This window comes from Arctopsyche grandis, chromosome 10 (assembly GCF_051622035.1).
Source record: "Arctopsyche grandis isolate Sample6627 chromosome 10, ASM5162203v2, whole genome shotgun sequence".
NCBI lineage: Eukaryota > Metazoa > Arthropoda > Insecta > Trichoptera > Hydropsychidae > Arctopsyche > Arctopsyche grandis.
Window position 1 is genome coordinate 22155366 of NC_135364.1, and position 144179 is coordinate 22299544.

Genomic DNA, 144179 nt, shown 5'->3' on the forward strand with positions numbered 1-144179 from the left:
CCGCTATATTACATATACATCTAATATATAATTTCGAAAGAGACTTGGTATGTAATGTTGGTTGGTAACATTGAAAACAAATCAAAGTTTCTATGACGACGATTCAATTAATATTTTTTTTGATCCAAATAAATTTAATAAAAAAAAACAAATAAATTACTATTAGATTCGCCATGTTTAAGCTGTTTATATTACAAATACTGAGCGAAGCCGGGCAAAACCGTGAAGCGATTCTTGAGGTACATCAGTAGCCGTTTTGGATTATCCTATACTTCCTATGAAGATGCTTGTAGGTGTCAGCATCTACTTCCACTTGTCAAAAGAAGGGAGATAGCTGACATCTCAACAATTTTGAACATCCTTAACGGCTCGATTGACTGTCCTCAATTATTGAGCAGACTATTATTGCGTGTGCCAAATAGAATGACTAGATGTAATGATCTCCTTTACATACCTAATACTTTTTCTAATTATGGAAGAAGCTCATTCATCTGGCGTGCAAGCTCTACCGTCAACACACTAATTTTAACAATTTCTACGTTTGACTTATTTAATATTAATGCTATACAAGCTAGAGTGATTATTGCAAATTTGTTTTTCGATGATTAATTTTATTGAAAATTTACGATTGTGATTATGAATTTTTATTTTGAGGTATTTATTTTGTCTTTTTGTTATATATTATATTATTTTTATTATTTCATAATTTTTATCATATTATTATTCTTATTATTTTGATATTTTTATTATACTGTTATTTCTATTTTTTTCTTTTTGTTTTCTCTAACTATCTTACTCTATTATCATTTTTGTTTCTTATTTTAAATGTTTGAGCTTTTTTTTACCTATATGTGAAAATTATTAATGGTTTACTTAACATAATTATGTTTTTTTACTATCAATCTATGTAACTTAATAAACTGTAAATTTTCCAAATAAATAAAACAACTAGTCTAATATATAATTTCGAAAGAGTCTTCGTATGTAAGTCTTCGTATGTAAGTATGTAAGGTTTAGGTGGTAGAATCTGTGACGTTTAATTTAATAAAAAAAAAAAACAAATGAATATTCAAATAAATTTATATAAAATAAAACTATTCAAATAAATTTAATAAAATGTTTACTATTAGATTCGCCACGTTTATTGTGTTTATATTACAAATATAGAGCGAAGTCGGGTAAAACCACTATCATATCAGAAAGTACTAGGCAATAAGTTTGAAATTGTCGAGATAATTTGAACGGGGGATGTAGTTCTTGTGCCAACGGTTGGCGAGGTATGCCACGCGCCGGAACGGGCCCACATTTGACTTTGGTTGAACTTGTGTCGCCTGCAGACGGCTATCTGTGTTGGGGAAGGTTATACTGGCCAGTGCACTGGAGGAGCCGCACCGCGGTCCGCTCAGACACGTGCCTCAACACCATGGGTCAACGGCCACTCTCTTTTTCATCTTTCAAGGCATTTCACCGGATACAACATTACACGTGCGTTCGCGCTCGCATTCACGTTACCATTACCCTTCAATTATGCCATTATTTTTAATACACACACACACACACACATACACACGCATACCAACCCACGCTCATCAGTCATCATCCGCTACTATCGACCAACAATGGATCGGTACGTTATGAAAATTCATTTATATCACATGTACTAGTCGTTTTACCCGGCTTCGCTCAGTATTTGTAATATAATAACAGTTTTGATTTTTAAATGCTTTTTATTATTACTAAATTATGTTCACAATACATCTTATATCTATTTTAATAGCTACTGATCTACTGATCATTTTCTATTTTACAATTTTAAATTAATTTTGTATTATATCTAATCTATAATTTGGAAAGAGACTTTGTATGTAAATATCCTTGGTCGTCGTCGTCGTCGTCTTCGTCGTCTTCGTCGTCGTCGTCCGTAGATCGGTGACGTCATCGAACACGTGATTCGATTTTTTTTTTTTTCGATCCATGGGCGCCGATTTGTTTTTTTCGATTCAATGGATTCACCCCCGCGGGGGCGCAAAGCGAGTAGTTTCATGGGGCCCCGCCAGGGGCGCCACAAGGGGCGCAGCCCCGTGGGGCCCCAGCCTCATGGGGCGCAGCCCCATGGGGCTCAAAAGGGGGCGCCACGAGGGGCGCAGCCTCATGGGGCGCAGCCCCATGGGGCTCAAAAGGGGGCGCCACGAGGGGCGCAGCCCCGTGGGGCCCCGGGGGGGCCCAGCCTCATGGGGCGCAGCCCCATGGGGCTCAAAAGGGGGCGCCACAAGGGGCGCAGCCCCGTGGGGCCCCGGGGGGGCCCAGCCTCATGGGGCGCAGCCCCATGGGGCTCAAAAGGGGGCGCCACAAGGGGCGCAGCCCCGTGGGGCCCCGAAGGGGGCCCGGGGGGCCCAGCCTCATGGGGCGCAGCCCCATGGGGCTCAAAAGGGGGCGCCACAAGGGGCGCAGCCCCGTGGGGCCCCGGGGGGGCCCAGCCTCATGGGGCGCAGCCCCATGGGGCTCAAAAGGGGGCGCCACATGGGGCGCAGCCCCGTGGGGCCCCGAAGGGGGCCCGGGGGGCCCAGCCTCATGGGGCGCAGCCCCATGGGGCTCAAAAGGGGGCGCCACAAGGGGCGCAGCCCCGTGGGGCCCCGAAGGGGGCCCGGGGGGCCCAGCCTCATGGGGCGCAGCCCCATGGGGCTCAAAAGGGGGCGCCACAAGGGGCGCAGCCCCGTGGGGCCCCGAAGGGGGCCCGGGGGGCCCAGCCTCATGGGGCGCAAGCCCTAATAGGCATTAACTAAGGGGGGCGAAGCCCTAGACGGCAATTAATCTTGGGGGCGCGGGGGGCGAAGCCCTAAAAGGCAACTGATCATGGGGGCGAAGCCTTAGACGGCATTTAATCATGGGGGCGCGGAGGGGCGAAGCCCTAAAAGGCATTAACTAAGGGGGGCGAAGCCCTAAACGGCAATTAATCTTGGGGGCGCGGGGGGCGAAGCCCTAAAAGGCAACTGATCATGGGGGCGAAGCCTTAGACGGCATTTAATCATGGGGGCGCGGAGGGGCGAAGCCCTAAAAGGCATTAACTAAGGGGGGCGAAGCCCTAAACGGCAATTAATCTTGGGGGCGCGGGGGGCGAAGCCCTAAAAGGCAACTGATCATGGGGGCGAAGCCTTAGACGGCATTTAATCATAGGGGCGCGGAGGGGCGAAGCCCTAAAAGGCATTAACTAAGGGGGGCGAAGCCCTAAACGGCAATTAATCTTGGGGGCGCGGGGGGCGAAGCCCTAAAAGGCAACTGATCATGGGAGCGAAGCCTTAGACGGCATTTAATCATGGGGGCGCGGAGGGGCGAAGCCCTAAAAGGCATTAACTAAGGGGGGCGAAGCCCTAAACGGCAATTAATCTTGGGGGCGCGGGGGGCGAAGCCCTAAAAGGCATTAACTAAGGGGGGCGAAGCCCTAGACGGCATTTAATCATGGGGGTGCGGAGGGGCGAAGCCCTAAAAGGCATTAACTAAGGGGGGCGAAGCCCTAAACGGCAATTGCTCATGGGGCGTGGAGGGGCGAAGCCCTAGAAGGCAAAGGCTCAGGGGGGCGCCGAGGGCGAAGCCCTAGAAGGCAAAAAAAAAATTTGATTTTTTTTTTTGATTTTTTAAAAAATTTTTTTTTAATTTTTTTTTTATTTTTTTTTTAATTTTTTTTTTTGATTTTTTTTTTATTTTTTTTTTTATTTTTTTTTTTAATTTTTAAATTTTTTTTAAATTTTTTTTTTTTTTTAATTAAATTAGCTTAGTCATGTTTAAGCGGTTTATATTATAAACACTGAGCGAAGCCGGGTAATACAGCTAGTCTAATCTATAATTTGGAAAGAGACTTTGTATGTATCCTTGGTCGTCGTTTTCGTCGTTTTCGTCGTCGTCGTCGTCGTCCGTAGATCGGTGACGTCATCGAACACGTGATTCGATTTTTTTTTTTTTCGATCCATGGGCGCCGATTTGTTTTTTTCGTTTCAATGGATTCACCCCCGCGGGGGCGCAAGGCGAGTAGCTTCATGGGGCCCCGCCAGGGGCGCCACAAGGGGCGCAGCCCCGTGGGGCCCCGAAGGGGGCCCGGGGGGCCCAGCCTCATGGGGCGCAGCCCCATGGGGCTCAAAAGGGGGCGCCACGAGGGGCGCAGCCCCGTGGGGCCCCGGGGGGGCCCAGCCTCATGGGGCGCAGCCCCATGGGGCTCAAAAGGGGGCGCCACAAGGGGCGCAGCCCCGTGGGGCCCCAGCCTCATGGGGCGCAGCCCCATGGGGCTCAAAAGGGGGCGCCACAAGGGACGCAGTCCCGTGGGGCCCCGAAGGGGGCCCGGGGGGCCCAGCCTCATGGGGCGCAGCCCCATGGGGCTCAAAAGGGGGCGCCACAAGGGGCGCAGCCCCGTGGGGCCCCGGGGGGGCCCAGCCTCATGGGGCGCAGCCCCATGGGGCTCAAAAGGGGGCGCCACATGGGGCGCAGCCCCGTGGGGCCCCGAAGGGGGCCCGGGGGGCCCAGCCTCATGGGGCGCAGCCCCATGGGGCTCAAAAGGGGGCGCCACAAGGGGCGCAGCCCCGTGGGGCCCCGAATGGGGGCCCGGGGGGCCCAGCCTCATGGGGCGCAGCCCCATGGGGCTCAAAAGGGGGCGCCACGAGGGGCGCAGCCCCGTGGGGCCCCGGGGGGGCCCAGCCTCATGGGGCGCAGCCCCATGGGGCTCAAAAGGGGGCGCCACAAGGGGCGCAGCCCCGTGGGGCCCCGAAGGGGGCCCGGGGGGCCCAGCCTCATGGGGCGCAAGCCCTAATAGGCATTAACTAAGGGGGGCGAAGCCCTAGACGGCAATTAATCATGAGGGCGCGGAGGGGCGAAGCCCTAAAGGGCAACTGATCATGGGGGCGAAGCCTTAGACGGCATTTAATCATGGGGGCGCGGAGGGGCGAAGCCCTAAAAGGCATTAACTAAGGGGGGCGAAGCCCTAAACGGCAATTAATCTTGGGGGCGCGGGGGGCGAAGCCCTAAAAGGCATTAACTAGGGGGGGCGAAGCCCTAGACGGCTTTGAATCATGGGGGCGCGGAGGGGCGAAGCCCTAAAAGGCAACTGATCATGGGGGCGAAGCCCTAAACGGCAATTATTTTATTTTATTTATTTATTTATATATATATTTTAGCTATCAAGCTAATTTAAAAAAAAAAAAATACATCTTAATTATTATACTTAACTCTAAAATTTATAATTAACTTATATGTACTGTCCCTCACAGAGGTGTCTCTTCGCACCTCGCAGGAATGCATCCATGTTTTTAGCAGACCTGACGCACTCAGGGAGGGCATTATACATGAGCACACCCCTGTGAAAAACACCCCCAGCCGTCTTATTCTTTCTTACTCTACTTACAACTAGTTTGTCCTTATTTCTAGTATAAAAACTATGTTTATCTCTATTCCTTATTATATAATCATCAAAATACTTAGGTAATAACTTATGATCTAACTTATAAACAAAAGACAATGTACTAATATTTAGACTAATTCTAATACTCATCCATCCTAATTCATCTAACATACTTCCAATACTCTTAAATCTACTCACATTCAAAATAGCTCTCATAGCTTTATTCTGTATTTTTTGCATTTTTTCTAAATCTTGGCCACTAAACAAATTAAGCACAGTGGCACAATAAACCACATGTGGCAAGACAATTGAATTAAACACTAAAATTTTACTTTTTTTACTTAAAATATTTCTTAATCTACATAATACACCAACTTTTCTAGCCATTTTTTTTATTATATAGTCAGCGTGCATTTTAAAATTTAGTCCTGAATCTATGTATACACCTAAGTATTTTATATTTTCAACTTTTTCAATTAACTTATCATCAATTCTAATTTCATTCAATATATTTTTATTTTTACCATTCAACCACATCATTTTTGTTTTATTCACATTCAACTTTAATTTATTTTCACACAACCAGTCATTCACATAATTTAATTCTATATTTAAAATCTCAGACATTACATCAACATTCTTTCCAATTATATATATCAATGTATCATCTGCAAACAAATGTATTTTACACATCTTAATTACCTTAACAATATCGTTTATATATAATATAAATAATAAGGGTCCCAATTTGGACCCTTGCGGCACTCCATGAGGTGTTACAAATTCAGAGGATAACACCTTATCAATTTTTACTCTTTGCCTTCTATTATTTAAGTATGATTGAAGCCACTTTAATACTATACCATTTATTCCTAACTTATATAATTTTTGTAATAAAATATTCCTATCTACTGTCTCGAACGCTCGCTTAAAATCTAGAAAAACTGCTCCAACAACCATGCTAGATTCATCCATCGTCTCCATCCAATCAGAAACCACCAATTGGATAGCAGTTTCTGTTGAATGTTTCACTCTAAATCCAGACTGTTCCACAACCAAACAATCATTTATACTAATGAACTCTTTCAATTGAATCATAACGATTTCCTCCAGCATCTTCTCAACAATTGGTAACATATTGATGGGCCTCATTTCACTGGCTTTATGTGTGCCCGTAACCTTTGGTACCGGTACAATAGTAGACACCTTCCATGCATCCGGGACGGATCCCACTTCTAACGATTCATTTATTAATTTCAGTAACTGAGGTCCAACCATGTCCCAAGTGTTGATTAAAATATCTAGAGTCAATCCATCCATACTAGAAACTGATTTCATGCCCTTCAATACACCATTTAATCCCTCCATTTCCACTAATTTAAACCTTTCAAACTTATTTAAACCCAAATTAATATCATCATTCACACTATTATGCCTTGTTTGTATTGAATTAACTATATCATTCACACTATTGATGTAAAACTCATTCAATCTTTCAACCATATCCTCTTTATCATTATATACTACTCCCTCGACTTCTAATTCATTCAAAGAAACATTTTTTCCCCCGGAAATCAAAGTTTTAATTATTCGCCACATTTTTGTGGGATCTTTTTTTGCACCATCAATATTTCTTTCATGCCAATCCCTCTTCGCATTACGTAAAACATTCACACATTTATTCCTCTTTCTTTTATACTCTAACCAAGCCTTTTCTAATTGGATTCCATCCATAGCCTTAATAATTTTATATCTTTTATAACTAACATTCTTATCAACTAAGCTTTCCTTTACTTCCTTGGTAAACCAAGGTTTCAGCTTATGCTTATGCATGATTCTTGTGGTTTTTACGCATTTACTTTTAGAATATGTTATATTACGATACATTATCTCCCACATTTCATTCACACTATCACCATCCTTTCCCCATACACACTCCTTTAACAATTCATTCATCAATTGATAATCAATGTTTTCTCTTTCAGTCACCTGCATATTTTTAAGTCCTCCGTTACTAAACCGCTGTCCCAAAAACATGTTGACAATAGAATGGTCTCCTATTCTCGGTACATCTTTCACCTCACACCGCAGATCCATTATATTTGTTATAACCAAATCAATGAGAGAGCTTGATAAATTATTCACTCTCGTTGCTTCCGTCACTTTTTGTTTAAAACCCAATTCATTTACCCAATTTCTCAACTTTTTTACATAAAATTCTTCTGTCTGTAACCAATTAAAATTCCAGTCCCCAAACATAATTATATTTTTACTCACATCTATACTTCTTTCACTCAATTCTTCTAAAAATTTAAGAAATCTTCCACTTCTACCATTCGGAGAGCGGTAAATTACTAGCAAAAACACAGTAACTCCATTCACAAGCAGATCCACACCAATTGTCCAAAACTCACCATCAACCTTATTAACTATTACATTACCGTAACTTAAATCATCCCTTAAATACAATAGTACCCCACCCGTATGTCTAGAATTAGAGTCACATCTCAAAACACAATATCCATCTATATTCAGCTCAAAATCTTCAAAATCACTAGTTACATGCGTTTCACTTAAACCTATAAATAATGGTTTTTGACTTACAGTTAAACTCCAAACCTCATCCTTGTGAGCAAAAAAAACTTTGTACATTTATACCGATACCTTTTGGTGGTTGCTATATATTATTATACTTAATTCTATTTCTCATTAATTCTATATTTCTTTTATATACACTGCACTTAGTGTCCAACGGTCCGTGATTTGTGAATTGCTCATGGGGCGTGGAGGGGCGAAGCCCTAGAAGGCAAAGGCTCAGGGGGGTGCCGAGGGCGCAGCCCCGTGAAGCCCCGAAGGGGGCGCGGGGGGCCCAGCCTCATGGGGCGCAGCCCCATGGGGCTCAAAAGGGGGCGCCACAAGGGGCGCAGCCCCGTGGGGCCCCGAAGGGGGCCCGGGGGGCCCAGCCTCATGGGGCGCAGCCCCATGAGGCTCAAAAGGGGGCGCCACAAGGGGCGCAGCCCCGTGGGGCCCCGAAGGGGGCTCGGGGGGCCCAGTCTCATGGGGCGCAGCCCCATGGGGCTCAAAAGGGGGCGCCACAAGGGGCGCAGCCCCGTGGGGCCCCGAAGGGGGCCCGGGGGGCCCAGCCTCATGGGGCGCAGCCCCATGGGGCTCAAAAGGGGGCGCCACAAGGGGCGCAGCCCCGTGGGGCCCCGAAGGGGGCCCGGGGGGCCCAGCCTCATGGGGCGCAAGCCCTAATAGGCATTAACTAAGGGGGGCGAAGCCCTAGACGGCAATTAATCATGGGGGCGCGGAGGGGCGAAGCCCTAAAAGGCAACTGATCATGGGGGCGAAGCCTTAGACGGCATTTAATCATGGGGGCGCGGAGGGGCGAAGCCCTAAAAGGCATTAACTAAGGGGGGCGAAGCCCTAAACGGCAATTAATCTTGGGGGCGCGGGGGGCGAAGCCCTAAAAGGCATTAACTAAGGGGGGCGAAGCCCTAGACGGCATTTAATCATGGGGGTGCGGAGGGGCGAAGCCCTAAAAGGCATTAACTAAGGGGGGCGAAGCCCTAAACGGCAATTAATCTTTGGGGCGCGGGGGGCGAAGCCCTAAAAGGCATTAACTTAGGGGGGCGAAGCCCTAGACGGCTTTTAATCATGGGGGCGCGGAGGGGCGAAGCCCTAAAAGGCAACTGATCATGGGGGCGAAGCCCTAAACGGCAATTGCTCATGGGGCGTGGAGGGGCGAAGCCCTAGAAGGCAAAGGCTCAGGGGGGCGCCGAGGGCGAAGCCCTAGAAGGCAAAAAAAAAATTTTGATTTTTTTTTTTGATTTTTTAAAAATTTTTTTTTGATTTTTTTTTGATTTTTTTTTTATTTTTTTTTTTGATTTTTTTTTATTTTATTTTTATTTTTTTTTTTGATTTTTTTTTTATTTTTTTTTTATTTTTTTTTTTAAATTTTTAAATTTTTTTTAAATTTTTTTTTTTTTTTAATTAAATTAGCTTAGTCATGTTTAAGCGGTTTATATTATAAACACTGAGCGAAGCCGGGTAATACAGCTAGTGTTAATATATAATCATTAGACACCGGATAGACACCGTGATTTTTCCAGAAATCAGGGCGGTTTAGCTATATTTACAAATACACAGCACTCTCTGGGTCCGTTTTTTTCAAGACGGCACCTTTGGTTATCCGGCCTTTAGTAATCATTAGACACCGGATAGTCACAGTGCTATCCATTGTTCCATTGTTGTAAATCCTTTGTAAAAAAGGTTCGGCAAACCTTTAACAATGCATTTACAACCTTTGAACAATACGCGGCACCTTCTGGGTCCGATGACTAGTAATCATAGTATTGTTACGTACGCCGTGGATTGAGCGAATTGTACTTAGACCAACGGATATCTGTTATCGGTTAACTAAATGCATGCACTTACTTCCAAAGATTATATCTGGACTCTAAGTGCATTTAGGCTAAACAATGACCGTTATTAGTTAGTTCTCAGAATCGATACGGGAAGACCCAATGTCTTGGAAATACATATCCGAATACGTGACTATACAACAGGTAAACAGATTAGGCGTCCTGAGAGATCTACCCTTTATAAGGCGGTACGTAGGCGATATAATTCATTCTGGATTGAACACTAGCAATCCGTGTAACTCCTTAATCATCAATAAATGCTGTGAAACGACTGTTGGCTTTTACTTGGATCCTCCACCCACCCTTACGCAACACTGGTGTCAGAAGTGGGATCCAAGATGGGCCGTGGAACAAAGTCACCAGCGAAGGAAGAGAAGCTACAGCGAAGCCATCCTCGGGAGCTGTAGAAGAGAGTTCGAGCCATGGAGACACGAAATAAAAAAATGCAGTTTTCACTGCAACACACAGAATCGGTCATCACATATTCGGTTGTCGAATTGCAGTTATCACTGCAACTCGACTTTGACATTATTGGCGGTGGCTGCCAAGAATCCATTGGGATGACGGAAGGGGGATACGAAGCATTCGTACAGGCGCTGCCGGGAGAGGACAACTAGAGACACTGTCGACGATGGGCAGGATCCGGCAGAGGCAGAGTGATCCAAAGGTCGACCGGGACGAGTGCAGTTCACCGGTCCACTTACGCCGCAAGTACCAAGAATTAGCGGCTGTTGGAGACGACGATCCACGGGAAAGCATCGTCGTCAGAAGAGGAGCGGAGATCAGGAATGCGGAGGAGCAAGAATTCATCGGGATGACGGAAGGAGGTTACGAAACGGGAGGTTTCGTACAAGTGCTGCCGGGAGAGGACAACTTGAGGCGTTGTCAAGGGCAACATCGGAGAGCAGCATCCGGAAATTGCAGAGTCATCCAAAGGGCGACCGGGACGAGTGCAGTTCACCGGTCCACTTACGCCGCAAGTACCAAAAATTAGCGGCTGTTGGGGACGACGATCCACGGGAAAGCATCGTCGTCAGAAGAGGAGCGGAGAGCAGGAATGCGGAGGAGCAAGAATTCATCGGGATGACGGAGGGAGGTTACGAAACGGGAGGTTTCGTACAAGTGCTGCCGGGAGAGGACAACTTGAGGCGTTGTCAAGGGCAACATCGGAGAGCAGCATCCGGCAATTGCAGAGTCATCCAAAGGGCGACCGGGACGAGGGCAGTTCGCCAATTCGCCGCAAGTAGCAAGAGTTAGCGGCTGTAGGTGACGTCGATCCACGGGAAAGCATCGTCGTCAGAAGAGGAGCGGAGATCGACTACAACTGAGAGATGTCGATTACAAGCCACTATTCCCTTCAACTGTTTGTTGACGGCAGATGTCAACAAACTGGAAAAAAAATCTAATTGGAAACTAGTCGAGTCTAATTGGAAGAGTCGGAAAGTAAACGGATTGAAATGGAATTCAATCGGAACCATGCAACGGCAGAGAGGCACATTTATCAGATTGGATAAATGTTGGTTGGTCAGTCGGCGGAGTCAATCAAGTCACTTCTGGGAGGATAGAGGCATCGCTTCAGAGGCAATGGCAACGGAAGCACGTTCTGGGTGGAACGTTGGTCTGCAGCAAGATGCTGGGCCACATGATAGGAAGACGGGGGGGCTACCGCAACAAATTTGGACGTTGGGGAAACGAGCGACTTGGATCAACCACGTGAGGACATTTGAAACCGAAGAAACGCCAGATCGCGACTTCAACGAGAGAGAGCGGAACAATTGATATACGTCAACATCGAAAAAAATCTAGTTGGAAACTAGTGGAAACACGAGTACCTGAAAAAATACATGGACAGTTGCAGCAGTGTTTAGATCATCTCGCAGATGTAACGGGAAAATACATCAGAAAGAAATGGATTTCAGTTGGGTCAATGGAACGGAAAAGAAGCACATTCAACAGAGTGGCAGACTGTTGGGTGCACATTTACCAAGGTCAATGGAACGGAAAAGAAACACAACCAGCAGAGTGGCAGACTGAGGTGTGCACATTTTCCAGGGTCAAGGGAACGGAAAAGAAGCACCACCAACAGAGTGGCAGACTGAGGGGTGCACATTTTCCAGGGTCAACCGTCACTTTTGTGAGGATGGTGGCGATTCTTGTGGGACATGGCTTTGGAGCACGTTCTGGGTTGAACGTTGGTCTGCAGCAGGATGCTGGGCCACATGACAGGAATACGGGGCTGCCATAGAAAATTTGGACTTTGGTGATACGAGCAACATGGACCAAACACGTGAGAAATTTTGGACCGAAGAGCTAACAAATAATGATTTCCAAATGTAAAACATCGGATGACTAATTTTAGGGGATTAGAAAGTTTACTGTAATTGTTTCCATTGTAAAGGTGACGTAAATTGAAATGTAACGAAAGTTTAATGCAATTGTTTCCATTGTAAAGGTGGCGTAAAGTGAAGTGTAATGAAAGTTTTATGTAATTGTTTCCATTGTAAAGGTGACGTAAATTGAAATGTAACGAAAGTTTAATGTAATTGTTTTCAATGTCAAGGTGACGTAAATTGAAGTGTAACGAAAGTTTAATGTAATTGTTTACATTGTAAAGGTGTCGTAAATTGAAGTTTAACGAAAGTTTAATGTAATTGTTTACATTGTAAAGGTGTCGTAAATTGAAGTTTAACGAAGGTTTAATGTAATTGTTTCAATTGTAAAGGTGACGTTAATCTAACTGTAACAGAATTAGAATTGTAAAGGTAACGGTAGTAGAATTTAAATGTCATTGTTTCCATTGTAGCTGTAAAGATAACGGCTGTAATTGTAAATGTAACTGTGACGGATATCGGAGATAAATGTAACCACTGTAGATTTATCAGTTATGATTTGTTGGTCAATCGGGACGATTTGACCTAAGAGGGAGGCAATGTTACGTACGCCGTGGATTGAGCGAATTGTACTTAGACCAACGGATATCTGTTATCGGTTAACTAAATGCATGCACTTACTTCCAAAGATTATATCTGGACTCTAAGTGCATTTAGGCTAAACAATGACCGTTATTAGTTAGTTCTCAGAATCGATACGGGAAGACCCAATGTCTTGGAAATACATATCCGAATACGTGACTATACAACAGGTAAACAGATTAGGCGTCCTGAGAGATCTACCCTTTATAAGGCGGTACGTAGGCGATATAATTCATTCTGGATTGAACACTAGCAATCCGTGTAACTCCTTAATCATCAATAAATGCTGTGAAACGACTGTTGGCTTTTACTTGGATCCTCCACCAACCCTTACGCAACAGTATTATAATGTTAATATGTACAGCGTAATAGGAAAGTATAAACAGTTTAAACATGGTGAAGCTAATAGTAAATTTATTTAAATCGAAAAAAAAAAATAATATTCAACCAATCGAATCGTCATAGAAACTGGCTTATTTTCGATTCCCAGCCAACAATCATTTATATGATATATATCATCATCATCATCATGATCTGGATGAATACCTCTCCAATATACTTCTATTTGTCTCTATTTCGAGCAACTCTCATCCTACTTTTTTTCTGATTTCATCCACCTATCTCTGTTATGGCCTTCTTTGCACTTTTTACCCTATCTATGGTACTATTCAAGCACTTCTTTCGTCCGTTCTTTTAGCTACGAGATCCATCCATTGTCATTTCAACTAACCCTTTCATATTTCCACCCCCGTATTCCTCTTCCTACTTTTTCATAATTCGCCAAACATATACAGCGTTCTATACTTTTTTTAATGTAAAAATATGTTTGCATAAATAAATATGCAAAACATTGTTTATTGAACTTTTTCTCTTATTATGTCTTAAGCTGCAATATTAAAATTACAGAAAGAATATAAATACTAATAACAATAAATATGCGTATGACAAGTAATGATCAATGGATTAGTAAATATTGTAATAAATTAACACTTACTGTGAATATATAGTATATATATCTTCCTATTATGCGCCAAATCTGTTCCGCATGAAAATGGGAAAAGAAAAGTAGTGGAAATGCGAGAAAATATGATACAGAATTTAGCGCCCACATGCGTTATCAATTTTATTTTCTCATATTTCTTATACCTTTTTACTGAACTGATCCAGCGCGTTGTAGGAAGGTTGATTGTACTCAGTGAACAGTAAAACAATAAAATTCAACAAATTTATTCCGGGTATAGGGTAGAAAATATGTATTCGATTTGCCATACATAAATGCGAACGGAACAATGTATCAATTGTTATTTTTTGCTAAAATGTACGCTACATTATTTATTCAGTATGAGGTTCAACTGCACATTGTACCTGTGAAGTCGAATATAGTGTTGCAATATGTATACATATATTAAATTAAAACATTAAACAGTGTAAACTTTGACTTTTGTTCCATGGCATGCTGTTTTATTGCAATCATGAATGTAATACAAAACCAAATAAATTACCTAATGTAAGTAACATATGATTTAACACGTCTTGTTTACAGTTGTACCATATTCATTGACACGACCATCACAATGTCGCGACGAGGACTATTCCTCTCATATTTTTATGTTCTTTGCAACAAATACGTTTCAACTGTATTTAAATTTACAATTATACAAATGCTAATACTATTTTGATACTGACTTTTAGCTTTTTAAGCTATAATAAAACTACTTTCATACCAACACTTCTAATGAACTAAATAATTGTTTGATGCGATTGGAATGAATTCCTTCTAATCTAGTTTCCATTTAAAGACAAATGTAAATTAAAAAATTTAATTTAATATCACAAAATGTGTATATTATATCACTAATAAAACCTTCAATGGAGACACAACTATCCCCAAACAAATATACTCATTAAAACACGACTTTAGTGGCTAACCGACCGCGTCTGCAGTCTCTGCAATGCGGACAGGGGGAGGGATACTTAGAGGGTACCTTTTTCACTATTTTTTTTTAACTTATTCTGTAATTTCTTTGTGTTAATTTTTTTAAAACCTCTCTTATTTTTCAACCTATTTGTATTTCGTTGAATTTTATGTACACACTAGTGTTGGGCCCGTTGATTTCAACGGGTGGTTTCGAAAAGGAATTGAAACTCGAATAAAAATCAAGTTAAATATATTGAATCGACTGGTTTCGGAAAGAAATTGATGCACGAATGACAAATTACGAAGTGATTACGAATTACGTTTTGTGCATCGCCGACCCCCCGACGCCTTTGCCCCCAGCGCCCCCGATGCCTCCGTCGCTCCGGGGCCTTCGGCCCCAGCGCCGCCGACGCCTCCGGCGCCCCCAGCAACCCCGATGCCTACTGTTACTGCTAACCATATTAACCTCAACATATTTCTGCTCTTGCCTAAATTGGACTGATTAATTTACACATTTTTATATAACATCAAACGCATTTACTTTTAAATCACCGCTACAACATCCAAACGTGTCTTTAAATTAAGCTGACATAATATTTGTTTTAGTTTCATAACTTACTAAATTTTTGTTTTTTTTTATTATTGCACCTAACCTTCAGGTATGCATACATGCATAGACAGCTAAAGCTTTGTCTGGCTCAAATATTATATATATAAGCTATACATTTTTTTGCCATTGCAATATTTCGAATACACAAGGCCGCTTGAAAAGTCCCCGCTCAATATTTCAACAATCGTATCGTTTTTCGACACGAGATGCCAAACCAAGTGTAAGGTGCAGGATCGAGGCGTCGCATTACCAGTGCGATCGAGGGCACAATCGGCGATCCGTTACAATATATTGAGAAGGTGTAAAATTTAGAATGCGATTGTGCGCCCATAGTGGGTCATGTCGTTCGTTATCTTCGACACAGACATACACAGAGTCTGAGCAGCGTTTTTGCAATATCGATGCACCAAGGTGACCGGAATAGAGTCGTCAATTGGTTGGTGGATGACGCGTCATGCACACACACACGCACGAGTAGAGTGACGTACGTGTGATGTTGCTTCGTCGTGTTGGAAGGACCGCGGTGCGGCTCCTCCACGTGCCGTGGCTCGCGCGCCCTCTCCAGAAGTAAACAGTGTGCCGCAGCCGCCCGCGCCGGCATGTTTTGCTGAGCGCGCGTCCATCGCAACCTACGCCAATAGACAGTCAGGACCGCGGAGCGTCTCGTCAGATCCTCAAAACACTTCAGGTGAGCCCCAGACCTTCAATGCTACTTTCGGTTCGGTTCCGCGTTGCGCCCGACCTCAGGGCGCGCTACGTACTTCCGCTATAAATAATCGGGACGACTACCCCTATGTGCGGCCGATTGCGAACTTTCACGGTCGCTCGTTTCGGCGCGTATTTTGCGCCCAGTCTTGCGAGCGACGAGCTGGTGTGCTGGGTGAGGGTTGGTCGTGCGGAAGGGTTGGTGGAGTGTGTAGATTGAGTGTGAGGCGAGTGTGAGTGGTGCGTGTGCGATAGTGTGCGGTGGCTCACCGCGGCGCGTGTTGACCAGGTCGCTGATCGCGGCGTCGACACGTGGAGGCGCCGCACTGCGGTCCGGCCGCGGTGCTGCTCCTCCGGTGACGTCACGCTCTCGCTCTCCGCGTGTGCTTTCCCGCTTCGCGCCGATACGTACTCTCGTTCACAACATGCGCAATGCTTCTCAATCTGTTTCCGTGTCTCTCAGGACTTTCGATCGGGTCGATTCGTTCCGGTGGAGAAGGCGTGACGCGCCCCATTTACCCCATCGATTGTGAAATAGTTGAATAAACAAAAAAAAAATAAAAAAAAAAAAAAAAACAAAAGAATTACTCTTTTATTTTCTTCGCTAGTACATACAATAGTGACATCACAGGTTGCGCCGATTCGACACTTACGGCCAAACGTCGTGTGCATGTGTTTAAATTTGAAATTACATACATGCATATATATTCAATCGTACATTTCACAATGGATGTATAGAATTTTACTACTACCGCATTGACGCACTGATGAAATGTACTTCAGCGTTGATGCTAGGAATATTACTTAATGTATATAGTATATATATATTCTATACCATAATTTATATATTTATTATTTACACATTTGCCAAAGTGACCCTTTAGAATACTCACTGTGACCATACATATGTATCAGCATAATATAAATATTATTTATTTATTTATTCTAAACAGACCATTGTGGCATAATAGGAATTCCTAAAGCGCCACAATGGTCAAAAAATATAACACAAAAAAAAAAAAAAATAACAATTAAACATAAACATAAATACATCCATACATAAACATAAAAAATAGCAAAAATATCAAATAAAATATAGCATAAGGAATGCCTTGCACCTACAGCCAGTTTCAATAAATATGTAAGTAAATATATAATAATAATAATACAATGATTGTTAAGTTTAGCGTTTTTTTTTTGTGAAGTGTTCTTAAGAGGGCTGGACAGCAGCGCCTTGTCCATACAAACGTACTATACTTCTCCCTTCCTCAATTATGGCACCAGAGAAATTATTTTTTAATATGCTATGGATATCCACCATTGGGGTGCATCTATCGTTTTAATTTTTTGATTAATTATTTTTTATATGAGCTAGGAGCCGCCAAACATCTATAAAATCGCCTCTTTTTTACACCCACGAAACGAGTCCAGCGTGCTTATTTAACGATCGATTTAAAAAAAAATACGCCGATAGATGCACAGAAAGTATCTTTCTCATACCGATGATGAAATTTTTTTAAAAATTGGTCCAGTTTTGGAGGAGAAAATAGTAGAATACGAAACCTCGATTTTGTCAATTTAAAATACGTTTTATCTGGTCGAAGCGAAACTGTCGCATTCACTCAATATATATATCGAAGAAAGGAACGGTAGCAAAATTAAGGTTTCGGGTGTACAGCCCTCTTAAGCACATTTTAAATACAAACGACCACGGTTAACTCGGCAGTGTAAATAAAGCGCGATTAAAATATGTATTAAAAATTCGCAGTATTATATTAAAGGTAGACCGCATACTAAAGTAGCACCCATATATGATATAAGCGGTGCTACCCGGCTCCGCTCAGTAAATGGAAATTAAAATATAGAAAATTACAAAAATATTTGGTAATTAAAATATAAAATGAAAAATACAAAGACAAAAAACATGAATATAAAAATACAATATCAAATTAAAATATATTAAAACTAAGCATGGAGCATGTTTCCACAGATGCTTCTTTAAGATGATCAGTTACAATTAAATTATATTTACTGAAATATCTATAAGATAAATTGGCAAACTCTGATAGAAAAAGTTCAACTTTAAGTCACAAATATCTAAATCTGACCAGCAGCACCGTAGAAATACTCATAATCAAGTATGGTTATGTTCAATCGAGGTCTAACCAGCGCTCGAACTCAGAACCTTCTGGTCTAACCAGAATGTCTATCATAGCGATTTTTCCGAACTCATTGAAACAACATATTGATTGTTACACAAAACAATATTGTTTTCGTCGATTTCTTTCAAGGACTCCAAATATAATTTAATGGAACCGGCATCATAACCAAAATATTCATTAAAAAAAATGTTATACATACATAGCATATCATCCAGCGTTACTCGGGTGATTGAAAGTTGAAAATGTGGAATATTGAAAAATTTAAATATCTGTAGACCTTTAACCCCGAGCTTTGACCCGTTTCGAAAACCATGATATACCAAATTTGGTCATCCAAACTAAAGATTTGCACATTATACAAACAAACAATAATATTTATATAGTAAATAAAAGATATGCAACGACAATATTTGGTTTCAATTGTCGATATGAATCCGAAATTGTATTTGACATGATAATTTTTTGTTATAAATAAGAGCATCAGAAACGAAGCTGGGGAGTTTGTCTCTGACACTGTGTGTCGTAGGGTCTCTAGCTATGGCAAAGTGAGACCTGGCGATTTATCTGCCGTCAAATGTATCCGTGTACCCTTGTACTGCAATCTGTTTGCCGATAGATTTTCCACTCAAGCAAGGATTGCGACGATTTGTGGATTAAACACAATGAACATGGTAGGCTATGTGATTCTATGATCAGTGTGTGTGTGTGTGTGCGTGCACAGATTTCGATTCCTGTACATATTTCGAGACACTTCCTAAATAGAAAAACTGTTGAGCTTTCGTTGTGTACTGTAGGACTTTGGGCCATGTCATATATAATATAAAGACTCGCTTTTAAAAGACATATGTACACGTAGAATGAGAGTACATACACATAACATCCCCAATGGCGTCACTTATATTATTAATATTTAAATGGGTATATTTTGTTACGAGATAAGAATAGAAAAAAATGAGCAAGCTTAGCTCAATTTACTTTTCCGGTCAATACGTTCTTCCAGGATATGCTGGGGTGCCTATCGGCACAATATCAAATTGAACGTTTTTGCGCGACTTACTTCACGTACTCAAAGTGAACTTATGAATGGTCAATAGTGGTTGTACAACCTAGGTTGTTTTAACGGTGCTTTTGTTTCAACCATCAAATACCTAGAATCAAAGCGAATTGTGACTTTCAGCGTCAAACTTTGAAACACAATATATATTTTGTAAATCCTTGAACGTTCGCAAACACTAAACAAGTACAGAGAATTTCGGAATCGGCTAAATGCCGCAACGTTGAAAGGAAAGGGATGAATTAGAATGGGAATAATTTAAACGTCCATTTCATAAAATATATGTGCATTTAAAAAAAATTTTGTACATTGAAAAAGGTTTCTGTACATTACAAAAAAAATGTGTGCATTTCTAAAGGATACAGATTGCATTAGAAAGTTTGCTTTGATCAGTGAAAAAAATATTTGCTACTTAAAAAGTGGATGAAATGTGCATTCAATGGCAGATGAACTTCATCGGCAACGTGGCGAATACCAAAATACGAACCAACGTTTGGTTAGATTTTATTTATTTATGGTTTGGTTAGGTTAGGTTAAGTTAGGGTTGGTTATATTTATTTAAGATTACATTTCACTAGTGTGAAACAAAAGTAAGCACTTTTGACAGTTGATAATATTGTCAATAGTGGAAGACGTTGCCACTTTTTGTATGCTAAAATCTATTTTTCGAATGATCGTTTCATATTTTTTAATGGTCACTTTATAATGCCAAAATATTTTATTCGACGCACAATACGAGATTGTTTAATAATGCACTAATGCATTTTAATGCACAAACATTTTTTTTAAGATACAAAGTATTTTTTTCAATGTACATGCAGTTGAGTCGTACCCAATTAGAATTTCCTTCATTCATGTGAATACTCAAACTAAATAATCAAAATTCATCCTTGAAAAATATAGCAGGATAAAGCGGGACAAACAAAGCAAATGCTTGCAGAAGGAGCGAGACAAAACCAACCGCCTTGAAATCCGCAAAATGGGTCGCGCAAATTTTCATATCGTCATCTTGTATCAAAAATAAATAAAAAAAACGGCATTATGATTTAAATTTAGTCTCTCCGTGCGGTTTTTTTTATTGCATAATTTTTTCCACACAACAAGTTGCACGCAATTGTACATAAATAGTTACATTTGAAATTTAAATTTATATTTTTTCGATGTACAAAGTTGAACGTAAAATGATTCAATTATGTATTTAAAATGGCCGAAACGCAATCGCGATACAACCATTGAAAGATTCATCGAAAGTGTTTTGTTTTTTTTTTTTGGGAATATTGTTGTGGAAGCTTTCGTTGTGGGCATTTACTATTTACATGGATACCCGTGGTGCGGGGTGAGCGGCCACTCTCACTAGCTACTACCCAACACCACCACCCCAACCTCCTCCCCCGCAATGGATCGATAACCCAAACACACCCACCTACCCACCCCTACAGTTGAGCACTTTTGCGTGTGTACCGCCAGTTCTATTCATGAAAATACCTAACGGATAAATTTCTCAACTCTAACGGATGATGATATATACGATGCTACTATGGCGTGCGCTTCACACTTTGCACGCACATCAGTTTTTCCACCCTTAACATGTCGAAATATGTGTGAATAATTGACTAATTCAATCGAAATCAGATGCTGTTTACGTTTCTTAGCTTAATATTACTAGGTAGGTGAGATAATTTTTTTGGACACTACTGTGTCTAAACATACGTGTCATCACTGATGCTATCCTACCTCTACTGATGACTAGTCACCGGAGCCTGAGGGGGCCGTGTATTGTTCAAAGGTTGTAAATTCATTGTTAAAGGTTTGTCGAACAATGGATAGCACTGTGACTATCCTACCTCTACTGATGACTCATCAGTAGAGGTAGGATAGCCAAGGTGCCGCTCATTGTTCCATTGTTGTAAATCCTTTGTAAAAAAGGTTCGGCAAACCTTTAACAATGCATTTACAATATTTGAACAATACGCGGCACCTTCTGGGTCCGGGCTTTAGTCATCGGATAAAAAATCGTTTAGTACTTAATTGATTTATTTATTTTTAAGTCAACAATATTTTGTGTGAGGTAAATATGTACTTTTAGTTTCGCACTGTCACTTTTTAAATTTTTGAAGTGTGAGTAGTTCGTTGAATCTATTATTTATACGTTAAACACATTTAACAGTAATTTTACAACAATTTGGATGGGTCTTTGTTTGCGAAATAGATAGTATTCAACTGCCATGTATAATAAGTTAGTATACGTAGCAGTTAAATATAATCTATTATTAATAACGAAAAAAAGAAAAAGGGTATCAATGATTTTTTATGGATTTAAAAATGATTTTTCAATTGAAATGTTAAATTTTTATCGAAAAATGTAGGCAGTTTATGCTGTTAACGGTTTTCCTACGGTTTTTTGGTTGTTTATGAGAAAAAAAATACTGTGTAATACTTTTAACTGAGTGGTCACGGGTTCAATCCCTAGCTCGGTGCTCTGGCCAGATCTTATATATATGACTTCAGGTCGATCGTTTCCTATCAGAGTTTGCTGATTTATTTGATTTCATTGAAACCCTATCTAACCTTGTCACATTTCTCGCGAGATTCGAGTTTCCAGCATCTCAAATTTGCCAATTTATAAAATGGGGCACTAATGTCAAATTTATACATAAATGTCTTTATGATCCTGTGTATAATTGCTCTATAAATCGTTTATCGTTGTTTATAATTGGCCAGGAAGGCGCATTGAGGGTCACCTGTTAGGCCTTCCTTGTATATATATTTGCAAACCGGAAATAAAAGAGGCCCAAGTGCCAAAAAAATCCAAAATCGGTAATATGCCAGAAATACGTTTTATATATTAAGGTTTTTCATTTCAAATTGACCCCTTTTTAATGTCAATTTGTAACGAAAAAGGTTTAATTTGAAATGAAAAAGGATCAATTTTGAATGAAAAACCTATATATGACAGCGACAATGTTTTTTAAATATGATTTAAGTCCCCAACATCGTTTTTAGTGTACATATATCAAAAGCAAGTTTGTATTGTTCATAAAATTGTACTATGCATTGACAAAAATCTATATCAAAATCTTAAAAATTGCATTTAGATTTTTATTTCCGGTATTCATATGTATAAAAAAAACTAAAAATTCAGAAGGTCATGCTATCCGAATGAGAGCAGCTTTTTTCAAAGGACAATCTTTTTCTAAGGTGTGTAGTAAAAAGTTTGTACGAATATATCAATGAAGGTGACCCAACTTAGATAACTATGCGGTATAGCGTTTTTTTATCATTGTATAATTGTAAAATTAAAAATAGATTACAATTTTTATCGTCGGGTCATTGAAAATGTTGCCGCAGGTCATTTGCATAGGCTGGCGATGATTTAACATTAGTCTGTAATGTGTATTAAACCACTCAATCGTCAAGCGTTTTTAGAAACCGATTCGATTTATTATATGTTTGTGTTTTGTGCCAACCCTTGACACTACCTCTTGAATATATAAGTTATATAATATTACAAACTGAGGAAAAATATAGATTGTTTTCAATTTCGTTAGTATCACAAGATATTTTTAGATGTCACCGGGGCCGTCGACCCCAACAATATTTTCCATATCCAGTTCCCATATTGCAACCTGTGGTTGCTATTTAGGAACTAGATATGGAAAATATTGTACGTAATATTGTTGGTGTCGACGACCCCACTGTGAAGTAACCAAAATTAATTTCGAATAAAACACGAAAGAGCGCGCACCGGTGCGCTTATGGCGATTAAGAGGGCTGTACACCCGAAACCTTAATTTTGTTACAGTTCCTTTCTTCGATATATATATTGAGTGAATGCGACAATATATATATTGAGTGAATGCGACAGTTTCGCTTCGACCAGATAAAAAGTGTTTTAAATTGACAAAATCGAGGTTTCGTATTCTACTATTTTCTACTCCAAAACTGGACCAATTTTAAAAAAAAATTCATCATCGGTATGAGAAAGATATTTTATGTGCATCTATCGGCGTATTTTTTTTAAAATCGACCGTTAAATAAGCACGCTAGACTCTTTTCGTGGGTGTAAAAAAGAGGCGATTTTATAGATGTTTGGCGGCTCCTAGCTCCTATAAAAAATAATTAATCAAAAAAAGAAAACGATAGATGCACCCCAATGGTGGATATCCATAGCATATTAAAAAATAATTTGTCTAGTGCCATAATTGAGGTAGGGAGAAGTATAGTACGTTTGTATGGACAAGGCGCTGCTGTCCAGCCCTTTGAAAAATGAAATATCTAGTAGTTGGTTTTGAATTGTGCGTGTGACGCGCACACGGCAGCTTGAGAAACATATGTAGTAGGCAAGATGAGTGGTCTCCGGTTCGGCTCGATATCGGTCAGGCGAGTGGGGGGTCGGGCTCCGTGCCTGACCTGCTCTTGACGGCACGTGTCGCTGCAGCGGCCACGTGTGCACCGGCGCCCCCCCTCCACTCAGGTCTTCGCCCTCGCGATAGAGACCTACGCGTGCACTCGCGCTTCGCATCTCGAGCCCTCACCATGTCCGAAGAGCTCTGGGAGAAACAACACAAAGAATGGATCAAAACTGTTTTCATGCAACCTCAGGAAGAAACTCCTTCCGGTACTTCGACCCACTTCCAAACTGCCCAATCACAACTGAAACGAAACAACAATCACAAAAACTTTTCATAACATTCGTTTTTCTTATTTTTGTTGCAGACAAACTTTGGAATCGTATGAACGACATGGTCGGATCTTACTACTCGGGGATGCCTTCTATCGAGCACACCGAGGCTGCTGCTGAAGGCGGAAAGCCTGAAGCGGTGTCTTCAGGCGTCTCCAGTGCCGAATCCTCGCCGCCTCCGATGCCTCCTCAAGTCGTGGCCAACAGCCAAGGCCGCTTCCACTGCCAACAGTGCGGCATGAGTTTTGCCACCAAAAGTGCTCACACCAGCCACGCCAGATCCCACGGACGATCGGCTGGAGCCCTAGCTCCTACGGCTACCGGACCCCCATCGGGAGCTGATCCCTACCGATGCGACGTGTGCCGGAAAACCTTCGCAGTTCCGGCACGTCTAGTACGCCATTATCGCACCCACACGGGGGAGCGCCCTTTCGAATGTGAATTTTGCCATAAGATGTTCAGCGTCAAAGAAAACCTTCAGGTCCATCGCAGGATCCACACAAAAGAACGCCCTTATCGTTGCGAAGTCTGTGGCAGGGCCTTCGAACACAGTGGAAAACTTCATCGTCACATGCGCATCCACACTGGTGAAAGACCGCATGCTTGTTCCGTGTGCAAGAAGACTTTCATCCAGTCGGGACAGCTCGTCATACATTTACGCACCCACACAGGAGAAAAACCCTACAGGTGCTCTGCCCCCGGATGCGGAAAGGGTTTCACGTGCTCGAAACAGCTCAAAGTTCACTCTCGCACCCACACAGGTGAAAAGCCCTACCACTGCGATATCTGCTTCCGTGACTTTGGATACAACCACGTGCTGAAGTTGCATCGGGTGCAACACTACGGCGCTAAGTGTTACAAGTGCACCATATGCGACGACACTTTCAAGAGCAAGAAGGAAATGGAATCTCACATAAAAGGACACGCCGACGATCTGACGGAACCTTCCCGAGAGGAGGTGCAACGCGACCTACCTATGGACAGTGTTATCTTGATGAGCTCCACCGGTTCCTTGTCCTCGAGCAGTGGCTCCGGAGCTGACACTTTCGCTTACGAGCAGTTACAAGTAATGAGACAACGCGGATACTTCACACCTCAACCAGTGCCAGAGTTCAGACCGGCCCTGGAACCGGACAGTAACATTGTCCGGTGTGTGGAAGCTGCCCTGGCGGGCGCCGAAGACGTGGTTTCGGAACACGCCGTCTCTGTACTGACACCTCCCGGTTCAACCCCTGAAAGATCCTCGTCTCCAGAAGATCCGTTAGATCTGGTCTCGCACAGGGACATGTTAACGCTACCTCTGCGGAAACGCAAAATGTACATGAAACCCATCGAGACGGCACCCATCAGGATGAACTCCGTGATCCAATTCGCCAGAGCGTCGTGAATACCGCAAGACTGAATCGTATTAGTTATCTTATTTTTGCATGTTGTCGAGTATCGTGCTTGTACGAAGTTTAAATTACGAGTATTTAGTCATGTACGTGTAAACGTTTAAAGTGGTAGGTCTTAGAGATGGTTTTTAACTCGTTTTTTTTCTCGTGTGTGTGTGTGGAGTCGGAGAGTACTCGTTTTTAAAATAAAGTAATATATCTATATATTATAATAAAAGAATATAAAAATCGGCGGTGAAGACTGATCGTGTGTATCGTACGTATTGTCCAGTGGAAAATTTCACAGCTGTTTTCGACGTTTGAAAGAAGCGCGCTGGTTCCAAAAAAGACTGCTTAGTCCCGGTGTATTTCCGGTCAAAATGTAATTAAAAGTTGTAGTTGTTAAGAATTTGATACAATTTATATAAGTGTATATATACATAGTATATGTACGATAGTTGTTTGTATTGTGTGTTGAGTCACAAAGGGAGACTTGTTTTGTCTCGATATGATTTTTGTACATTTTAGGTGGCCAGTGTGTGATCGATTGCGATTTCATATGTTTATATGATTATTATTATTATATATATATTTATATATATTCCTATAGTATTCCATTGCAACGCTGCTACCTCTCGATATGAAGTGCAAGTGAGAGTTATTTATTATATTAAGTTGTTTGTTGCTAAATCTTGTAACTTTATAACGATTATTGAGAATGTGTAAGCTTCAATGGGTTTTCCTCTTTAATGTTATCTCCATTTATCATTTAATGATTGTGTTGAAAGATTCAACTATGTAATATTATTTATATTAAAAATATTAAACAAATATTCATTAAAAACCGCCTTTTATTCGATTATATACACATATGTTATTATTACACTGAACTAAGGCTGCGTTCCTGAAAGAACTTCATTCAATTACAATGGTGAGGTAGGTAACGTAAGATGCTACGTATATAAGAGGCAAGTATGCATATGTTATAAACGTTCGATGATGAAGACTGAAAGTTGATAAGGTTTCGTGACTCAAAGTTGATAAGGTAAATATTAACTCTAATCGAGTGTTAAAAAATAAATGAAAATGAATGGTGGGTATTACTTACGATTGTATATTTTATCATTATACATATAAGCTGTTTCAATTTAGTTTTGCATAATGGAGCCAAACCACAGTTTAATTTAATTTTGATTTTTTTGACATTAGCAATAATATTTTCAATATACATAGTTATATAAAACAACGTCCATCAATATTATTATTCATTATTTTTATTATTGTTTATTTTAATATTTTTCAAATGATGTGGATGTTGAAATATTATCCATTATCAAAAATACATAGATTCATACATAAGTTCGTGTCTTATAAATGTTTTGTTGTTGTAGTTTAACAGTGATTCAATTGAACTTTGCGCGCATAGTGCAGTGTTGCTAGCGGTAAAAAACAAATTTGCTGATAAACAAAATTATTTCAATTAGGTTTTGAAATTAAACAAATATAACTAAAAACATAATGATAGAATATATAGACGCTTTGAAATTAGCATAAAGGTAATGATAAATAATTACGATAGTTGTTATATTTAAATAAAAAAAATTCTAATGAAAAATATATCTTTCAAACACAAAAAATGTTACTTTTATATTAAAATTTCGTTGTAAATGAATGAAAATAAATTATTTTAATGTTTTGGGTGATGATTTGATGAAATATATCTATACAAACGAAAATGCCATATATATTTTGTGATATTGAAAATGGTCGTCGTTTAGGTTGTTAGGGCAAGTGGCGGTCGAAGCGTCTGTCAAAACAAGTCAAATTTTACCGAAGCCGTTCATCCGCCCGAGGCGCCCGCCAAAATGGTAATCCGCCCCCCGGGGGCGTAGCACCTGCTTTCTACAATGCTCTTCTTTTATTTTTTTGTATTCTTGATCGACTTTAATCCATAGAAACCCTCTGAATGATGCGCGAATTTTGCCGGCCGGTTAACGTTCATATTCGTATATGAATATTTTGACATTTAAGCTATTTAATATTGATGAAGCTTAATAAATTCAATTTAATTTAATAGTTACAATGTTGTTTAAATTAGGAACGATAATATTGTTGTATTTTAAGCCTGTCGTTTGATTTCGGAATTGTAGTGATATAACCTCAAATGTCATGTTGCTATTTATATTTTGTGTATGAAGTATCATATTTGGAAGAAACCAAGTTATGTAAGTGAATTAACACGAGAATTATCATTTTTCAGACGATCGGAAAGAATAATAAGATGCTGCAGCATATAAACTATCGAGTCCGTATAGTACTGCAAGACTCACGGACTTTCATCGGAACGTTTAAAGCATTCGACAGACATATGAATATGATCCTGGGAGATTGTGAAGAATTCAGAAAAATCAAGCCAAAAAATAAAGGTCCAGAGAGAGAAGAAAAAAGAACGCTAGGCTTTGTTTTATTACGTGGAGAAAACATTGTATCAATGTCTATAGAAGGTTTACCGCCACCAGAAGAGGGCTTGCCTAGAGTTCCAATTCCCGGTGCTGCTCCAGGTCCCGGTATGGGACGCGCCGCTGGTCGCGGAATGCCTGCAAATGTGGGTGGAGTGCCAGCTGGTCTTCAAGGTCCCGTCCGAGGGGTGGGCGGACCTTCTCAGCAACATATGACTCCCAGCGGCAGGGGGCAACTTTCCGCTCCTCCGCAGATGCGTGGAATGGGCCCTGGCATGATGGGTGGGCCTCCACCGGGCATGATGGGAATGCCCCCAGGCATGGCTGGCATGGGACGAGGAACCCCCAACATGGGCGGTCCACCAGTGATGCGTGGACCTCCGCCCGGTATGATGAGAGGAGGACCACCGAGACCGTTTTAAGTGTAGTTTTACAGAACTAAGTCACACCAAGAACTTACTGGAGATGTATATTTTGAAAAAGATTGTATTTTTGAAGTCTTTCAGTATTGGTAAAATTCAATGTAATTTGGAAAGCGATTTATTTCTCACTTTACTAGTACTATAAATATGTATGCATTTTGTAATCATTTATGGATTTTCTCTGGTTTATTGATAAAATTGCATCCTATTATTTTAGTTATAACGATTACTTTTTAATACTATGCGTCTTTTCTTTCAAACTCGTGATACCGATTTCTAGTAAATGTGTTCTTTTTTACCATCTGAAATTTCTGCAATGTACTGGGTGTAAAAATGTCGGATATTGACAACCTTTTTAAATATCGATAACAAATAATATACATATGATACAAATTGACTGAAGTAAATCAAAGTCAATTTCTTAGACATTTTCTAATGCCTCTTAAAACTTTATTTTTATTATTTTTCATTTTTTTAAATGTTAATTTCCACTTTTACATTTTTAATAAAAAGGGAATTGTCTGGATATGTGAGATGTACAATTTTATTTTGTTTGGATAACAAATAAACAAACTAAAAACGATGACAAAAATAATAATAAAAAACGGAATTCAAAACAGATTTTTTTTCTAACGTTATTTAAATTTAATATAGTTAGTAAAAGGCAAGAAAATGTGTTCACGCTAAAAATATAAAGTGGAGGTAACTAATTTTCGTTTTTAAGAAATTACTGAATTAGTTAATTTTTAAAACAATCAGTATTTAAAAAGTTGCTGCAAATATTTCGGCCTATTTTACTCGCCCAATTAAATAAATATAGTGTCATAAACTTTCAGAATTGTAAAGTTACGCATATGTGTTACGTAACAGAGATATCTCAGTAATTGTTTTTTTAAATATAAGAAATAATATTAAGATACAATTTGTAAATATTTAATTACATTTAAGTAATATTTGGAATTTGCTTTTATTTATAAAAGATGCAGGATACATTCTCGTTTTGTATTTATAAATACATTGAATTAATAATATGCAATTCAATTGAAACGCCGACGATAACCATTTTATTGTATGAAGCGAAATACATATTTCATAAATTTTTTACATGTACTATGAGTTTCAGTAAACTTTCATTTATAAATTGCGTTTTTATTTCACTCGATTGAAAAATGATACAACTTACGTTCGTTATCAAAAATTTATTAGTTGCATACTTCAAGTTACGTACAAATTAATGGCAATAGTTACACTTGGGATGACACTTGATGCCGTTCACCCCGCACTGACATCCAGCGGAAGTATCTCCCTTCCCACCAGGTCCCCACCGAGGACCCCTGGTCACCCAACATATCTCCGTTTTGCACATGGAGCACCGCAGCCAGTCGCAGCCCCACTTTTTCATCAGAATCACCTGACAAGACGGACAAGCCAAAGCCTCCCCCTTCTTCACCATATCGTCGAGCATTTGCTTCGTCTGTTGACCTTCATTCTTAGAAGGACTGTTATTACTGTTCATCTGCTCCTGATATTCTTTACAATTCTTTCCCTCGTGAATGGCCTAATATACAATAAACAAAATAAAACACTACCACTTCCTAATACATTTTGACTTAATATTTGATTTCAACTCACCTGACACGTTAGACAATTATTTTTCCTGCAAACCGGGCAAATGAACTCGTTCACATTGTCGTCGAATATACACCATCCTTTACAATCGGGTGACTTACAATGGAAAGCATTCTGTATTTTATTCTCGGCGAACCGTATCGATTTAGCTAGATGTCCCTCGTACAGAGTTTTACCGCCTATTGCTTTTATCTCCCGTTCCTGTATGTTGCTGTCGCACGAGTAATTCTCGTCTCTAAACGGACACTTCAATTCTGCATCCTCATTATACTTGATCATATTCTCTAAACACTGTTTGCAAAAGGAGTGCAGGCATTCTCTGAGCGTGACTCCGGCTTGGGGTCCGCAATTCGTCAAACATATAGGGCATTCAAAGTCCTCCGTGTTAAGGATTAATTCTCTATTGTCTAAATTGAGCAATTGCATGTAGTGGTTGCCCGAGTCGTCTATCTTTACGTTAGTCACGACTTTACTATCCCTGTATTTTTCAGCGTTTGAAGGTTTTCTCGTTCCGCACGCACTACACAGAGGACTCAAAAGACTGTTGATCAACGTGCATTCTGTGCAAATCCACGTGTTCTTTATTACATTCTTAAGTTCCGGATTACCGTTTGTGGAATTCGACGGTTTCGGTTCGTCTTCAACTTTCAGTTTAGAAATTTCTTTGACCTGTAAAATTTTCGTATCATTTTGTTCCGTTGTAACATTTTTAGGCACGGCCTTTTCAACCTGAGTAATATTGATATTTAAAGCAATATTTGGTGCATCGGACTTACTGGAAGAAGGCACGTCTTTTTTTTCCATTACTTTATTGGCTGCTTGTTCTACCAAAGGTTTTTCTGAAACGAAAATATGAACTTTAACATATATATGTAGTTTAAATCAATGGAACCAACCCACTCAAATTTTTTTTTTAACTGCAACTTCACGAATAAAATTGTATTTAACCCTTTGAATGCTAACGTCTTTTCTATTGAAAGCCCGCCACGCTGAAAATTTAGCCAACATTTCCATTTCAACTAGAATTATTTATAAATCCAATAGAAAGCAGGTATAAAATTGTAGCTAATCAAAACAAACCCTAGATAACTATCGCCGAGAATTTCGTGTTTTGTAAAGGTGTGTTTAGACCAGAGAAATGTAATATTAATAGAAGTGGCTTAGGTGTCATATTGTTGTCAAGTGACAGTTGTCCACGGACAGATCTAAATCATTTTAGCATCAGTCGTATTTGACGCTTGGTGCTCGACGTATGTCCGATAAAAACTTCTCTGTTTGTTTATATTACTCGCAAGATAGGCAAGCATCGGTAAAAATTGCACCATTCATTCAAAAACACACAATAAACAACATGGGATACATTTTTATAAGTAAATTGATCCGATTGTATTCCGTGCAATGTAGCATATTTAAAGAGACGTACCGCGTAATTCTTTTCTTATTACATCTCTCTGGTTTAGACTCTATAATATTATATATCTTGCAACAATATAAAGTAAACAAAATAAGTCTATTTATGAATGTATTTTTACAAAACTAGTTCCATCTGCTTCATTGTTGTTAAAATGTAATGCTCACAATCTAAATTCCAAGCTACAATCTAAAATACTCAGAAGTTAGGGATTTCTATCGGGTAAATCTGCTATGGTTATAAATTCAGAAATTCCGGTGTAAATCAGTCTTTATAAACATTGACACGGATTACACGACCCATGTTCAATGCTACCTGGAAAGGCTTAGCTGGTAGTATTCTTGTTTATTTTTTACCGGTCTCCGTGACGAGACAGAATGTTAAATGACAGAAAACGCAAATATCGGAAGGCAAAGATCGAAAATCGAAAGATCTTAAGTCGAAAGATCAAAAAAAAAAAATGGTGCATGGTAAATGGTACATACTCACTTAATTTGCGCGAGCAGGATACAACAGGAACAAGAGGAACAGGCTTTTCCTCCCGAATTAATGTGCGCGCGCAGAATACGGGAGGAAAAGCATGTTCCTCTTGTTCCTGTTGTATCCTGCTCGCGCAAATTAAGTAAGTATGTACCGTTTACCATGCACCATTTTTTTTGATCTTTCGACTTAAGATCTTTCGATTTTCGATCTTCCGATATTTGCGTTTTCTGTCATTTAACATTCTGTCTCGTCACGTAGACCCATTTTTTACATACTCAAAAAACAACGCCTATCCCAACAATGTATATCAGGCTTATGGACTTGTTGGCAAAACGCCGATCTGCGTTGGTCACCATTCAAAGGGTTAAAATCATATACATATATGTCTATATGAGCTGGTTGCATAAGGCACTGCTATATTTATATTATATTATATAACTAACCTAGAGCTATAACATAAAGAAATAGAGGTGTTTCAAAATCATTTTTGTTATATTGGGTCAGTGGTGCATTATCATTATCTGCCAACTGTTTCCCAATAATCCATCTCTGTGCGGCAATGGGTATGTTGAACTCCTTGGATACTTTGCTCTTAAGCTCTCCCATGTTTGTCGTTTCTGGTATTTGAATCGGGAGTGGACCTTGATGTGAGAACTGATCCTCGATGTAAATGTTAATCCTGAAACAACAAATTATATATATATGAAATTCGTAGCAATTACATACATATTACGCTAAATATTCACATCATACTTTTTCCATTTTACTTCCTTTGCGTCTACATTAGGTGAACACATAACCAAGCAGTTGACTCTTAACATGGCTAAATCTTTTGCCAATTTAGCCGCTGCAACGTCGTCTCCTTCGGTAATGGCTTGTTCTAGTTGCTTCAAAAGTACATTCGTAGTGTTCAGCGAATTGTTCGGCGATAATTTTGTTTCAACCGGTGGATTGCTCTTCAGCAATTTGCTCTCCTCGACGTTCATATACACGGCGTTCGAAGTTGTCTGCAGTGCTGTGGTTGTCGGTGGTTGATATTTCGCTGTGATCTTTTCGGGTGCTTCGTAGATCTGATCACTTTTGCAGAGGACGCTTTTGGTCTGTGCAAAACTGCTCACTTTGCTGGAAGCCGAATTGTTTTGTATTTTTGTTTCCGTTTTGGGTACTTCTACTTTCGAAGGCTCAACGAGAGGAATAGGTTTGTACAGTTCACTTATTATTTTACTGTCGCATTTTTTTGCAGGCACACTTTTTTCTGGTGCTTGAGTGATATTTGCACTGACGTGATTTAGTTCATTTTTAGTGACGTCAAGTTTTTGTGGTATGACTTGTATGTGTTGAATATTAAAGAAGTTTGCCCTTCTATCAGCGGGCTCGGATGAATGCTGTGGATTAATTTCTGGAACAACTACCTGATTTTTCTTGTTTTCTTGAACGCCCTCTGGATTTTCCTTAATTATATTGGTCTTGGGTCGTTTGGGTAGCGAATTTTTCATTTCTTTCAAAAGTTCTCTGAGTCTTATCTTCTCTTCCATTTCAGTGAGTTTCTGTTGTGTTTGTTCCATTGATTTACTTTGAATATTATTCTCAATGGGGTCCTTCTTTGTATTCTGTGAAGCCGTGGCAAGATCTGGAAGAGCAGAAAAAATTTCAGCTTTGAAAGATTTCGATATTTCCCCTTCGTGAGGTAGATTCTGTGCAGGGATATTTTTTATGGAGTTATCTGTATCGGATGAACTCGTCGACAGATTATTTTCATTTATAACTTGTGCTTTAGTTAGACCATTTTCAACGCTGTTCTGATTGGTTATGCTTAAAACGTCATTCCTTATAATGTTATTATTGGAAAGTCTAATTTCTATATTATTGGTGACTTTTGAATTTCCTTGTGGGTTGGAGAGAGCGTTGAATTTGGAAATGAGATCCCGAGCTGACGACGGCTTGTTAATGGCGTTGGTCTTCCACATAAGAATATCGGTTTCCCCGTTTTCTATATTTGATTTGTGGTGTTTAATTATTTCCGCAGCTTCTCGGTCCAGCTCGCTGATGTTGGGCAACAGTCGCGATACCCTCTTCTCGTTTTTGTTCTCTGATTCGGACTTGTCGTTGTTGTTAATTCGGAAATTGTCGAATAGCTGTGAACATCTGAAGAAACCCACTTCGGGAAACTCGTGTTTCTTTTTCTTCGCGATGTCTTGAATGCTATTTTTATTATGCTTCACTTTGCTCTCACGCTTGTACCAAGGTTTGGGCGATATCTCGGCATTCGAGACGTCTGCATTCTGCACTGGAGACAACTTTTTGCCCTTTTCTTCTACCGATTTCCTTTCTTTCAACGGAGATTTGGTCAATGGCGAACCGGTCTTTTTGGTCAGTTCAATATCGCTAAATTTCGGCATCACTAACGGTGGTGGTGGAGCTTTGCGTTTTTTTCTATACGATTTTATATATTCAGGACTGATCGGGGGGAGGGGTGCTTTTCTCTTTCCCTTGACGTGAGTTCCTGTTTTCACATTTCTGGACGATAAGCTCGCCGTTTTCCTGTCATTGAACTCATTTAAACTATCTATTTTCAGTTTGCTAAACGTGGGCAAACTGAATGTATCGTACATCACATTCGTCGGTTCGCTCTGTTCGCTTTTGCTAACATTTTCGCTTCTATCAATTTTACTACTAATCGTACCGCTCGAATATAGACTATATTTTTTTCTAAGACTTATATTTTTATCTAGATGTCTTCTCTTGTTGCGCTCCAGAATCAATTTATGATAGGTTTCCGTGTAAGGACCTGGAGAGAAGAATTTTTCAGGTTGGGACGCTTCACCATAGGGCTTATACTTGTTGGCTGGTAAGAATGCAAAGCTGGCTACTGTAGCAGTACTAGAGCTTGAACTGTTTTCTTCGGAAGATTCTGAACTGGAGTCTGAAGAGGGCTCCTCTTCTTCGTGTCTTTGGAGGTTTTCTACTTTTCTGAACCAGCTGAGGAACGACCTGAAGCCTGCCGAACGAGGCCTTTGACCTATGGCTTTATTTGAGTTTATTTTAAACTCATCCGCTTTATCTTGGACTGGGGAACTGACTTTGGTCGATTTCTTCAATTTGGGACTGTTGTGATTTCTGCTGTCAGAACTCAAATCGCGATTCATGCTTTTCGGGGAGACCTTTGTGATTATCTGAAAGAAAGACGAACGCCATAACACCACATGAAAATAAGATTTTTAATCGCAAATTTTGTATACCATAAACGTGTTACTATAATTTTGAATATAATTTAATCAGAAAGGAAAAATTTCGACGGCAATTTCGTTTATAATATTTATTTATTCCTTTGTTTTACTTTTATCTATATTCAAAATTGAATATAGAAACATAAAAATATGGAAAATGAACATATGGTAGTCAAAATAAATGGTATGATGTGGATCTGATTCCCTAGATATCCAGGCAACGTTCCGATCTCCTAAAATTACCTCGTATTACATATATTTTGTTTGATTTTCCCCAAGAGTATGTCCACTGATGACGGTATTCGAAAGCATCGTATTATTTAGCGGTCGCAACTAAAATAGTCTCCACGATTCACAGTTACATATGTATATACTAACTTTTGTTTGTTTCTCGCTCATCCAAAACATTAAAACAATATGAACACTACATACATACCGATGCCAATCTGCAGTCTGGTCTGGTTTGATCGGTTTAGTCGAATAATCTAATTTGAAACACTTGAGGTATAATGTATTTCGTGTCGGCGAGCAAATGAACAAATTGCTCAAAATTAACAACCTCGTTGACGTTTAGGAACGGGATTATTGTCTATTAAAAAGAAGACGTGCATTCGTCAGTGCAGAATTGTGTTTTTTGTACCATGAAAGTGAAGCTGTGTGTAATATTAATTATGTGATTCATGGGATTTATCCGTGAAAATGTCGAGTGTGTGCTTTGTGTGTATTCGCACTTCTTCATCATAAACATCGCATTGTTGTATATTTACACACAGGGTGTTGTTGCAATAGCTATGCACAAATTATTAATTGAAGGTGTTTTAAAAAAAAAACAGTGTGAATAATGATTGGTACACTTGACTCATGACGCAGGAGCAAATTATAGTTTAGACTTTTATTTTGACAAGACATTTCTGTCTCATTTACGAACTACGACTAACAGCTGACCGGAAATAGGCAACTCCTACTTAAACGCATAAAGATTATCTAGAATGCAGAATATAATAATTTGATTAAATCTTATTTAACACATCCAGCCCGGCGCATGATTTCATACATTTGCCCATGTGGCACCCAATTACGCGTGACAGAATTAAATCACTTTATATAATGAGTTGTCCCCAAATCTTTAGAGCTTTATAGGAATTTTAGTGTTGGGGTGCTCAATGAAGTGGAACCGTAAAATTATAGTCTGCTATAGCACTATCCGCGTGGCCACCGGTGGTACACGCCGGGTTGAACGTGTTAAACGCATAAAGATTATCTAGAATGCAGAATATAATAATTTGATTAAATCTTATTTAATAAAAATATAGAAAAAGATTTTTTTAAATAATAAGTAAGAAAAGGCGGTCAGGATGCTTTTGACCAAAAAAAGGGTTCACTATCGTCAATTTCTATTGTCAACCTTTTTTTTTTGCTCTCTAACTTAACCCTTTTTTGGGAAATGGAAACTCCACCGTCGAAGACTAATAATAAGAATCCTTTTAAGTAATAAATTCAGTTACACTAATAAATAAAAGTCATTCTTACAAGACTTTTCTATGTTTCACTTCGTTTATTGGTCTAACAACATATTATATTATATCCTACATTCTTCCGATCGATTTGAAACTTTGCCATTTTGCGCGGTTTGATCAGCAATTGATATTCAAATCAATTCCGCCAGTATGATATTGAAAAATAATCGTAATAGACACGCTTGAAAATGCTACAATTTTGTTTTGTTTGACGTTCACTTTATATTGGGGTTTATTTAAACTGCCTTTTCGTTGAGCTTGTTATGAAAATACTGTGGTGTGGTACAAATATAATATGGTGATGAATAATTTTACCATTATTTCGAATCAAGGGCAAATATTTACAATAAAGATGCCGAGATTTTGTAACATGAAAGGGAGAATTACTAAAGCAATAATTACCCTTAGTTATATGTATATTCGACATTTGAGTTCTGAGGCTGAATTGCTATTAATAAGTAAACAGAGTACAATTTTGGTCAAACAAACTCTTCCTAAAATTATTATGTATTTAAATTTAAAATTCTATGGTATCTTCTCAATCTAATTAAATAATTTAATTTTTTACTAGATTTGTCTGAGGAATTGTATCATATGTACATATATCAGTTGACAACCCTGATATGATTTGATCGCGCCGGACGATTCATTTGTTTATTTAAATTTTAAACTCACTCACAATTATATAATATTAAAATTAAAATGTTACTCTAGTGATGCATTTTTTCGCATTGAAATCTACACAGATGTTATTCCTAAATTCAGCAAATCTATTTGATGTAAAAGTGAACTATTAATGGCGGATCAAATCTCACTATTTTTATTCCCGATGGAAGTACACAGTGCGGATATCCGCACACGATGAAGTGAAAACAAATCGGGATTACCTTGAAATAGATAGTTGAGCGTGTTTAAAGATAGGTCCGTTTAACACAAAGACGCTCATGGATTATCGTCACACTTCACATGGTTACTCACTCGCACTAAATATAACCGAATTTTCGCGCACTCGACCGACACTCGACCCGGGACGATCCCGTTTCACATGGTCGTCGGGATCGGGATCGGGATCGGGATCGAGCCGGGACTCGACGGTCCCACCTGCACTTTCATGGACGACTGCTCGGTCGGTGGCTGATGATGCCTGATGGCCGCCCGCGACTTTTGCATTTAAATTTAGAACAGCGGTGGCGCCATCCACCATGGTGCATTGTGCGAACTGACACGCCTTTCGCGCCAAATCTCTCCGATTTGAATCTTATCAGAACGTTGGCTCGAAGCTACGACTCATAAATGGAAATAATGGGTCTATTTGCATCCGGTGATGCGTGATAGTATCTATGAAGTCTTTTATTTATTCAATTATTCACAACACATCGGAGAGAGTACGTAGTAATTGGATGTAGATTTTTGAGTGATGAAATATATGTGCATGAATTGGTTTTGTATTCAAATTGTAAGCAAATTTGATGGACGACAACAATATGCCCTGCCTGAGTGCGTCAGATGTTGTGTTACTATTGTTATTATTATAAGTTATTATTACTTTCGTTGCTATTACTGCCGAGACTGAATTATTATTATTACTGCCGAGACTGAATGTGATATTTTCCACCTTAGTGAGCGTAAATTGTCGGAAATTACTCTAACCCATTTATCTGGTAGTCTGCGCTCATCATTGTTTTCATGATTGATTGTGATTTATGAGTGAAATTTTGATTAACTCTCTTCCATTTGGGCCTACAGGGATGTTTTGTATTTGTAGTTGTTTCTTACATATTTATTGAAACTGGCTGTAGGTGCAAGGCATTCCTTATGCTATATTTTATTTGATATTTTTACTTTATCTGTTATTATTAAATGCTATTTTTTATGTATGTATGGATGTATTTATGTTTATGTTTAATTGTTATTTTGTTTTTTTTCTTTTTTGTGTTATATTTTTTGACCATTGTGGCGCTTTAGGAATTCCTGTTATGCCACAATGGTCTGTTTAAAATAAATAAATAAATAAATTACTGTTATCATGTTATTATTACTGAATGACCGGCCACAGCGACGCGTTGGAGATCTCTGTAATGTCACTGTGGCTTATATGTTAAATAAATAAATAAAAAATAAAAAAAATATCGTCGTAATTCAAAACATTGTTGTAATTCAAAACATCAACGATGATCTAATTTTAGCTCAATCTCGCTCGTTAGCTTAATTTTGATATTTAATTTCTATTTTTTTATTTAATTTTTATTTCGATATTTTGTACGCTACTGGTTTTAAAAGTTGGCCCAAAATCGTCATTGGTTAAATATTTCCGAAGGGGAATTTTCAATTTAAATGACACATAGACAATATTTGTTTGCGTGCAACAAAAATGCTGGGATTCTTACTAAGAGTTAGCAAACCTTTCCAGAGTACGTTGGTGCTTAAAATTCTTTATGAATCTTTAGTACGTAGTATTCTAGAATTTTCTTCTATTATATGGAATCCTACCCATATAACTCATTCATTGAAGATTGAGAGAATCCAAAAACGGTTTCTCAGATATCTTTATTTGAAACAGTATGGTTATTATCCTTGACTATATCCTAGTGCATTCCTATTAGGGGCGTTAGGTTTCAACTCATTGGAGTCTCGTCGGAATATGTTACTGGGAAGACACTTTTTTAAGCTGTTGAATGGGATAATACACAATCGTCAGGTTCTAAAGGAATTTAGGTTTAATGCACCTTGTAAATTCAGGGACTTGAGAAATCGTGATTTGTTTGTTCCTCCTGTGGCTCGCACAAATATGTTGTCAACGGCTCCTATATCTAGAGCGATATATCTGCTTAACAGGATTTCTGGTGAAATTGACCTCTTCAATATAAAATATACTAATCTGGTTGAGTGGTTGTTGAGGAATGCCAGTGGTTGATTTTGCCTAGTATAAATATTAATGATTGTTATTACTTTATCTATGTTTTTTCTTTTTTTTATGATTTTAATGATGTTGTGTTAATATTGTTATTATTATAAGTTATTATTACTGTTATCATGTTATTATTACTGAATGACCGGCCACAGCGACGCGTTGGAGATCTCTGTAATGTCACTGTGGCTAATATGTTAAATAAATAAATAAAAAATAAAAAAATATCGTCGTAATTCAAAACATTGTTGTAATTCAAAACATCAACGATGATCTAATTTTAGCTCAATCTCGCTCGTTAGCTTAATTTTGATATTTAATTTAAATTTTTTTATTTCGATATTTTGTACGCTACTGGTTTTAAAAGTTGGCCCAAAATCGATGTTGGTTAAATATTTCCGAAGGGGGAAACACAGTAGTTATCGTGACGACTTAAAAGAAACAATAACAAGGTTTTTTCGCCCGTAATTATAATATTTCTCTGGTTGTAATGCGCATCGTCGTAATTCAAAACATTATTGTAATTCAAAACATCAACGATGATCTAATTTTAGCTCAATCTCGCTCGTTAGCTTAATTTTGATATTTAATTTCAATTTTTTTATTTAATTTTTATTTCGATATTTTGTACGCTACTGGTTTTAAAAGTTGGCCCAAAATCGTCGTTGGTTTGGTGCGTACGGACCATAAGTCCGAGCAGTGCGCACACGGTTCGGTGATTACTGGTCACAAATTACTCGTCACAAAGTCACTAAAATCTCTATAACGGAACATCTGGTAGCCGAAAAGTCCATCATACTAACGATAACTATCATAGTAACGAGAACTTGAGTGCCAAATATTGTGTATTCGCGATTTTCATGGCAAAAATTGTCTTTGTGACCACCCCAATGTGACGAATAGTCCATTTACCGCGCACACATAAGGTACACGTGTCGTTAATCTGTGGTTCAGTCTGTCTGACGCTTGTCGATCGTTTGCACCGCATCGATATATATTACTTAATCTATGTGTGTATGTACAGTGTACACGTAGTATAAGGTGACCATTCGTACTGTTTTTACCAATACAGTACTGGTTTTTTGAGTATCTGTCCTGGAAGTCGTGAGATAAAGCCAGTACACTTTTTTATCTTATAGATGAATTTAAATATACAAAGCCTTCAGCGAAAATGATATCTCCTACGAAAATATAGGCAAATTAATCATATATTGACTTTTTTCTTCGATGAACAATATGTGGTCCAGTGATAAGACGCAATATTGAATGTTAAAACTTTAAAATGTTTGCTAATCTACATATATATGAATAATTTTAACCAGTTTTGTGTAGAATTTTATAAGAACATTAAAAAAATTAGTTATTTATGTTAGTTTTTAATAATGGAAGTATTAAGAAAAACATTTTTTTTTGATAAAATGTCCCGGTTTTCAATTTGAAAAATATGGTCACCTTAACGTGGTAATAGATGAAGTTTTGTGATTATGCAAAAATTCGATCGCAGTATCGATCACTGATCACGGTTCCACGGATTTCAAAAAATGTGAATGTGACTGTATTTTGGAGATAATTTGAAATGTTTTCGGTTACGATGTAAGTTTCTTTCAGAATTTTAGGTTGATTGGAAGTGGTACCTCCCCTTATATGTATGTATGTAAGTTTCCTCTTTTTTATGAGATTTTAAATTTAGCCAATCCGTGCTCGACGGATTGGCTCAAGCTTTTTTTATTGCAACTAGTGACCAGGTGAAGGTATTCGACGGTTCTCTTCAGGTTAGGTGTGAATCGTTTTATCTATAAATCGCAATATCAATTTATGCCCCTTCCTCTTAAAAAAAGGAAAACCTTCATTATTCTCATGTGTGTGAGAAAGATTTGTTACTTTTATTGATTTGAAGAGTCTTCAGAGGTAAGGGGAGTCAAATCGAGGTATAAGAAAAAACTTTGGTAGGTTTCAATCTTTCATAGATGCTCTTCTTGGTGGTCGGGTTCCGAATGAATCCTGAGACCAACCCGCCGGCTTTTATAGTTTGTAAACCACGTGGTTTTGGTCGTTTAGTCGAGCTCGTTCATTGGTTGGTAAGCCGAGCTCTCCGATTGGTCGATGATTCGGGCTCTCAGAGTGCCGCGCGATAATTTGGCGGCGTGCACTGATCGTCTTATCTTTACCCAACAAGTTATTTTTTAAAAATAATTAGGGCACCTTAGTTGTCCTTAATCCATACATACCATATGAAAAAATTGAGTCGGTGATTATTCCGCACAAAGCGATCTCGCACGTCACTAAAATCTCGATCACGAAACGTTTGGCACCCAAAAATTTCATTCATCGGGAGTTACACACGCGAACTATCATACTAACGAGAATTAGAGTTCTAGATATTCCGTAATCGCGATTTTTATGGCAACGATTGTCGTGTGCGCTTTCACAATGTGCGAAATAATCCGTTTACCGAAAAAATTGTATCATTCCGGTTATTTAATCAACCAGCATACAAATTTTTAATTACACTAATTTAATAAGTATTTTTAGATATGATTATTTTGTAGCTGTTATACAATTTGATTAAATTATTAACCGTGTATTTCAGATTTGATACGGTTTTGGATTCAGTTCCAATATGAGAATTGCATTCTTTTGACAAGTACACAACTTCTTCAGTAAATGTATTATGTATAAGTAAGTAAAGAACAGTTATTTGAAAAGGTAAGTGAACGTTTGTATCGATTGTTCAATCAATCTTATCAAATTAATAAATGATATATGTATGTATTTCGAAATGTTGCATATTCAGTATTCCATTTGCATTCCATCTGGGTGAATGACTTCAAACACTCGAGAATAATACTGAAGAAGTCGATTCAAATAACCCGAACGGATGCATCCATGGTATAATATTAGATTTACTTCCACAATTTGGAAAATATAATATGATGTTTTCGCTGTATGCAATATAATATATATATATATATATATATATATATATATATATATATATCACAACAAAATCCATTATATGATGCCTTTATGTTACATAGAAGTACAAATATTAAGCTAAGAAAGTTCTCACAACACAAGGAGTAAGTAGTCTTCCAGTTTATAGTTCTCAAAATTAAATTTTTGCCACGTAAATTTAATCTATACAATCATAATTGGTAAAAAAAAGACAAATTTAGTATTTGAAATTAAGTATATTTAAAAAATATTAAAACAGATAATTGAAAAAAGTTATGGAATAGGTTGACAATATAATCATTATGCTTGTACTTCCATTTGTTGCTTAGGTCTACGATATTCGGCTTCTACTTCGATAACTTCTGTAGACAATACTTCAGTTGTACCGCGAGGATACAAATATTTTCCCTGACAAACACCTTTCTTACAAGCTTCTTCGTGAGTGCGAATGTAATCAATTGTATCCTTTTTAATGACGCATAGATCCACATTGGAACCGGAGCCAAGATCATTGAATATACCGGCAGCGATAGCGTCACGAACCAATTTCTTACCTTCTTCTTCAGTCATGTTTGGCTTCCAGCGGGATTCAAACACAGACATGGCTGCCAAAGACCCAGAACCTTAAACGAACATAAAAATTATAACCCCAACCTATTATTATTATATAGATATTTTATATGATTTTAATTACCCATTGTTGCATATGGTAATTTATCTACAGAGCCATGAGGATAGATACAATAGATATGAGGGCCGAGGCTATCAACTCCCCCGAGTACCAGAGCTGCTCCAACATGTCCTTGATATCTGAACAAGTGACGCTTAAGAAGAGTTGCAGCGGTCGCTACTGCTACCGTACGTCCACTGTGTAACTGTTGTAGCTTCAGCTGAGAAGCGATCATTTTGGTTGTCATTTCAGTATCGGCGGCAGTTCCTGCTCCACAGCAATACATATTCTCAGCTAAGAAATGTATTTTTTCACAGTTTTTGTCGGAAACGATTGAGCCTTCGGTGGCTCGAGTATCAGCGCCTAATATAACTCCGTCGCCGTATATAATTCCGACGATGGTTGTGCCGGTCTTCCTGGTGCGCGGTGCCGGGAATCCTTTTTCCGATAGAAAAGCATTTCTGAAATGAATGATAATAGAAATTGAGCGTTTGAGGTTATGATTACTTTTGATTGAATTGAAGTGTCATGTCAGTTGAGTGAGATTGCACATTGAGAAAGCCGGTAGTATAAACAGTTATTAATGGACAACGAGGGTTATTTGGGGTTGAAAGGCTAACCGGTAGCAGTTATCGAATGAAAATCCCGTGGGGGCAGAATCCTGAAGCAAACAGCCAGCCATTTCGACGCTAACCAAAATTGACTACAAACGAAACGAACAGTCACTAACTCTTTGGCCCAAATGCGAACAAATGTCGACTCATGTAATGTGACATCGATGTTGTCACATTTCTTTTGAATAAATAAATTGATTTTATGGACTTTATTCTGTTCATTTTCACGAATAAATACATATATTCAGAATTTTAAAATCACAAAAACGAAAAGGCAGACATGAAAAATTAGGAATAATATCAAAATCATCTAGAGATTTATCATCCACTGTTGGATAAAGATCTTTCCATTCGTCTCTATTTTCAAAGATAAACGGACTATTTTGCACATTGTGATCACGTACACGACAATCGTTGCCACGAAAATCGCTAATTCGGAATATCTGGCATTCGAGCTCTCGTTAGTACTGTGGCGGCTTTATGGCATGCTCAAGTTTCGGTCACCTTCCTTCGAGTTGGGACCTACTCGGCCGCGTTCAAAAGTTGCTACAGTACTTCTTCCTCAGCTGCCATAATAAACACTCGTCCATCAAAAAGCCAGTCGTCTCATTCACTCTACCCCTACCCCTAGTACGATGGTTCGTGTGGGTAAATTTCGATGGTTAGAATTTTCGGATGCCAGATATTCCATGATTAAGATTTTAGTGACATGTCAATAATCACCGAACCGTTTTGAATTAATCTCATGCATCTCACCCTACACATTTTTCAATTTTTTCCAGGGGGAGGGCAAAAGTTGACCAGTTTTTGGTTATTTTTTGGAAGAGGCTTCTGATCGACATGTTTAAATTTGTTAAAGTTTCTGCTGGCCTAAACTTTTAATAACGAATATTCGATTTGATTACGATTCATAGTATTTGTTCAAATGAAATGTATGTTACTGGCCTGGCCAAATTTAGTGGAGGGCAAATTCCCTCTTTTGGACTCCCAAATGACGTCCCTGCCGTTCAAAGGTCTGTTCATACCTATCCAGCATGACCCGTATCCTACAGGTATCATGCAAATGCGAATAGTATTATTTGGTACATTCTATATGGACGCGCATGAATGCATAAATGCGCAAATAGGATTGTAAATAGGTTTTTGAGCTCTTTTTCCTATTATGCTTTAGATTAACATTAGAATAATATAATACTGTGATTAATAACCAAATTAAATTAAATTCTAAAATAGAAAATGATCAGTAGATCAGTAGCTATTAAAATAGATATAAGATGTACTGTGAACATAATTTCGTAATAATAAAAAGCATTTAAAAATCAAAAAAATAAATGCGCATGCGCGAATGGAGTATGAATACGTCCATATAATGTACCAAAGAATACTATCCGCATTTGCATTACACCTGCAGGATACGGGTCATGCTGGATAGGTATGAACAGACCTCAAATCGTTCCGTCTATTTTTATAGCTACGTGATTCACTTATTGCTATTTCAATCCCTTCACATGCTCTTTTAAATCAACTTCCCTTGTCATATTTTTCTCCCATTTATGCCATGAATACATCGTTTCATACTTATGTGAATGCACTCTGGAATTTGATGCTTAAGTTTTGCATCCGTACGTCATCACTGGTATTGGTCAAAAATCTTAGGAATAATATAAAAACGCACAAATTCATTATTTTTGTAAAGATAAATAGATTTAAATTATATTTTATGACTGTTTGATTATTTAATATGCACGTACAGCAATCTAAAGTTTGTTGAAATACGCAAATAAGAAATTCGGCATAGTTGTATAGGTTATGAAACAGGTAATCATAAAATACGACGTTACGGCCAAATATGTCAGTAGTACAGGAGGTAATGTCGATATGTATCGCGCTCCGGCAATTCGACTTTAGTCATTAGTTTTTATATTACTTATCGAATATGTCTTTATTATTGCGTGACTTCTGCAAATTTGCAATCCCTTTGAATAGAATCCGATCGAATAATACCATAAAAAGTTTAGTTTGCACAAAAACAAATTTCTTTAGTGATTTCGCAAGAAGTAGGCCGATTTCATCTCGTCCGATCACGTATGACATTTGCAAAGTTAGTCTCGTCAAATGTAGGAACTACACGAACGAAACCAAAAACGACAAGGCAAGTGCGACTGAAAACACAACGGAAGATGCAAACGCGCCTGAAAAACTAGGACTCGTCGCTAGGTTTAAACAAATGTACAGGGATTATTGGTACGTCTTGGTTCCAGTTCACGTTGCGACATCCGTTTGCTGGCTCGGCGGCTTTTACTACTTAGCTAAAAGGTAATTTTCATGTTACTATCAACAGCATGGTCAAATACGCATTGATCTAAATTTAAACTATTTATTTATTATTATTTCAGCGGCGTTGATGTGATAGCGTTACTTAAGTCCATAGGAATCTCAGAAAAATTTACTGACCCACTGAAAGATTCCAGTATGGGATACGTCGCCTTAACGTACGCTCTCTATAAAATAGCCACACCTATTCGCTACACTGTTACTCTCGGTAAGTATTCGAATATAATCCAGCCATTGTTATATCGCACAATATGATATAGTTATTTTGTCGTCTTGTTCGTTGCAGGTGGTACCACGATCTCTATTAAGTATTTACAAGCTTGGGGCTATATAAAACCAATTCCGTCTAGGGAAAAGTTAAAGGAAATGTATCAAGTGAAAAAGGACGGCTTTCAAGAGATGTATACGGAGACTAGATTAGAACTGAAACATAGAACGCAACAAATGAAGGATCGCAAGGATCATGTGATGAGTGATATCGCTAAGTACAAGCAAGAGATGCAGGACGTTAAAGAAAGTGAACTGAAGAATAAATGATAGTATTTATTTTATCAATTAAAAAAGGAAAAAATTGTATATACCGATCTAGTGTGTAATATATTTTTGAGTTTATAATATAGAACTAATAAAATGATAAACGTTGAGATTCAGTCGTTTTATATGACCAGCAGAATAGACGGTTCAAATTCCATTGGTTTCTGCTGGTCAGATCTTGGATTTGTGACTCCAGGTCGATCGTCTCCTATTAGAGTTTGCCGATTTATCTGATTTTCATTGAAACGGTTCCAACAAATTGGCAACCTTACCCATTTTCTCGCAAATCTCTTGTATAAAATGCTTCAAATTTACAAATTTGAGCATAAATGTCACTGTGGATGTAAATTGATATGTATTTACTTTGTATAATACTTGTATCAAATGTACAATGTTTTTGGCCAGGAAGGCGCATTGGGGTTACCTGTTGGGCCTTCCTGGTATAAATTATAAAAAATAAATAACACTTGAACTAGCGTAAGTATATTTGTATTATAGTTTCGCTTTGGTTATGATTGTATGCAATGTTGGGTAAGTAGATAGTAAATAGTTATGTGACATTTAACATTTATTTAAGTACTACGTATTATATTACAAATTCATAATAAACATACAAATCTTAAAGATTACACTATATAAAGATATAAATGCGCTTATTTCATAATAAAACACAATATGCTTAAAATTTATCTAAAGCTTAAAAAATCACTTCACGTGATGTCAGTTCATCATGGCGTATATATAATATAATATATTGTAATATAGCATTCGAACAAATATGCATACATATACGTATTGTATATACAAATAAATTGGCTCGAGTTTGAAGCGACGTGCGATCCGGAATCGGTTCGCCAACGTTGAAGTACAATGTACTGGAGCGGCGATGAATTACATAGAAACTAAAAGCTATCATAGTCTTGGAACATTTAATATTTATTGTGCATTTCACAGACAAAAGGCCGCTCTAGTAAATGTTACCTTAACGTTTATAAATCTAATCTAACGAACGTATGCAATACTAGACTAGTATTTTTAAACATTTTCTTAAAACACATCGAAAAAATTAACGAGTTTACAATACGATTTCGTCCCCGAACTGTCATTAGACAGAAACGTTTATTAAAATATGATCAAATTACAATCGGAAACAGTTTCGCCGAACGGAATCCAACTGTTAAAATCCGTTCGATCCCATCAGGCAAAACTGAGCCGATCGATTTGTATAATATAATATATGTGTATTAAACTAAACACTAATATACTTAACATTACCTAATAAAATATATTTGATAAATTCATTTTTAGCCCACATGCAGATTTCCAACTGGCATAATAATAAACGTACGTAAGTCGTCGTCGTCGTCGTGAGAATCATTCAATGTGTATGATTGAGAATCGTTTGATTTTATTACAATTTTACGCTTCCATTGACATTCATCAGTTTGGGTTTAACAGCTACAACTTACATAAACATCACATAATAATATCTAAGATTCAACGATACAATTGAACGTTGAAATTGTTCGATACGACTTTGGAATGTAAAACAAAAAGCACATTAATTTAAACGCCGAGCTATACAGTAGAAGAGCCACGTATTCACTTTTTTGTGTGTTGAAAATCACAGCCATTATGAGTAAACCGTTATATAAAAAATTGAGTCGTCACAGAGATTTTTTTAAAATATAATAATATATATATATATATATATATATATAAAAGCGATAAGCATAATTTTTATTTTGCCATAGCAATAGCTTGAAAATATATTCATATATAATGTAATTTATATGCATTTGAATGTACACAACGATTGGAATGCAATCCTTTGAAATGTCAAGTGTCATCCTTTCTTATCGCATTACGAAAACTTTCTATATGTATTCGGAATGAGTGAGTATTACATTTAGCCCATGTATTGATAGTTTGCCGGAGACGGTGGCTCTGGATGATGACCGGGCGGACAAGCTAAGTTTAAAATGTGACAGGAGCGACACAAGAGTCTGCCCCGTAGCGGATAGCATCTCTTGTCCGGCTCGTCGGTCAATTGCATGCCGCATTCTTCGCACATATAGCAATCGACGTGGAAATCTTTATCCATAGAGACGACGCGCACCGTTTCCTCGGTTCCTTCGACCGGAGTAATTCCTGTAAAAGAACAATATAATGTTAAAATATACAATGTTTTATTTTACAATTAAGCCATAGTGACATTACAGAGTAGTTTCAAGTCGTCACATTGGCTAAACAAAAAAATAAAAGAAAAAACAAATACAACGATAGGGCATGTTACAACTTCGAATTAAGGATTGAACAAATCCAAGTAAACAGAAATCTGGTTGAGGAGCTTGATACCCCTTGAGCAACAGGTGACGAAACCATCAAATTGGCACGTGCAATAGGAAAAGGGAGCAAAGTGCTTCATATAATGTACCCGAGTTGGCAGGTTTTAATTTGGTTTTGCTATTTGTGTGGATGTTTAAAGAGCAGCACTTTTCAAAGCTGAACGGCAACATGTTAAGATCTGATCAATTGAAAATAACATCCAAATTGGATTGAAGATCAACCGAATCACAAAGGGTATCATCAATAGATTTGAATAATTTGAGATCGTCAGCAGACAATAGGAATTCAAAGTGCTGAATGACCTTAAAGATATCATTTATAAATATATTGAAGAGCAGGGGACCTAAATTAGAACCTTGAGGAATGCCAGAATGAGTAGGGTAGGGTAATATTTTATTTTACATAGATATATAACAGGAAGGTCTAATAGGTAGACCTAACCCCAATGAGCTTTCCTAGACAATTAATTACCAACATCGCAGCATTTTTATTACATAAATTGCTGTATTTCGAGAGGCTGAAGAACACATAATTAATTAATCCATTGAGACATCTATGGATTTAGACTTGTATATAAATCCGTTTCATAAATTGTGACATAGCGAGTAGGATGATTTTTTCCAATTTGACAGAGGAACCGTTTCAACAATGAAATCAGATAAATTGGCGAACTCAAACGAAACAAAACAATAAAAGATCGACTTGGAGTCACAAATATCCAAGTTTGACCAGCAGTATTAAAGATTAGCACGGGATCGAACCCGGTAACCTCTCGGTGTTAAACTTAAATGAAACCACTGAGCCATACTGTTGGCTATATATGTATATACTAATAATTGACCTAAACCAGAGAAATACCGCAGTTAATTTTTTCGGGAGAATTTTAGCTGGGTAGGATTTGAATACTTTGCCAGTGTTACTTTCATACCTTTTCCACAAAGGGCATCATAAATAGATTTGAATAATTTGAGATCGTCAGCAAAGAATAGAAATTCAGAGTGCTGAATGACCTTAAAGATATCGTTTATAAACATATTTAAGAGCAGGGGACCTAAATTGGAACCTTGAGGAACGCTAGAATGAGTACGGTATGGTAATATATAAATATATATACTAAGCATCGACCTGAGTCTGAGTAATGGCGCAGCTCATTTTATTGAGAGAATTTAACTAATGTAGGGTTTGAATACTGTGCCAAAGTGTTTATACTATTATATCTATACCTTTTCCACAACTGGCGCACTTCGGTGCAAACATTCGATGATAGTCGTTGACGCAGTATATTTTGTTATCAACGTCGACCGTGAACGGAACGCCGTCTAAACACTCGTTACAAATACAGCATCGGAAGCATCCAGGATGATACGATTTTCCCATTGCTTGAAGTATCTATACACAAAAAAAAAAATTATTGACTTTATTTACATATGTACAAAAAATTGGTTTATCACAAGAGTAGTCATATGCGATAAGTCATCGGGGTCACACATATTGAAAGCATTATATTCAACTTCAGATAGCGCTGCAATACAATCGATGTCAATGTTACTTATATACATATGTATTTCGACCGTAATATTATAATTGTGTTTACCATTTCCATTATCAAATGACCGCATATTGCACACTTTTCGGCCGTTTGTTGAAAGCCGGAATACTGTAAAGGAATTCACGATTATCGATACGAATTTTGAAAGTCAAAAATGTACATATTATAACTAAACAATGACAATTATTACCAAGTAATCTTCTTCACAATAGACTCTTCCGTGTACGTTGTAAAATGCTTTTCCTCGTAATGCTCTACCGCAAGAGCAACAAATGAAGCAATTAGTATGATATAGATTACCCATAGCTTGACAGGCTTGTCCAGCACCGGTTACTTTTTCGCCGCAAGTGTGACAAATGCCTAATTTAAAAAAATATATATAAAATAAGTGACATGATTGTTTCAATTGTATAATGTTAAAAAATGTTTGGTTTTTATTATCATATATGGAAGATTTTGTATGAAAAGTACACTATGATACAGTTTTAGGCGATATGACGTATTATTATTATGTTAATATTATAACATTGAGTGTAGGTACACATAAGAGTGGTCTTTGATTTGTAAAATAAATTTGATTTATTTTATTTGTGGAATTTTTTGAATTTTTCTTTGATCAAAAGTTGGCTGATTTATAATCTATGCAAATTGTATAGAAAAATAAGACTCAAATAAAAATTATTGACTTTTAATTGCACAAAAAGATTCTCCACTCAGTTGGTTTTTTTCCCAAAACCAACCAATTGGTTAAAATTTATGATGAATTTTTTCCATATTTTTATTACAATAAAAAATAGTTGACGATTCAATTTATTGTTATTATTAATTTATTACAAATAATATTATTAAGTTTATTCCTTATTGATTATTACATAACCAAGCACTATGTTTTTAAAGTTCCCACACGAAGTTATGGTTTTATATCGCAATTTTTACAATAATATGTATGTGTGTACATTGTTCGTTTTCGACGTCCATCTTTTCTATCAGAACTGCAAACAACACAATCCTTATATCGTTTTGGATATACTGAATGTCTTCCTCTTTTGCTCATTCTTATCTATGGTTTTTAGTAGCCGAATGATTAGCTTATCTACAAATTGAAAGTGACTCAATGGTATCAAGTGGCTTTTTAGCTTTGTTTTTTGTATAAAATATACGAATTTATAACTTTTCGGCCACAAACAAAATAACTTCTAAGTTCCACCATTTCAATGTCTTTCTCAAAAGTAATAAGTTCAAGTATAGTGGTCTTCTCTATCAACACCTCACATATAATATTTCGTATAATTTAAGATTACTTCCGGCTTTACGATGTCCTTCTATTTCCTTTTTATTTATTTTACAATTTGAGATTTGTTAGAATGTCAATTACGATGCCAAGCCAAACGAGAGCCATATATATTGTCACATCCATACGATATTATTTGCTTTGTTTAAATTGTTTAAATTTTATATCGCCATAATTGTCAATTTAAAATATGATTTAAACATCTAAACAACTCATCAGAAAGCGTAAGGCTACTTATTGTTATTAACTTAATTATAAATATTTACTTATCATTATTCCTGATTATATAAACGAGTACAGAAATAAAACAGTTCCATGACACGCAAAAATATAGTCACTGGAAGTGCAAGTAGCTAAAGATAACGGTCAGTATTGCAAGTTTATGATACAGTGGTCCAAAAATATTGCAACACAAAAAGCTTAAATAATGCATCTATTTTTCTAAGAGTTTATTCATCCTGATGGTAAATGTAAATGTTTTTCGATTGTTGGGAAGTATCACTACATTTAAGGAAAATAATATTTTGTAAAATTTTCCTGCACGGTAGAGAAATCGGTGAATAAGGTTATATTTGTTGTGGGCTTGAACGTCTGGCCTACAGAATTGAAAGAGTTAAAGTTATGGATATTAAAAAATTGATATTGGAAGTTAGTCTAAAGAGTTATGAATTATACATCATTCAAATCATATTTCTTATTGTGATTGGGAATAAAATGAATCATTACAATTAAAACTGCATCATGTATTCTTTTCATTAGTGTGTGAATTTTAAGGAATATTACCAAAATACCAAATGTTACAAAGAATATTACCAAAATATTCTCCTTCTTCATCTTGCCTCTCCATTTCTTCTTCCAGCTGCCTGGTGAGTTCTTCGACTTTGCGTTGAGCTTCCGACAGACCGGTCGGCCTCGGCGGCGTGACACTATATGGCAATAATCCTTTGCTTCTTCCCCCCGAGCCCCGAGAGCCGCTGCTCAATTGAGATATGGAACTGGGAGTTGGACTCGGCGCCGGGCTTATGAACGGGCTCGTCGAAGGCTGTAGACCCAGCGTGCTATCCGAAGTGCTATTTTGCGCGAGCGGATTGTGCTTGTGTTTATCGGCCAAGGTGAGAGGCACGCAGTACTGAGAAGCGGCCCCTCCGGTCATGCACACGTAATCGGAATTGACGGAGTCGTCGGTGAAACGGAGCTTGGAGATGCTGTCGGCGAAGTCGTTCTTGTCCGGTTTGATTTGAGAGGAGAGGCTCAGGCTGGAGTGGAAGTTTGGTTTGGCGTGGAAGTACTTGGGGGAGGTCACTGTGGGGCTGTTTTCTAGGCAGGTTGCTATGTTCGCTTTGGGGCGTTGGGCGCTGGGGGTTATGGAAGCGTATATGGCGTTGGAGGGTACGGTCACTACTCGGTTGGCGAAAGCCGGGGGGATGTTGTAGGCGGAAACGGAGGGGGGTTGGGATTGGGGCTGCGGTTGCGGTTGCTGGTGCTGGTGCTCCAGCTCGGTCATGTAGCGGGGTTGACGGTCGGGCACTTGAGGACCCGGCATGGCGCGCTGCCGCTGCTGCTGGCCTTGCTGGAGCAGTTGGTGTTGGTGTTGGTGTTGCTGGTGCTGGTGCTGGTGCTGCTGGTGCTGCTGGAGTTGCTGATACTGATGGTGCATTTGCTGGTGGGCGTGGGTGTGGGTGTGGGGTTGGGTTTGGGGCTGGGGCTTGAGTTCGCGCAAGTTCTCGTAGAGGGGCGGCGCTTGGGGCTGAGCGCGACCGTAAGGGGCTGCGTTGGCGACCGCGAGGTTCTCGTAGAGGCCGCCGCCCCCCGAGTTGGAGGAGGGCGCAGGGGGCGCGCGCCCCGCCGTCTCGCCGAGCGACATCTTCAACTTCAACTTCAACTTCAACGGACCCCCGACTGACGACTGGCTGTCACCGGCGCCGCCGACCGACAATTCTGTTCGTCGCTGAATATCACGCTCTGCAACCCTAACGGCTACTTTTCACTTTTTGTGCAATATTCATTCGCATTTTTGTTTTGTGCCAATGTTAGTTTTTATATCGTTATAGGGCGTTATGAACCGTTTCCCGGCCTATGGAAATTCAGTTTGTAGGAATCTCGTCATCGTCATCGTCATCGAAACATTCGAGAATATTCCGCAACAACAAACTACATTCCCGAAAACCAGACGTCACACACCTGCAACCATTATATTAAACTCAAGCGGAACGCCCCTACCAGTCGAGTGGAACCAAAACGGTCGAAACACGCCGCCACCATTAAACTACATCGAGCGGAACGGCGCCAATCATTCCAGAAAATTCTACGCCTCGACAAAAGCAAATTCCTCGTTTACGCATCAACAAACACATGCGCTTACGCATCAACAACCACTTCCATCAATCATTCCAGAAAATTCTACGCCTCGACAAAAGTGCATTCCTCGCTTACGCATCAACAAACCACCACCATCGATCAGGTGATTCCAGAAACACTATAAAAGGAGGTACAACCCAAACAACGCCAGTCGACCCACAGCAGCAAGCGTCGACACACAGCAGCAGACCAGTCAGCATACAGCTCCTGACCAGCCACCACTACACTACGCGGACTTGGAAGATCAACCAGCCGGACGAGCCAGCAACACACTGCCGTATCCAGAGACCTTCCGAACATAGCCGAACAACGAGCCAGCAACACACTGCCGCATCCAGAGACCTTCTGAACATAGCTGAATGCCGAGCCAGCGACACTCTACCATATCCAGAGACCGCTGAACGACATACTTTTGCCCACAAATACCATACCTTTGTACAACCATAGGCAAACAATAAAACTTTATAAAACTAGCACAACAGTGTTTCGTTAGGCCGGGATACGGTCAACACACATGTACCCCGCCTACAAGTTGAATTTTGAAGAGGATCTTTATTACTCCATTAATACAGGTGTATTTGTATGTACAGCGAAGTAGGTAAGGGATTCTCTGGAACGAGCCAGGTCGAGTTCCTGAAGCTCACTGGTATCTGGGGACGATACGCTGGTATATAAAGGTGTTGCTTGAGCAACGTGTAGCTGGGCTGGTGAGATCACGTTCTGGAACGTTCACGTTGGAAGATTACAACGGGGTAGAGGTCTTCCTTTGTGTTCTATGTTTGATGCTTAGCTCGTTGGGATTTCCCGTATACTCGTGATTGCATATCTGGAGTGAGTCGAATCGCCTTTATGGATAAGATGGACAAAGTATTTCGGCCAAGGCTGACTTTCGTGTACGAGAACAGGACGCGATGATGTCATTTGTACATATTAAGTTCGATGAGGGAAATAGGTAATATCATTGTCTTAGTTTCGTATGGTACAAGCCGTGCTATATCCCTACATCGTTAAAGTCAAATGTATTTAAAAATTTATATTGAAAAACGATTTGTATATAAAATTAGGGGTCAAATATTCTTTTCTATGGTCATAAACTTCATATGTACAAATGAAAACTCGTTCGAAGCTTCTCTTCAATTCTTTAAAATTGGACTACCAATCATAAATTTTTCAGCCTTTGAAAACCTCAACTGAAGGCTCCGGTGTCAAAAAGGATGCGAAACATTGACTTTGAAGACAAGGATAATTAGCCACATCGAAACTTTTGAGATGTGGAACTACAGGCGTATACTGAAGCTGTCTTCAGCATGATAGGAAGAGGCGTGGAACTTGTTTCTGTCATCGAGCGGAGAAAGATGGAGTACCTCGGACATGTGATACGAGGTCCAAAATACGATTTTTTCCGTTTGATAATCAAGGGAAAAATAGAAGGAAGAAAATGGATTGGCAGGAAGAAGTTGTCTTGGCTTCAAAACATACGCACGTGGACCGATATGAAAAGCTGTTCCGAGCCGCTGAAGACCGATGTGGATAATTACAAATAATCGACGAGGTGATTGCCAACGTTGGGATGTGAAGAAGGTATTAGGCAGAAAAATAAGAAGTTATGGAGGATGAACGAATGAGACGACTGGCATGTTAATGCACGTGTTTATTATATGACAGCTGAAGACAGAGTGGGTAGCGGCTCTCCGAACCCAGCCGGGTTGGTCCCCACTCGCAGGAAGGCAACCAAACTCGACCATGTCGTATAAGCGAGCCGCCACATCACTCCCCCCCCAGCATCAGCGATACCAAAATTACAAAGAAACAAATTTTACAAAAGAAAAAAATTATTGTTACACAAAGAGAAAAAATTATTACGTGGGGAGAAAAAAAAATTGTTGACGTGGGTCATCCGCTGTGTACATAGGTGTACCGCCCTGAATGGTCGATAGATTCGAGGGCGGTGACGTCGCGAGCAGGACGGTGGGTGGTCCGATGGTCGCGCCGATGCGATGCGATGCTGCGGCGGCGCCGCTCTTCCGAGGCTGATGTCGGTTGGTGGGGCGGCGGGGGCGGCAGGGGCATCGATGTGGTTGATGATACTCCGAGCTGGACTGTGAGTCGTTGTGGCTCGTGGAGGTGTTGTAGCACTACCGCCCGTCTCGGCGTGACGACGCTCGTGGGGACGGACGGGGCCTTGATGATGATGATGATGATGGTGCTGAGGTGGTGTATGTCTTGTGGTGCTGGATGACCGTTCTATGTGTAGTGGATCGCGCATGACTCCACATCCAGCTGTCAAGATCGTCGTCTCATTCGCTCCCCCATTTTTGTAAGCACCTGTCATCGACGTTGTGGCTGGACGTCGGTAGGTAGGTAGGTAGGTAGGTAGCCGTGTCTGCTCGTTTATTGTCACCCGCGGGCCGCGACGCGTGTTGATGGCGATGGGGGCGCGGCGGGTAGCTTCTCCCGCCTGACTCGGCGAGGCAGGGATGAGCGGCATGTTGAAATTGATCGAGGCTGCGTGGCTCGATGTCGGGGGTCACCAGTATGGAGGATGAACGAATGAGACGACTGGCATGTTAATGCACGTGTTTATTATATGACAGCTGAAGACAGAGTGGGTAGCGGCTCTCCGAACCCAGCCGGGTTGGTCCCCACTCGCAGGAAGGCAACCAAACTCGACCATGTCGTATAAGCGAGCCGCCACAAAGTTATGGGGGATGAACGAATGAGACGACTGGCATATTAATGCACGTGTTTTATTTATGACAGCTGAAGGCAGAGTGAGTAGCCATTCTCCGAACCCAGCCGAGTTGGTCCCCACTCGCAGGAAGGTAACCAAACTCGACCATGTCGTATAGCGAGCCGCCACAAAGTATTTACTTCAGTTCCTTTCTATGTAAAAATTTTATGACTACAAATGCTAAAAAATCATAGAAGTAGAATGCATAGAATCACTTTCAGCCTCCAAAAATGTTGCTACAAAAACTCTACGTGGCAGAGTTTGTTCATTGTTTGCTAAACCTCCTCTCTCTCTCTCTCTTGTTTCTCTTCTGACTTTCCGTCTCTCTCTTCGATGGCTCGCTTTTGGGCGGAACTTTTGTTAACAATGACCATTCTATGCATTCTACTTCTATGTAAAAAATAGTTTAATTGTAGGACAAAATTTTAATAATAATAAAAAAAGCATGAGGAACGTAGAACCACACAAAATTTTCCGCATAACCATATTGCGCAGTTGCTCTGCGCTCTCACTTTCATCATAAGTAAGGATTCACAGATTATTAAAAATCAGCACAAATCCAAATCAGTTGTTTTCGTTTTGGGCATGGCCATAACATTGGTAGTTATGTCCGTCAGTCGCAGCGCGGCGCCGACAGCGCGCGTTTGTGACAGCTTCGTTCCTAATTAAATATACGTCTGAGAGTCAAACCTCGACAAAATGTACGAACTGGAAGACGACCAGTACGAGGAGGAGGACGCGGAGGAGATTTCGTCCGAGTTGTGGCAAGAAGCCTGTTGGATCGTCATCAACGCGTACTTCGACGAGAAAGGTCTCGTACGACAGCAGCTCGATAGTTTCGACGAATTCATACAAATGTCCGTACAACGCATCGTAGAAGACTCGCCCCAAATCGACTTGCAAGCCGAAGCTCAACACGCTTCCGGAGAAATTGAAACACCCCCTCACTACCTACTCAAATTCGAACAGATCTACCTGAGCAAACCCACTCATTGGGAGAAAGACGGAGCCGCATCAGCCATGATGCCCAACGAAGCCCGTCTTCGCAACTTAACTTACTCCGCTCCCCTTTACGTAGACATCACAAAGACAGTAGCCAGAGACGGAGAAGATCCGACCGAAACCCAACATCAGAAGACTTTCATCGGTAAGATTCCCATCATGTTGCGGTCTACTTATTGTCTATTGAACGGTCTCATAGATCGTGATCTCACCGAGTTGAACGAGTGCCCGTTGGATCCCGGCGGATACTTCATAATCAACGGCTCCGAGAAGGTTTTGATTGCTCAAGAGAAAATGGCTACTAATACCGTTTATGTTTTCAGTATGAAAGATGGAAAATTTGCTTACAAGGCTGAAATTCGATCGTGCTTGGAACATAGCTCGAGGCCTACTTCCACTCTCTGGGTCAATATGATGGCCCGTGGAGGGCAGAGTATCAAAAAATCTGCCATTGGGCAACGTATTATTGCCATCGTACCGTATATCAAACAAGAGATTCCGATTATGATTGTATTTAGGGCTTTGGGTTTCGTCGCCGATCGCGATATTTTAGAACACATCATATACGATTTTGACGATCCCGAAATGATGGAAATGGTCAAGCCGTCTTTGGACGAGGCTTTCGTAATTCAAGAGCAAAATGTAGCTTTGAATTTCATCGGAGCTCGTGGAGCGAGGCCTGGCGTCACTAAAGAAAAGCGTATTAAGTATGCTAGAGAAATTTTGCAGAAGGAAATGTTGCCTCACGTTGGTGTATCCGACTTTTGTGAGACTAAAAAGGCTTACTTCTTAGGCTACATGGTGCATCGATTGCTCTTGGCCTCTTTGGGTCGCCGAGAATTAGACGATCGAGATCACTACGGTAACAAAAGGTTGGACTTGGCTGGTCCACTGCTTGCCTTCCTCTTCAGAGGACTGTTCAAAAACCTGATGAAAGAAGTACGAATGTACGCTCAAAAATTCATCGACAGGGGAAAGGATTTCAATTTAGAGCTAGCTATCAAGACGAAAATAATAACAGATGGACTACGTTACTCATTGGCTACTGGAAATTGGGGCGACCAGAAAAAAGCTCATCAGGCGAGAGCCGGAGTATCTCAAGTATTGAATCGATTAACCTTCGCTTCAACTTTATCTCATTTGAGGCGTGTAAATTCGCCTATTGGAAGAGACGGCAAACTGGCTAAACCCCGTCAGTTACACAATACACTATGGGGTATGATCTGCCCAGCCGAGACTCCAGAAGGTGCTGCTGTCGGTCTGGTAAAGAACCTCGCTTTAATGGCTTACATCTCTGTAGGAAGTCAACCGTCGCCCATATTGGAGTTCTTGGAAGAGTGGTCTATGGAAAATTTAGAAGAAATCGCCCCGTCGGCGATCGCCGATGCTACTAAAATATTCGTCAACGGTTGCTGGGTCGGAATTCATCGCGATCCTGAACAGTTGATGGCTACGCTGCGTAAATTGAGACGGCAGATGGATATCATTGTATCGGAGGTGAGCATGATTCGCGATATTCGCGATCGAGAAATCAGGATTTATACCGACGCCGGAAGGATTTGCCGTCCTCTTTTGATCGTCGAGAACGGAATACTTTTACTCAAGAAGAAGCATATTGATATGTTGAAGGAGCGAGACTTAAATAACTACAGCTGGCAAGTATTGGTAGCCAGCGGTGTCGTGGAATACATCGATACTTTGGAAGAAGAGACCGTAATGATTGCCATGAGTCCTGACGATTTGAGACAGGAGAAAGAGTACGCCTATTGTACGACTTATACGCATTGTGAAATTCACCCGGCTATGATCTTAGGAGTGTGTGCTTCCATCATTCCGTTCCCTGATCACAACCAAAGCCCTAGGAATACTTATCAAAGCGCTATGGGAAAGCAAGCTATGGGTGTTTACATTACGAATTTCCACGTCAGAATGGACACGCTTGCTCACGTGTTATATTATCCGCATAAGCCTCTAGTTACAACACGTTCCATGGAGTATTTGCGTTTCAGAGAACTGCCAGCCGGAATTAATTCAATCGTTGCAATTTTATGCTACACTGGATACAATCAAGAGGATAGTGTTATCTTGAACGCGTCTGCCGTTGAAAGAGGATTCTTTAGATCGGTGTTTTACCGTTCGTATAAGGATTCCGAGTCGAAACGTATCGGAGATCAGGAAGAACAATTCGAAAAGCCGACTAGAAACACCTGTCAGGGTATGAGGAATGCTCTATACGACAAATTAGACGATGATGGAATCATCGCTCCGGGTATAAGAGTATCAGGCGACGACGTCGTCATCGGTAAGACGATCACACTGCCTGAAAACGAAGACGAATTAGATGGCACGACCAAAAGGTACACGAAGAGAGACGCATCTACCTTCTTAAGAAACAGCGAAACTGGAATTGTAGACCAGGTCATGTTGACTTTGAACAGCGAAGGGTATAAGTTTTGTAAGATTAGGGTACGATCAGTACGTATACCTCAAATCGGAGACAAATTCGCTTCTCGGCACGGTCAAAAAGGTACCTGCGGAATACAGTACAGACAGGAAGACATGCCGTTCACTTGTGAAGGTCTGACACCTGATATAATCATCAACCCTCACGCTATCCCGTCCCGTATGACAATTGGGCATTTAATTGAATGCATCCAAGGGAAAGTATCTTCTAATAAGGGTGAAATTGGTGACGCTACACCTTTCAACGATGCCGTCAACGTACAAAAGATTTCAACGCTTCTTCAAGAGTATGGTTATCATTTAAGAGGAAATGAAGTCATGTACAACGGACATACCGGTCGTAAGATCAATGCTCAGGTGTTTTTAGGTCCGACTTATTATCAAAGGTTGAAGCATATGGTGGACGATAAGATTCACTCGAGGGCCAGAGGACCCGTGCAGATCCTCGTGAGACAGCCTATGGAGGGTAGGGCCAGGGATGGAGGGTTGCGTTTCGGTGAGATGGAGCGGGATTGTCAGATCGCTCACGGCGCCGCTCAGTTCCTCAGGGAGAGGCTGTTCGAAGTGTCCGATCCGTATCGTATTCATGTTTGCAATTTCTGCGGTCTGATCGCCATCGCCAATCTGAGGAACAATACCTTCGAGTGCAAGGGATGCAAGAATAAGACCCAGATATCTCAGGTCAGGTTGCCGTACGCGGCCAAGTTGCTGTTCCAGGAACTGATGTCGATGAACATCGCACCGAGATTGATGGTGGTTAATTAAGATTTTTATTCTATAAACGATGTCTATTTTTCTGATTTGAATTAATATTATGTAAGTATGTAATTTGTTACGGTTTAATAAAAAAAAATCATGTGATATTTAAAGGTTGTTTTATTTATTTTATTTTATTTTATTTATTTTATTAATTGAAAAATCAACAGACAGGATGTACATAGATATGTATAAAAAAACAAATAGTAAATAAATAATATATGTAACATCCGAGTCCAATAATAGATTTTTACAAAAATGAAAAAGATAAATATAAGGAAAACAAATTAAAAAGTAAAGAATAAAGGCATGACAAAATATGTAGAACATTGCATAATTAAACTATAGTATTAAAATATTTGGAAAAGGTTATAAAATAGAATATAAGAAGAAATTGAAATTTACAAACATAAAGCAAATGAAAAAGGTAAATACAAAATAAACAAATGAAAAGGAAAAGAATGAAAGCTATAATATGATTAAATAGCACATTACATAACTAAACTAAAGTATAAAAATATTGGAAATATTGGAAAATAGAATAGGAGAAGAAATGAATCAATCGGTCAAGATTCTCTTGATGTTAGACCTGAATTGATGTAGGGAAATACCAAGTAGATCAACCTCATTCAGCTCTCCGTTAAACATACGATAAACGCGCTGCAGATAAAATATTTTTGGGAATTAGTATTGAAAGGATCAAGTGAAAAGAGTGCAACGCGTCTAGAGTACCGAACTGGGATTCTGAAATTAACCTTATTCAGTAAATCAGAACAATCAAGGAAACCATTTATGAGCTTAAAGAAGAATATAGCATCAGTATGTCGTCGCCTGACAGAAAGATTGTTAAAAGATAGGATTTTCAAAATGTCGGAAACAGTAGAATGGGTATAGGTAGAAAAAAGGTAGCGTAAGGATTTAATAAATTTAAGTTGAACTTTCTCAATACAATTAATATGAGATAAATAAAAAGGTGACCAGATAATTGAGGCAAATTCAAGGTGAGACCTTACAAAGGAAAAATAAAGTAATTTTAGTACATAAGGATCATTAAAGGGTTTTGTTGAGCGGAGTAGGAATCCAAGAGATTTAAATGCTTAGCTTTTTTATTTTATGAATCTTTCATGTATGTATTAAATACTTATCGTTGATGAATGAAAATCGGGTTTGTATATTTTTATATAAATTGTGTTTATTATGAATATGTACAAATACATTTAATTAATGAAATTGCAAATCGATTACATAAATAGGTGTTTTGTTTAAATTAATTAACATAAACGTAGAGAGAGCATTTTAAGATACATTATGTATTATACGAGCACTAAACATCTCATGAGCAGTCAAAAAGTGACTTCAAGAGTCATCAAAATAACTCCACAATAACAATAATATATAAAATGAATATCACATACATCAACACACATGCTCATTTTTTTTTATTTAAAGTTTAATTTAAACCATCAGGCAAAAATAGTTACCATTACGCAAGATTAAACTATATAATAATAGTTACGTAGATTTTCATTTCAATATAGCAAAATGATTCTTAACCGCCAACAAATTCATGCACAAATAAATTTAAATATTAACAAAAAATCATTGATAAATACGATATGATTTCCGTTATATTTAATCATAATATTCGTTGATTTATCTTCGTTTTGGTCTGTTTACATCAGATAAACACTGACGTGTTTGTTTTTATACATTTTAATCATCAGTTTGATTCACCGATCACCGATCTGCTTCCTCAGGCTCGCCTTCTTCTTTGGGCCTCGTCCATTTTATCATAGTCTCCGGAGATCTATAGAGGAATACTAATTTAGCAAATAGGTCCTCTTCAAGAGTGAGCTCCCCAGATTCACGAACCTGAAAAGAGTGGATGGCAATTAATATCATTCCAAACAATAAAGCATTAACACATCAGTTCGAAAACATACGAGATATATATCGAGACAGAGTTGCAAGACTCGGTCGACGTTCGGCAGATCTTCGAACATGATTTTGAAGCATATATCGGAGAAGAAGTTCCGTAGCACGCGCGACGCCAGGAATACGAACGTAGTATACAATCCGATTATTCTGAAAGTATATGTTAAAGTTAGATGTGTTTTTGTTATGATGTTCAGTAGGAATTTGTTTATTGCTTACCCGCTGCCTGAGATGAAGTTTAGCGTTGCCGGGAACAATTTGTCGTTAAATGTATACATGACTAGTTGATTGCAGTCAACGAACGGTATGTGTCGAAGGTAATTAATATGGTTGTTATCGTCGCACAGTTCTTTCACTTCCCACCACATGACGTCGGCAGTCGTAGAAGCTTGGTGTCGGAGTCTGAGAGAGATGTTGCGATACATTTCATTTAACGGTCCTGAAATTATAAATTACAATAATTTCAATGACATTGGATTAACTCCATAATTTTATTTTTATCTTTAATTTATAATGCGCCTTCCTAGTCAGAAACATTGTACATTTGATATAAATATTACTAGTACACAAATACATATCAATTAATATCCACAGAGACATCTATGCTCAAATTTGTAAATTTGCAGAATTTTATACAATTCGAGATTGCTGAAAACTCGAGATTTTGCGAGAAAATTAGTAGGGTTGCTAATTTGTTGGAACCGTTTCAATGAAAATCAGATAAATCGGCAAACTCTGATAGGAAACGATCGACCTGGAGTCACAAATCCAAGATCTGACCAGCAGAAACCAATGGAATTAGAACTGTCTATTCTGCTGGTTATACAAAACGACTGAATGTCAACGTTTATCATTTTATTAGTTCTATATTATAAACTCAAAAATATATTACACACTAGATCGGTATATACAATTTTTTATATATACCGCAGACATTCATTTTTATATATATACTAGCTGAACCCCGGAATGCGTTGCAATGCCATAATAACGCATGTAATTCCCGTTCCCGTTCCCATTTGTCGGAAAAACCCAGGTAGCGAACACATTTGAAATTATTGCGTTGCAATGACATTCATTCCCGTTTTTTTTTCATAGTAATCTTCCCGGACATGCACACAATAAATCCTGAAAGTTTCATCGCAATCGGTTCAGTGGTTTAGCAGCCTATTCGACACACACACACACACAGACATTAATTTTTATATATATAGATAGATATATTTGCAGTGCTGGCCTTACACCCAATGGCACCCTCGGCAATTTTTTCTTAACACCCTTAGAAAAAAATTTCGCCTTTGTCGCTCTAATCTAAAATTTTGTAAGGCTTTAGGCGCTCTAATTTTAAAACTTTAAGCGCCTTTGACGCATCGAGCGGGGCCCTAACTTATTTGGCGCCCTTGGGCGCCGCCTGACCCAGCCCCCCCCCCTAAAACCGGCACTGTATATTATAACCACAGTGACGCTTTGTTACTACCTGTCAAGTAAATAAAATAATAGGAGAATAATGTTTTACTTGTTTTTTCTTTTTTCATAAGTTGATGAACCGCTTTGGCCGTCCCTTTGTTGAAAATTTTCACAAACTTTGGAAACATATTTTCCATAATGATCCTAAAATAAAACCGTCGATAAACATATTTTGTGTTATTTTCATATGCTATCAGAATAATTGAGGAAAATTACCCGTTGCTATTATTAGTACTGCTATTGCCATCTAACATGCTGATTAGAATTTCACGCTTTTCATTCCGTTTGCCGTTGATGAAAGCTTCGAGCGCGACGTCGATATCTTCTTCAATCAACGGAGGATTCTCTTTACTGTTCGTTTTATGTGATATCACATACGAAAACTTCACATTTATCGAATCATCTAAAATCAAAAACAATTTCATCTTATGCATCCGTATTTAAAGAAATAAATCTTAAAATAAACAGTATAAAATATATACTTGAAGCCAAGTCCAATTTCAATCTGTCAATGTCTGGCGGCGAAACACTCCAAATATTCGTCGAGTTGCCATTCAACATTACAGCTGCTAGATCGTCGAAAACGTAATTGGACAGAAACGTTTGAGCCGTACGATCTTTTTTGTATATATTCGACAATGTATCCCACTGCCCCTCGGTAAATCTAAACAAAATTCAATTAAAAATAAATCGCCAATTAAAAAATTCGGATGTGAGTAACCTATGACTTAATCTATGTATTTGAGGAATATAAGAAGGTCACAAAACAAAATTCGATAATTAAACATATATTCAAGTACACACATACCAGTTATGAGAGCATTTTCGAGCGCAAATGTAACTTACACAAGACAGAAGTTCTACTTCCGGTTGTCGGATTTTGATCGAATTTTTTTTATTACTTAAAATAACTGCAATTCTTATACACATTAAATATCAAGAAAATAAAAATAATTTAAAAGGTCAAAATAAAATAATGAAATATTGTTTTGAAAAAAAAATACTACTTCCGGTTTACGAATTCTGACCGAAACCTTATCAGCTCTAAGTTTAGGGGTGTGAAAAGAATCGTGGTCATAACATTTTTGACTTTTCTTAGAGGAAAAAATCCCACTTCCGGTTTATTAAATTTAGTGATTTTTTTTTATTTTCATCACATTGATACAAGAACTTTTTCGTGAAGAGCACACATGTTTAAAAAGTCGAAAAATAGTGGGAGAAAAATCGACTACAAGAGTAAACTGTCACTTCCGGTTGATGGATGCTTTTGCCATATTTTATATATAAATTGGTATTAAGCTTAAACTTCTAGATATGAAATTTCAGTTCAATAAACCAAAAGATTTCTGAGAACAACACAAAAAACCTCAATTCTCTAGAGTAAAAGTACTACTTCCGGTTCAGATAAAAATATTAAGATATAAAATTTATAATTTCTATTATATGTAAAAAAATTTCAGTCTGATTCGGTTAGCGGTTTGGGAGATAATTTAATTCAAAAACTTAAAAAGAGGACACCTATAAGGGGAGGTACCATTTCTGGTCAACTTAAAAATTTGAAAAAAATTTACGTCGTATCGATAAGAATTTCAGCAACCGATACTAAGTTTCAGTTCGATAGGACTAACGGTGTTCAAAAAATGCCAAAAATACACAGACACACAGACTCACACACATTTTTTTTAGATAATTAAAACGTGATCACTGATCGATTCTGAGTTCAAATCAGTCAAAATCTCGAGTACGAATTTTCGCATGATCACAAAACTTCATCTATTGTTACTATGTACATATATAAAGAAAAAAAAACAACTTACACTTCGATGTTATTGGTTTGGGCGGACATCGTGTAGATCGGAAGATACGGTCCAATTCTTATTTTAACAGTCACATCGAACGGAGGATTCGGTTCACCAACGGTGTTACCGAAAGCGAACAATACCAACGGGAACCATATAATGGCTATGACGAATGCCAGCACTGAACCTCCCATCAGATATTTTACGAACGGTTTCTTCTTTTCACCTCTCGGTTGAGGATATTCGCTTTCTACATGTCTAGAACACTATAATTTTTTATATAATAAATAAATATTCAATACGAAACTAGTAAAATGTGATTATTTTAGAGTGAACCTTCAATTGGAAAACGTTCGCAAAGATGTCTTCCATTTTGAGCCAATCCATCAGGGTCATAGATGTGTCCGTCCAAATCCAATCCATCAAAGCTCTCAGCTCGAATAAGAATGGTATCGTCATGAATCTGAATTTGGACAAACAATTCATAATAATAAAACACACTAAGCATACATTTTTATTTGTTTTCAATATAAAATATACGTACCCTTTGAAAAGGAACATGTTCACATAGTTGTAACCTTTGCATAAAAAGTTTCCGAGGATGCGAGTGGGATAACCGCAACGTATTTGATATGCTGACAGTAATAAATATATACATTTGACCATGTACCACATGGGTGGTGGTAAAAGTGCGTTGAAACTCCTAATGATTAAAAATTAAAAAATATATCAAGTTCATTTATGAAATATATAATAACATAGAAAAATTTAAACCTTTCAGTAACAGCCGGAAGTATAAAGAACATCCATATATGTACTCCGATGATTAGGCATAGTTGGAATAGTATTTTTCCCAGTATGAACTTTCTAAGAAACAGTGCACGATCGATGATAATCAAACCAAATTGAAGTATAAGCATAACGAGGAAAGGAATAGGAACTTTGTTGTCTTCCAAATAAGCTTGAACGCCTCCGTCGCCTTGTTGTGTCTAAAATGTTATCAATATTGATCATAAATACGCTGAAGTTTAATTGAAAAATCAAATAAAAAAATATAAACATACCCCAAAAGCGGAAAATCCAAATATGACGACCATAAAATTGAAGAAATCACACATGAACATGTAAGCATAGACGTCAGCTTTGACACGCGATGTCGGATCTACCATACGGCCGTAAAATTCGCGAACTGGTTGAATATATCTCAGTGTTCTGTAAATATTAACAATCAATATAGAACGCCACTTCAGGAACATACTTGAAGAAAATTTGGTAACGTACGATAGTTTGACGGCGTTCGGGAAATGTTTGTATTGATCTTCCTGGATGGACGTAACTTTGACGTAGCTCATGGTTTCCGGAGAATCCTCGCCTTCCTGCCCAGCATCCTCCGAACTAATCAGCATGACTGATTTATCGTGTCTCTCGGCGATCGTGTTCAGATTCCTTTCGGTGGACTTTGACGATGTTTCCTTCGTTGACTCATCGTCTTCGTCCTCGTCCAAGTCCTTCGAAGACGACTGACTGGCTTTCGGCGTGGCGAAGTTTTGTTGACTGTCTTCGGAGAGGGGCGTTTTGTTATCGTCGTCCATTGAAATGTCTCTTTTTAATTCTGGAGTCTGAACTTTTTTAACTTCCATTTCCAACTTCCTGCAAAGAGTATCACAAATTTGTATCAAAAACAAAAAACGGATTTGTAGGAATAAACTGTAACTGCAGTGTATTAGCTGCACATCCAGATCAAATGACCTCTAGACACAAGACCCTGCACCCGGAGGAAAACACGAATCGCACAGCTGCATAGCAAATTATCTCCAAACAAAAACCTCTATACACGCGTCAAGTGATACAGAACACGCGAACGTACAAGAATAGCACCATGCAACTGCACAACAAACGACTCCTAGCACTGACACCAGCACACAGCCGCGTATTGAACTAAGGTATATAAACCAGCGTACCAGCCCCAGACGCCACAGTGAGCCTCTGGAGTTCAGCCAGCTCACTCCTCTGAAGTCGAGCAACTACATACATATGTAGCGCATTTACCGTACATAAAGTAATACATACTTGTATATTGAATAAAGAAACGTTTTCCAAACAAACGTGTTTCCATATGCTGGGACACTGGTCAACACACCTCCCTGTCTAAAGATCTATCATTTATATGTATAAAAATACTAACTCTTCATGTTTTTTAGCAAACAATTGACTGATGGTGAAGGTCTGGCCTCCTTTCACTTGAGATAGTTGACTCGGCAATAGCGGATACACGCCATCCTTGCTTATTTCTACGGGTTTAGTAGACTTCCAAAGTCCCAAGGATATCAGCATAAATCTAAAACGTATAAACATTTTAAGTCAAATTCGCAAAATTTAATATTTATTATTGTAATATAAATAAAACGTTGCCACGAAAATCGCGAATACGGAATATCTGTTACTCGAGTTCTCTTTAGTATGATAGTTAGCGTGGGTAGCTCTCGATGGATAGAATTTTCGGGTGCCAGATATTCCGTGATCGAGATTTTAGTGACGTGTGCGAGATCGCTTCGTGCGCAATAATCACCGAACCAAATAAAACAAACCTATGTAAGAAAACAATCAACAATAGTATAAGATCGTAGAGAGCATAGTTTGATTTTCGTTCTACGCCAATAATACGTGGTGCGCTAAAAGGCATGTTTGGCGGAATGACAGTCTGATTCCAAGGTAGTATTTCATATTGGAACATACACTTGATAAGTACAATAGCCTGTAAAAATGAAATAAATCATAAAAAATAAATTCTAACAAATAACAGTACACACTGAATGGTACTAACTTCTGTGTAAGCTATTATTGTGACCCAAAACGTTTTCGTCGGTCTGGGTATTGTGAGTGTACCCCATAAGAATACCATCAGCGGTAGAGGTAATGATATAATGGTGGCCGATTGAATCTGCGACGAAAGATAAACAAAAATGTGAATTAAATATACATAATTCGATCCAATCCAATTCTAATATGCATTACAAATGTCTCACTTGGTTAACGAATATCATGAAGTAGCATACGATGTCTGTGTGAGCTATGATTGCATACCATATGGCAAAACAAAACCTAAACACTGTTGGCTGGTCTGCGGCAAAGGTTTCGTCGTCGTATTCTTCCATAGGCGTGGTCGAGTCACTGAAATCACAAACGATATGGTTTTATATAATTACATGTAGAGCAGATGACAAAAAATGGTGGTTTTAAGATGGTGATTAAATCGCAAATATTTTAAATGTGAAAAATGTATCATAATAAAACGATGTGTGATAAATTCGTGAAATTGAGATCATCCTACAAATAATATACAAAAACCTCGATTTAATTGAACATATACATATATATGTATGCTTGTTGAATCTAAAATTTTGTAAAATAGCATTCGTACGTAGTTTAAATCTAATATAGAAATAATTTGAAACGAAAATTTTAATTAAATAATTACTCACTTTGTGATATTTTTCTGTTTTATTTATTTATATACTTTTAGCTAATTAGCTAATTTAATACAACTTTCTATTTTTAATCAAATACATTCTTAATTATTAAACTCCAAAATTTTATATACATATACTAAATTTATATTTTGTCAGTTGACAATTATTTTTATTTATAAAGATGGCAAATCTTTGAAAGTATAAGTAAAAGATTCTCTAGATATGATATTAAATTTATATTATAAGATAAATTTAATAATAACAGTACAATGCATAATAAAATTGTCAATTCCGGGGTGAAGTTGACTAATTTACGTTGAATTTAATAAGAACATTGATAAATTACTGAATAAACCGATCTACCATGTAGAGAAGATGACGATGGACCATTTATTAAATCAAGGCTTTACTGTATAATTTTTTTTTCTAATACACTTTACCAATTTGTAAAGAAAAATTAAATTATTATTCATTGGATGATCAATAAAATGATTTAAAATAAATAAACTGCAAGCAATGCGTTCATTATTATTTACAACAAATGAAATAGAGAAATATTTTATTTAATACTGGATTAGAGCTCGTCGAAATTCATAAAATGGTAAATAGTTAATAATGGTAATGGTAAACGTGCCCCATCTTGTACGATTGAAAAATATTATAAACATGTATGTACATATATATTTCAAAACTTACCATGTAATTCATTAATATGTCACTATAGTGAAATATTAATGATTTTTTTTTAAATAATTAACCATTTCTTTAGATATACAAAGTGAGAGACCTATTTGACATCATGACATACATAATTTCAAAGAAATATTTTGACATACAAAATATTGAAGTATTTAACTAAGTACGATGAAATGAAGATGACGATTTGATAAATAAACAGATAAAAAAATGGTATTAAGTGATATTGAAAGTATCGGAATGTGTGGAAGATAATTTATTAAATTAAATGAATTTATATGTACATAATATGAATAACAAACGTGAAAGATGAACACGTGAAAAAGGATAAACACGTCAGTATGTATAATATATGGGTGACCGTTACCGCACCGAATGTTAAAAAGTCGAAAATGTTCGTTTACCATGCATACATATGAAAAACGGTTAGTATACAAATCAGTGGCTTGCGGTAAAAGTCTCTCTCCCCCCGTCGTACATCCTCACTTAATTTGCGCGAGCAGGATACAACAGGAACAAGAGGAACAGGCTTTTCCTCCCGTATCCTGCGCGCGCACATTAAACAAGGCTGTATGACAAAAAGAGATAATTTCACCGCCTGCCACTGATATATATTATATATACATAGTACCGTCTACCATGCACCTTTTTTTTCTTTCGATTTTCGATCTTTGCCTTCCGATATTTGCGTTTTCGGGCTTTTCATTTTCGGTCCCGTGCGGTAGACCCATAATATATACACAGATAAAGAATCGTATGAAACATATATATATTGTAATATATATATAATAATAAAACTTCATGCTCGTTTTGTGTAAGTGTTTAAAGAAATAAAATAGTACGGACAAACGTGAGATGGGAGTGAAATAAGTCAAAAAATTTCGATTTATTTTTAAAATATATGTAATATACAAAAGGCGTGGATGTGTGTGTGCGCAAGGAGTTCGAAGCAATGTAGTGAATGCACTAAGCCTTTGTTTAATCAATGCATTCCGTACAACCTTGAGGTTGGAATGGAGTAGACGCTCGATTGTCTGATAGGCCTGAATGTAGGTGTAGGTGAGTCTAAGTCCAAGCCGCGCTCCATGCTCGGCGCGAGGATCCGTATCTCCGGTACACTCAGCACGCTCTCTTTGCGTCTGAAATACCTTTGTGCTTTTCATACTCTAAAAGCTTGCTATTCTAAATAAATACTGTATAAACTAAAAGCTGTGAATTAACTTTTCATAAAACGTCGTGATGAAAATCTATGACGGAAGCAGAAAAGTTTATAAAATATATATATTTTTTTATTATTTTTGAAATTCATACTGTTTTCATTTGTATGAAGTAATTGTTTTTAATAAATTTTAATAATAAACAAAAGAATTTTTCAAATATTCACTTGCGTTGAATGTGAAGGAAATCATTTTAAAATTTCATAGTTCGTTAAGGCAAATATAAATGTTATGTTAAATAATTAAACTACAAGCGTATAGAGTTCAGAAAATTAAATAAATATTAACTAAATAACACGCAGAAAGTATTAACTATTTATAAAAAAAAAATAGTATGAAACATTTCATAGGATATATTAGTAAGGAGAGTGATTGACGGTATTGATAAATGAATATGATATGTAAATGTAATGTAAATTGCGTTAAATCTGTACTGAATATATGTATATATGAATATGAATTTGAATATAACTGTGAAATTGAATAATAAAAAATAAAAAATAATAATATGTATGTTGTTTAGTCAGACTTGTTTTTTTTTTTTTAATACACAAACGGTTTTAAAAGTTCTAAAATATCTAAAGATAATAAAGTAGACGTATTGTAAAATGTTAATCGGTGTGACAAACCTGTCTTTCATATCGTCGGCTTCAATGTCGTGCTGGTCGCATATATCGTCGGTGGCTTCGGAGGCCCTGCATGCACATATTATAAATACTACTGAGCAACAAAATCGAAAGGAAAACTTCATTCTGTTAGCATAATTAGAGAAAGTGGACGCTATTGTTATATATATTCAAATACAGTATAAGTAAGCACAGCTGGTTTTACATATAAATTCGTTTTAGTGATGCGAAAAGTGAGCACTAAATACATTACAGAAATCAATTACATATACATATATTAGAGCGATAAAATCAAGGTGATTCTAAGGCGAAGTCTTCAAAGAAAAAGTCACTGCTAAAACCAAACCAAACGTATGTAAGTATTTAAAAAATAAAAGTGTTAGATTTATATGTAGTATGATAGATACGTTAGCCTTTATTTAGGTATTATTAGCAAGATTTACTGTGCATATTCAAATATCTGTATTACCTTAAAATTATTAAGCATCAAATTAATATAATATAAAATTTTCTTACGGAGGATTTTTGATTCTCATCAAAGTCGAAGGTAATGGTTCCCATAATTGTCGGGTACCGGATCTTATACCCTTTCCAAAATCATTCCGCTCCTGCAAAAAACAGTTCCTGAAGATAATTAAGAGAAGATAAAGATGGAAAAGAAGACATAACACTTTTTCAGCATCAAACTATTAACTTTATTAACTAAGCCTGTATAGGACATGGGTCCATTGGTGAAATTTGAAACGTGAAGAAAAGTAAAATATTCCTTAGAGCCAGGCCACGACGGGCAATTTGCGAGCAACTTGGCCAGTGACTTTGTTGCGCGACCAGAGTTGTATGGAGCATGCCACACTGGGCAACTCACTAGTTTGCTCAAGCAATAAACTCACCCGATTTTATTGCTTGAGTGACCAGTACGATCCCTCAAAATGTATAGCGTTGTAATGAAGGGTGCCACACTCGGTGAATAGTCACTGGTGACTACATAGCGAAAAAACTATGAATTGTATCATCACACATTGACAATTCTTATAGATATTAGTGAGTGATCACGAGCAACTAAGCTTGGGCGGCTAGTCACCTGGTGTGGCCCGGCTCTCAGTTTACCTGAAGTAAATGGATAAATAGAGGTGGTAGGACTTTAGTTTGAGTAGGATGAGGCAGAGAAGTAAAGTGATAATAATGTGGGACAAGTAAATTGCCTTCTTCTTTACCTTTAACAGTATTTTTTCTTTGGTTAAAACTTTTGCAACATATCGATAGTCACGTGAAAATCGATTCAACCATCTAGTCAACGATATTAAGAAGCTTTCAACAAAAGCCCAAGCAAATGCTAAATATTTGCAAAGTTTGTTCCACAAGGTTTCCTCCTCTGCAAAGAAAAACGGTAGAAGTTGAACATAAATTTAAATTTAGTTTAAATTTGAAGCCTTAAAGTTAAACATTTACCTTGAATTATACTATCAGATTTGATAGAATCCAATGGATGATCTGAATGCTCAGAGTCACCGCCGTCATCTTGTTTTTTAATTAATATACGAATACTTTCTGTATCGCCGACCGGTCTCTAAAAACATAAAAGTGCACACTGAAATCGGAAGAAAGTCTTCACCTTCTCTAGAGAGTATTGTAAACGTATTAAATATGTACAATTTTTTTACAAATTAAATCAGAATTATTGGTAGCTTTATATTACAATGATTAGTTTTAGTTCAATTTTATACATAATATCTTGTTTGTTTTAAGTAAATTTACCCATAAGCATTGAGTCATATGCTATAGACAAAACTAATGCACATATCATGCAGAATGTTAAATAAATAATAACAACACAATAAATAACAATTATATGGTGAAGGAATTGTATATATACAATGGTTAGGGTAAGTAGGAAGAGCTAAATTAAAAATTAAGCAGTAGCGTGCAAAAAAACAGACACTAATAAATATTTATATAAAAACTAATTTTTTAACATTATACTAGATAAATGAGTACATCTATACCAGGGACGGGAGGTATTTGTAATTTTTTTTTAATTTATATTATAGAACAAATATGTATGTTCTTACTCACGTGTCTTAAATTCTTTTTTGAATTATAGAATAACTTGAATGACGTTTAAATGAAGTTTAACGATTGAAAGCTCTATCCTGTCCCTGATTATCGACACAAAATTACATATTTTATATTAAATTGTTATAAACAACTATTCACAACAAAACTTTAAGTGGTATTAACAATATTTAATACCATAACATCAGTAAAATGATACATTAACAACTGAATTGATTATTACAATCATCTTAAGTAATGAAAAATTTGTTACATAAATTATGATTCTTTACATGAAAACAAGTACATTAGATATTTTTGTAATTTCATAAATATAAATCATATAAATAAAATAATACAAATAAAAATAGTGTGCAGAAGCTATACAATGTGCAAAGAAGGATTGAAATAAAATGAATAGACAGACAGAGAAGAGGTGTATTTTACAAAGGGCAGATGTAAATTTAGAAGTATGCGGTATAACTAAAATATAATATATATATATACGACAGAGCTGACAACAGAAATGTATGAAAATACACCTAGAATAAATGTAATGACTCACGTCAGAATGAGTTATCAACGAAGGACGTAGAGAACGAGTCGAAAGTCTAGAACGGCGAAACGGTACGGGCGGTACAGATCCTCTTCGCATCTCCGTCGCTTGACCAATATCAGTCTTCATAGCCGAACTTATCAGCTATTGTACGATTTCATACAAGATATAGAATGGTAATTTTGGAAATAATAATAGTATTCAAATTCATAAATTTTGAAACATAAAAAAATTATAACTTTCAGTTTTTACAAATCTTCAATAGACGTCAGACAGTTATTTGTGACTTTTATGCAAAGTTGCTTAAATATGTATGATAAAAAAAAATAATGTCTTCATATATTATAGTATGAATAAAATTTCACATGATAGTAATACGACATATGTATAGACACATAAGAATATGAGGTAAAATAAAAATGAATATATTAACCGTTTGCTCGCGGCCGTCTTCTATGAAAGCTTTGGGCGACAAGTCTGTAGCGCGACTGTCTTCCATAGAATATCTGAACTTTGCACGGGATTTTGAGGCTTATATGCGCCTATTTCAACTGTTTTAAGGTTCAAAATTGGTTGAATATATTACTGAGAGTTGAATGCCATCTATTCAATTTGCTTAAAATGAATATATACCAGTCAAAATTAGTTTTTTTGTGGAACCAAACTGAAACCTCGTTAATGTGACGTCACATCGGTTGAACAATGGCGACGATACGTCTCAATTGTATGAAGAATGATTATTTGACAATTAAGCCAAAACTACGAGATATATTATGTATTTTATTGTTTAAAATAATACTGTATGTGTTAATTAACATATCTGGTTACTTGAGTAAATATTAAAATCTGTATTTAAGGTCGAAAACTCGATTGCCAAATTCGCGAATAAGGTATTGCGTACAGGGCTTGTTCGCTATATTTATTGCCGCGGGCAAACGGTTAATAACAGAAAATTTTGATTTTACCTCATATAATCCCATTATTTTAAAATACATACTAAGAAAATACAATTTAAACCCATTATAGACAACATATACCCAAAAATATAAATGAAAATTAATTCAATTGTGTACAAATGATACTATAATAAAAATATGGCAGTGAAATTATACGACAACAAATGAAAATATACGATAAATTGAAATCACAATACATAAATTGATTTTAGCAAAACAAAAACGGGAGGTGGGGAAGAATATTAAAAAAAATATAATATCAAAAATGAGTACTGGCACCTAAAAATCCTCTCTTTTTTAATCGAATAATGGTTAGAATCATATCAAATTGGAATCAAAACCAAAAATAAACCACAAAACTGATACCACAATACGAAAACATACCTGTCCCAAGGTTAGCCTCTTATCAATGTCATTTTCACTATCATCGCTTTCGTTTTCAGCGATGAGGTCCAAATCTTCATCGTCATCGAACTCGTCGAACATGTAATAGTCTCCGGATCTAATAGCTGAAAAACGAATCGTGAATTACTATTTTGCAGACAATGGAGCGATATTCAATATATCACCCTTTAGTAAACATGCAATTGTTAAATGAATATATTAAAAAAGTCGAGATCAAAATGCAATGTACATATTAACATCGTAGATACATCTTCCTTGAAAAAATATAAAAATAAAAATAAAGACAGTCAAAGGGACTTCAACTAAAACAAGTGTATTATTTACATAAGCAAGAATAGTATTAATATTGTATAGATATTTTATTTACATTTCACTGGACGGATGCATGGGTATATTTTATATAAATACATGACCGCGATTTCAATGACGGTATATGTATATGTATGTACATGCGAAAACTTTTAATTAATTTCACACGTATGAGAATTGTTAATACATACACTGTATAGTAAGATTATAATTTTTAGTTGTTAATGTGATAGGATAGTATTATGTTTGTGAATGGAAGAGTTGAAATGAAAAAAAAGTTAAATAATGTTTAACACACCAAAGTAAACCAAACCGATCAAGCCACCACATTCGAGGTGTAATTAATATGTGTGTTACCATTTTTATACGAAGATGGAGTACTTTTTTGATGGTTCGGTCTACCAGAAGTGTACAATTTATCTAAAAAAAATTTCGATCACATTTTAGACTCATTTTCCATATATTTCATATATTTATAGTAAATAAAATTTTATATTGTAAAAATTATTGTTTGTGTAAAACTTATATACATAAATACATATAATATGAAATGTTACATTTAAAAGTATTGTTTTGCATAAAATGTCTGTAATATTTTGTCTGCAATAATATACATCTTATCCTACATATGTATGATATTTTTTGTACAACTAATTCATTTAGAATGTGTAGAAGAAACAAATCACCTTTTGACTTGTTCTCGAATTTTTTCACTTTCTAATCATTGTTTATTTACATATGTATATGAGAAAACCTCAGTATTACCATGTATAAGTACATTTTGTAAAAGCACGTCGAAATTATGGCAATTTATGGTATGGATGTATCGAGAACATAGCAATACAGTAACTCAATGTCATTCAAAGCCTCTTCAGTGAATGAAAGTTTAGATTACCATTTTATATTCACAGCCTAGTGCATACCAGTATACAAGTCCCGGCCAAATACGCTGCTGGTGAGATCTTGTAGTTAATAAAACACAGATCGACCGTCTCCCGTTAGAATTTTCTGATTTTTATAGCTTAATTGTTGTAACGATCCAATAAATCTGTATCCTCTCCTTCAGTTTCTCACAAATTCAAGTTATTAGCTTCTCGAATTTATTGAATCTTATAAATGCTACCTACATAAGGCCTTTCTCGCAAATTTGCCATGTAAAAAAAATTGTTGATTGTCCATAGATGTCTCTATTATGTTCTATGCATTGCTATGTTTGAAAAATTGTTAGTACTCATGTACGAAAATAATCTAACAATATGTGTCGCCTTGGTGTAATTCCTGTTATGGTACATATCATGTATGTATTTAATAAAAATAAATTAGAAATGGAAATGTACATTTATGCCACAAAAATTCGAGTAAATTTAGTTTTGTATAATGATTTCAATAAGGCAACTTCATGAATTTTTTTGAACAGTATATTATTACTGCTGTTGCCTGCTATTACTAAAATTTAGGTTGAAGATGTCAACAAATTCCTTCGGTTAGATCCATTACGCAAAACTATGTCCGTATGATAACAGTATAAAATATTTAAAAAAATTATACCATATTTATAGTCATAATCAGTCTGAAATGAGGTTACAGAAGCACATCAATAATGAATAATATACATAATATACACGTATATAAAAATTCTTAAATTGTAAAGCCACTTATATATATACACACATAAATTGTCTTTGAATAAATTGTATATACAAATCGCAGGTGAAATTCTTGACATTGCTAAAATTTAGAAATAACATTGAAAATATCATTATAGTCGTTACATGTATGATGGGAAAGCTGAGAACGGCTGGAGAAAGAGATGACGGAATGTCTCGGTGTGTGAAGCTGCGCTGGCTGGACCGGAGCCCAATGCGGTACGTTTTGACTGGATTGTCTCCTGCGACGTGGAGGCGGTGGAGAGAATACAGGGTATGTTTCTGACGGGGACGGAGCTCTGGGATTGAGTTCGGATGACGGCGGAGAGCCGAAGGATATGCGCTGGGGTTCCAAGTACGCGTCCAGAGACACGGTCATGAGCGCAGAGAACGGGGACGGTGGGCCGGGAGGTGATTGGACGCGTTCCGGAGAGCCCTCCTCGCTGATCGGAGTGTGATAGCCTCGTGGACTTCCCGGAGTGGTGGGTGTGCGAGGAGTGTGATATCCTCCAGCTGGAGTCTGAATCGATACACAACACTCGCTCACGTTCGAGCCGGTTCTTTTGTGAACGACGCTGCTTTTCAACTCGGAGATTTCTTCTGTGTGGTTATCGCGTTTTTTTTTTATCGAATGAGGAATAATATAGGAAGGATTTGCAGATGGTGAAGTTAGAAGGGCAAAAAACAATTAAATGAGTAATATGTAGAAGAGTTATTCAGCATTTTGTAAATTATTGTACGTGAGTGACATTTGCATGTGATTTATTAAATTAATATTATTATTAAAGCTATTGGTAAGGAATTTGTAACATTTTTAGAGCAGTACTTAATATGATAGACATGATTATGGAGAAAATTTTCATCATTGTACGATTTAGCTAAACTTGAATAAGTAATGATTAAGTTTCAGCTCGGTCGCTTTTTCATTTGTCCTTAATAATATGTACTTTTCTTAAGTACAATTAATTTTATTTGCATTGTAATAAATATAAAATAAATCAGTCTATGAAATCATTTCATTATAATATAAAATACAGACAGAATCAGAACCCTTATATATAATATGTACTCGACGATATTCAAGTTAAAATTATCCAATGATTTCAATAATAAAAAAATGAACTTACCAACAAAGTGATTCGTAGGTTCTTTGAAGGCTGGACCTTGCATCTTTTGCTGGTTGGCTTTGATGCGATCCATCTTTACCTTTATTTTTGACAAAATCTTTTTCTCTTGCTCTTCTTGCAATCTCATTTGCTTTTGTCTCAATTCCTCTATTAATTCCGCACCTCTATAAAAATAAAAACAATTCAAATTTGCTCCAATCATACAACAGAATAAAACACTACAAGCTAAAAATACCTCGATTGAAGAATGGTAATCGCTTTACTTTCTTCGACGATCCGCAAGAAGTAATAACTGTGGAACAAACGTCGCTGCATCAAAAGGAAACCGAAACAAACACCGTCCCATGCCAAGCCAATGTCTTCCCGAGGAACGGCACAATCCTAAAATTCAACGCGTTATTTATTATACCAAACATTATAATTGTTATACAAGTGATTCAGTATACGCACATGATCATCGACCATAGTTTTTTGCATCTTCAGGAATGTTTTGAGAGAGCCACCGCTGAATTTGTCGATACAACCGATGCCCAACAGTTGAACGAGCCAGCAAGCGTTCGTTTGCATGTACCGTATAAAAATGCAACCAACCAGTTGAAGACACGCTTTGATCACTATGACGGAGACGTTGTATCCGAGTAGCCAATTCCACCTAAATCAAAAATGAAAATGATACAATATGATATTTTTATATATTTAACAATTGAATCTATAAAGTTTACCATCTAAGTGTGTCCTTGATAGGTCTGAGATACAAATCAGTCCCTTGCCAAAGGAATATAAATGATCCAATGAGGTATCCCATTGAGAAAAGATTCACTCGATTGGTACCGGTGAGGAACATGATTGCCAATGTGACCCAAAGTGATCCGAGCAATGTGGCTCTTTTTGCAATGTCTAGCCAAGATCTGAAATTTAACGCGATAATCTTAATAGAGAATTCACGATTCAAGATAATAGTTACAAACACATGTAATCACAATAAAACTACCTAACGTATGTTATAAAATCTGGTACTGGATTATAAAAATCGGGCGATTCCCAATCTTCGGGTATTTTATCAGAATTTGATCCACCCATGAAGTTATCACCATATCTTCGCTCTATTCTAAATACCAATGCTTGTCGCGAACATAGCAGTAACAATATAAAATCGCACATTAATTTTGAAGCATGCAGTCTGTGTGTCGGATCCGGAAGCATTAACCAATCACGAGTTCTCAAGAGTATCTGTAATTAAAATATACATTTTAGAATTGTCTAGGTACATACAAATCTACTTCATACAATGTTAAATGTATGTTTGGTGAGATGGGATCGAAAGTGGGAAAGAGTGTAGCTAGAATGGTGTCTAAAAGAATGTACAGATGTTTAAAAATTATGAAGAGGAAATAGAAGAGGTAAGTGTGTAAAAGTAAATGTTCTTCAGATTCACGATTTGGAAAGCAGCTATTAGATATATTAGGGAAGTAATAGGAGTTAAGTATATCTTTAGAAATTGATAGATCCTAATTAGGATGGTTAGAAAAATACATAGAATTGTAGGAATATAGCACGACTTGTGCTATTACGAATCAAAACCAGTGATTTCATCATCGATCCTGTACAAACATGCATAACTCAAGGGCAACGTCCCCTTTGACCATTCCAGAAGAAAGAGTTCATCGCAACAGTGATGTTATCAGGCAACCGTGACACATGTCCTGGAAAGTCGTTTATACGTGGCACACGACCGCATTCTCAAACGAACGACGTCCTGGCGCTGACCCTATAGCTATAAGATACGCGCCCCGAAAACAGGTCAACACATGTCCCCAACACACGTGTCCTGGAAACGAAGACAAAGCATCTGCACACGGCACGCTTCAAGCCAGAGCGTATATAAAGCGGCGCACCAGTTCCCAACACCAGAGTGAACCTCTGGAGTTCAACCAGCTCACTTCTCCGAAGCTCAACCTCTTCGTACATACAATAACCATTGTAACAATTGAACAAAAATAAACGATCCTCTTACAAACACAAACGGTATTTTCTTAAACCGGGACACGGTCAACACATCTGTCCCGCGTACTAAAGAATGTATTAGAAAAGGTTGCTTTGAATTATTTCTGATATTAGTAGGTAAGATGGGTGGGGTAACTTAGAAATGGTTGGGAAAAACAAATGGGCTTGATCTGTGAAAGATTGCAGAAGATAGCAGTCGTAGGTTACAGTAGTTGATTCAATCGATTCAGTGTGTGGAATATATCACATGAAAGTTGGACAAATAGACAGGAATATAAGAGGATTTTAATGATTTATATGTAGTAATATACGGCAAACAGGTATTTGAAACTCACCTCATTGCTTCCCATCCAAGGATAAACGACGCACAATTCCGGTAGGATTCCAACGACCATCAAATATTGAATTGGTATAACGGTTACTATGAAAATTAAGAAACATTTCCACAGTTTCATAAGCCGATCTCTGTCCGAAGACCATAGAAGGCAAAGCCAGCCTGCATACAACATGGCCCAACCGTCCAAACGCGATCCGATTAAGCCCACTAAACACATTAGGCATGTCTATAAAAATTACAATTACAAAAATCAATCATAGAAAGTAATGAGACAGAACAAAAATTCAACTTTGTAACTAGATACCTCGACGCCAAACTTATAAAAGCCGTAATTGAAAAGATACTGGAAGAAATGCTTGATATCTTTATCGGCATCTTTACGAGTAATTTTCGGAAACATTAACTTGGGCCGAACCGTTGGATCGTTCATTTTATATCTGAGAATAAATTTATTTAAATACATAAACAAAAGATTGATAGTTTTATATAATAAATAATATCACATACCTTTTCAAACATTGTCTAAAGTCGACGATGGATCGGAACGTGATTAAAATAATCAATCCAATATAGCCTTTGACGAGTTTGGGCAACGACTGATCGACTTTTTTAAAGCCGATCCATTCTGCATTGTTATACGTCGTTACATTATCAACCGATGATGAATTTCCCGAATCGGAAGAGTTCGGATACTAAAATGAAACCATTATAAATATAACTTCGCAAAGAATACTATACTATAATGATGTATACTTACAGTACAGTTGACTGAGTATGATTCGTGCACGATATATTCAATTTGATAGATCATCTTAGCAAGTAGTAGAATGCATGTGACTACGGATACGAATTGAATAACGACAACTTGAACTTTCGTTTTGAATAATAGACTTATGCTAACAATCAGTACAAATCCAAAATGTAAAGCGCATACCTTTAAAAAGAAGTATTGTCAAATGTTTGTCACTATTCATATTCTAATAAACGGTAGGATAATGTGTAATACTCACATCGAATACACAAAGAAGCATTATAGAAACTAGTACGAGTTTAATAAGATGAAGTTCTAAAAAGAGGAAGACAAAATCTATGAACATTTTGAGGAACGATGCCAGTTTTTCTTGTACGTGGGCTATCCAAGTTGAAAAGTTGACCGATGTAGACGGAGCTGTGTGAGAAATTGAACTATGTTGCCTCATGGTGGGTTGTCTAGCAATTCTTAATTCTACATCTTCTTCAGCTTCTGGCGGCTAAAATAATACGAACAAAGCATGAGAAAAATGATTTTGAATTAATCTTTTGATATGTTGAATTATTACCTGTTTATCACGCGGTGTTGAAGGTGGTATAGAACTTCCACCGATCATAGAAGATGCTAGTGATTGCAAGCCTTGCGAGTCTTGACGAGCTACACTACTACTTCTAAATCGGAGAAAAAATGTATATGAGATTAAATTATACTGCGAGATCAAAATTTTATAATAATGTGAATTAATTTACCTGCTTTTAATGTGCGAAATACTTAAAAAGTCTGTATGGAAGTAATGAAGTTGAATTACTGCCATAATTAAGAAGAATGTTGGGGTAACTAATCTTAAGAACAAATCTTTTATTTCGTACTTTTCCAATCCGATATCTAATTGGCTATAAAAAAAATAATTAAATATAATAAACTGAAAAAAAATCAATAAAGAATTTAAAAAAATTTCCACACTTACAGAGTTTTGGGAACGCGCAAATAATTCTCCCAATATTCTTCGAAATGATCAAATTGGTAAGTATAAATCAACACGAGAATACACATTGAATATACGATGACTGTAACCCAAAACACGTACATCATCTTACGCCAAGCTCTTCTTGATATCTATTAAAATATAATTTTGTATTACATATAAACATATTTGTAAAGCACATAAATTGGATGGTTCGCAACAATTATTCACTTGGATCACAATACTATTGATTGGTCAGACAAAGTTTTTAATTATGTGATTTTTCAACATAGAAATCCGAGTGGTTAGCAACTAAACACAGCGGCCGATTGCTATACTCCAAAATTTAATAATTTTACCTGGAATGTTAATATGAAGATCAAAAACAAAGCCATGTAAAGGATCCTGAACACAGTCATTCTTTGCCCGGTAATGCCGATAACGAACAGCATGATAGCAACAACGCATATCCAGTATTTCGTCAAGAATCCCTTGACAAAAGCGCCAAATTTCTTTAAGAATGGCGACGTCTGAACATTCGGATCTTCGATTGCTGTAAAGTGATAATAATTTACAATAAAAAAATGTGATATTGATTTCATACAGATCAACAGAATACGAATTGAATATGTACATGGAGTTGCAGCTCCGACCGTTACTTGAAGAGGTGCTACTATATCGGCTATTGCAGTGGATTGTTTGCGTTCTTTTTTATCTTGTACGAATTGCCACAAAGTGATCATAAACATCGTAGTATACAATGATTTAACGAATATAGGTAAACATGGGAGTTTATCAGGTCTTCCGAATCCAATTTGTTTCATGTTCATACCCTGAATCAGACACATTATCACATTAGTACCAAAACCCAACCATTAAAACACAATAAAATGAAATTATAATTTAAATACTTGAACGGATGACGGCAGTTCGTCTTCCGTTAAATCCATGCCGTAAATGTACTGTGCGAGTAGAAGAATTTGAGCGTATATAACTAGCACTGGACTAGATCTCAAAGTGAAGCCTCTTTGATCATGAATCATCCACACAACGTTAGCCCACAGCAGGAATACAAATGATAGCCACGAATGATACGTTATACTCCATGTCATGCTTATAATAACTGTGGCAACGTATGATGATCTGAAAAAGTTTAAATAATGTGTTTTATAAATGAAAATAAGTATTATACATCTAAAATGTCAAAAAATTAATACCTGATCATTATTTGGAATAGACTAATAAAAGTATCTAACATCTGTTCAACAAACGACGGTTTCTCGTCTTGATCTAAAACACAAAAGAAAATAAATATTAAAATAAAGCATTGATTTTTATAGTAGATTTCATATTATATGTATATACTATACCTATTGAATTTTGCATTGTTAAGCCTTCTTCAGCTCCGACCGTGACCGATCCTGCCGAATCTTGATAATAAATAGAACTGCTAGCATTTGATCTACGAGCTAAGAATTTTCTTGAAGGACTTGCGGTCCGTATTAGCTAATACATTAAAAAAAAAAATAATGAAATAAAAAACACAATAAAAATTAAATGAAGCTCATCTAAATAAATAATATTAAATAAATTTATATTTTGGTATGAATTTTAATTACTATAACTAAATGCACATCTATGATAAAATTTACATTCCATATGTAATTTGGTATACTATATGTACAAATAATAGTAAATATCATTCTACGAATGGCACTTACAAATAAGAAAGTGAATAACAAATGATAAGTCACAAACAAAAATGACTATTAAATAAAAATAAAATATATCTGAGCAAAGTAAGACAGGAAGAAGCACTGAAAACTATAACACAATATACAGAATAAAAAATGTGCATGACGTGATTGTGCATTTGTTCCCGACTGTCTTACTCGCACTTTCCGGGTAGCGGACCTCCACTTGTCTTGAGTGAGAGTGTTGCGTGTCATTCTCTTTCTGGACAGTCTCATGGACATCTGTCTACGTAGCGATCCATTGAGACTACCAGATTCCAATTTCGAAAAAGTTCCCATCTTTTTTTCAGGCTACCAATACAAAATCGTATGAAATGATCGATATAACATACAATCTATATATTTAAATGAATCTTCACACACTTGGCATACATTTGATCATGAAAAACATCACAGAGTAACATTCAGCTTAACATATACACATGATTACAATTCAAATAAATACCTGTGGTTTCAGAAGCGCTGACGATTCGAACGCTATAAGGTAATAAGTCAGCAACAATGCAACCGGGCTCAAGAATGATGCCCATTCTAAGGGTAAATATTGAATATCTCTAGGATCGTCAGTACAGTTCATTGATATCAACTGTGTAAAGCCGAAATACCTACAAAATATATAATACAAAAAAATATTGAATTGAAAGCGTTACTTATTTATTAGCTATGTAATTGTTTACATACCTTGACATTTGGTTTTGAGGGGGTAAAAGTTCTATAATCCATTGTGATTGATATACAAATAGCAGAGTGATATGACTGAATAGTATAAACATTAAACATTTGCAAACGATTGCAAATCCTCGGGATAATTCTTTGCCGCAGGCCCACCAAGTAGCACCTCCCAAAAATGAAAGGTAGTATAATCCACTCAGAATGCTCGGCCTCAAGCAGCCAGATATCAAAAGCATGAATAATGAGAGATATTTTCCTGAAAAACGTGAAAAAAACATACATAAATACGTATTAGAAGAATTTTTAAAGATCTAGGATTAATATTTTTGCATTTTGTAAGATTTGACAAATCAAACCGAGATTTTTAACTTATTTATAAGCAGATGGACTCAAATTATTATATGATTGTCAAAATGAAAATTGAAAGACAGCAGTATAGCTTGGTGGTTTGCGTTAATGCTAACCACCGAGAGGTTGCCGAGTTCGATCCTGTAGGTTGACCTCGATTGAAAAGATTTTATTCCGAGTATTACTGTAGTACTGCTGGTCAAGCTTGGATATTTGTGACTCCAAGTTGATCGTTTCTTATCAGAGTTTTCCAATTTTATCTGATTTCATTGTTTAAGCGGTTCCTCATCAAATTGACAAATGACAAATGACATGTCCTCACTATCTGAACATGATTTTAAAGTTTAAGATCTATAAATTTAAATATGTGCAAACAAAGTGCAATACCATAGACGTCAGGTATTAAATATAAAACTCAGGGGCAACTTGATAATGGTATCATGGGAAAATATTAAATTGGGACCATCGGCTATGCAGCCTTTCCCAAGTATTAAATTAAATTAAAGATTTGCATCATAACATAATTGAATCAAGCATATGGAATTGGTGATAGATGGTTTTGCCCATTGTAAATATTTACTTACCAAAATTAACTATAAAGCTGCCTTTTCTTTTTGTATTATTAGTTTGCGTCTCATCCTCTTGTGCGCCTTTACATAATTTACTAATTATAATATAAATTATAGTTGATGAAACTAACATTAAAATCTGCATAAAAAAGAGAAATTCAATGAGGAAATTGTTTAAATTTCAATTTATATTATGTATATAATAAATCCAAGATTAACAAACCTCAGGTGATACCCATACAAGGACAGTAGTCGCGTCCAGATTATTTAAATCAACTAATCCGGCATGCCGTAAGCCGGCTTCGATCGGCTCACAATATTTGAGCCAATCGTCATACCATTTCATCGGTATGGACACTATAGTAATTTGCCAGGCTATTTGGCAAAACATCGTTATGACGCTTATGACTAAAACGCACCGGAGATAATGTCCGGCATGACCTGTAAAAACAAAACAACCGTCACATGCAATACAATACGATTAATACTATCGTAATTGACATTTACAAACCCTTGAAAGTTTTCGCCGTGGGTACAGGTACAAATGGCAAATAGAACATTAGCAGCAAATACAAGAGGGAGAATCCGATCGGACGAATTATCACACCTGGAAAAATACATATCAAATTTGTAATGACGTTGGATCATCATACGGACTTAAGGCCAATTCCGGTGAGACACAGTGTAGAGAATATTCGGGTAATTTTCTTTGTTCATGCATGCAATAATGCGCGAAAATGTCAGAGCACAATTATAGGTCGTTTTGTGGGTAAAGGGTAAAACCTGTAAAGGCAACGGGGAGTGCATACTTCAAAAGCATATAAATTTTTTATCTATTGTATGTACATATTTGTACAACGGATTTATTTTGGTATTATCACTACATCATCACATTATATCACAGAATAAATATTACGATGTGTATTTAAGTTATCATTTTTCTGAAAAGTAATATAAGAACAAAAATATACTGTTATATATTTAATTTAAAAAAAAGTTTGTATACATATATATTATATTATAAAAAAATGAAATCTTTACGTGATAATGAATCAAAATTCATTTATGTACGTATGTAACTATATTATAGTAATTAATTTTTTTGTGCTTTTGAAGTAAGCGTGTCATCGGTGATGGCACGCGATTTACACATAACACACCTGTAAAATAATTAAAGCGTATTTGTGTGTGTACAATTTCAATGAAATCCACTGAAAATGTGTGAAATAAAGAGTACGAATTCAATGAATTCAACACGCCCTGTAGTTTTTTTGTTGCTGAAAAGATGAGAATTTTTTTATTGAAATTTTTACATACATTGTAATTGTAGTAAGTAACAGCAGCAACAATCTTACTGTTTGTTTTTATAATAGACAAAACAATGTTTATAAAGTTGTGCATATCAAATAAATATACGTAAGGATCCATTAGGTAAAACCATTAATCTTTTGGTAAATATGATTAAAATTAGCAATGGCCAAGTTGAATTAGTTCAGCTATCTTTCCATGTTAATATAACATATCTACAAGATTGAGTGTTTTGAATATATAAGCTCCTAAATGGTTTCCTTGATTGTCCCGATTTACTGAGTACGGTTGGTTTCAGGATCCCAGTTAAGGTCTGACCGCACTATACGGCCGTCGACTGCTGCAGCACGACACAACACGGCAAAGTTGATACAAAAGGCAACTCTGTCGCGTGACGCGTAGTGCAATTTCATACAAACAATATTTGGCCGCACGCTGCCGTTCGTGTCGCAGACGCATAGTGCGGTCAGACCTTTAGATATACTAGACACGTTGAACTCTTTTCACTAAATCCTTTCAAAACCAAAATAATCCTATCTACAGCGTGTTTATCGTATGTTTAACGGGCAGCTGAATGACGTTGATCTAATCGGTATTTTCTTGCATCAATTCAGGACTTTTGATTGATTAATCCATTTCTATTTCTATTATATAATCTTTATCCAATATGATATCACTTTATGTTTAGTTATGCACTGTTCTATTTAGTCATGTTTTAGTTTTTATCGACCGTTTCCTATTAGAATTTTCCAATTTTTCTAGCTTAATTGTTGAGACGGATCCAATAAATCGGTATTCTCCCACTCAGTTTATCACAAATTCGAGTTATTAGCATCTTGAATTTGTTGAATCTTATAAAAAACTACCTACATAAAGTATTTTTCGCAAATTTACTGTGTATCAAAAAAATTGTTGATTGTCCATATATGTCTCTATGTGTATTCGATGTACTGTTATATTTGAAAAAAAAAATGGTTAGTACTTATGTAAAACAAAAATTAATCCAACCATATATGTCGCCTTGAGGTATGTAATTTCAGTCATGGCACATATGATGTATGTATTTATTAAAAAAAACTTATAGAGATGAATGTTTGCTTGTTAGTCCATTATGCAAACCTGCAGTTTGAAATTGGGAGCTATAAAATTTTGTTTCATGGTACTTTTACTTAAGCTGTAGATTAAAAAATTTTCTGAAAAAGTAACTTTTTTCCCCTTTTATGATAAAATTTCTTCTTTTGCTTGATAGTATTATAACATACATACGTATAATGTAATGCTAGCAGTCTCGATATGATTTAATAGCGAAAGCGGAAGAGTACATAATGTGTTCTACAAATCCATATAAGGTGGACATATGTAGCTGTAGTTGTAACACGTCTAGACGTAATAACATGTCTATGAATGAACGACACACCTGCTAAGTAGACAAAAGAATAAGTCTTCACTTCGTGGGATGTTCCAAAGTTATGGGGGAGGAGGTAGGGCGGATCGTCCCATTTATTCCCATGGCTATGGGGTAAAATCAATGACAAGACAAAACCAAACAGACGCGAAAGAGCCAAGCTGGCAAAGGGTAGAGCGTAATAATACGCGCCCACGCTGTCACGGAAACGATCGACAATAGTTTCAGCAAAATTTCATTCATGAAGGACTTTGGAAATTACACAATAACCGTTGAAGAATCGTCGTAGACAGGGTTACTACCTATTTGGTATACTTTTTGTTTTACAATATTAATGTAGAAAGGTAGAATTTTAAGCCCAAGCGGGCACATCTTTTGGAACTTTCATCTGTTCTAATATATCATACATATGTATTGCAGTTTGTAATTTTTCTTTAATTCTTTTGCCACATGCAAATACGATCATAATTTCTTTTTTATTTCCCTTTAGGGCAGTTTACCTTGAAGAAGAGGCATTAAAGTTATACTTTCAAGTGCTATTCCATTATCTTTTTTATTCCTTTTATTACCATTCCTACCTTTGACTTTGTCTGTGCTTCCCTCCAACGTATTTCTTTGTAGATACTGTAAGTACTTTCACTCAATATTTAAACTTCATATCCATGCACCAATTTAAGTGTAAAGACTTTGGGCAAAAGTTCAAAAATGAAGTCCATTTTTCTAAATTACTCAATCAAATAAAGAGTTTTGAAAGTATTTTATACATAGAGTTTTAAAAGTCCATAAAATAAAGTGAAGTGACAACTACTGAGACAATAAAAGGTCGGTGGAGATATAACGTTGCCAAGTGGAGTTAAAAATTATTTCTAGTTTAGGTGTGAAACATTTTAAGGGAAAATGGATATTGTATGTTTTATTATTAATTAAAATTTATAGTTGACCTTATATAATATATGTACATACATATGTACAATATCCCATTTTCTTCATCTCTTGTCTCTAATGGTAAGAACACGCGTCAAAAGTGCAGCACGGGACACGTAGGTTGACTCCAGAGGTGAGAGGCGTATCTTCATGTTATTATTAATTCGTACGATCTAATTATTTCGGCAAATGTCTCTTTCATTTTTTCAAATATGGGAATCAAATGGGATCACTGTCAAACCTGTCAACTACAAGGCTAAAATATCACCGAAGGCACTCCAGGGGTGAGGCTTGTGAAGGGACGTTGCGGTACAGATTTAGCGTACCGGAGGACGTATAGCATTTTTTCGCAGGTGCAAAACTATCTAAACTCTCTTTGTCTTTACCTTAACCCTTTGCCGCAGCAAATTTCGCGGTACTTTTTCAGCGAATTTGTAATTCGAATTTTCGACCATAAATATATGTATACTAGCTGAACCCGGCCACAATAACGCATGCAATTCCCGTTCCCGTTCCCATTTGTCGGAAAAACGCAGACAGCGGACATATTTCAAATTATTCAATTTTTTGTATATTTTACCCTAACAACGCTGGTTGCAACGCGAAAACATTTGAAATTAATGTGTTGCAATGCCACTCATTCCCGTATTTCCCGTTTCCGTTCAAACAGACATTCATTTTTATATATAATATATAGATTGTAAGATTTATTCAAGTGACCAAATATTCACGCCATTCTCACTACTGGCATTTTACGCATGACTTCTATAGCGGTCATCCGCGGGCAAAGGACTAAGGATCGATTTTTTAGTTCGCATACTGCCTTTCTCTATGTTTTGCAAATCCTTTCCCAATGGAGCCATCCTTTCTCCTATCTGCCAATTCCTATCTTCCATTTGAACTATTGTATTTATATATCTGGCACCCCTAAAACGGATCAACTTTTAAATTCATAACGTTAGGAGCTCAACACATTTTACATGTTTTCAAAATAATGTAACCTCTAGTACTCCATGAATGTTTTATTTCATTGCAGTTGTCTAGATTTTTAGCCGTACCCTTTCAAAAACCCAGTTTTTATGTACACATATTCACATACATATATGTAGATATATTTCTTCGACGACTTGAACTTTTGCCTTGTGTTTTAGGATTAGGTCATATGTACTTCTTCACTATCGAGCTCTAGAGCAGATATTGCCTTCATATTAGTAATTTCCCTCCCCAAAAGTTCAATTCAATTAGAAATGGGGCAGATATGGCAACTCTAACGACGGATAGATAGTCGACCGGGGGAAAAATAGACACGTAGCGGGTAGAAATATTGTAGATATAATCAGTGGGTGTTTTAATTTGGGAATTGAGCGGTGAACCCAAGAGCGACACGGGTAATTACCAATTAGGGTTAAAGTAAACATCGACGTCATAATGAGCCTTCGGCGTGGACTTCAGGGAACGGTTTGTCCTTTCAGGAGACATGATAACCTGGATCAGTGGCCCGGTTTGGTTTCCACTATACAGTCTTTCTCACCAGCTCGAGGGCGCATTGGGGTAAAAGCACCCCGTCCTCGTCTTTTTAGGTCAAACGCTTAGGTGGTGCACGAAATGCTGACGAAGTTATAAAAAAACGCCAAATATATACATGCATAGTATAATACTAATGTCAGTCATTCGTCAGAATTCGCTCGTAAAAACTAAGTCGACGTAATAAATTTTTTGCAAATTTTATCGCTTCGACAAGTAAATAAATAATCGCGAGCGCTTTCACTGTGAAAGCTTTCAGACGGGTCGATTTCAGTTTCGCCATAACTGCGTGCCAAAATTGTAGATGTTGGAGACGTCGTGACATAATATCGGAAAAATGTTTTCATTTTCACTTGAATTGGAACAATAGGTTAAATTGTTTTTAATTATTCGGCGGGAAAAGTTTCGTTCTAATTACGAGAAAATGATAAACAGCTGCGTTACATAATACGCATTGATTCATTGTTTAGCATTACATTTAATCTACACATTAATATGTACATATGTAGCCGATAAACTTAATCAAGGCAATGCAAATACAGTGGTATTTTTATTTATTATATTTAACATACTTGGGGGAGGCGGCAAAGCCGATAGACCCAAGGGGTTTGACATATATGTACAAAAAAAGAATTAACGAAATAAAAAAATAGAACAGTAAAAGTATTTGTAATAGCAGCGTGGACTAGTGGTTAGTATACATATATGCTTTCTAGCAGAGTGGTCATGGTTTGATTCTCACTAGTAGCTGCTGGCCAGACCTTGGTTTGTGACTCCAGGTCGATCTTTTCCTATCAGAGTTCGCCAATTTATCTGATTTTCATTGAAACGGTTCCAATAAATTGGCAACCTTTACACGTTTCTCACAATTTTCAAGTTTTCAGCATCTCAAATTTCGCTGGTTCGTGTAAAAAATGCTGCAAATTTGTCCATAAATGTCTCGCAAATTTAGAGTTTTTTAGCATCTTAAAATTTGACAATTTATATGTACATACGTATGTATATAAAAAATGCACCGAAAATGTAAGTTTATCAAAAAATTTATCTGCGAGGTGCGAAGAGACACCTCTGTGAGGGACAGTACATATAAGTTAATTATAAATTTTAGAGTTAAGTATAATAATTAAGATGTATTTTTAAATTAGCTTGTAGCTAAAATATATATAAATAAATAAATAAATCTATGGACACATTTTAAAACTCTAAAAATTGTATATCGATGTTTGTAATTAGCCGGGAAGGCGCATTGGGGTTTACTTGCTAGGCCTCCCTGGTGAAATAAAATTTAAGATATTTAAAGTCAAGAACAAATATAGTTTATAAAATCTAAATGAAGACCGTAAAACTGTCTTTGTGTAATTAATGCTTTTAAATAAATTGTAATAATGTAAAAAAGCGTATAATACACACGTACATATTTATATCTAGTAAATAAATAGTTAGGTTATTTACTAGATATACCTACTGGTTATTTTGGTTGTTTAAAACTATTTTTTTTTTGAGGTGGAGCGCATCCGCTACTTTCCTAAACAATTTTTATAAAAACAAGTTCACTTTAGAAGAACATGAAAGTACATCTAATATATAATTTCGAAAGAGACTTTGTAAGGTTTAATGTATGTAAGATTTGGAGCATTGAAAACAAATCAAATTTTCTATGAAGATGATATCGATATCGTTGAATATTATTTTTTTTTCGATTCAAATAAATTTAATAAAAAAACAAATGAATATTTACTATTATATTCGCCATGTTTAAGCTGTTTATATTACAAATACTGAGCGAAGTCGGGTAAAACCACTAGTATAATATAAGAAACTAAGATAAACCTTATAAAAAGGCAAATATACAAATGAACCTGTTACGCTACGCATTGAAAATTCAACGAATGTGTAAAATCGTTTACAATGGAATCCCTACTGGTTTTTCGTCATGTAGTATGTTTGTTCTACTATAATACCGGGTTGACACGATATGAGTGCACTCAGACTGAGTCTGCTAATTTGGTTACTCAGACACTACCACATTGTGAGTAATGTCCGAGTGACTCTCGGTCTGGGCTTACTCGTATCGTGTCAACTCGGTATAAGTAACAAGTATTTACTATTTCTAAGTCCCAACTAAATAGTATTTGTATAAGTAACAAATACTATTACTAAGTCCCATTTCCTATTTGATATCTTAGATGTTTCATTTCTTTGATTATTATTATACAACTTTTATTCTTCTATCGTACTCTCATTTCTGTGGGTCGCGATTTCCTATCCATCCCCAGTTTCTCTATCCATCATCCATCATCATTATTTACAGCCATTCACCATTCATTGCTAGATGAAAGCCTTTTCAACACGCTGTGTTGAGCAACTCTCATCCACCTCATCCCACGTATTTTCCTAATTTTATCCAAACATCTTCCATTTGGCCTACCTTGCACCCCAGTACATAATCTCGAGTACCATTCAAGCACTTCTTTCGTCCATTATTTTAGCTATGTGACCAGCCTATTGCCATTTCAATCACTTTACTCTCCACTATATCAACTACCTTTGTCATATTTACTTCTCAACCGCTTATTTCACTTTCTATCTCCTTCCACCTTAATCATTGAATTTCTATTATCTCCTTAGCCATTGCATTGGTTGAATGTTATTTTTGATTTCATCTATCGTTCTTGCAAATTTAACTAATATTGCTTATTTATTTCAAATAAGGCCATAGTGACGATCTAGGTTATCTCAATGTGTCACTTTGGCTATATGGTACACAAATAGTACCTACATAACACAAGTAAAATGTCAAGTTACATGAAAACAAACAATAAATCACGAGTGAAACATTTGAAAATTAATCTGTTAGTGAATTAAAAAAGGAATGTGAGAAGTCATAAAAGCTTGTCATATTAAGTTTATATGAAATGAGATTAAACGAGAGTAACAAAATTAGCTTTTACCACTCTTTAATTGATTTGCAAGAGGGTAGTAGAAAGAGGCGTATGGAAATATGGATCTGACACAAGATTCCGATGTAAATTTTAACGAGCTCGTTAATGGTTAAACTCCTCCAGCTTCATGTCGGAGACATTAGCTTATTTGAACGTTGGCTAGTCTCCGTATGTCGGTAAGATATCAAAGCGACCTATGTAAATAGTGGAAGTGGTTCAAAATCAGACCACAATTTTTTGATCGGCAGGAACATCACTGAACTAACAGAGTGAAGCTGATAAAAAGCCTGTAATAAAAATAGTTACGAAGGGAAACATTTCAAAATTTAAGTTACGATTTATCAGTGCAACCAATCTAAAGAACGTCAAAAAAACACTTCGGACAAGAGGACTAGATATTTAGTAGGGGGATGGGCAAGATGTCGGTAGGCGGAAAAATTGAAAAATTGTATGCGATTTTAGGGAGTGGATTCGTCGACAAAGCGTGACATTATTTGGGGTGCGGCCACACGCAAGGGCTGCGGTTCCCGCCCGATACCACCCCCTTCGACCCTAATTAAAAAAAAACCACCACCACCATCATCACCGACGGCTAATTTGATGAGTGGATTAACAATCTTAACCACGGCCGCAAATTCGGTTAAATTTTCCCAAAGGCAGTCGGTCACCGGGTCGATAAATTACAATACAGAACCTACATCTAATCCAGCACCAAACAAATAAGAAAATCGGTTTTACGGTAAGTAAATTTTAAATGGTTTGGTTTCCATTGTAGAGTACATACATCCTATCCCGGGAGTGTCATCAGACATGCATGTCATCATTTAACTTTTTGCGCGAACTGACAGCATTTTTATCAGTAGATTCTCGTCTATGACACGCCTCTAATTTCAAATGCACAAATGCACCATAACTTTTATCCAGTCACGATATAATACAATTTTTATATAAAAAATATATTTTTTTTTATTAAAGAATGTCTTTACTTTCGTGAAAACATTCAATATATCAAAAAATCAACGAACGGGTCTAGCTCTGTTTATATTAAAATTCATATAGATATGTATAATGAATAAAGTTAGTTCAAAATTAGTAGATTTTACTGATTGCAGGTGTCTTTTAGTATTGGAAAGATTTGTCTAGTTTAAAATTTTCGTATTTCTATTTCCTCGTTTACTCGATGGTGAGGGTCGTGGTCATTGATGTTGTCTGGAATTTGATGGACGATCTGCATCCATTCATCTCGGTTCTGTTCCAATTTGAAGGCAGAGTTAAGGGACGATCCCGAAAGTTCTTTGATTTGGTCTGACCATCTTATGGGAGACCAAATCAAAGAACTTCCTCCGTTATGGTGACTACCAGCGTCTTTAAACTCTCCACATTCTTCCTGGCAATATTGCAACTTGTGGCATTTAGTAGTATGGTAAAACGTTATTCATGCGGATGGATCGTAGTAGTTTGGATAACAGTAAATAACAGGTTTAACAGTGATTAATAGCGCTGATTCCCATATTTGAAGAAACGTAGAAGAAACTTGTCGAAATAATAAGATTGTACGAATTAAAAATGACATTAAGACACGCCCACTCTAGGTAGACACAGGTGAAGTCTACCTAGATGTGCCGTACCGTACTTTTGAGTGTGTTCTTCTACCGGGTTCGCTGCAAAACCTGTCAATACAAGGGTAAAATATCACCGAAAACACTCCAGGGAGTGAGTTTTGGGATGGATCGCGACGGTTCAGATTAGACATGCTCATTTTTTGATTATTTTTGCATGTACATAAATAGAGAGATTATGAGAGCCTATAATGCAAATATTATAAGATATAGTGTGAAAAAGATAAATTTATAGGCGTTTAAACAATTAAAATTTGACAAAACGAGTTGGTGGCGGAAAGTCAAACAAATGTATAAGGCTATCTGTCATCGTCTCCAAAATTTTTGGATTCTTAAACGTGTTTATTAATTACGATTATATTTCACCATCGAACTAGCGGAAGCAATTGTAATCTCTATCTGCGACCAAACCTCGCAAAATGGCAAAGTTTCAAAGCGATCGATTGGCGAAGTGAATCTAGTAAAAACCTTGTAAAATAATAATACCACTGTGTATCCCTAACCTATCGATGTCCTCATCATTTTACGCATCCAGTGCATAAATTCCTTCTACTACATATAATATGTGTATCTGAAAAGTTTTAGTGTCTTTTTTAGTGTTTTGTGTCTCCGTGCGCGCCTTGTGTCTTTTCATCAATCATTCTCCAACATACATGGTTTTTATTTGGTATTATCAGAGTACTTTTGTCGCGTCGTGTCGCTTCACTAGACACGCCGCTTGATACTAGCGATAGTTTTCGACAAATTTGACGTAATGAAAATTGGTAAATTTTTGCAATTAAGAGCGTTCGCGTGGTGAACGTCAATTCGTACCATCGTACTCAGCATGATTTACGCAACAATGACCTATTATACATCCACGTGGAATTTATGGTTCAAAATAAGGTATGTAGGCGGGCTGAGAGGGACTTCGTTAATTTGCGAAAATTTGAAAACTCCCCCAGAGATAATTCCGACACGCAAATCCACAGAGTTCCAACGAAAATTACACAGTGTCAAATTTTCACATAAACATATCGAAAATGATTGATTCGAATATAATAGAAATTTATGTATTTATATAGGACACATATCGAAACCGTTCGTATATGTAGTTTACTACAGATATGTAATTATCGCTCATCTGTTACATGTGCTAAAGTGTTAGTATGTGTTATTACTTATTAGCGTGATTGTATTTTCTATGGTTATACATATATAATTTTCAGATGAGTGTGTCAATAGTAATAATGTATACATATCCTATTCCAAGAGCTATCCGACTTCTTAATGAAATCGTCGCTGCCGAGACTGAATGTGATATTTTCCACCTTAGTGAGCGTAAATTGTCGGAAATTACTCTAACCCATTTATCTGGTAGTCTGCGCTCATCATTGTTTTCATGATTGATTGTGATTTATGAGTGAAATTTTGATTAACTCTCTTCCATTTGGGCCTTACAGGGATGTTTTGTATTTGTAGTTGCTTCTTACATATTTATTGAAACTGGCTGTAGGTGCAAGGCATTCCTTATGCTATATTTTATTTGATATTTTTACTTTATCTGTTATTATTAAATGCTATTTTTTATGTTTATGTATGTATGTATTTATGTTTATGTTAAATTGTTATTTTGTTTTTGTGTTATATTTTTTGACCATTGTGGCGCTTTAGGAATTCCTGTTATGCCACAATGGTCTGTTTAGAATAAATAAATAAATAAATATACATATATAGTTTTATAGTGTGTATTTTTTGTTCATATTCACTTACTTGAAATTATGCATGCTGGAAGAACGATTCTCAGTAGGAAGAAACAGATGAAATAATTAGCCATGATGAATTAGCAGATTTTCTGAGAAAAAAACGAAACAAAGTTGAAAATTAAATACAATATTTCGATAATAGAAGGTGTGTTGTGTTTAATCTAACAGCTGTCATATATGTATGTATGTATGTATATGTAATAATATTTTGTAACGCAACAGCGGTTTTGAACCTTTTTAGCGCTCATATGTATGTTACATATGACCGAATAGGGTTACTCACTTATGTTCAGTCAAATAATATAGATATGCCTATCCTAAGTGGCACTTGAGGTACAATGGTTGTTGATACGATGATTCATTTTGTAAATGTACATAATGATGATAAGCATGCGACAGAGTTTCGGTTTATTCTGCAGTGGACAAACTCTAGATCTACATATGTAGATTCGTAGTGGCCAGTGTGCTTTGTTATGAATCTTTAGCATAGATTTCTTTAGCATAGATGAATCTTTAGCATAGATTTAGATTTCTGTTGGTCAAAACATCTTATTTTACTAAAACGAATCGTTTATTTTTCTTCTTACAGCTACATAAGGTATAGTTACGATCTTGGTTTATCCCATAGACATATGATATATACCGGGCCGAAATGGTAAGCGATGTAAACCAAGCCTGGAAATTTTCGTCTGCTCAGCGGTAACGAATTCGTCGACAAAATTCACCACAAACAGTCAGCTACAGTCTTTTTCAAATTTTAATGCGGTTTGTGTGCGTTTGTTCAAATAAAAGTTTGGAAAATACTGTTATTTCATGTAAGGATAAAGGTCTATTTATAGTAGCAGAATAGACTATTGGTTAGCATATAATGCTTTGAACAGAATGGTCACGGGTTCAAATCCCACTGGTTTCTGCAGGCCAGACCTTGGATTTGTAACTCCAGGTCGATCGTTTCCTATCAAAGTTTCCCAATTTATCTGAATTTCATTGAAACGGTTCCAACAAATTGGTAACCTTATCCATTTTCTCGCACAATCAGTTTTCAGCAATCTCGAATTTCGCTGAATTGTATAAAATGCTGGAAATGTACCAATTTGACCATAGATGTCCCCGTGGATATTAATTTATATGTATTTACGTACTTTGTATAATAGTAATAATATTTGTATCAAATGTTAAATGTTTCTGGCCAGGAAGGCGCATTGGGGCTACCTGTTAGGCCTTCCTGGCATACAGTAAAAGATAAAATAAAATAAAATTAGCACAGCACGCACCGACAACTGCACGTAAACAGCAAGTATTATTGCAAGTACTTGTTGGTTACGTGCAGTTGCCGGTACGTGCTGTGTTACTATGAATAGATCTTAAAATGTACAATTTTTCCTAGAACTTCTTTTGTTCACCTTTCGTCCATTCTTCTAGCCACGTGGCACGCCCATTGCCATTACAATCTCTTCACTCGATCCACTATATCCCACTACCCTTATCATATTCAGACTTAGGCAGCCAGGATGCTTTAACTCACAAAAAATGGTTCATTATTGTCAATTACTATTGTCCTACAAAGCAAGAGAGCAAAAAATGGTTGACAATGGTAAACAATTTTTGTGGATTCAAGCATTCTGGCCGCCCAAGTCTGGTCATAATTCTCACACACGTATTCCGTTTCCTGTCTCTCTTTGTTATGCCAAGCATACAACGTTCCATACTTCTTTGAGTGCATTGGACTTTGTGTATAAACTCGGCATTTAATGTCCAAGTTTCACATACATTATCACTGTTAAAATACAGTTATCGAAGATCTTTTTCTGCAGGCAAAGTGGCATTTTTGATTTAAAAACCGCTTTCATTCATTCAAATGCACTCCATCCTAATTTTAGATTCAGAATACATGTATATGTATATGTACATAACTGTAATTTTGTCTATAAGCAATTTTAGTGTATACATTTCTCAAGAAGTACATACTCGTTTGCTTCGGAATGACTATCAAGAGCCAACGTCCTCGCGAAAAACAACACCTCCAAATTCCTAAATTGGTATCCAGTCCTCTACAAATAAATTAACAACCGAAACAAGAACACGAATGCGATAAAGGTACGCGATAACAAAGCAGATGTACGAGTGGTTGACTTTCATTCATGAAAGAGCAATCTTACTTAAGGAGTCAATAGAACAGTGTTACGAAACACACAAGCAAGTAGGTGGTAGGAGGAAGCAGAGTTCAAGGGTATGCTGCGCGTCGAAAGGAAGGCAATCACCTCTTCTCATCGTGGATAATAAAAAAAAGAAGCACCAATCGATCCAGAGCAAAAATTTGAAGCACACATATGTATGTACACAAACACAGGTGACTGAACCCCTCAGATTGCAATCAGAGCTTGAGCAAATTGTTTTTTTTTGTCCTTCATTACAGTGGTTACCTGTATAATATGTGTGTGCACTATGGCCAGATTTACGGTCGTGCCGACACATTCGCACAAGTCTGGTTTGTGCACACTGTGTAAACATTTTAGCGATAATGTGTTTTAGACACAAAGATTTTAATTTTTTTTTACTCCTTTTTTTAATTTGCAGCTAGTTTACGGAAGACAAATATACGCGTTGTGTATCAACACACATGTACACGTGTAAGAAGCCAACGACTGATGATAAAAAACAGCCTTGGTTCTACGATCTTCTATCAATATTTAGGGCAGTGATCTCCGAGCTGTCATTGAAAGTAAGCCAGTACAAGAAGTAGCTAATAGTTGTGTTTATCTAGACTAATCTGTGGTAACGGAAGGAATAATGTTTATGATAGTGTGAAAAAACTTATTGTTATTATTGTTCTACAATGTAATCCACCGTGGGGGCGGCGAGCAGGCGCATGTGATAGCTAGCTGTCATCGCGTCAATCTGACGGCCGATTGTGATGATTTCGTTCATTATTCAATTTTTCTAGCTTTATTACGGAGACATTTGCTTACTTTAATTAGAGGTAACATCCGCATGTCGGTAAAATATCAAACGAAGTGGAAGTGGTTCAAAATCAGCTCAAAAATATTGCACCACGTACACACGGGCAGTGAAACTAATACAATAGCTTGTAAATGATTGAAATAAAAATATAAATGAGAGATAATGAGAACCTATGATGCAAATGATGAATTGAAGAATTGGAATTGAATGATGAATCGAAATGGTTGGATATTATAAATAGTCTTAAATTGAGCACTTTAAAATTTGTATATAAGCTAGATAAGAATCTATTACCCAAATATTTTAATAATCACATAGTTAGGAATAGAGATATAAACTAGAAATAGGAATAAATTAATTATAGGTAGAGTTAAGAAAGCAAAAACTGCAGGAGGTGTTTTCCACAGAGGTGTTCAAATATACATACAATGACCTTCCTGAGAGCATTAGAGGTGCTAGCAACATTGGTGCTTTCTTGAAGGGTGCTAATGCATACCTCTGTGGAAGATGACGTAATCATATACGTAAGTTTAATAAAATGCTATGTTGAATTATATTATATTATTTTAGGTTATATTATAGTTGTTAATTTAAGTTTGAAATTGTTAATTGTGAAATTGTGAAATAATTAATTAGCAATTTGCTATTTAATAAATAAATAAATAAAATAAAATAAAAATCTTATAAGATATATTATAAAAAAGAAAAAGTTATAGGCGTTTAAACAATTAAAATCTGACAAGAAGTGGGTGGTGGAAAGCCAAACATATAAGCTATTAAACATCACTGTCTTCAAAAATTTCGCAAATTTAGTGTTTATTACGATTATTTTTCATCATCAAAATATAAAAAAAATCGATTAAAATTTCCATCGTTGACCAAACCGCGCAAAATAGCAAAGTTTCAAAACGATCGGAAGACTGTAGGAAATTTAGCTCAATCGTTTGCGAACTAAAACATAGAAAAACCTTTGAAGAAATTTGTTTGAGGTATAATTTGGAAGAGGTTGGGAGCAATATATTTGAATTTCAATAAAAGCAATTCCAGTAAAAGTATCAAAAGGACCTGATCAATAATTGGAACATTGTTTTCATGGATTAATTTCATTGAAAAAGTCATAAAATAATCTTGATATGTTAAGGTAGAAATTTAGAAGCATGCAAATGCGTATGGAGTGTAGTATGCTTGGTATGACTCATACTGTAGGAGTATAAAAAGTGATATATGCATATGGCATGGATGACGAAGTAAGCAAATATAGTAGTGAATAAAAGGTTAAATTATACAATGAGATAAGAATGGAAGCGATTGGAGAGGTCTTCTTCCACCGATGTGATGCATGGCTGACTCTCATTATTTTATTTCTATTTATAGATATACTATCATACTATATACATATAATAATTGTATGAAAATATAGCATTGTGAATACCTGAGCAATAAAAAAAAAACACTCAAAACCAAGGTTATACCTAATGATGGTTATACCAATTTTATAAACACGTGTAGCGTGCTTGATTTTTTCAAAAACTTCAAGTGGTTTCATTTATATTGTGGCTACGGTTAAATGTGTTATTCAATTTTACATGGTTCATCAAAACTTGACAGAATTTTAACGTACATATGTATACATTGCGATTTTTTTATTTAAACATTTTTTTCGGTTGTATAAAACACAAAATATGCATATAATAGATGTATCGACTACAAAGCAATGTCTGTTTCATGTTTCGCAAATTTCGCTTTGAAATATCTTAAAATAAACATTGACAGTCGGATGTAAGATGAATAAAAAGTTTAAAAAAAAAAACAGATCGAACGTAACAATTGTATGCAGCAAATCTAATTAGTCAACATTAGTCAACGACTAATTGTATCAAATTTGAAAGTTCAATAAGTTCAATCCGGGTACATACATACTATATGCATGTCTATGTATGTATATTAGATTTTGGTAAGATTTCGTGCATAGTGAAGCGACGGGATGCGATAAAGGAATTACCTACATATATAATCCCTAGTCCCAAATCGAATTATACACAATTTTAAAGTTTGTCGCTTAGTTATTAACTTGATATAACTTTGTGTTCTACATTAAGCTAAAAGCGAGGGTTACGTTACGCTGTAGTATTCCATATGATATCACTAAAGTATATTATTAGTATGTATGATTTCAATCTATGTATTTCCCCCCTCTTTTTTGTACACGTGTAGGTAAAAAAAAGATAAAGCAAAAACGTATTATTTAGGTTAATAATGTAAAGAGGTATCCATATGTGCAAAGCAGGTGGTAATTAAACGGCTCAAAAGCATAAAACACAAATTAAAAGCGATAACTGTAACGAAACATGTCATCGAAAAATAATGCACTTCAACAACAAAATAAAAATGTTTGAAAATTACTGTTTCTGTTATCTACACAAATGAAAAACCTTTATCTGTAAAATTCAGCGGAAGTGGTCATTCAGTGGTTCGTATATGAAAAGATGATGAGGATTTTTTAAAAATGAAATGCATTGGCGTTACATCATTTCCGGATTTTTTGCACGTTCGCATAGTAATAAGCTGGGAGTGACGAACGCGATGATACTTACAGACCGCAAAAGTTTAAATTTGATTCAAAATTGTCTGCAGTGCATTTCAGTACATATTCAACATCTCAAATCAGGGAGTGGAATTTGCCGTCAAATTTAATTTACGGGTAAACGGTAAACAATTTCTCTCGTTACCGGTTTACCATTTTTTTACCGGTAAATAGTGTGCATGTTCTTATTTTCCCTAAGAATATTAACCTGGATTAAACCGTAAATAATTAAAAGTAAATCTCAGGTGAATAATGTCATATAAATACGTAAAATCCGTCCGTAATAATTAATAATCATAATTGAAATTGCGATCTGATCGCATTGATTACGACTTGGTTGGGGTGTGTTGCCACTCTTAAGCATGTATCAATGTAGCCATTCTTACAAAAAACATCAGCGGTGCTACAAGAGAATTGTCAACTTATTACTCGCTACAACTTTTTACAACAAGTTACTATTACTATGCTATCACAGTACACAACTTCAAGCCCTGTAACCAAAGACAAACATGATGAGTTTACTGTATTGCATACCTCATATTCATCCCGTTCAAAATTTTAGTCATTTTGGACATTTAATACTGTAAATAAACCAATTTCAGGCTACCTAATCCATTTGCATCGATTTTGAATGCAATATTATTTATTTATTTATTTTTATTTATTTTTTTATTTAATTTACACCAAGAAGGCCTAACAGGTAAACCCAATGCGCCTTCCTGGCCAAAGACAATTATATAAACATATATGTACACCATTCAAATATACACAAATACTTCCACGTATACACAAATACACATTCATACATACATAAATATAAAAATACACATATATACATATACATACATACGCACCTACACATATATATATATATATTCACATATACATACATATACATATATATATATATATATATATATATATATATATATATATATATATATATATATATATATATATATATATACATATACACGGAGTTCGGTCTTTCGTGTCATGCGGGGAAGACGTGCTTCTGCGTTCTTCCCGCTATTACTCGCTTAAACCCAGCTATTGCACGAAATTTAATCTAAAAATTTAACCATCTAATCACTTATTTTACTAATTGCATCCTAGTATAATTTAAGTGTAAAAATAAACAGACGATCGGCCGTTAACAGCGTTTTTAATATCAGTGATTGCGAAAAATTTTGTGTTAATTTTGTGTCAGTTACAAAAGCGTATACGAACGAGATACATCTCCCTACCTGAATACAAAAAAAATAAGGGTCGCCAGTCAAAATTCGGTCCCACAGAAGCAATAAATCTTCCACATAATTGCTTTCAGACAAAAATTTTTAACGAACTTTACTTAATAGAATAATAGCAAACAGAAACGGTGTTTCCCAACTGTCTAATAGTTCTTTTTCATATTTAATTTATATTAAAGTAATTCGTGTAATTTTATATTCTTTACTAAATTTATTATTAAAATATTAAATTGCAAACCGCACTCACATATATAAATCCGTTGTCTCCAAAGAGACGTCTCACGATAAAGATCTGTAAAAAAGTAGTATAACAATTGCTAATCTATTATTATCATAACTAACTACTTTCACTTACAAAGTAACCCTGTTAAATGGCATGTAATAACTCATAAGTGATCCAAGTGATACCTAGGATGACTATCTGTCAAAGCTGACCACAGAGAAGAGTCTATGGCGGTAAGAACTCACTCCTTGAATGGAAATCTCTCTCAAGTACCGCCTTTTTCTCAACACATCTTGGATAAATGCGAGAAAAATAATATCCAAACCTCCAACAAGGTAAGAGTGACGATGGATGATAGCTTAGCTAATAGAAACCTGTATTTAGCCACGTACAATGTAAGAACGTTATCGAGTGAAGGAAGTGTGCTTGCATTAGAGAATGAATTAGAAAATATCAAATGGGATATAATAGGACTTAGTGAAGTAAGACGAAAACAGCAAAACCAAATAATCCTAAAAAGTGGTAACTGTCTCTACTGGAGAGGGCTACCAAATGGTAGAATAGGAGGAGTAGGGTTTCTTATCAATAAGAGAATAGAAAGAAATATTATAGAAATAAGCGACATATCGGAACGTATATGCTATATAGTATTAAGAATCTCGAGCAGGTACACTTGTCAAATCTTCCAAGTGTACGCCCCCACATCTAGCCACCCAGACGAGGAAATAGAAGACTTCTACGAAAAAATACAGGACGCATACGATAATAGCCGTCACCACTTTAAAATAATCATGGGCGACTTTAACGCAAAAATAGGACAAAAGGCAAATACTGAAAGAGCAGTAGGCAATTTTGGTACCGGCCAAAGAAACGACAGAGGCGATCGCCTCATAGAATTCGCAGAACACAACAGGCTCTTTATCACTAATTCATTTTTCAGGAAAAACACCAACAATAAGTGGACTTGGGAGAGTCCTAAAGGAGACAGAAACGAGATCGATTTCATCCTAACAAATGCCCTGCACTCCGTTAAAGACGTTAGTGTTTTAAGTAAAGTAGATATAGGTAGCGATCACAGATTAGTCCGTGCCAAGATGGCCATTAATATAAATTGCGAACGTAGGAAATTAATAAAAGGATGCAGTAACTCTCCAGATTTCGCTCAACTAAGGTCTAGGAAAAAGGAATTCGAACTCGAACTTGGAAATCGATACGGGAAATTAAACCCAGAAGCAGACATCGAGGAATTGAACACTGTAATTAGTTCGGTTCTAACCTCAACAGGTAAGAAATTAGGTGGATTCAGGAAACAGATTAAATTAAGCAAAATTTCAGCGGAAACAAAAAACCTAATTAAGCATAAAAGGAATTTAGATAGGGATAATAATAAGCAAGAATACAATCTAGTAAATAAGGAAATTAAAAAGAGAATAGTCAGGGATGTCAGGGATTTTAACAGCAAGCTAATAGAAAATACCATTAAGAATAACCGTAGCCTGAAAAAGTGCAAACAGGATCTTTTCTTAGGCAAAAACCAAATGATCGCAATCAGATCAGAGAGCGGAGTAATAATTAGGAATAGAGAAGAAATCATAGACAGAGTTTACACGTTCTATGCAAAACTATACGAGAACGACAACGGCCAATTCCCCGCTCTGGAATCGACACACGGCCAAAGGGTTCCTGCAGTATTGCCTAGCGAAGTAGAGGCCGCGCTAAAAACTGCAAAGAACGGTAAATCCCCAGGGGAAGATAATATTCCCATTGACTTACTAAAATGTGGCGGCCCCCCCCTAATTAATATCTTAGCTAGGCTTTTCAGCAAATGCATCCAGAACCAAGCTATACCAGAAGGATGGAATAACGCAACTATCATTTTAATACACAAAAAAGGCGACAAAAGCGATATCAAGAACTACCGACCCATTAGTCTACTTTCAGCGGTCTACAAGCTCTTCACGAAGGTTATTACAGAAAGGCTGAAGAATATCCTCGACGAGAACCAACCTGTAGAGCAGGCAGGGTTTAGGGCAAATTTCAGCACAATGGACCACCTCCAAGTAGTTGGCGAACTAATCGAGCGCGCCAACGAATATCAACGGCCATTGTGCCTAGGTTTCGTCGATTATGAGAAAGCCTTCGATACAGTTAGTCATAATGCAGTACTTAACGCTCTAAAAACACAGGGAGTGCCGGAAACCTATGTGGGACTGTTAGCTGCAATATATAAGAATGCCACAGCTTCGGTTAAAATTTTTTCAGGTACAGATAGATTTAGCATAGGAAAAGGAGTAAGACAAGGAGATACAATCTCGCCCAAGTTATTCAATGCGGTGCTTGAGGGAGTTTTCAGGAAATTGGATTGGGATACAGCCGGAGTAAGCATCAATGGTCGCTTTTTGAGTCACCTTCGGTTCGCAGACGATATAGTTTTAGTAGCTCGTGATTCAGCTGACCTACTTATCAGACTAACACAGCTGGACAGGGAAAGTAGAAAAGTAGGATTAAAAATTAACGTAGATAAGACTAAACTAATGTTCAATAGTTATTGCATGCCTGATAGCATCCCCTTAGATGATAAACCAGTAGAAGTAGTAAATAATTATTTATATTTAGGTCAAATAATTGACATGTCTGGTAGTAAAAATGAAGAGATAAAGAGACGTATGAAATTAGGGTGGAGTGCATTTGGACGGATGAATGCTGTTTTTAAATCAAAAATGCCACTCTGCCTGAAGAAAAGGATCTTTGATCAATGCGTTTTGCCAGTGATGACGTATGGATGTGAAACTTGGACACTGAACGCCAAGATGCAAAATAAAATCCAATGCACTCAAAGAAGTATGGAACGCTGTATGCTTGGCATAACGAGGAAAGACAGGAAGCGGAACACGTGGGTGAGAAATATGACAAGGGTAGTGGACATAGTGGATAGAGTGAAGAGATTGAAATGGCAATGGGCGGGTCACGTAGCTAGGAGGATGGACGAAAGGTGGACAAAAGAAGTGCTTGAATGGTACCCGAGAGAAGGCAAAAGAGTAAAAGGAAGACCGCAAGGAAGATGGGTGAACGAAATTAGGAAAATGTGCGGAATGAGATGGATGAGTGTTGCGCAAAACAGAGACGAGTGGAAGCGTGTTGGAGAGGCCTTCATCCAGCAGTGGATGGCGAATGGCTGTAAATGATGATGATGATGATGATACATATACACAGTGGCGGACTGGCCATACAAGCGTACATGCCCGATGGCATGTGGGCCCCACTATCTGTTAGAAAATATGGGCCCTCAGTAAAATTAAATAACTTTTTAACTATTTCACGTGTGTAAAACTTTATAGGATATTGCACTTTGGGACCTAGAGTTTGGGTATTTCAACAAAACAAATTTCTTACGATATACACAAACAACTAATACCTGCTTTAACAGCCCAAGGATCGGTTAACTTTTTTTATTAGGCTCGAAATGTAAGTTTCAACATTTGCGTGGGCCCTTTTACCGGGCCCATTTCCAATCTCAAGGTTATTTAATATTTCCAACCTATGTAACAACTACCTAATGAAATAAAAATGGGAATAAACAAATTTCCGTGAATAATATAAACTGAATTGCTTAAAACAATTTTGATAGGACGATTCATCATCAACCAGCGATTTAAATTTACTTCATACATACTTTCAAAATAACATTTGATTATACTTCGACGATATAGTAAGATTTAAATACACAATTTTAAACAGTTTCCGAATATAAAATCTATTCCTAATCTAGACACATCCATGTATATAGAAACATAGGATAGGGGCCCCTCCCCAAAATCTCGATTTTCGATTAACATTAATTGAAAATATTATGCATTTTTTGTTTTCAGGGACGTAATTTGGGGGGGGCACTCGCCCCCCTAAATTAAGGAATAGGTGAATTTAGAAAATATTATGAATTTAATGATTAATGAGATACTATGGATCTATGAATGCTGCGTTTATTTCTTATATTATGTTACTTTTGTGTAACTAATAAAATAATCGCTGCTATGTGCTTTGAAAAAAAAAGATTTTATTATTTTGAAGCAAATATATTTTGGTTTTTAAGTGGTATGCCTTGGGTAACATTCTTAGAAACTGTTCATCCCATTGAGCGAATCGTTAGAAAGGTCGCCTTTACTTTATTTTGTCTCAAATGTGTATCGTTTATTTTTCCGAAAGTTTGTATATTTTTTTTATATACTGATACATTTTGATGGTCGACTTTTGTTAACTATTTTGCGACCATGTGAAGATTTTTGGAAAAAAATTTTCGCCTGCGGCGCTTTTTTGGCTTTTTACATAAGATATTTTTATATATATTTTTTCAAAAATAAGCTTATTTTTTCATATTGTATATTTTCCATTTTTATTCCGATATAAAAAAGATTTTTTGAAAAAAAATTCAATTTGACCAATCTTTGCCTGCCCCCCCCCCCCCAAGAAAAAGCTGAAATGACGTCCCTGATTGTTTTCTACCGAAAGTAAAAGCCGCTTTTATGCCGCATTCTTTTATGATGCATTCTATTTACCTAGGACAAGGATTAAAACGAAATATACAATGTAATTTATGGATCTATATTGCTTTTGCCATTTTTCTTGTACCTAAATTTGTTTATTCCCATTTTTGAAAATTTTATTTATTTTTTGCCCTTGATTTTTAGCGTGATGGAAAGAAGAAAATTTTGTTATATGTGGGGGGGGGGGACAATTTTTTTTAACCCTGGGTGGGGCCCCCTTTGACTCCTGGCATGCACTGATTTCAGTCCCAGTCCGCCACTGCATATACACATACACATATTATACAATAATATGCCTGTATATGTACTTTAAATTCGCGATAACATAATTTTCGGTAATGCAATCCCTATCTTCAAGTAGTTTCATGAGTAGTTTTCAGCGTTGGCTGGGTGCTTGTCAAATAACAATAGACCGTTCCATTAGTATACAAAGCGAGAGAGCCAAAAAGCATGGTTGACAATAGTGAACTATTTTTTGTGCAAAAATCATCGCCCTAACGCCGATCTTTGCTCATGAGTAGATACCGGAGCCACTTTGCGCCGTTCTTTGTGCATTTGCTCAAAATAATGGATGTAAATGATGAAAATGATTCAAATATATGTGTATGAATATTGGATATGTTCCCAAATTGTTTCTTTTGTGCGGACCTGGAGGTGTATGTGAGGTAGCGGTGCAAGGCGAGCGGAGGAAATGCGCCGACTACTTTGGCAATGCTTCTAAATCTCAAATTAAATTCCGAATATCATATATTTAAAAATGTTGTTAAAAACTAGCCGACTGCTAGCTTTTATCGCGATACAGAAGACATTTTCGACAGGTTGGAATTCGACGGATGTCAATACGTCATCCACCAAACTAAATCAAACGGAAAATGTGTGCATTGAATAATGATGACAGCACGACACAATTGGATAACAATAACATAAAAATAATCTGCAAATATGATGTTAAAAAAAAAAAAAACTTTCAATATCGAACGTTATCGGAACGCGTTTTGAATAAATAATATGCAACTACATATAATAAGAGCATTGAATTTTTGATGCATGTTGCTCTGGAAAGCATTTAAGATTTTTGACACGTACGAACGATTGAAAAAAATAGTCTGGCTCGAAACGAGTGCAAAATACCGGAAAAATTATTCGGTATAAAAAGGTCAAGAGCCACTGATCTAATAAAGAGCATAAGCTAGACAGGCATGCTCGAAAAATATCCCGCAGTGGATCGATGAAAATACGCATGTTTCAGCGTCTTGCTTCTACGTCTGAAAGGGCTTTCGCTAAATGCTTCGTTTATTATTATGTTTGTATGTATATTTTTTTGACTTTTTTCGTACTGTCTAACATTCTGTTCTTATTCTTGGATTGTTGACTGTCACGACTCATAAGAAGCCAACTAACTCCTTCCTCATACCTCGTCTGCTTTACACTGTTATATTTCGATAGCACAGGTTCAAGAAAGCAGTCTAGGGTTCCATTGTAGCATTCCATTGACGTTAGTCTGCATCTGCATACATTAGCATGTAGTAATATTTAGTATTGAGCAATTACAATACGCATGGTGTTGTTTATTGTTGTTTTTTTTTTACAATGGAATGATTGTACAAGAGTCCGTCACTAATGATGTTCCGTTCGTTTCACGACGAGTCAATTCATCCAAACATCCTGTGGTTTAGCATACAATGCTATAATGAGTATATGACTGATTAAAGTGGTAACGATTAGAATAATCTGTAAATACGCTTCTGAAAAAAAATATTTTTGAAAAGTGAGAGATTGGCTACGAAACGAACTCGTACATAAAGGTTTTGGAAAGCTACAGGACCGCCTGAGTGAATAGGTGGGAAAGTTGTCCAAATACTAGTAAATACAGAATGTTAGTGGGCGGTCTTACGGACTCCCAAAAATGATAAAATTATTGATCTTAATAAGTTTGTATTATGATTAGCAAGTACTGATGGGGACAGTGATTTATCTGATTTGCTAGGAGTTTTGAAGACATTATGTACAATTAAATATTAATAAATATTCAAATCACAATATCGATTAGCATCAATGGATTTTAAAACTGATAAAATCTCGAATTTCATCCAGAATAAAATTGAAAAATAAAATTATTGAGTAATAACATTTTTCATCTCTTTTTTGGAAGAAACAAGACAAGATTCCCTGATATAAGATAGTTAAGTGTAAAAAAGTATCAATTTTCAAGTCGTACATTCAACATATTCATTAGCAAAAGTCGGCGTTGGAAGGATGCTTTTCAAATAACAATAGATCGCTCCATTAGTGTTCAAAGCAAAAGCGCAAAAAGCATAATTTGTCTAAGAAATTGACAATGAACTATTTTTTGTGCGAAAAGCATCCATCGACCGTCTAAGGTCGAAAACACACAGCGATGAACGTGGCACATGGTTTTTTTAGATAGTTTTAACATGCGAAAAATTCGTGGAACGCCCAGCACACACCGTCCCAAAATAACCCCCTTAGAGTGTTTTCGGTTAAATTGTATCCTTGTATTTATCCTTGCTTGACAGTGAATCGATAACGGTGTTTGAAGAAATGTAGGAGACCCCCACAGCGGGGAGCCAAGCAAACGACGTGCCATTCTTCTCTGTGTGATTTCGCCCTAAGACTGCTCATAAACATAACCAAAGATCGGCATTGGGACGATGCTTTTTAGTAGTTGACTATTGTCAACCAAGCTTTGTTAACTAATGGAGAGGTCTATTGATATTTAAAGAGCACCAAGCCAACGCCGAAGTCATAACAAAACATGGATAAAGTAAAAAAATAGTGGACATGATCTAAGAGTCGTAAAAAAATTCTAAACGTAACAGTATTCTGCTTAACAGATCCAACCAACATATTTGGAATCAGCAATTTCATGAATGGCTTTTGCACAACGTGTACATATATCATAAATGCAAACGAATAAAATTCATTATAATTGTTAATAGCAATAATTTATAGTTATAAACACTCACTAAAGTCGTGTGGGTTAGTTCTATAAAGCGGAACCAAATCCAGTTATTTCTAACATACGTACATACACATTTAAACAGCTGATAATGAAAGAGAAGGCAACACATTGAACGTTTACTTTTAGGTGAAGACGACTTTATGCCGTCATCGTCTGAAATAGCTTGTGATTTTTTTATATTGGTAATTAATTAATTTTTTTATATTTGGATTGGCAACACCGATACGGCACTCGATGAAATATCGTATGACATTTGAACCTTCGGGTTGCGAGGGGATAGTGTCGGTGCCGGCGTGCGTTTGTTTATTTTTGTGCAAACGAATAAATTGGCTCTACTCACCGGAAATGGGGGTTCCGGAAGTGCGGGTGAGTCGATCTCCGATTGGTTCGTCGAAGATGGTCACATTCTGCCGGTTGTACACATGTTTCAGCCTTCCGGCGATTGACCGGCGAAATAACCGGAGACAATCTAGAAACGCGTCCGCCGACTTGTGAGTCAGGACGCCAACTGGCGCATAGGTTATGTTATTGCCGCAACAAAACACGGCCATGAGTCGGAAACCTTTTTCTCTTTAGGGTGAAATGGTCGTGTGCGTGATTCAAAGGTGGTGCGTTTGATGTGCAGGTATAAATCAGGATGGATATTAAATGAAATGATATATATACATATATGTGTCAAAATAAATCTTTTTTTAATGCCGCTGCTTTGGTTGTACACCGCAAGAGCTCGTGGAAAATGATTTTGCAGGTATGTATTGCACGGTAATTGGATTATTAGTCACATTGCGGTGGTCACAAAGACAATTTTTTCCATTCAAATCGCGAATACGCAATATTTGGCACTCAAGTTCTCGTTAGTATGATAGTTATCGTTAGTATGATGGACTTTTCGGCTGTCAGATGTTATAGAGATTCCGTTATAGAGATTTTAGTGACTTTGTGACCAGTAATCCCTGAACCGTATTGCACATTTGCATGTACTCATGTATAATTTTTTTCAGGGCTGTGGAGTAGTTTTTCTACAGTCTGACTCTGTGACTCTGATTTTTTTTCAATTCGTTCCTACATGTACATATGTATAAGACTATTTCCAGATGCATGGAACGCTGTATGCTCGGCATAAAGAGAAAAGACGGGAAGCGGAACACGTGGGTGAGAAGTATGACAAGGGTAGTGGACATTGTGGATAGAGTAAATATATTGAAATGGCAATGGGTGGACTACGTGGCTAAAAGAATAGATGAACGGTGAATAAAATAAGTGCTTGAATAAAGTCCGAGAGAATGCAAAAGGATAAAAGAATGATGGCAAGGAAGTGGGTTGACGAAATTAGGAATGTGTGGGGTGAGATGGATGATAGTTGCGCAAAACAGAGACGATGGAAGCATGTTGGAGAGGCCTTTATCCATTAGTGGATGGTGAGTGTCTGTAGATGATGATGATGAAATACAATTGTGATTTATCCAACTAATAGTGGGTTAGTGTTCGAATCTGGCATACTAATACAAGGTGGCGTTCATAAGATTTTGAAGATTATATTATAGTAAATTGTGATGTCCCCAGCTGTAATACTAGAATTAATAAAATAATAAGACTAAGACTACTTAAATTGCAAGAAGGTTTAAAAATCAAAACATGGAGGAAGTTCAAATCAAATTCTATAGGTGTGTAAATTTATAATTCCTTGCTTGAATGTGTTAGAGGTAAAAAAAAACTTCGAAGTTTTACTGTATTTGAGATTATTTTTTTTCTTCTTTAACTTATCTGTAATAAGTTTACCTTAATAAGATGTCAACTATCATTTGCAATTATTGATTCAAAATTTACATACGTAAAATTGACGCGTATTTTATACATACATAAACCTAAAATGTGAACAGTTTTGTATAACTGACCGCAGGCACTCCTTCAACATTATAATGGTATGTAACTGGAAATTTCAAAGAATTTTAACACGCCCCTCATTCATCCTCACTTTATTTCTCCAAATTTATTTTGATTAGAAATACCATTAGTTTTGTCTGTAGTCGAATTTAAATTACATGGAAAGCGACGATATTTTTATTACTTCATATTATTTTCAGCTGAAGCATGCGTGGTCGTTTGTCAACGATCTCATGAAAAAAGTAATCGTGAATAATAAAATGTTGCATTTTTGCTCATAAAAATATTAACGCCGATGATCTACATCCATAAAATAAAAATAGGAATGAAATCTTTTCAGAAATACTTTTTCACTCTTGAGTATTTATTTTTGCACCGATGTGAATGCGAAATTACTTTTCATGACCCATATACATGCGACACGCTAATATTACACACATGTGTATTACATACGTATATTGAGCAGAAGATTACAAAATCGTCAAAAAAAATATTTAAAAACAAATGAATAAAAATTACAAAACAATTGTCGTTATTTTGTTATGGATTTACAGTAGGTAAGTAAGGTATTTTTACCTCTGAAAATAATTTACATATGAATATTTTATTAAAAAAGTTTACTAGTGACATCTATTTATATATTTTTGTACTAAATTTTATTCAATAATTAAACCAATGAGAATAAAAATGGCATTATTCTCGCACGTTTTGATTAGTTAAAAGTTTGATGTACATATGTTCATAAAAATGAATTTGAAATGATTGAATATCCGAGTCGTCATTTTATTTACATCTGGTTTAGTTTATAATACTTGTAAATAACTATTATTTTATAAATGCTATTTATAACATTTGAAAATTAAATATTAAACAATCATTTTAGGAATATCATTTTACGTATTAGATTTTTATTGTTGAAATGTTCACTTTTTATTTCCATTTTCGTATTTCACTGTGTGCGGATTTTTGCACTTTTTCCGTGTTCGCTTTTATACAGTACGCATATTTCTATAGGCCTTTTTCTGGTCCACTTTCTTCCAGTGCGCAATAATCCGTACATCACAAATGCATAATAGTGGAATTTATATAGTTTTATTAATCGTCAATAGATGGCAATAAAAATATTTTAATTAAATATATTACTAGATTTCATTTGTTGGATTTTATGTACACATGTAAAGAAAATGGACAACATTGATGTTTATAATATTTAAATAATATTCAAGCTTTAGAGATGGGGCAAAGAGATTTTCACATCAGCGCTTCCCAAACGGTGGTCCGCAAAATAGGCAAACTTTTCTCCTACAAAAAATGTAACATTAGAAGTGTGTTGACTTAAATTTTTAAACTACTTAATACCTCCTCTGTTAATTGGCAGAGAACATGAGCATTACATTTGAACCCAGGCGATTTCATTTCATTTTTTTTTGTTAATTTTAAACCCAACCTCTATACGCTAGATATAATATGGTATATTCCATGCCAATTACTGTGATCAAGAGATTTTTATATTTTAACATACCTGCCTATATTTACATATCTACATACATATATGTAGTCAGCGGTGGTTAAAATGTAGCCAGCGTTGTCAATTGTGACGCGGATGTAATTAAAATTGTCCGATGGTAAATATGCGGTGGCGAATTCACCGCTGATGATGCATGGAGTCTGAGGACACGAGAAAGGAGCCGATTCCCTCGCCAACGGGCCTCAATTTGATACCGTGCCTTCACGGCTTAATATTCAATTAATGCCCATAATTTCGTACTAAAATTGAATTGAAAAAAAAGCGTCGTTACGCAAAGAAATTTTCGAAGTGCATCAACTTGACCGCAAGGGCCGTATTGCGGTCTACCGTGAGATCTTTTTTTTTTACATTATTTTATTATAATATTCTTACAGTAGCAAGTATTGAATCAATAATGAAGAAAAAATAATTCCAGCCCCTAAGACAAACTAAAAAAAAATCTTTTAGATATATTTTCAATCTGCGAAAAACTCAGAACTATTAGAAAAATACCTACATATATATTGGTTCCTATTTTTTAAATAATTGAATAAGAAAGTATGATATAATAGGTATGATTTCCGACAAGGGAATCCTCAAGTAGTCATGGCCCTGGAACTTTATCCCCCCCCCTTCTCATCGGCCCTGGGAATGTGTGATATTCTAATGATAAATATTCTTAGTTTGATTTTGATTTTTAAATGCTTTTTATTATTACGAAATTATGTTCACAATACATCTTATATATATTTTAATAGCTACTGATCTACTGATCATTTTCTATTTTACAATTTAATTTAATTTGATTAGTAATCATAGTATTATATGATTCTAATGTTAATGTACAGCATAATAGGAAAAATAGCTCAAAAACCTATTTACAATTCTTATAAATGCTCATAGTACATAATATTATATTCTTAGTTTAATTAAGTGAGACCGGTTGACTGTTAACACGTAGATTCACTTAATCGTACGGCACGGCTTGCATAGGTAGACTTAAGCTGTGATGGGCATATCCTTATATCATTTTTAATTCGTACGATCTTATTTCGAAAAGTTTCTCAAATATTTCATCAAATATAGGAATTACCGTTACCGATCACTGCCAAATCTATATCAATACAAGGATAAAATATCACCGAAAAAACTTCAGGGGGTAAGTTTTGGCTGGGATTGCCATAGCATAGATCAAGCGTGCTAGCGATTTTTACATTTGTAAAACTATCTTTGAAAAAAAAAACCATTGTGTTTCCACCCATTAATGAGATATTTCTATATAACTAAATATTCATATCTATGTATATAACTAAAGATAATGAGTCTGATCTGCTTCATAAAGATCGATGACACTTTCATACGCAATTCAGCAAACTTAAAACGATTCTATAACCTTGCAATCGTCTATTTGATAATATCCCATTCTTTAATAAAAGTTTCTGAAAAATCGATACCTTCTGTTGGTAGAATTAATGTTGTTCAAATTATCCCCAAAATACACACACACACACACACATTTTTTAAAAACCAGGAAAACGTGATCAGGGAACGATACAAATCAGTTCAAATCCCAAGGTTGAACTGTATTACAATCCCAATACTTAATCTATTGAATCATACATACATGTACAGATGAAGTAAAATTTGGAGTTTATTTTCCCTATTTAGTAAGAAGTATTCATTATTTTACAATATCTATAAATTTCATCGTCTGCTATTGTTCCCATGGGTTAAATCAAAGCCCATACAATGCTCATCAAATACATCAATAAACCCAATGAAGTCAAGCGATTTATTAATCAAGATTGAAAGCACGCCTCGGGATAGACATCAGCAAAATCAAAACGGAATAAATCCCTCGGATTTTGATGACGTTTTGTGCATTTTCGTCCCGGGCACTCCACCACCGGTCACCGCGGATAATTAATTCCCGACGTATCTGGTCGTTTTTATTTTAGCGACTGATGATAATGGGTAGTTTTGACATGGGGGGACCACCCGCGATCGAGGGCCCTCCTCGGGGCTCCCGGGGCCCCTTCCCTCGCGCGCGGGACCCCATAAAACAGCGCGGTTGACATTTATTCAGCCATTATTCAAATAGACCGTAATTTTGAATGCAATTTCGCAGCAATTCCGCATATCGAATGCACATATTTTACCGATCGTTTTTATGCATTCGGGTCATCGGGGAGGAGGGGCGGCGACCACTCTCATTCGCTCGTTTACACGCCAAGATGCTTATCGGATGCAAAAACGCGACGTTAATAACGACAATCGGTCGCGTTGCGATCGACAAATTTCCTCGTCGCAATACAAACAGAGATTGATTGAAATATGAAACAGTTTGGATTTTCTTTTTTAGAAAAAATATGTATTTTAACATTTTCATTTTTCAATTTGGTGATTTTAGTACGTAAGTCAAATTTTGAACGGTTTGAATGTGTCTTGACAGTTTTGACTAATGTTTGTAAAACTTGAAATCATTGAACGCAAAAATGTTACACAAAGTCTAATGTACTCAATGAAGTATGGAACGCTGTATAATCTGATATGGGAAACGGAATACGTGGGTTAGAAGTATGACAAGGATGGTTAATATAGTGGAAAGAGTAAATAGGTTTAAATGGTAATAGGCGAAAGAATGGATGAAAGAAGTTCTTGAATGGTACAAGAGAGATGATTCGATGAAATTAGGAAAATATGTGAGATGAGATTGATGAGTGTTGCTCAAAAAAGAGACAAATGGAAGCGTGATGAAGAGGTCTTTCAGCAGTGGATGGTGAATCGACAAACAGTTGGGCAATTTATCATAGTGATAAACTTAGTAGTAAAGTAGTGGTAGTAGGAGATCGTTCAAGGATTTATTTATTTATTTTATTTAATCCTTGAATGATCTGAAATGAAATTTATATTTGTTGAAGATATGTATGTATGTATGTATATATGTTAAAGTCAAAGTTCATTTTCAGTTGTAATATATTCTAACTGGCGATTTAGATAATTCATATTCGAATACCTCCAGAAGCGCAATTACATATACTTTCAACAAATGTGCGCCAGTTGTAATATAACAGTTGAGATTAGACAGGTCTGATGTGTTTACAAATTATTTAGAATTCAATAATGCGTTAATATTTGATAAGTATTACGAATAAAGGTAATGAGTAACGTATTGCGATGAATCTAAGAATGTGTTCAAAACAAAAATGTGACTTTCCAACTCAATTTACTAGTCGAGTGACGTTTTCACGAAAACTCAACCTCTCCATCTAACCTGGTACCAACTTATAGTTGAACTATATTTTCAGTTATAATATATTTTGACCAGTTGGAATGTAATTCGCCATATGAATCAACTATTCTAACTAGTCAAAATATGTATATCACAACTAATAATGGCGGAGGATCCATTTCCTTACATATATTGATGACCAAAATGAGTATGGCAAAGTATGAAAACGATCGGATAAGAGGCAAACCTTTTCCTGAATTGTAATCGTAAGTGAAACGTAAAGGAGGTTTGTAAAAATACACTTCAACTATAACGGTAGTTATATATTCCAATTAGTCAAATTATATTAAAACTGAAAGATACACTTCAACTGTGACATACATATACCAGGAAGGCCTAACAGGCAAATCCCAATGCGCTTTCCAGGCCAATTACAAACATCGATAAACAATCATGTTTATGGACAAATTGGATAATACTATTTTGCGAAATACATAAATTTTACAGAATGGGTCGCATATTTTTAATATTAGAAAATTCGAGATGCTGTAAACTTACCGAAGGTTATTTTTGTTAGATGCAATCCATTTTCCTTTCAATATGATCTCAAAATCTTACAAAATAATCACCCAACCAAATTTAAACGATTTGGCATATGGTGTAAGTATCATAGATAACGTGATCTCTAGATAAATCGTTCCAAAAATGTGTGCTCAAGTACCCGCAGATTACATAGCCTTCCAAAACTTTTCAAATATCTAATTCAAACCATATATTCCGGGTCAAGCCGGGTACTCGGAGTATAAAACTAGGTATTATTGCATATGGAGCGATATGAATGGGCATCGACATACTCGTGCATACCTGTATACGAGCAACCGATAAATTACACTTGTTGGCGAGATGGTCGGTAAGGCACGCTGCACCAGACAGGAAGTGATCACGACCCAGTGATAAATCGTATTACAAATAAACATTGGTTATTGGTTTTCCGATCACCAATTTGTTTTTCGCCCCGGGCCCACTTCGTATAGACTGAAAAATGCGAGAGAAATTTTGAAAACGTGTTCATTTTCAAACGCCTCTCTTATCGTCGTCAAATGTTTACATTAACGAGCAATTTTCGTCTGGGTTTATATTTGTATATGACGAGTTGCCAAATTCAACTAGTTGTTTTTCCAATGAAAGGAGTGATGATGAGTGTTCGTTTTCGGGGAAAAAATGAGAACTCGCGCCCGAGGCAGAATCATTTGTCTGCAAGACAATACAAATAATGGGACGTTTCCGTTTTGAAATATTGGGTTCAGATCACTAAATTCAATTATGGCCCTATGCCGAATTCGAAAGATTTATGGGTGCATTTTAGAAAGGTCATTATTTTCATCCCATAAGGTACAAACGCCACTAATAAGTGTATGACGATGAATGTGGGTTTGTACCTTTATTTAAAAAAATGCATCGTATGTATGTATATCGATTGTTTTGGAAGTTAGACTTTTGTTGTGAAATTGACTTAAATAAATTGACGAAGAAGAATTTGACAAATTGGCAAATTCATTGATTATAAAAGTTTTGTTTTTGTTGATTTTTCCTCGAAATATTTTTTAAAATTTATCAAAAAACTCTCATTGAATTCCTGTAAAATTCACTAGGAAGTCAAAAAATTCTGAATTTCGAGAATTCTTAATTTTGAAATCGAAATTTTTGAATTACAAGAATTCAGAATTTCGAAAATCTTGAATTCGGAATTCCAAGAACTAACAAATTATGAATTCTGAGAATCTGTCATCGAACAAATAAAATATAAATTTTGGCGTTATTAATAAATAATTATAATAAAAAGCTTGAAAAACTTATCTTAAGAAAGAAAATACCTGTGATTGCTATTTTATTTCAGTTTTATTTTTGTTTTAATTAAATTTTTTAATTATTTTCGAGCCAGGATCGAATCGGAGGTGCAAGGGGGCAGGGGGGCAGGTTTGAGGGGCGCACCAAAATGCGATTGGTCATATCGGGGATTTTTTTAAATATTAAATAAAATACTATTTGAAATTTTACAATTAATGTTTATTTAAAATACAGGCGAGCGTAACAAGGAGGGGCGCTATTTGCTCAACCTATTTACCAAAATGATATTTTTTTCTTTTTAATTGAATTTATTATTTGATTTTTTTTTTATTAAATGAGAAAACAATAAATTTGATATTTTACTCAACGGACGTATTAAAAGACGTAGGAAGAGACTTGGGAAAAACGTACATGTTATCTCTTTCACCGCCTTTCGACCAATAGAATTTCGTGCAGATAGTAGAACATTGTACGCGCCAAATGCTATTGGTCGAAATGGGGTGAAAAGGACAGCAAGTGCGTTTTACTAAGTGTCATCCTGCACCAGGTGGACATGTTTGCCACAAGGTGCAAGCTACCCTAGCTACGGTTCTGATTCGGGCCATCATTTAAAAATATTTCGAGTAATTGAATGATAGGTGACGAACAATTACTAAAAATGTTGCTTAACACTTTTTATTTATTTATTATTTACATATACATATACCAGGAAAGCCTTACAGGTAACCCCAATGCGCCTTCCTGGCCAATTACAAATATTGCAGCATTTTTTTTTATTATACAAGTCGCTGAATTACGAGACATTGAAAAACTCGCAAATTAACGAGACATCTATGAATTGTACATACATTTTATTGTACATTAATCAATGTCAAATAGTGGTGACATAGTAGGTAGGAAGGATATTTAGCCAATTTTACCGGGAACCGTTTCAACAATGAAATCAGAGAAAGTTGGAAACTCTGATAGGAAACTATCGACCTGGAGTCACAAATATCCAGCAGCACTACATATATACTAGAAAACTTCTTTTAAATCGAGGTCAGCTCATGGGATTGAACCTGGCGCCTCTCTACGCTAAGCAGAAGCTTAACGACCGAGCTATGCTGTTGGCTTTTATAGTTTTGATAACTTTATTTTAATAAAACTTAATGGGCTTAAATTCAATAATGGGCCCGTGGCACCTGACTGGCAAAAGGGGTCCATAGAACAATAGAACCAAAAAAAGGTTAAAAGCCCCTGCCGTATAGAGATAGAAATTTTATTTCATTCGGCACGCTTACGGAACGAACATTCACATTAATATGCAAATAAATAAAAACAAACTGACCAAGTAGTAGCGTTGTTTTTGAGGCGTTAACAAGTGAACCGGAAAATAAATATATGTATGTATGTATAATCACAAGTACATACGATGCACTTGTGATTTACCGGCGTCGTAATTAGATGTTGGCCGGTTATTGAATATGTATGGCGGCTTGTGTCGTACATCAACCTGTCGAGACACTGGACCTCGGGCCATCCCTACACCCCCCACGCACCCCATTTCGAGATCAACCCCGATAACTACATCAGCATATATCAATGGTCGCTTCGGCGCCAGTGAACGACAGACGTCTGTCTGATCATTCGATATGCAGCGCGCCTGCTCGCCTTCAACGTAGATTTATCGCAAACGGCAAAACTCCCGATCCTCAGAACATTCAGTTATATTGTATATTTTAATTATAAATGAATATAAAAGAAGGAAAATATGTATTGAAAAATAATTATCTGAGCTACATATAATGTGTGAACTATACTATACATACATATATAGGCGAAATTTCAGCTTAATAAATCTGCACCCTATGGTATTTTAAAAACATTGAGTCAATTTTATAATATAGTAGCTGAACCAGACATGCGTTGCAATGTCACAATAATGCATGCAATTCCCGTTCCCGTTCCGTTCCCGTTCCCGTTCCCGTTCCCATTTGTCGGAAAAACGCAGGCAGCGAACACGTTGGTCACGACGCGAAAACATTTGAAATTATAGCGTTGCAATGACACTCATTCCCGTTTCCGTTCCCGTGTTTGGGCGATTTTTTTTCACAGTAGTCTTCCCGGACATGCATACAACAAATCCTGAAAGTTCCATTGTAATCGTTTCAGTGGTTTAGGAGCCTATTCGAGACACACAGACAGACATTCATTTTTATACCTATATATACATATACATACATATATAGAAGATTTTTATTTTTACAAACCTCCTTTACGTTTCATTAATAGTTAATAACATTAATTTATTTATTTAAATTCATATTTACAGATATACATATACCCATTTTTATTAGCATGACATCTATGGACAACATTGAACATAAGTATAATCAAGGCCAATTACAAATATCGATCATCAGACATTACAATCATCATAGAGATATTTAAAGACAAATTTTTGCAGCATTTTTAAATAACAACAAATTATGAGATTCTGTAAACTTAAATTTTGCCAGAAATAGGACAAGATTGCCAATTTTTTGGAACCGTTTCCAATGATATCAGACAAATTCGCTAACTCTGAAAGGAAACTATTGACCTTGGAGTGATATATTATATCCAAGGTTTGTCCAGCAACAAAGCCAGGGATAGAACACGTGACCACACAATCGAAAGCATAACATAATAACCACTGATCCATGTTGCTGGTTAAATATATAATATATTAAACTTTATATGCATATTTTTAATTATTAATGTATTTTAATGTCATTATTGTATTTATTTATTTTTTTGTATTATTTATTTATATGGACCAGGAATAAAAATTTTCATTATTACTAGCATTTTTTTTTCATCGTTCAATATTAAATGATTAAGTTGCATAGAAACGAAAAATTGCTAGCATTTTTTTGTTGTTAAAATAGTCGATTTTACTGATTAGTTAAACAATGTCGGAATTTGTGTAGGTATGTATACATATTATAGGTTCATAGCGTTATTACTTAAAGATAATAAATAAACAATATAATCAACTTTGAGTATGATCGATGAAAATGTCCGTAATAGTCCTTAAAGTCCTAAAATATTAGGGCCGTTATTGATGGGGCGTTTACGCCATCCAAGATTACATCCTCGTGAGTTACGAGTTATCGGTGGGGCATTTAATTTGACCCCGGACGAAGTACACTTGACCTCATCAGGCCAACAGCATCTTCCACAGTCGACACCTACGTAGTGAGTCCCAAAAAAATGGGGACCTTTTGTTTTATTTGGTGAACGTCTGCGCCCCCGGGGTCTATATTTTGTTTTTCCCTATTTTTATTACTATTTTTTTACCTTTCGACCTTCTCGTTCCGTAATATAAAACGTATAAATAAATTCAATGGCGATCATGTAATGCATATGCACGTGTATGCGTTTGGCTTAATTATAGACAATGGAGCGAACGGGAATTGGAACTTTCACGTCGTGGGACGAAGGTTCAAAGTTAAGTCAGACGAGAGACAGGTCTAGAGTGTGCTTATATTATATTAATAATAAGAATACATATCAAGACCGTACGTGTATGAAGATCGTTCATTTAAATTTATAATACGAGGAATTTGAGGCTTCATTGTTGAGCCAATGAAAGTTCTAACAATATAGTTAAAATATTTAAATCATATAGCCAATATTTGACAGTCATATGAGTCAATCTCAAGGATAGATCCAGGAAGGAAGGTGGTGAAGGGGGGGGGGGAGGTGATAGATGCAATAAGTTAATATTAAAAGACTCCCAAATTCACCTCCATGTTTTCTCGATTTTTCAGCTTCCGATTTGTACCTAGGACGATGACTGAAATAACAGGTATATTTATGTTCTTATTGAATAGCCTAGAGAAAATTCGTACAAAAATTCAAATGTTAGGACCTCAAAAATTAATTAACGTTATGAAAAATTCAGTCGAAATAGCTTTGGGAGGTGACAACGGGAAATTATTGAATTCTCAACATCTAATATGACATTTCGGCTATTCTGTAGTACTCATATATAATGTTTATATTGTAATATTTAGTTTATTAATTTAATTTTCGAAAATATCGACCTCCCCCTTGAAGAATTTTTGGGCCTGTCACTGGTCAACCCTCTATCCCACTTCTGACACCAGTGAAGCATTTCATTCAGAATTAGATGACCTTTAAATTGGTATGTGCAGTGTTTTTACGTCATAACTGCTGTTTAAGTATGACAAATCGTTTTGCATATTGCTTTTTTAGTACTGTGTAATGATTTTCTCTTGACTATTCATACTTTTTTATTTTTTTATTTTATTTTTATTTTTTATTTTTATTTTTTTTTTATTTTATTTCATACCAGGAAGGCATTACAGGTAAACCCCAATGCGCCTTCCTGGCCAAATTACAAACAATACAGCATTTTTTTATTATATAAGTCGCTAAATTACGAGACACTGACTTAAACTCGACAATTAACGAGACATCTATGAATTGTACATACATTTTTATTGTAATATTTACATTAATCATACTCTAATAGTGGTGACATAGTGGGTAGGAAGGATTTTTAGCCAATTTTTAATCGGGAATCGTTTCAACAATGAAATCAGAGAAAATTGGCAAACTCTGATAGGAAACGATCAACCAGGAGTCACAAATCCTGGTCTGACCAGCAGCATTACAGATATACTCAGAAAAATTCTTTTCAATCGAGGTCAGCTCAAGGGATCGAACTCGGCGCCTCTCAGTGTTAAGCAGAAGCTTAACGACCGAGCCACGCTGCTGGCTTTATAAATCTGGGAAGGACACACATATGAATATATACAACCAGCAGCATAGCTTAGTGGTTGCGTTAATGCTAACCACTGAGAAGTGGCCAAGTTCGATCCTATTCTATCGATCGACGTCGATTGAAAATTACGGAATCTTGGGAAAACTTTAAATTGGTTCCATCGGCTCTGCCGCCTTTCCCAAGTATGAATAAATAAAATATACTTCTGCGATCAATATTTATGTGTCATCATTGAAAAAAAAATCATTAAAAATCAAAAATCATCCGTCATTCCTCACCCATATAGTACAGTATGTATATCGGTAAAATATAAGAAGAGAAAGAAAATGGGACACAGGATCGCACATTTTCGTACATATTTAAGTTTTTTTTACCAAATCAACCTTCTGGGTTATTTTTTATATATTTATTTTTTAATCGAACAGGTTGACCCAAAGAGACACTTATGGCACATTCTACAATGTAGGTAAATATATATTATATATATGTATATCCCTATATATATATTATATATATTTAATAATCTTTAAATCCGAATTTAAACAAATTCGGATTTTAAGATTATTGCGAAGAGGGGGGGGGGGAAGGAGAATGCCTATTTTATTGAATCTGTCACAACAATTAAGCTATATAAAATTGCAAACTCTAACAGGAAGTGCTCGATCTGGATTTTTACAACCATGTACATAGATCTAGCCCGTAGCGTTATAAATCGAATAATTGCTCGATTTCGGCCGAGATTTGAACCCACGACCTCTCTTCTGGTAAACAATGGATTAGCTAGTGAGCTACGCTGTGGGTTATACATACATAGGAAGGTTGATCGTAAAAGCTGCTTCTTCTATTTTTTCCTTCACTGTTTAATAAGTCCTTCATCTCATTTCCTCTTGCTTACAATCAGTCGTTCATAATTGAAAGCATTGAAAAATGATTGCGTCACGTATTAAATGCGATATGTAGCAAATTGAAATGTCACCCATTCACCTCGACATATGAAATTTATAAATAGCAAATATGAAATTCACCAGCCGTAATATACGAGTAGGTACCGGTCAAAAGGTAACACTTGAAAGCACTCGAAAGAGCTTTCATACGAAGCAATTCCTCGAGGCTAGATAGACTCGTGAGAATGGACAATATTCCGAAAGGTCGCCATTCGTATCTCACCTTAGCATGTTCTACTTCAATTATTATACGATATGTACGCATTATATCACACTTGTGTACATACATATATTCTATTGAGAAATTTCACTCGTACACCATGCAAAGTCGGCCGTGTGGGAGGGGGTGTATTATAAATGTAATAATGCACTCTTTTCGGTATAAAAATGGCTTAAGTGAGTACATGTCGAGAACCAAACATCGATTAGGTCTCATGTCGCCATTGTGTTGTCAGAAGTCGCCTTAGCTCTGATTTATATAAGAGTTGAATTTGTATTGTGTTCTTTCGCATTATAAAACTCGTGTTCTCTTAAGCGATCGACACGATCGCTTTTATCAATCTGTATTGAAAGCTTCTGGTTTGACTCATTTCTTTAAAAATTAATATGCACGCTTAAATGATGGCTAATTTTTTATATTGCATTTTATTACAATTTGGAAAATTCCTGATGAGCCAATCTGTAGTTTATTTTTTGATTTATACCAGGAAGGTCTATTTGTACATTTATGGTCAAATTTGTACATTTGCAACATTTTATACAATTCAGCAAAATTGGAAATTGCTGAAAAATCGAGATTTTACGAGAAAATGGGCTAGGTAGCCAATTTGTTGGAACCGTTGCAATGAAAATCAAATAAATTGGTAAGCTCTGATGGGAAACGATCGACTTGGAGTCACAAATCCAAGGTATGGTCAGCAGAAACCAGTGGGATTTGAACCCGTGACCACTTTGTTCAAAGCGATATACGCGAACTACTAGTCTATTCTGCTGGTTGATGCAATCTGCTATGCATCTATTGTGTAGTATCCAAATCCTAAAGTACTATAGTTTTTTAACGAACTTTTATTGAAATATGTTGTATACTGTTTCCAATATATGTATGAGCCGTTATATTGGAAAATGGTATAAGTCTACTTTTCTTAGTTTAATGCGTTTAACAATATTTGAAAATACTGGTGGTCTGTAATACGTTTATTCTGCTTTTCCGAGATTTTGGACATATCGAATTAAAAGAAACGATAACAATATGTGATTTAAGTTAAATAGAAATAGTGTTTTTGGAACTGAAAATTGGACTTCATCTATTTTTAAATATAACGGCCCACATATATGTTATGCTATTGTCATTTTTATAATGAAACTAGGCTAAATTCGATTGTGAACATAATTTTAAAAAACGGACACACAAAATTATAATTTAATAGCTCGTTAATTAAAAGCCTTTAAAAATATTGACACGTTGATTTATAAGCGGTTGATCGACGAGAAAAAGTAGCATTGATAGAACAATCAACGTCATGTAATGTTGAATTTTAATTTGTCATTTGAATATATTAGAATAGCAAATGAAGTTTTTTCAGCTTGAATCGATCGATATATTATAACAAATTGTTTCCGAATGTAATTGGATACTTTATAATCACGATCTCGATAATTACAGGTTGTAGAGCACCGTCACCGGAATATTACAATATTTAATAGAAAACCCAACCGAATATTATAATCTGAAGCACTTGTAATGTAATACAGTCTGAGAAATACAATGGCAATGTTTACAGACCCCAGGCGACAGCGACGGGAACCATGCACATGCACAAAGTGCAGTAATTGACAAAAAAAGTACCCCGTTATCGATGGCCGGTAATTTATAACGTGTCGAAAACGCAAAAAGGGAGGACGCATGCTGGAGTGCTGGACCCGTGCACGTTCGATCTGTCGCTAAGGTCTGAAAAGCGCATCGGGCGGGTTACCCGAAGAAACTGCTCATAAATAAGGATGATATGATAATGAAGTGAAGCATTCCGGAGGCAGGGTCATAAATCATCGTCAGGTCAGTCCGTAGGTCGCGGGTCACTCACGAGCTCGCCTCACCAATTCAAGCGCACAATTTGCTGTCCAAACATTATACATTTCTTGTTCTAAGTACATACATATCTATATATGTATATACAGAGTGATGCTGGGCGATAGAAAATACTGTTTTGTATCGATGCTCATTATGTGGTATCAAATATGAACTCGATAATTTTATTAACCTAACCTACACCTTTTTCCATCGCGGAGTTAATTTATTATACTAATATGTGCTAAATATCGCAAATATATTCCGTGAAAATGGTAATCTAGTCTGATTTTTGTCTATTCTAGAAAAACTTCACATACAAACGAACCGCTCACCATAAATTGTGGACATGAAAAACTACACATTTTCCCGTTATTTTTTATGTTTAAAAGAAAGATAGATACCTGAAGAAGCTCGCAGCAACTTTTACTTGCAAAAAATTGACGGAAACATGAAAACAATGACGATTGAAACATGAAAACAATGAGGAACGATGAAAAGCTTCCGCTACTCATTGAACCAGCAGCATAGATCAATGGTTAGCATGTAGTGCTTTCAATTGTATGGTCACGCGTTCTATCTTGGATATTTGAATCCCAGCGAACGTTTCCCACCAGACTTTGCCAATTTATCTGATTTCATCGAAACGGTTTCGACAAATTGACAACCCTGTCCAATTTCTAGCAAAATTCGAGTTTACAGCATCTCAATTTCAGCGATTAATTTCGTCAAAATATTTCCATAGATGTCTCTATGTACGATGCTTGGTAATATTACTTTATAAATTGTTTATCAGGTCAAATTGCATTGCGGTTTACCTGTTAGGCTTCCTGGTATATGTATACATACATACATATGTAAGTAACTAAAAATAAAATAATTAAATATCCTTTGTCCACCCGACAGATAGCTTGAAAAAAATGGACAATTACGGTCTGAAATATTTTTTTCCTGCATATCAATAGTTTTCCTAGGTTCAAGAAAACCAAAATAGTTTTTGACTACCTGCATTCCCGCAAAACGTGTCTTAATTTGAACAGCTATTTTTCGATTTATGGCCCCCCTATCTCCGTGGGCCTGCAAGCATTGCTTATCCCCGCTACATAGTAGCTACGCCACTGCTCAAAACCAAGTCAAAATTTGATGATTCGGATTATCCGTGTTTTTAATTATCCGTGCCCTCCCTCCCCAGAATTATACCCGGATAATCGAGAGTGTACTGTACTTCCCTTTAATACTCCAAAGAAGTGGCGTAGCCAGGATTTTGTCAAGGGGGGGGGGGGTTTGACAGGAAAAAAGGCAAGATAATTTATATTTAATTAATATAAAATCACAACATATAAAAATAAAGTAAATACGTAATAAACATATGGTACGAACAAAATTCAAATAAAACAAAAATAATGAATACTTTAAAAAAGTACGAAATTCACAGATCCAATCTTCGCGTATTTATCTAATATTTTTTCTGCACTAAAATTTATATCCCTACGAATATCTAATAAAGTAAGTCCATTTAGTCGATTTTCCGACATCGTATTTCTTAAATATGTTTTTAGTCACCGTAGTGTGGAGAAGCTCCGTTCACTTGTGACTGTTGTCACCGGAAGTGTTGCTAGAATTTTTAGAAGTATGTAAATATTGAAGGATTGCAAATTGCAATTGCAGCTAGTGCGTTTTTTGGTCGATTTTCACTAGTACTTATATATAGCCACCACATTTCGAACTCTCCAGTTAGAATGCAAGGCCCACAAAATATATCTTAGTTGTAAATTTCCCCCGAAGTCTTTATCTTATTTTTTAAAACACTTGACGGTTGAGAGCTTTTTCCATCAGGAAGCAAACATTGGAAATTTTCAAGTATATGTTTAGCCAGCAGCATAGCTCGGACGCTAAGCTTCTGCTGGTGCCGGGTTCAATCCCTGAATGAAAATGAATTTTTCAGAGTATGTTGTTGGTCAGACCTGGATTTGTGACTCCAGGTTGATCGTTTCCTATCAGAGTTTGCCAATTTTCTCTGATTTCATTGTTGAAACGGTTCCCGGAAAAAAAAATTGGCTAAAAATCCTTCCTACCTACTATGTCACCACTATTTGAAATTTGATTGATGTACAATAAAAATTTATGTACAATTCATAGATGTCTCGTTAATTTGCGAGTTTTTTCAGTGTCTCGCAATTCAACGACTTATAATAAAAATGCTGCATTTGTAATTGGCCAGGAAGGCGCATTGGGCTTTACCTGTAAGGCCTTCCTGGTATATATGTAAAATAAAATAAATAAATAAATAAACGTCCTAAAAATCTGTCATGGATTTGGGATAGAAAACTATCCAAAAATGGTACAAACGATCAATTGCGACAGGAGTGGGATATTTTGCTGCCGACTGCACCCCCCCCCTTCGCTACGCCACTGCTCCAAAGAAGTATTTGGAAATGGCAATAATTCTTCTCGAATTAAATTACAATACAATTTAAGGAGGATGATGGTGAAACAAGGACATTAATTTTATACTGGGAGGACTACAGACCCGCAGCAAATATGGACGGGCAACCGCTCCATAGCATTTCGCACCAAATGATTGATGTGTTTCGCGAGCTAATCAACTACTGGGTAAGTAGCGTGGGAAAGGTGCAAAAGTGACCAGACCATAGGTATTATGGTGTTACGGTAGTCGATTCACTGATGTGACAAGATCGGCCAGTGACGGCTCGTTACGAGCCCAAACACCTTCGAACGCCCAACTCGCGTCGTCCAACTTGTCTTCAGGTGATTTACACCTGGGCGAGTGCTCCGACTCGTCCATTGCCAAATGAGGAGCGACCGCTTGCTCACTTGCTCGCTCACAGCGAATCCACTTTTAAATCTTGTATTACGTGAATTCTCAGCGGCCTTAGACATCGCCGTAATTGTTGTTGTTGTTGTTTTTCGATGACGTCGCGCGTCAGTCGAATGAAATGAAAACTGTAACGTAAACATGCTGTTATGCGCTTCGCGTAAGACTAGAGTGCTGGTCGCGCTATACTAGAGGATCTTGCATAAGAAGCTGTTTTGAGATTGATTTGTATGGGAAAATCATTTCACGTATTGTGGATGATCATCAAGATGTCGTGTGTTGCAATTTTAGAGATGTTTCAGTACGAAATTAGAATACAAATACTGGCACATGTTGACTTTTGCGTAATACCAAAAATGGTTCCGAGAAGAAGTAGTACATGCGTACATGTTGTTTTATTTACATAGCATCAGGCAATTTTAATGACATAGACTCGGAACACCTCTTCGACGCTCATATCAGTCCACATGCTCATGTTTCGAAGCCAAGATAACTTTTTCCTGCCAATCCATTTTTTTCCTTCTATTTTCCCCATGGTTATCAAACGGAGAAATTCGTATTTTGGACACCGTATCATGTGTCCGAGGTACTTCATCTTTCTCCGCTTGATGACAGAAACAAGTTCCCTGCCTCTTCGTTTGCTATCTTTTTGGTCCACGGAATCTTCAGCATACGCCTATTGAACCACATCTCAAAAGCTTCAATGCGGCTGATCATCTTGGTTTTCAGAGTCCACGTCTCACATCCGTGTAGTAATACTGTCCAGACGTAGCTCTTCGCGAATCTCAACCGCGTATGAAGATTGAGATGCTTGTTTGTAAGCGCCGCCTTCATTTTTACAAATGCTGTTCTAGCCATCTCGATGCGGATTCTTAGATCTTCATCTGGGTCCATCTCTTCATTCAGCCAGGTACCCAGGTATTTGAATCTTTTTACTCTTTCTATCACCTCTCCATCCAAGGTTAGATTCCCGGTGTCTGTTTGCATTCTATCTACTATCATAAATGTTGTCTTCTTTAGATTTATGCGCAGACCTTTTCGATTGCTTTCTTGATGTACACGGTCTAGAGATCTTTGCAGGTCTGCTAAATTTTCAGCGACTAGTGCCGTGTCATCAGCATATCTTATATTGGTGATCGTCTCGCCGCCCACCTTGATGCCCTCCGCTTCTTGGAGAGCATCGTGGAAGATGGATTCGGTGTAGGTGTTAAAAAGAGTAGGTGATAGGATGCATCCTAGCCTGACGCCCCGTTCTATAATTGAAACATACTATGATACTAAAATAATCAGTAATACTATGTAATATCATGTTACATACTTAAACATTTTGTAAATTAAGCTAATTGAAATTTTGGTGCATATTATATATACATATGTACATTGTACATATATATAGTATTTCATACTTAATGTCATGCAACTTTTGAATTATGACGTATGTAGTTCAAAACTTCTGCGACTTATGTAAGTGCCTGGATAATTTGTGTCATGAAAATTTAATATTATTTATTATCCCAACTTCAGTATTTTTTAGTCCTGTTATTTAAATAACTTATAGTACATACGTCTACCGCAAACTATCAACATAACTAATTCTGTCGATAACTCATGGGATATATATGTACATATGTACACCTGAAAACTGTGTAAAACTTACTTAATTGATCTATTTAATCTATTATATTTGAATACCAGCTAATCTTGTTAACCCTTTTCCGCAAATGACTGCTATAGACGTCATGCTTGATATGCCAGTAATGCAGATAGTGGGATTCGCTGTTTTGTCAGAAGCATATCTCAGTGGTTGCGTTAATTGTAAACACCGAGAGGTCCCGAGTTCAAGCCCTTCAATATCTCGATTGAAAGGAATTTTTATGAGTATTTCTGCAGAGATTTGGATATTTGTGACTCTAAGTCGATCGGTTCCTATCAGAATTCACCAATTTATATGATTTCATTGTTGAAACGATGAAACGGTTCCTCGTCAAATTGGTAAACAAACCATCACCACTATTTCAATATAATTTCAAATTTATAATCCATATATAATGGCCACCATGGTAAAAAATAAATAAAAATATACTTCAGGTGTCAATCGACATATATACATATTTGTTCAATTGAAAAAATAATATAATCTTTAGTCCCCATTTATGTTAGTAAAAAGCACATGCTCTCCCTTATACCACATTTCGTGCATAAATGCTATTGGTCGAGAGGTGGTGTGAGGTATAGCATGTATACGTTTTTCCCAAATGTCTTCCTACAGCGGACCAACTACATGACATGTCAAATTGAATATGTCAATTTATGATTGGACGGACCAACTACATGACATGATTAAGTTACATGCTTATAAGTCACTAACAAGTATTTCTATTTTATCGGGTCTCGTCTGCAAAGTCACTCATTATCTACACTAGTTTTTAGTTACTAATTGAACAACCTCGAAGCGACACACAGAAGCAACAAAGTTTCCCGAATTTTCGATAATTTAAATTCATATAAACATTTCCAAAACGATCATAATTTCACATGAAATTGATTGATTCACCATACAGACCGTTTAAAATAGCGAATACGCTACGGGCTCGCAATCGAGCCATTTATCGCGATCGACAGTTTCAGATTACGCGTTATTGAAAAGAAAAATGCATATCTCCGATACACATACAAACATTTTCCACGTGTAAAATTACATATAAAGACGTCGTTAATGCGAGAAAGCGTGATAAAACCCAATGGGAATTAATCGCCGACGGACAAACCGTCGAGTGTGCATACATAATATAATATTTAAAAAGAAATCGCCGCGACTCGATTGAATAATTACGTAATTATTTCGCATTTCACTGTACGAATATCGCATTATCCGGTACGTGTATGCGAGAGACTTTGTACGCGATCGGCGCGTCGATAATAACGGTCGACGCAAATTAAGGGTTCGCACATGACTATTCGTCATGGAGAATATTTAACGCGAAAGGTGAAACCTCTGACTTACATACAGGGCCGTCACTATACCGGAGTAAGCTTCACTCGATCAGTTTTTACCCACTGAAAAAAATAAGTAAAGAAAATTAGATAGAATTATCTCTATACAAGTTTCAATTTCAGTCAAGTAAGGTCGATAGGATTACGTGTACTATTTTGAATACAAGCAAGCGACTTGCTTGTGACTAAGTATTATCGAAATAAAAAATAACGATACCGGTAATACGGGCATTTTCGGTATTTTTTTTAATTAGTTAATTTATAATAATAAAAAAAAACATTGGTTCCGATATCCCGAGCACCGCTTGCATGTTTCAACATGTTTATTGAAAAATACGCCAAACCCAAACATACAAATACAGGATATTCTGGTACAAAACTGTAAAGTAGGTACGTCCCACGTGTAAAGGATTATTATGTTTCGTAAAAACTAGTGTTTTTTTTTCAATTCCGACTTAAGCTTATTAGATACCAAATCATCGCTCAATGGAGATGCAAATGAAGAGTCAACTATTAGCTGGGGAATTACATATGTAGTTGTTGTTGAAAGACAAATCATATATTTTTTCCATACACATTCATTGAGAATGTGTGTATGAAATTAATGTTAACTTAATACTTTTTTCTCTAAGCAAGACATTGCTTAGCTATCAGCAGGGATGTTTATTTTATTTAAAAACAATACTCTCAAAGGAGCCGAACAGTTAAAAACAGGAAATAATGTTTATTACGGACGGATACAAAGCCTAAATACAAAATAAATAGTTATAAACCTCCCCGAGAAAGAGAAAAATTATACGACGGATCTTATTTACAATATTTGCATTTTTATTCATTTATTTTATTACAACACATAGTACTTGTTTATTTATTTTATTGTGATTTAATTAATTAAATTACATATTTTATTTTAAAATTAAAACTTATGTCAACTGCATCCATAGGAAAAAAAATTGGCCAATAGGATAATACGCCCAAATGTAGCTCGCGTGGCGAACACTGCTGTACATATTTCATGAGAGATTTAAATACATTACTTGATGCGACAAGTCTGGTTGGAGACGGGAAACTCGAATATTTAAAATATTTAAATCGTTCCAATTCCATAAGCCTGTGTGATAAATATTATTACGAATATGAGATAAAGCTTAGTGGTTGATAGTCTTAGTTATATTTAATTTAAAGATGGTTTTTTTAGGCAACATCCGAATCTCGATTACTATTGGTAGAAAAGTTTTGTTATGATATATGCAAACCTTAAACATTTTAAACTACCAATAAGAATCGTGTATTTTTCTCCCTAATGCAAACAGACGTGAACTATATGTATGTGTTATGATCTTTGCATTATTTTTCAGCATGCCTATGCTTACCTACAATTTTAGATACAGCCCTGTATTAAATTTGATAAAAGTTTCGCTTAATTAGCGGTAGAAACGCTCGTAAAGTGGCGGGCGAGCTGCGGTACCGCCTCTGGTTTTACTCGCGTGTACGTAGTTCGACCTAATGTGAATAATTATTACGTGTGACTTAATCTTATCTTGTTCTAATAAGGTACTAGGACCTTCATAGGTTAATTTATCGTCATTCAGTGAAACCTGCGCTTCTCAAACTGGCTTATTTATGGGAATGTCTTTCCCATACAGTTCCCATAGCGTTTCGTTTCCCCCTCGAAGTGATGTGGTGAATTTTGCATTTTTATTTCAACACGTGACAGTGATGTATGATGTCGATATATTTAACAACTCCAAAAGAAGAATAATCGCGTAATTAGCGCCACTTCGTGCGAATATTGATACGAAGTGTTTTATTTTTTAGGGGTAAAAAGTCGGTAACGGTTCAAAGAAATTTACGGAAATCAATCAAAATTTTATTAAATTTTTCATTTATAATCACACAAGTAGATATATTATATTAAATAATTTGAGGTCATGTGGGAAAAAATGTATGTTAAAGTGATCATTTCATCACTTTGATGAAATTTTTTGTGTCTCTTTCTACATACATATGTGACAGTTTCAAAGTCTCATTTTTTTCATTTCATTATATTTCAGGACTAATTGGATTCGATGATTATTTTCATTTAAAAATTATTATTAAATGATTTTAGTATAAAATCGTACCCTTATATGTATATTGGATTGAGATATAATTTGTCTTGTTTTTATGCTTTTATGCTTATTCTGCAACTCTAAAAGAAAAAAATTAGACTATGAAACATTCAATCAGCAGCAAAGACTAGTGGTTAGCATATACTTCTTTCGAACAAAGTGTTGACGGGCTTAAATGCCACCGGTTGCTGCTGGCTTGATCTTTAGACCTAGATTTGTGACCTCGGGTCGATCGTTTCCTATCAAATTTATCTGATTTTCATTGAAACGGTTCTAACAAATTGCCAACCTTACCTATTTTCTCTTCTATTATCTCAAATTTCGCTGAATTGTATAAAATGCTGCAAATTTGACCATAGATGTCTTTGTGAATGTTAATTGAAATTTGTATTTACTTTGTATAATACTTACATACAATGATTTGTACAATGTTTGACTATAGATTAGTAATAATTAGTAATAATTAATAATAATTACTTACAATGGTTTGTACAATTTGATTTTTTTAATATTAGTAAACATAGTTTAAAAAAATTGTTGCATCATCATTTTTGTGATTTATACAAATGCTAAATGCATTTTATTTTATTGTTTTAATTCATTCAATTAGTTTTAAAACTCATATTTTTTCTTATATTAATATTGTGTTTTTTTGTTTTTGTTTTATTGTTCTATTTATAATATTATTGTTTATGGTCCTTGCGGCAGTATATGTATAAAAATAAAATAAAATAAATAGATGTGGTGATTAATGTAAAAATATGTATGGGTGCGTAAATGTACATAAAATAATTAAATAAATGTAATTAATATGTTTGGCCACAATGGCGCATTGGATCACTCTTTAATGCCACTGCAGTATAATAAATAAATAAATATAAAATAAAATAAGTATGCTAATTGAAAAACTTAAATTGAAAATGACTTATAATATGAAAAAAGCTCCAGCTTTTAAGTTTTCCATATGTTTGACTTTATGTTTTCTTTATAATCCAATTTAAATTAAAATATTTCCTTAAAACTGAATCTTGATTGGCAGAATTTATGGGACTTGATCGTCTTTTGTAAGCAATATTCCGAGTGGATGTATTTTAAACATCGTGTGTGTGAATTAAAGGTTAAATTTCGCCGTAAAAATGCGATTTTTTTTTAATTCCAAGGTGTGAAAGTTTGAGGTGACTTGTGTGAGAGGGCCACCGGGGAGGTCCACGTGGGCGGGCGTCCAACACGTGTTACACTTAAATAAATGGTCCCGATAACCCCACACACCGCCACATCGCTCACCATTGACACGGGCCACACCGCTAATTAAATCACCCGAAAGAATCCTTTTAAATTATCGACTTAATTTCATACAATCGATAAATCTTGCGACCTATGTACATACATGTACCTATGTATGTAGCTACACTATTATACTTAGTTTATAATGTAAAGTAAAGTAAATGATTTATTAAATTAAAGCAAAAAAATAAAGACACTACACCTTTAACCCATTTTTGCCCGAATTTTTTTTTCTCAAAATTTATAATAATTTCAACAAATCATAGTGTTATATGAGACATAAGATTTTTTTTTATTTTTTTTTTTGCATTCGTATTGGTTTTATACGAGTTTTTCGAGATGTTCCAAATTTGGAACACTGGGAATACAGTGAGGTAGCGTTACAAAACTAAATTAAGAAAAAAAGTTTATTTCAACACAGGCAACCTTATAAAATAGTGTACATAGATAAGTCAAGTTATGTAAATATAATATATATACATGAATTAACGAAAATGAAAGGTTTTAAAACATCCTTCATGCAAATTTACACCACATTTTTCACAACATTTTGTGGCATGTTTTTTACAAAGTGCACATCCATTTTGTTTATCAGCTGTAATCATCCAATAATTATCGACAGGCACCCTGCTAGATAATTATTTTGAAGATTTTGGCCTTCCTCCCCCCCTTTACGGGATTTCCGTTAATTTTTAAGTACAGTTGTACTATATTTCTTCCAAATTGCAAGTAATCTAACTTTTTATTTTCTGGATTTTTTCTATTAAAGTTGCCAAGCATTATTAGCACCATTTTTTAGATTTGATGGATACTCGATAGTTATCTATATTTTCATCCATTCGATGTACTCCGGCCATATGTATAGTTATTGTATTTTAATATAACATTTGGTCGGTTTATTGGTGGTTTTTTTTCTCGGAGGATATCCATCTCTGAGCCTGTCCTGTCCTATTGGTTCTACTGGATCGCAGGAGCTAACGATGATAACTACTCGGTTGTCATTCCAAGCTGTAATAGTTTTTGCCAGTTTTGGTGTCAATTCAAAATTCATATGTCCCTCTTTCCAGTTTTTTTTTATCAATTTAGTATTTGATATTGGGCATTTTTCTGTTCTATTAGTCATTATTGTTCCCATATAGCCGAACCCAACAATTCTTCAACAATTTCTTCCATCTCTGATGTTGTTAAAAATCTGGGGGAAAAAAAATCCAATGTTGCTATAATCCCAGTGTTCCAAATTAGGAACATGGATAATATTGTGAATAAAAAAGTTACATATGGAAAAATTAAAAAAAGTACTACACATAACGAATCTAGAACAATAAGAGATTATAATAAATATGGTCAATATGTAATAAATGTATTATAAAGATGTGTAAACTTACTTGTCAGATGACATTTTCTGTTGAACGTATTTGATGCAAATAAAAAAACACTGCTCACTCCTACAGGTTCCAACCTAAAAAAATATTACCCGAAACGATCCCCACACTCGCTAGCTGTAGACTGATACAATTTAAACTTTTATTGTGTTATGCATAATAGAGTGGGGGTAAAAATACAAAATGTTCCAATATTGGAACACTGGGCAAAAATGGGTTAAACGTGTTACGGAAGGAAATTAAATGAAATAATAATCAACCATATTGAAAAAAAAAAATTAATCGCAAATACATAACATGAAAAGACTCAGTTATTATATAAAGCAAAAAATATGTTTGATCTTTTTATGACAGCAAACAAAAATATTAACCAAATTCTGCATTGTAACATTTTAAGACCAATAAGTGGGCTGGACCCCAGCGCCTTGTCCATACAAACGTATTAGACTTCTTCCTTCCTAAATTATGGCACTAGGGAAATTATTTTTTAATATGCTATTTATATCCACCATAGGCATGTCTCTATTTTTTTTATTTTTTTGATTAATCAAAAAAAAAAAATCAAAAATCAAAAAATCAATTAATCAAAAAAATAGAAACATGCCTATGGTATGGGTCTACGTGACGAGACAGAATGTTAAATGACAGAAAACGCAAATATCGGAAGGCAAAGATCGAAAATCGAAAGATCTTAAGTCGAAAGATCAAAAAAAAATGATGCATGGTAAGCGGTACATACTCACGTACATACTCACTTAATTTGCGCGAGCAGGATACAACAGGAACAAGAGGAGCATGCTTTTCCTCCCGTATTCTGCGCGCGCACATTAATACGGGAGGAAAAGCCTGTTCCTCTTGTTCCTGTTGTATCCTGCTGGCGCAAATTAAGTGAGTATATACCGTTTACCATGCACCATTTTTTTTGATCTTTCGACTTAAGATCTTTCGATTTTCGATCTCTGCTTTCCGATATTTGCGTTTTCTGTCATTTAACAATCTGTCGCGTCACGGAGACCGCTATGGTGTATATACATAGCATATTAAAAAATAATTTCTCTATTGCCATAATTCAGTTTTCGAAGCAAGCGAGCAAAAAGTTTGTAATAAAAGTATTTTGTAAGATATTAACAATAGTGCCCTAAGCCCTAGCTTAAGTCTAATTATATCACACAGCTCTTAGACTGCCTAAACAAAATTTTTCTGAATGAATATATTACCTACATACATACATACATATATGTATGTACATATATACCTTTACATAATATATACATGGTCATTGCATGTACATATATGTATGTATTATATTTTAATAACCAAATTAATATTGTAAAAATGTTTAAAACTTAAAATAAAATAAAAAACGTGAAAGTTATGATTGCGATTTTTTTCAATTAAAAAGAAGAGGGTGTGTTAAGTAACATACATTAGATAAAACCAATAAAGTTAACTGTATTAATGGTAGAACAGATTCAGTGCGCGGAGCATTAAAGAAAAACATGTCATCAAATTAGCAAGAATTAAAGAAGAATAATGAGCATCAAGCGAAAGCAGGTTTGAAATTAAATCGATGGTGATAAAGGTTACGGAGCACTGTGTTAATTTATATATTATATATTATATGTATATTTACATATACTCGTACGTAAGTATGTACATATACATATATATGGAGTTAGATAGTTTGAATAAATATTAATACGAATGGACAAATGAGCGCCGTGTGAATGTAACCTAAATCATCATTGCTAATTCAATGAATCGAAAAAAAAACTAGACAATACAATGAACAAAACTGCGTTTCATAAGACTACGACGACGCATTCGAATTGTGAGGTCGAACGATGAACATTCTAAATTAACGAAGTAAAAAGGTCATATTTAGATTTTTTGTGACCGGCGTGCGGTCAATTCAAAGAGATTCTTCTTGCGCTATAATCAGGAATCGATACTGGACCGAGCTGATGAGGTGTCCTATTGTTCTGGGCGCAGGGAGATACCGATCTCCGTGGGAAAACGTCGAACAATATCAACAAATAAAAACGGCTGACGAAGGGTAAACAGAGGGCAAACAAAGCTCGGGTGAAAGGTCATCGTCGCTGACCCATTTACCCTAATTTTTATTACCGAACGATTTTTATTATGCAGTGGTATTTCGATACGTCGAATTTCTGCCATCGACCTATCCATTGTCGGCCAAATAATAATACACAGAAACGAATCGAGCTTCTGGAAACAATTATTTGTATTATTATGTATTGTATGCAAATGGCGCGCTGATTCGATTCTTCTAATGGAGTATTATTCACACGCGTATCAACAATGACGATAGAATTATCATACATTTGTAAGTGCTTGATGTTATCAATACACAGTTCTAGTTATGATTTGGAGCAGTAGCTCTTGGCCTGTCACAGTTCGTAAATATCAAACCTTCTTTTGAAAAAAATCATTAAATATCAATCCTTATTCGATATCCAATGGAACTACATACATACATAGGTCAACATATTTTAAGCTCACACTGAAAATACTTCATAAGAGATACATACATTTTTCAACAAAGAAGTACAAATTTTGGAGTAAATTCATACTGGTTTAACACTACATCGCAGGTAAATATGTATGTATATGTATATCTGTAATTTAAAAAAAATATTAGAACAATTGAAAGGGATTGAAAGAAGAACAATGAGATAAGAATTATGTTCCAGATATCACAAATAGAGCTACAAAGTTGAGGCTAGATTATTGAAAATAAAATGTATCTTTCTTTCTAAGTCTTTATTGTGACCCAAGAGGGTGTGGATATTTATGCAGAAGGTTTTGAAATGATATATTGTACCGATGCTATAAAATTGGTTGCGTGAAATATGCAAAAAATGATTAGATTAGTTTGAGTTCGTTATTGTATGGTACATATATTTATTTAAAAACTTAATATTAAAAACTCAACGCATTTCAACATTTCAAGAAGTGTTGTTGATTAAAATGCCACAGTTTTTTGAACCACTGCGCTGCTGTATTAGGAACAATTTGACGCATTCGAACCCAACCCAACTTAACCTAAATGTAACCGACTTTGACATATGCCACGACTAATGTCATCAACTTTACCCACAACACGAAACCGGCAGCACACACAGACAGAAAAAAATGTAGCGGTAAGTCGAAGAATAAAATACCATGTTCAAACTGTCGACAATGCGACTACTTTGTGAGCGAGCGCGTTTTATCTTAGCCGTGATTTAAGTATTTTTCGCCTCATTTTTAGTAGTTACATTAGATGTCTATACGATAATAATTCACGGCTGCCTTCGTATGATAAGAACGAGTTTAGTTCGATTGTATATACGTATAGATGCTAATAAATTCGAAAATGGATAGGTAGCCGGCCACTGAAGTGGCGGCGCGTGCTGCCGCTGATTTATTAATTTATAATGGTACTCGGATCGTTCGTTGAAGTGTGGATTTACAATATACATGAACGTAGCATACTCGGCTATATTAGCATACGTAAAATGTACCCACCTATATGTGTAATATATCACAGCGTGCCGCAAACAATCGGTACGCGTACAAGGAGAAGAAAAAGGGGAGGAGGAGGAGGAGAAGGAGGAAACAATAAAATGAAGAGATTTTATGAAAAATAACTGTTCGAAGGGTTTAAAGTTATACGGTTTTATCAAAAAATGCAAGTTGGCATATTTTGATCATATTCAAAGGTGACGTCGCTATTAGTTTTTGAAATTACTTGTAGATCGAAAAATATAGGACACATTCAAATGGATGAGATGATTTCGCTTGGGTTAGATTACAGTAAAGGATGGGAATAAGAGACATTGACAGTCAATGAGAAAAGTCAATCAAGTCTAGAAGAATGAAACTATGTATGTAGAGATCATTTCATGAGATGCCCGAAATTCCAATTAATGCAAACCATTATTTATTTATTTAAGAATACTAGTGAGAGATGGCATAGCCGATGGACCGATGGAGATTTGTAAATACAAAAAAAAATCAAATATTTTAAGATAAATAAAAAATAAATCAAAAACAAAATCGAAATGATTATATGCGGAAAAATTGCTTGTAAGTGCTTGTCCTGGTTGAGGAACATTAAAAACTAGACGAGAATAACCTTCATGGGAAAAATATTTCACGTTGCAAGAAGTTGGAAAGAATTTCAATAAATTTTTCAAAATCGGGAAGAGGCTGACGCCATAAGAAGCAGAAAGAGAGATGATACGGAAGAGGAGAAAGTAAAATGAGATGAATTGAAGTGTGTGAGGAGGTGGAGATGAAGAAAAGGAAATAGTTAATTGTAGGTAGGTTAAAAGTAAGAAGGAAATATTAGGAATTGGAAGGAGATTAAAAGAAAAAATTTCAACACATTGTGAAGTGAGACCAGGACAGTCTGGAAAAATTCGTCGTACTGGGAAGCAGAGGAAGAGGACCTCAACAATATAGAATGCCCAGGTCAGGGCTGCTACTGGAAAAACGGCAATTGAGTCACTGCGGGTTACGGGGTGTCGGGAGGGTTGGAGGACCATGACGGTCTGCATTATGAAAGTTAGAAGACGGGAAAGTCACGATAAGGAGAATAATGACATGAAAAAAATAAGACGAACAAGATGGAAAAAAGGGAAAAGGGAGAAAAAAGTAGGCGAGAGGAATGAGAGATGGAGAGAATGAAAAGTAG

At 36.3% G+C, this 144179-nt stretch overlaps 8 protein-coding genes across 9 annotated transcripts; 4 read left to right on the forward strand and 4 right to left on the reverse strand.

The window, feature by feature from the left end:
- The first annotated feature begins 15886 nt into the window (after positions 1-15886).
- On the forward strand, positions 15887-25513 carry LOC143918330 (Krueppel homolog 1-like). The gene is made up of 2 exons (XM_077440168.1): positions 15887-15995; positions 23945-25513. Exon 2 carries the CDS (start codon positions 23962-23964, stop codon positions 25294-25296), a length of 1335 nt encoding a protein of 444 aa, XP_077296294.1. The 5' UTR covers positions 15887-15995; positions 23945-23961; the 3' UTR covers positions 25297-25513.
- A 1550-nt stretch (positions 25514-27063) lies between these two features.
- SmB (small ribonucleoprotein particle protein SmB) lies at positions 27064-29302 on the forward strand. The gene is made up of 2 exons (XM_077439664.1): positions 27064-27150; positions 27543-29302. The coding sequence occupies exons 1-2, from the start codon at positions 27148-27150 to the stop codon at positions 28161-28163; spliced, it is 624 nt and encodes a 207-aa protein (XP_077295790.1). The 5' UTR covers positions 27064-27147; the 3' UTR covers positions 28164-29302.
- LOC143918015 (uncharacterized) lies at positions 29089-37616 on the reverse strand. 2 transcript variants are annotated; one of them, XM_077439662.1, is made up of 5 exons: positions 37318-37616; positions 32440-34859; positions 32130-32365; positions 29796-30631; positions 29089-29721 (listed from the first exon to the last, which is right to left on the reverse strand). In XM_077439662.1, exons 2-5 carry the CDS (start codon positions 34830-34832, stop codon positions 29395-29397), a joined length of 3792 nt encoding a protein of 1263 aa, XP_077295788.1. In that variant the 5' UTR covers positions 34833-34859; positions 37318-37616; the 3' UTR covers positions 29089-29394. The 2 variants fall into 2 exon arrangements, with proteins under 2 accessions (XP_077295788.1, XP_077295789.1); XM_077439663.1 differs by having other exon boundaries at positions 37409-37579.
- A 4895-nt stretch (positions 37617-42511) lies between these two features.
- Positions 42512-43732, reverse strand: Prosbeta2 (Proteasome beta2 subunit). Its single transcript, XM_077439093.1, has 3 exons — positions 43584-43732; positions 42988-43424; positions 42512-42916 (listed from the first exon to the last, which is right to left on the reverse strand). The coding sequence occupies exons 1-3, from the start codon at positions 43643-43645 to the stop codon at positions 42594-42596; spliced, it is 822 nt and encodes a 273-aa protein (XP_077295219.1). The 5' UTR covers positions 43646-43732; the 3' UTR covers positions 42512-42593.
- Positions 43733-45179: 1447 nt separating this feature from the next.
- LOC143918340 (protein FAM210A) lies at positions 45180-47133 on the forward strand. Its single transcript, XM_077440187.1, has 3 exons — positions 45180-45893; positions 45974-46119; positions 46198-47133. Exons 1-3 carry the CDS (start codon positions 45514-45516, stop codon positions 46446-46448), a joined length of 777 nt encoding a protein of 258 aa, XP_077296313.1. The 5' UTR covers positions 45180-45513; the 3' UTR covers positions 46449-47133.
- Positions 47134-48168: 1035 nt separating this feature from the next.
- jub (LIM domain-containing protein jub) lies at positions 48169-53578 on the reverse strand. Its single transcript, XM_077440155.1, has 5 exons — positions 52448-53578; positions 50534-50703; positions 50389-50451; positions 50018-50183; positions 48169-48596 (listed from the first exon to the last, which is right to left on the reverse strand). The coding sequence occupies exons 1-5, from the start codon at positions 53496-53498 to the stop codon at positions 48355-48357; spliced, it is 1692 nt and encodes a 563-aa protein (XP_077296281.1). The 5' UTR covers positions 53499-53578; the 3' UTR covers positions 48169-48354.
- Positions 53579-57323: 3745 nt separating this feature from the next.
- On the forward strand, positions 57324-61049 carry Polr2B (RNA polymerase II subunit RpII140). The gene has a single exon (XM_077440132.1). The coding sequence runs from the start codon at positions 57423-57425 to the stop codon at positions 60951-60953; it is 3531 nt and encodes a 1176-aa protein (XP_077296258.1). The 5' UTR covers positions 57324-57422; the 3' UTR covers positions 60954-61049.
- A 1064-nt stretch (positions 61050-62113) lies between these two features.
- Positions 62114-113123, reverse strand: Piezo (piezo type mechanosensitive ion channel component). The gene is made up of 48 exons (XM_077439103.1): positions 112954-113123; positions 98079-98160; positions 87116-87211; positions 86828-87045; positions 86620-86743; positions 85697-85943; positions 85461-85620; positions 84632-84767; positions 84479-84551; positions 84173-84404; positions 83896-84094; positions 83621-83814; positions 83265-83413; positions 83047-83190; positions 82866-82968; positions 82557-82796; positions 82304-82480; positions 82054-82238; positions 81851-81983; positions 81545-81772; positions 80197-80435; positions 79928-80113; positions 79656-79857; positions 79441-79586; positions 79206-79369; positions 76790-76852; positions 76103-76227; positions 74772-74906; positions 73604-73721; positions 73369-73526; positions 72671-72762; positions 72158-72223; positions 69172-69316; positions 68970-69086; positions 68734-68900; positions 68331-68483; positions 67427-67795; positions 67210-67357; positions 66920-67134; positions 66690-66848; positions 66482-66608; positions 66164-66411; positions 64829-65010; positions 64563-64749; positions 64396-64490; positions 63099-63318; positions 62888-63029; positions 62114-62816 (listed from the first exon to the last, which is right to left on the reverse strand). Exons 2-48 carry the CDS (start codon positions 98140-98142, stop codon positions 62682-62684), a joined length of 7605 nt encoding a protein of 2534 aa, XP_077295229.1. The 5' UTR covers positions 98143-98160; positions 112954-113123; the 3' UTR covers positions 62114-62681.
- Positions 113124-144179: the final 31056 nt, after the last annotated feature.

Excerpts from the sequence above, each read along its gene's own strand:
- Prosbeta2 (XM_077439093.1), bottom strand. The coding sequence starts at position 43,645 with ATGGCTGGCTGTTTGCTTCAGGATTCTGCCCCCACGGGATTTTCATTC. Across the intron at positions 43,425-43,583 it reads TCATTCGATAACTGCTACCG|AAATGCTTTTCTATCGGAAA; the intron begins GTTAGCCTTTCA and ends CATTCATTTCAG. Across the intron at positions 42,917-42,987 it reads ATTACCATATGCAACAATGG|GTTCTGGGTCTTTGGCAGCC; the intron begins GTAATTAAAATC and ends TGTTCGTTTAAG.
- Piezo (XM_077439103.1), bottom strand. The coding sequence starts at position 98,142 with ATGGCTAATTATTTCATCTGTTTCTTCCTACTGAGAATCGTTCTTCCA. Across the intron at positions 87,046-87,115 it reads CACGGCGAAAACTTTCAAGG|GTCATGCCGGACATTATCTC; the intron begins GTTTGTAAATGT and ends TTGTTTTTACAG. Across the intron at positions 85,944-86,619 it reads CAGCTTTATAGTTAATTTTG|GAAAATATCTCTCATTATTC; the intron begins GTAAGTAAATAT and ends CACGTTTTTCAG.
- LOC143918340 (XM_077440187.1), top strand. The coding sequence starts at position 45,514 with ATGTCTTTATTATTGCGTGACTTCTGCAAATTTGCAATCCCTTTGAAT. Across the intron at positions 45,894-45,973 it reads TTTTACTACTTAGCTAAAAG|CGGCGTTGATGTGATAGCGT; the intron begins GTAATTTTCATG and ends TTATTATTTCAG. Across the intron at positions 46,120-46,197 it reads TCGCTACACTGTTACTCTCG|GTGGTACCACGATCTCTATT; the intron begins GTAAGTATTCGA and ends TGTTCGTTGCAG.
- jub (XM_077440155.1), bottom strand. The coding sequence starts at position 53,498 with ATGTCGCTCGGCGAGACGGCGGGGCGCGCGCCCCCTGCGCCCTCCTCC. Across the intron at positions 50,704-52,447 it reads TGAAGAAGGAGAATATTTTG|GCATTTGTCACACTTGCGGC; the intron begins GTAATATTCTTT and ends TTTTTAAATTAG. Across the intron at positions 48,597-50,017 it reads GTGCGCCAGTTGTGGAAAAG|GAATTACTCCGGTCGAAGGA; the intron begins GTATAGATATAA and ends GTTCTTTTACAG.
- Polr2B (XM_077440132.1), top strand. The coding sequence starts at position 57,423 with ATGTACGAACTGGAAGACGACCAGTACGAGGAGGAGGACGCGGAGGAG.
- LOC143918330 (XM_077440168.1), top strand. The coding sequence starts at position 23,962 with ATGAACGACATGGTCGGATCTTACTACTCGGGGATGCCTTCTATCGAG.
- LOC143918015 (XM_077439662.1), bottom strand. The coding sequence starts at position 34,832 with ATGAATCGCGATTTGAGTTCTGACAGCAGAAATCACAACAGTCCCAAA. Across the intron at positions 32,366-32,439 it reads AAGGAAGTAAAATGGAAAAA|GATTAACATTTACATCGAGG; the intron begins GTATGATGTGAA and ends TTGTTGTTTCAG. Across the intron at positions 30,632-32,129 it reads TCTTTATGTTATAGCTCTAG|AAAAACCTTTGGTAGAACAA; the intron begins GTTAGTTATATA and ends TTTTCGTTTCAG.